This window comes from Mchenga conophoros, linkage group LG13 (genome assembly GCF_057382185.1).
Source record: "Mchenga conophoros isolate Kocher_MC1m ecotype Shallow Benthic linkage group LG13, M_conophoros_male_GT1.1, whole genome shotgun sequence".
In the NCBI taxonomy this organism is placed as follows: domain Eukaryota; kingdom Metazoa; phylum Chordata; class Actinopteri; order Cichliformes; family Cichlidae; genus Mchenga; species Mchenga conophoros.
The window spans coordinates 3,155,268-3,264,374 of NC_140538.1; the positions used below are offsets into that span (position 1 = coordinate 3,155,268).

At 41.9% G+C, this 109,107-nt stretch overlaps 4 protein-coding genes across 4 annotated transcripts; 3 read left to right on the top strand and 1 right to left on the bottom strand.

Moving 5' to 3' along the window:
- Nucleotides 1–7,973: 7,973 nt before the first annotated feature.
- Nucleotides 7,974–9,728, bottom strand: LOC146560673 (CD48 antigen-like). The gene has a single exon (XM_085243135.1). It carries the CDS (start codon nucleotides 9,576–9,578, stop codon nucleotides 8,826–8,828), a length of 753 nt encoding a protein of 250 aa, XP_085099261.1. The 5' UTR covers nucleotides 9,579–9,728; the 3' UTR covers nucleotides 7,974–8,825.
- A 4,161-nt stretch (nucleotides 9,729–13,889) lies between these two features.
- On the top strand, nucleotides 13,890–17,226 carry LOC146560674 (D(1)-like dopamine receptor). The gene has a single exon (XM_085296085.1). The coding sequence runs from the start codon at nucleotides 14,076–14,078 to the stop codon at nucleotides 15,555–15,557; it is 1,482 nt and encodes a 493-aa protein (XP_085152211.1). The 5' UTR covers nucleotides 13,890–14,075; the 3' UTR covers nucleotides 15,558–17,226.
- A 17,334-nt stretch (nucleotides 17,227–34,560) lies between these two features.
- Nucleotides 34,561–41,337, top strand: fgfbp3 (fibroblast growth factor binding protein 3). The gene is made up of 3 exons (XM_085296086.1): nucleotides 34,561–34,603; nucleotides 37,812–38,088; nucleotides 39,959–41,337. The coding sequence occupies exons 2-3, from the start codon at nucleotides 37,817–37,819 to the stop codon at nucleotides 40,398–40,400; spliced, it is 714 nt and encodes a 237-aa protein (XP_085152212.1). The 5' UTR covers nucleotides 34,561–34,603; nucleotides 37,812–37,816; the 3' UTR covers nucleotides 40,401–41,337.
- A 22,234-nt stretch (nucleotides 41,338–63,571) lies between these two features.
- Nucleotides 63,572–66,030, top strand: LOC146560676 (protein phosphatase 1 regulatory subunit 3C-B-like). The gene is made up of 2 exons (XM_085296087.1): nucleotides 63,572–63,763; nucleotides 64,060–66,030. Exons 1-2 carry the CDS (start codon nucleotides 63,750–63,752, stop codon nucleotides 65,081–65,083), a joined length of 1,038 nt encoding a protein of 345 aa, XP_085152213.1. The 5' UTR covers nucleotides 63,572–63,749; the 3' UTR covers nucleotides 65,084–66,030.
- Nucleotides 66,031–109,107: the final 43,077 nt, after the last annotated feature.

The following is a 109,107-nucleotide window of genomic DNA, read 5'->3' on the forward strand; positions in this document are numbered from 1 at the left end:
CAGAAAATTGGCAGAACATAAACACAAAGCCTCACAGTCACCGGCAAAGTGGAGAGCAAAGTCCAGAGTCCAGAGTCCCACAGCTCTGGAAAACCTCCTGTGTTGTACCAGTGCCAAAGACTTCACGCCCCAAGGACCTCAACAGCTACAGGCCGGTGGCTCTGACATCCCACCTGATGAAGACCCTGGAGCGGTTGGTCCTGGCTCAGCTTCGGCGCCTAACAAGCTCATCACTGGACCCACTTCAGTTTGCCTACCAGCCTGGCATTGGAGCGGATGATGCCGTCATTCACCTCCTACATCGTTCCCTCGCTCACCTGGAGACCGCTGGAAGCACTGTGAGAATCATGTTCTTTGATTTCTCCAGTGCCTTCAACACTATTCTTCCCTCGGTTCTGAAGGACAAGCTGGAGAACTCTGGAGTGGACCATCACCTCACTACCTGGATCCTGGACTACCTCACCGATCGACCACAGTATGTGAGGACTCAGGGCTGTGTGTCGGACAGGGTCGTCTGCAGTACGGGGGCCCCACAGGGAACGGTTCTGGCTCCGTTCCTCTTCACCATCTACACTGCAGACTTCTCCCACAATTCCACCCAGTGCTTCCTGCAGAAGTTCTCTGATGACTCTGCAATAGTCGGCCTCATCACTGATGGGGACGACAAGGAGTACAGAGGACTGACTCAAGACTTTGTGGACTGGTGCCAGCTGAACTACCTCCAGATCAACGCCAGTAAAACCAAGGAGCTGGTGGTAGACTTCCGCAGGCACAAGCATTCTCCACTGCAACCACTGAACATCCAGGGTATGGACATTGAGGCTGTGGACAGCTACAGGTACCTTGGTGTTCATCTGAACAACAGACTGGACTGGACTCATAACTCAGACGCCCTCTACAGGAAAGCGCAGAGCAGGCTGTACCTGCTGCGGAGACTCAGGTCGTTTGGGGTGGAGGGCCCACTCCTGAAGACCTTCTATGACTCTGTGGTGGCTTCTGCTATCTTTTATGGTGTGGTCTGCTGGGGCGGCAGCATCTCTGCTGGGGACAGGAAGAGACCGAACAGGGTGATCCGAAGGGCCAGCTCTGTTCTAGGATGCCCTCTGGACCCAGTGGAGGTGGTGAGTGACAGGAGAATGGTGGCTAAGCTGTCATCCCTGTTGGACAACATCTCCCACCCCATGCAGCAGACTGTGACAGCACTGAGCAGCTCCTTCAGTGGGAGACTGCAGCACCCACGGTGTGGGACGGAGAGATTTCACAGGTCTTTCCTCCCCACTGCTGTCAGACTCCACAACAAAGACTTTAACTGAACAAACACACACATCCACACATGTGCAATAACACTAAGTGCAATAATCTTTTCTGGCATCGTTGTATTTTTACTCAGTTGTATATAGCATTCGTATTCTATTTTTATCTTATTGTATATTTTTATTCTATTTTATTCTACTGTATATAGTATATTATTTTATTCTATTCTGTACAGCTGTGTACTGTATTTATTCTTATTGTATTCTAATTTTTGCGTCATAACTTTTGCACTGTCCACTTCCTGCTGTGACAAAACAAATTTCCCACGTGTGGGACTAATAAAGGTTATCTTATCTTATCTTATCTTATCTACAATGTGCTTTTTTAGCTCAATTTTTGCGACGTTGTAACAATATCTGCTGTCCCATCATTAAGAATAAAAGGACGACGTCTCCTTCACATCTTTCATCACATCATGACACTCGATGTGGAGGACAGGCGATCAGGACAGCAGCTCACTTTTTGAAGGAACGACTTGATTTTGACTTGATTTTCTTTTTATAAACTTATTGGTTTATTGTGAGTTGACTGATGGTTGAATGTCAAGAAGAAACGTTGTTGCTCTGTTAACACCTAATGGGAACAAAGAAGCTGATGCTAACAACCCAAGTTTGACAGAATGGCAGGATCCAGAGTTATTAGCTGCTACAGCTGCTTTACTGGGATTTACTGCGACCGGATCAGCATTTTTCTATAGGAAAGGGCAACATGAGCTCTCTTTCTGTCGAGCTAGCCGGGTCACTAGCGTAAACTGATGAGCATTGTTATGTTTCGGTTTCCAGTTAAAGGAATCTAAACAAAGATGCTGACATGATGAAAACCTGCCTAGTTTTAAAGAGAAATGAAACAAGCTAAAAATTAAAGTGAAGAACCACTCTACATAATCAAATGTGTGAGGAGCTGCCTTAAAACGGTACTTTCAAACCACTTTTAAACACATACTTGATTCACTGACTCACATGTACATTTTTTTTATGAATCATATATGCGTCTTTGCTAACATTAAGCATGCAAACACACTGAGATGGCATGATCAGGATGAGATGATCGAAGGCAACCCTAAGGTGAGTATCTTGTACGAGGGTACTTTGACTTGAGTTGGGGATCGAACCACAAACCGTCTCATTCGTAGCTTCTGCCAAACAAATATATGATGATGATAAAACTCACTGATTAAATCCACCTTTATTCCCAAAGCTTATTTCACTTGTAAGGTTGTTTTCATTTAGGATTTACTGTGAAAAATGTTGAAAAAGAGAAGAGAGTGAGACTGAAAGGAGCGGGAAAAGGAAAAGTTGCTGACCCGCTGCTGAACCTCAGAGCAATAATGAGTAATGACCCTGCAGAACGAGTGTGTGTGTGAGAGTGTTGAACGGCTTATCAGTGCAGTCATGCTTGTTTTAGATCTTATCGCTGTTTTCAGGGTTCATGTGTTTAGCAGTTAATCGTCTTTATGGGTCGTGGTGCAGCTGAGCTCTAAAAACAATCGCTGACTGCTGGGATATTTTTAGATCATTTGGCAGTTTCGATTTCCGTCTTCAAGCTAGAAAATTGATTCTAGTTGTTCAGGAGACAAGTTTGCTCAACCTTTTATAATTGACACACATTAGCGAACGCAGTCATCTCATAGATTAAGTAGCCTTTGGCTCAGTAGCACGCCCACAGGAGAAGCCAGAAGTTCAAGGCACACCTGCACAAAATGCCAGTCCTTCTTTGGACTGAACTGTTGGACTAAGGCACTTTTGACGGGCCATTTGCCACATCTGGACCTAACATGATATCTGCAAGTGTGCCACTGCTCCACTGCCATTTACCTTGCCTCAGTCACCTTATCAAGCACTTTGGGACAGTCTAGCACATGGTTTTGCTGCCTCTGGTTCAAATCCAGCACTCGTTAGAGGAAAGCCACGTTCTCAGACAGCATGTTTGGTTCCCATGTGCCTCTTTACCTCACTTGGCACGGAGCTGAGAGCATGTCTACTCTTCAAACCTCAGACTCAGGGGGAACGGTGCAGTTTTGGTTCGTGCGCTCCACGAGCCGGCCGAGGGTGCATGGATGTTTATCCATAAGTCTGCTTGTGTTTTGTGGACCTGGAGGTGGTATTCGACTCCTCTGAGTGGTTTGCTCCACAATGATGAGTAGTTCTCCTTATTAAACTTCTGTCTATAAATCAGGTCCTTTTCTGTCATCCCTCACTCAAACCCTACCATCATACTAAATCTCCCTCTGACGGGTGTTTTAAAGAATATTGGGTGAGTTAATGAGTGCATTTTTGTTGCATACTTTTGCAGAATATTGTAATAATAATGTTTGTTTTTTATAACATCTGATGACACACTTATACGCAGTTTGGAAAACACTGCTTTAGGTGTGTGTGTGTGTGTGTGTGTGTGTGTGTGTGTGTGAGTGAGTGAGTCATAAATCCTGCTGTTTGACAGCAAACACACTGCAGGGTCACCAGGAAAACACACAAACACACAGGTGGTCTGTAGCTGCTGAGAAGCTTGTGGAGGACACGCGTGTACTTGTATTCCTAACATCGTGGGGACACACGTCTCGCTAAACACTCACATTGTGGGGACACGGTTTATGGATGCAGTCTGCTAACCACATATATATTTTATACTACAAAGCAGGTTTAACATAACCAGGCTATGCTTGTGTCTGGCTCACCTAAACCTACAACCCCACTCAGAGATAAGGAACAGTGTTTATCAACTGTATTTCTTATCGAAAGCTTTCTGCTGCAGGCTCTGTGCACGGTCATATTAAAATGGGTTTTTGACACATTATTCCACAATTTAGCACCACGATTTCAATCAAAGGAATTAAAAAACAGGTGATACAGACCATTAAAAATATAAAAACATGAAACATTGGTGCAGTGAATAAGACAAAAAAGTAATTCTTAATACAAGATCTTGTGAATTTTGATCATCACATTCGCTGTCTGCGCTGCTGTTTATTGCAAACCAGGCAGCTGATCTATAAAAAGCTTCTCAGTGAGGTCGCACAGACCTTCAGCTTGATTAAGACATGCAAATCATTAGCTTGTAGGGGCTATCCCATCTTTAAGGGAGGACGTATGAACCCTGCTTCCGTGTCCAAAATGCTCTGTGTTTATTAGGCTGTTGTGTTTTAAACATGTTTTTAACCTGCTAACTTCTAACTCCGTTAAACTTCATAAATCCTGTTTTCATGGATGCCTGGATGTTAAACTTAATTGTTACACCTGGTAAAGCAGCAACACTGATCATTTTATTACAGATGAAAGAAGTTTGTAACTCAGTGATGCTGCAGTGTTCGTTTGACTTTGGGACCTGAAACGGAGTTTGGACCCGCAAACAGCGAATGACGTCAGACTTAAAGACCGGATTGTTGCTTTAAATACTCTTTCCTAACTTTAATTTAGCTAGAAGTAATTTAGAAGTTGCCAAAATACCTAGAGTGGTGGATTAGTGTCCACAGCAACACATTTCAGCAGCTGTTTTTGTCTTTTTTCAAAGAGAGGAAGTCAATCTGGGTGAAAGGTCAAATCATCAGAAGCACCGGGGAGGCTAAATAAATGAAAACAGTATTGGAGGTGCTAAACAGATGATTATTTTCACAGTGTTCCAGGAGGCTGTGTGTAGTTTACACAGACTTTGAATCCAGTTTCTCTTCTGCTTCTTTTTAATTAGCCATACACGCTCACATGCGAGCCGCGCCCTGCTAGCTGCAGCGCTTTGTTTATGTTAGCGAGGAGCTCATCTTCAGACGAGTTCGCCACACGGTCTGCGGGTTCAAGCAAGTTCAACTACAATCCAGCATCTACGCTTCAGACATGCACTCACACATACAGGCCTGTGATTAAAGAGCACGCACAAGCTGACCTGTGAGACGAAACGGAGCCTTTTCTTTAACGTCGACCGAACCAGCAGAAAATTGCTTTTTGTGCATCGATATCTCACAGATTATAACTCCACACGCACGCACAGGCAACATGCCTCTCCGCCCCTCAACAGTGGAACCAAAACGAAGCGATTAGAGTTTCAACTCTTCACCTCACCGTCGAACCGCCGCTAGATCTGCCACCGGGCGTAATTACAGGTGGGGAGGAGACGGGCGGCGGGCCAGCCCGATCAGCCTGCTTGCGTCAGAGACGACTCTGCCTTCACCTCACGGCAATGTGCGTGCCAACACACACACATGCGCACGTTCAACAAGAAGAGGTGTATAGTGGCAACCACAAAGAATTAAATATGTACAAACAACACAGGAGGAGGAGGAGCAGAAAGTTCAGGTATGTGCAGGTACACGGTCTGACACACTTAAACGCGACCTCAGAAAAAGGCTCTTTGAAGCTCACTCAAAAATGTGAGCGGCATTTTGAGGAACTGATGAACGGGACAAAACGTCTTCGCCCGCAGGCAAAAGAAATTCTCACACACATTCACTGATTTATGTGGATCTGACAGCTCCAGAGAAGCAGGTCAGCAGAAGGTGGGACTGGCTGATTCTCCAACAGATCATGCACCTTTGTTTCATAAATTCCTGTTTTTAAATTCTTCCAAAATAACAAAATCATGCTATCAACAGAACGCGACGGCACTGCTCTGACTTTAAGTCCTAAACATCTGTGTATTGTGTTTGAGAGATATGAGTGTTTACAATTTTGGCTCCTATTAGGTAAATTTGGACTTTGAGCACCCCTTATATAACAGTTCCATAGAGGAGACTGTGGTAGGTTATATATGGGATGAGATGAGCCTCCTAGGTCACTTGTTTCAAAAGGTAGGTTCCACCCAGTGACCTTTGACCTGATTTACTTGCTATGTGATTTACAGCATTCAGCAGGAACAGAAATACAAAAATTATCCTCCGAGAGTGGATTTCACCTGAACAGGTGAAATTTCGGTTCCTATTCAGAATATCAGGTAAAGTACTCATGAAGTTTTATCAGAAAAGTCGTTGGACCTCCATGGGGCCAAATCAGCTTCATATCATTCAAATCCTCAGATAAATTATTTCCTTGGGAACAAAACATATCGTGATTCTAATTGATCGGGTTAATTGATCCCGATTATGGGCGTCTCATTGAAGGCCTGGTTTCCAGATTTGGGTTGTTTCTGGTCGAACTGAAGGATTTCTTGTATCTCCAGTGAAAGTCACAGTGTTGGGCAGACGTATCTGTACATATGTGAAAAAAGTGGCTGAGCTTTCTGCCGTCTGTCTTTGTGGTGCATTCAGGGTCATGCATTCAGGGTTGTTCCCTGAATGCACCACAGGTATGTGCAGGTACACATACTAACTGTGAATGTCCCAAACATGAATGATTGTGAACTCTCAAAATAAACTTCTTTGTGTTTTTATTTGAGTCACAAAAGCGGGCAGGTGGTGCCCTCTTGTGGTCACATTTGTGCTTTACACAAGTAAAATTGAATTGAATCGTCTGCAGTGGAAACAGCAGATGGCATTAATTATATCTTTTCTGAGTTAATTTCACTGAGAATAATCAGACCCCAGAATATGACTTTAGCACCACAGTCATGGAGCCTGAGTTGAAAGTTAAGTAATTCTAGACCCTAAAAATCTAATTGAAGCTATTTGTTTGAAGTTTATTGTGTTTAACCAAAAGTTTCTACGTGCTTTAAAGAAATGAATCCCCAACATCTTATATTAATTTGTCTTTAGGAAGGTGACACGCACTGTTGGTGTAAGTCGTCTTTCATTTTTTTTGGCTGAAGCAGGAACACCTTCACTGTGGGGAAAAAGAAAGAATATTTTATTGTTATTGTACTTATAAGTTATTTTATTTGACTTTGTTTTGTGTTTTTCATTGACTTTACCCAGCATTTCATTATTTGAGACACTGCTTGTGTACTTACAGGCTTAAATGTTCCTGTCAAAGAGGCCACGCCCCCAATGATGCAAACTTAAAGACTCAATACATTTGAGACAAATTAGTTCCAAAAACATTGAGGATTTTAGGACTTGTGTATAGAGTATACGCCATTTTAACTTCCCAGGACTGCAGATGGAGAAAAGATGCCTGCTCGCTCACAAGATCTATGTGTCTGTGCACGGTCCCCGAGAAATAAAAAGAATACATAAAGAAATTTTGATCTGCTGACAGCTGTAGTTCTCTATTTTTTCCAATTCAATTTAATTTACAAGCTCTAAATCACAACAGTTGGCTCAAGGTGCTTTAAAAGCTTCTTCTAAATCCATCACAGGTGAGACAGACGGGCAGCTGTGCGCGTTCCTGAGCGGAAGGATCTGCGCAAGCTAATAATCCCCCGCCCATTTCCGGCTTCGCTTGAGCCGGGCGTCCATTTTTTCGCGCTCGGATTTTAGGAGGTAAAATAAGACACCACGAGTCTGTGTAGCACTGCCAGGTTTATTTTGAAAGGCACCACAGTTTCTAATAAATAATCAAACTGTGAAGAAGTTAATATGAAAGATGGAAGATGTTATATTTCCACTGTAGTGTCAGTACACTATTAGAGCTTATGCCGAGTCAGACTGCACACACAATAGTTTGTTTACAAGTTGACTTCTTCTTTTATTGGGATCACACAGAAGTAACACACACACATAACTGGGCGTGGTGCCCCCTACTGGCGATAGCTTGCATAGCACACAATTCTTGGTTCATACATAACAGAAGAGTCAGAAGAAAAAAGAAAAGTCACCTGTGCAGTGCTTAAAAAATACTTTTAAAAAGTGTAAAAAGGACAGCACAGAGTGTAGAGTCGTGTCTCATTAAGTCAGCACTGAAGCATTACACGAGTACATGATGCATGTTTAAACTATGCACATCAACATATTTGTGGACCTATTCTGCCTTTTTTGAGATTATATACACACATAGACAGTGTGTATTTTGGACAGGAGTCAAGTCTGTTTGTTTCAGACAGAGGATGAAGTGAAGGGCTGCTATGAAATACAGGATTATTATCAGGGGTGCACATAAGTGGTCCGCAGGTGCGCATTCGCTGTCAAAATAAAAGACGCGCACCAGATAAGAAGTTGCAACGTGTGTTTGCGTACATAAGATTTTCTGATTATTATTAACCTGTGAATCATGCAAAGCCACCCTAAAAGATTCAGAAAATAAGAATGAGCAGGACAGATTTCCACCTTAAGAACTTTTACAGATACATCACTTGTAACTGTACTTCAAAGCTATGGCACTGATGGCTTTTTTACTTCAGTGTAAAGATATCATTACTTCTTCGTATTCTGCCAATCTGTGAATTAAAACAGGGAGGATTTCAGGGTTGTTTTCCTGCTCGATGAGTTGAGGACACGCCCATGATCTTAGCCCATAAGAAGCACCTTAACACATCGAGGAACGTTTCTGTTAAAGTTCGAACATTGACTCTCCCATAGCTTTCCTGACAGTACAAAGGGTGTGGGCTCTTATGTTAATAAAGGCAGACCCTCAAATAAAAAACATTTTCTTTTGTTTTAGGAAGAATGACTACTGCAGCAGTAGCAATCTATAATACCCATAGACAGGCTGTTTTCATTGTTCAGGGGCTGTTGGGAACATTGCTGCAAAAATAACATCAATCCCAGTCTTGACTGATTCTTTGAATCTGTAGAAAAAAGCCGCTGCTGATTCTGGTTCTGGTTCTGGCGTTTTCTCCTGGTAGAATCGATTTTTGAAGGGTAAGCTCTCTTTCTGGCTCACTGAGTTTTCCATCCTGCAGGTGAAGGTTTTCACGCTGTCCATTTCCAGACTGCTGAGATCCCTTTTGTCTTGTCCCCTTTCCCACTCTCCATCGTCCTTCTTCCAGGAGTAGGTGACAGGCCCGGCATTTGTAATGTCTCCATAACATTTCAGTCCACATAGCGATGGTCGATCACACGCCAGCGGCTGCAGAGTCACCTCAGGTCGGGGCACATCCTCGATCGCCACGGTCTTATGAACCCGACCCTGGAACTGGTTGTTGATCTCCACTGAATACCATCCACTGTCCGCCGCAGTCATGTCCCTGATCTCCAACACTCCTGTGCCAGTGTTCAGAGTGGTTCGGCCTTTAAACTTGCTGTAATATGTCAGAGGAATCTGGTCTTTCACCCACTCAGCCAGCAGGTTCTTGCCGTATGTCCACACGATGCTGGTGATCTGTTCATAGACCGGCTCAGGGCTGAGCTGAAGTGTGCCACCAACCCTGATGTACTTCTCCACAGTCTCCACAGTCTGGGCCTGACAGAAGCTAACATTAGCCACCAGCAGCACCAGCAGCGCTCCGAGAACCACAGACCGACCCATGTCCACTGATCAATACAGGAGTGACAGAGTATCGATGATCACATCAATAAAAACTCACTCGTCGAAATCTTTTCAGGCAGGTCAGTAAAAACCGACGAACGTGAGGCGGTTTGAGTCACTGATAAAGAAACAGACCTCCGCCTTTTTCTTTTGCTGTGGAGCAAAATGTCTCAGAAAAAAACCTTCAGCGTGGCTTCTCTGCTGTTCGCTTTCAAAATGAAAGAACAAAAAATATTTCAACCAATTTCTACAGTCATTGATTAAAAGCCATATATTCTAATCAATTCAGTGTTAAATGAAACATTTGTTAATTTTGTAATATTTGTGAACCAGATGATTTATTTCTTAATAAATTAATAACAATTGTTTCTTTTCTTTCTCTCCCCCCCCCCCTTTTTTTTTTTTTTTTAGCAATATCAAAGTTAATTTGGAGATCTTTGAGGTGAAAGTCAGTAACAAAAACTCGCCTCGGTTGTATAAAGTTGGATCCAACTGTTGTCCATGGGATTTATGGTTTCCCTTTCTAATCCTTAAAGGCTCGCAGGTGAAAGTGATCAACACAGGTGAATACAACACTCAAACTAACGCCTCAGCACCACGAGGAGAAGAAAGCAACCTGAATGCGAAGAAGAAAGAAGAAGAAAGAGGCAAACAGCTTATTTTTACAGCTATACAACACTGCTGTTAGTGTGGTTTTTCTGGTTTTCTATTCAGACATGAAAGAACAAAGCCTCCTTGCCTGCGTCCTGTCGTGTGTTCCTGTAAATGTGTGTGAATGTATGGATGACTGAATGTGTAAAGCGCTTTGGGGTCCTTAGGGACTAGTAAAGCGCTATACAAATACAGGCCACAGGCCATTTACAAAATGTGTGAAGTTGTCCCTGATGCAGTGGGATTATAAATTATTACAATTAATTTAAACACATTCAGAATGGATAAGTGGCATAATGACTTCATGCACTTCATGTTACTTGTTACCAATGAAACAGGCAGCTGATAGACAGATGATGCTGTCAGACCTTCGAAAATCCTCGTGAATGCTGAACTGTTGAACCAACACATATGATACAGTATACTGTATCATTTATGCTGTTTGCCTGTTATGATCGCTGGTTTAGGTTCCAGGGTTTTTGATTTGTCTTAGAGGTTTTGAATTTATTTTATTTGGACTCCTTTTCCTTTGAAAGGGTAAATGGCCTGATTCCTATATAGCACTTTCCTCCTCTCCCAGAGAACTTAAAACACTTTACACAATGTGCCTCATTCACAGCCTCTTTCTATGCTCAAGCGCTTTTCATCTAACATTCACACACATTCAGACTGTGATGGGGTGCTGCTTGGGGTTAGTACCTCTTTGGCATACAGACTGGAGCAGCCAGGTATTGAACCACCAACCCTTTGTTTAGTAGATGACATGCTCTTCCTCCTCAGCTTCACCTGTAGTGCGGTGTAGCTGTGACTCATGCAAAATTGCTGTAGAAGAATCAGAGTGTAGAGGATGGGACTGAGGACGCAACCCTGTAGGACGCCAGTGTTTGTAATAATGCTGGCTGAAGTCCTGTTGCTTATCCTGACGGACCGACAAACTCCTCATACCCTCATGTATGAGTCTTTGTTTTCCAGATGGGAGAGGGAATAGTGAAGGGCAGCAGTGACCATGGGGCCAAATCAGCTTCATATCATTCAAATCCTCAGATAAATTATTTCCTTGGGAACAAAACATATCATGATTCTAATTGATCGGGTTAATTGATCCCGATTATGGGCGTCTCATTGAAGGCCTGGTTTCCAGATTTGGGTTGTTTCTGGTCGAACTGAAGGATTTCTTGTATCTCCAGTGAAAGTCACAGTGTTGGGCAGACGTATCTGTACATATGTGAAAAAAGTGGCTGAGCTTTCTGCCGTCTGTCTTTGTGGTGCATTCAGGGTCATGCATTCAGGGTTGTTCCCTGAATGCACCACAGGTATGTGCAGGTACACATACTAACTGTGAATGTCCCAAACATGAATGATTGTGAACTCTCAAAATAAACTTCTTTGTGTTTTTATTTGAGTCACAAAAGCGGGCAGGTGGTGCCCTCTTGTGGTCACATTTGTGCTTTACACAAGTAAAATTGAATTGAATTGAATCGTCTGCAGTGGAAACAGCAGATGGCATTAATTATATCTTTTCTGAGTTAATTTCACTGAGAATAATCAGACCCCAGAATATGACTTTAGCACCACAGTCATGGAGCCTGAGTTGAAAGTTAAGTAATTCTAGACCCTAAAAATCTAATTGAAGCTATTTGTTTGAAGTTTATTGTGTTTAACCAAAGGTTTCTACGTGCTTTAAAGAAATGAATCCCCAACATCTTATATTAATTTGTCTTTAGGAAGGTGACACGCACTGTTGGTGTAAGTCGTCTTTCATTTTCTTGGCTGAAGCAGGAACACCTTCACTGTGGGGAAAAAGAAAGAATATTTTATTGTTATTGTACTTATAAGTTATTTTATTTGACTTTGTTTTGTGTTTTTCATTGACTTTACCCAGCATTTCATTATTTGAGACACTGCTTGTGTACTTACAGGCTTTTGTTAATATTTGTTTAGTTTTATTATTATTATTTAGTCTTTTCATTCTAAGCAGCTCAGCATGTTTAAATGATTTTCTTGCTTATTTTACATTTTATTCACAGCTGAAGCATTTTGAGCTGCACTAAAGTAAGTTTCTGTTGTAGTGAAATTAAAAAGTCACAAACAAATTTTATGTGAAATACTTTGGCTGGTATTAAACAGTGTGACGCATTAAACTGCTTCATCAGTGTCGGCTCGCTGAATGAGAAGAACTGCTGCTGGGAGACATTCAAAACTGTTGATTCGCTGAGAAAAGGAGCTGCCGGTGATCTCAGACTGTTTTGCTGGGTTTGATTAACCTTCCGGTGAAAACGTGTCCTTCGTTATATGTTGACTGTCACTGTGGTGCCAAACCTTCACCCTCAATCATCAAACCTGGAATACGCTGTATGAATATTTCACACCAGATATGATCTTTATATTTTAAGTTTCTGCATTTTTAGGAGGAGTTCAGAAGTGTGTGCAGGTTTGCTCAGCCTTTTCATTTATATAGAAATGATACATTTATGTCTCTTAAATGTTGAGTTCACGGCTCACTTCACACACACAAGTTCAGGGGTAAAGAGGAAGAGGAGGAAGCGAGGAGGAGGAGCCTGAATAAAAACGATTCCCTCTTAATCATTTTTATTGTCTGGACATTTTGAAATGCTGTTTTATTTCATGATGATGCCATTTTTATTAACAGCATTACTGGAATTTTCCTGTATGGTCCCTTTGCTGTATTTTCCATTTTTAGGGAATTGCTGTAATATCTTTTAAGGTATTTCTACTGCAGTCTCATTTACTGTAGTTTTACTGCAATGTCTGTAACCAGAGTGTAACAACACTTTTAGTGTATTTTCCTTTATTTTTGCTTAAATTAGTTTTGTTGTTTACAGTACTGTTTATTAATTTAAACCCGTAGAAGCATTCTGATTGCAGTGCAGCACTTTAAGCTAAAACTTAACATGAAAATGAGATACACATTTGTCAGATTTGTCCTTAAAATTTACTTTTATGTGTAGAAAATTGATTTGAAATGAATGAAAGTACAACATTTGTTTTTAAATGCAGACTGATTTTCTAAAACACTGAATGTTGCTACTTGTGGACCTCATTAAAATGCATTGAATCATTTTGATATATTACACCAAACCCGCCATTACTTTGACAACCGATTGCATTCTTGGTCTTATATGAAGAACCTGGACTGCTGCTTTTTTCCTATTAGGCAACATAATGAGGCATAAAGCATAAGGAGGATACTTACAAGCTATAATACGTTTAATTGAATCCCTTATATTAAAAAAGTTAAATGTATTTCAGGTGTGACAGATGTGATTTTGCTCCGTTACTGTAATATTGATCTTTGATTTTTAATTAGCTGTTTAATTCTCCCTGATAAGCTCGGGAGTTCTCGGAGCTCCTCTCCGCGATTCGTTCCAGCAGGAATGGAGGAGAGTAATCTATTACACACGCTGAGGAGGTAACGAGCCCCGCATCGCTTCCACCTGACTGAGTGTGAGCGCGTCACACAGAGAGGTGAGTCCACTGTGAGTCACATCGGGGCTGAAGACCGAGGAGGCAGAGAGTTCTTCCCCCCCCCCGAGGAGGAATCATCCGAGCCACCGCTGCTGCTGATCCCCCATCATTTATCTTTATTATTATTATTATTATTATTATTATTAGCATTAGCATTTAATTCTGAGGATTTATTCACGGAACCTTTTTTCTGTTTTCTTCTTGACGCGGATCTTACAAAAAATCAAAGGAAAGTGTTTTATTTATATATTTATTTATTTTATGTTTTATTTTTTCCTTCGAAGGATGTTCAGTGGATCAGCTGCACGGAGGACAAACGGCTTTCCTCGCGGATATTAATGCGCTCTGTCACTTTGCGTGATGGAGAACTTTACCGTGTGGAGTAATTTCACTCGAGTTCTGTCAGAGCTGGACGGGACGGAGGAGGACGAGGACGGGGAAGAGGACGGCGGAGGGATCGGCGGACTGCGCGTCCTCGTCGCCTGCGTGCTCTTCCTGCTCATCGTGTCCACGTTGCTCGGGAACACGCTCGTGTGCGCAGCCGTGATAAAGTTCCGCCACCTGCGCTCCAAAGTCACCAACTTCTTCGTCATCTCTCTGGCCGTGTCCGACCTGTTCGTGGCCGTGCTCGTGATGCCGTGGGAGGCCATCACTGAGGTGACCAACACGTGGCTGTTTGGACGCTTTTGTGACGTCTGGATCGCCTTTGACATCATGTGCTCCACAGCGTCCATCCTCAACCTGTGCATCATCAGCGTGGACCGCTACTGGGCCATCTCCAGCCCCTTCAAGTACGAGCGGAAAATGACTCATCGCGTGGCGTTTGTCATGATAGGGGTGGCGTGGACGCTGTCCATTCTGATCTCCTTCATCCCCGTGCAGCTCAACTGGCACCGGGCCGGGGAGGAGGAGCGGGAGGTGGCGATGGAGGAGATGGCGGCGATAATGGCCGCCAGCGGAAAGAACTTCACAAACTTGAGCAGCTTCAACTCGAGCGACGTCGCCGCCCAGAGTTGTGTGGCCAACCTGAACAAGACCTACGCCATCTCCTCCTCCTTTATCAGCTTTTACATCCCAGTGGTGATCATGATCGCCACCTACACCCGGATCTACCGAATCGCTCAGACCCAGATCCGTCGGATCATGTCTTTGGAGCGGGCGGCAGAGCAGGCGCAGCACCAAGGCCACGGCGTGAACAGGAACCAGCAGCAGGTGCAGCGGCCCGGCGACGAGGCCTCGCTGAAGTCCTCGTTCAAGAAGGAAACCAAAGTCCTGAAGACGCTTTCAATCATCATGGGCGTGTTCGTGTTTTGTTGGCTGCCCTTCTTTGTCCTCAACTGCACCGTCCCCTTCTGCGACCCGCCGTGCGTCAGCGACACCACCTTCACCGTCTTCGTCTGGTTCGGCTGGGCCAACTCGTCCCTCAACCCGGTCATCTACGCGTTCAACGCAGACTTCCGCCGAGCTTTCGCCAGCATCCTGGGCTGCGGCCGAGTCTGCTCGAACAACGCGGTGGAGGCGGTGAACTTAAGCAACGAACTGGTTTCCTACCACCATGACACCACCCTCCACAAGGAGGCGCTGGTCCCCGCTCAGCCGCAGCAGCATCCCCGCAACATTAACGTCAGCTCGGACCACCTGGAGGACATGAGCGCACATTTTGACGAGGAGTCGATCATCTCCAACGGTTCTCCGAGCCACAACAGACTGCTGCTGCTTCCCGCAACCATCCAGTATGAGGAAGACCCAGAGATTTCCTTGGAAACAATCACACCGTTCACCTCAGCTCCAGGGCTGGAGAGTGATGCTCTGATACCAGGACAAGTCCACCAGGACGGATAGGACAGACACAATGTTTGGACATTCCTCCATGATGTGTGCTCTTGATTCATTTAATGTTGTGGACTTTAGAACTTCATAATTTGGGTTATTGATCTGAAACTGGCTAAAATCACCACTGAGCACAAAGAATGTATAATCTCCACGTTCATCCTATTATAGCCCGTCACGAAGGGACAGATGGTGCTTGAAAAAACTTTGTCTTGACAAGTCTGATGGCTGATATCTGGAGCTCTGAGGTCTCTCCAGACGAATGTCCCATTAACAACTCAATAGTTGCGCCTGAACAAGTCATTAAAATTGCACTAAAACTTCCTTCTCATTTAAACTCTTTAAATGAGAGTCCAGTGACATCACCTGCTGGTTTGTAAAGTCCAGTTCTGAAGCCTCAAACTGAGCGTTTCTGACATGCTAACCAGGCGTGACGATCTGCTTTCTCACTATAACATTTTCAGCAGGGATCAACTGCTGAGACGAAAATGCCCTGTTTCACGTAGATAAATATAAAAAAAGAAAAACAGAGCTGTAATGCACTTTTTCTTAGTGCGAGGAACTGAGCACTCTGTGATTCCCAAATCACAGCAGTGTACGCACTAAGTAGATGCGCCCTAAATCATACCCCTGCTTTACTGTCCATTTAACTTTTTATGGGACCATAATTTATAAAAATAAACATTTTATGTCCAGTAAGATGTAAAACTAGGAATTGAGACCATAAACTCATCAGATAAGTTTTCACTGAAGTCATTTATCAAGTGAGAAGGGGAGCCATTTTCCCATCGTGTTAAATATGACCCAATTTCTTTTTCCCGCTGGCCTTTAGAAAGAACGCAGGTTCGAGGCCCTCCAGCGTTGGCTGGATCTATCGAGCCTGATATTAAATAACAGGCGGGAAACTCAAGCTACTCTTAAATGCCAGCATCCTAATTTATATATTTTTAACATCCTGTTTGCTGCTGTATTTTGTATTTTGTTTGTTTTTTCATGTTTTCTTTAGGTTGTTTAAATAGAAACAAATGTATGTGTGTGGAAATGTGACCTCCTGACAAAAAACCTGTGCAAACCCAGTGCAGACACAATCGTTTAAACCCATATTTATTCACAGTAGAACACAGAAAACATATCAGATGTTTAAGCGTAGACAGTTTGAAGTCGATGGCAGCAACATGCCTCAAAACATCCATGATGGGAGCAACAAGGCTGGAGAAGCAGGCGGTGCAAAAAATAAACAGCTGGAGAAACATGTTGTACAAATCAGGTTAATTGGTAGCAGGTCAGCAACATGATTGGGCATAAAAAGAGCATCTTGATTTATAAATTGTGAAACAATTTCAGAATAATATTCATCAAAATAAAATTGTAAAAAAACTCAGAAAATATTAAATCATAAACTAGTCTGGAGAAGCATCTGTGTGCATGAGACGAGGCTGGAAACCCGGACTGGATGCCTGTGATCCGATGGCTCTTTGGCTTCGGAGTAGAAGAGTCTGAGTGCTGAGCCAGCTGAGAACATCTGGAGCATCCTGAAACCAAAAATGGGACAAAGAGGAGTCCGGACTGCTGGGCATCAGTCCAGAACCGGACAACAGTCCTCTGGAAGTCCAGCAGCTGCTGTCCTCAGCTCACAGGCAGATGTTACAGAGGAAACATGGACCAGCCCAAACTTTTAGAGACGTGTTGATACCATCAAATTCAAAACAGTCTCATATGTTCATTAAGACTCAGTTCAATCATTTGACTCGTTTTTTGTGAATAAATGGGTTTGTGACATTTGCAAATCATTGTATTCTGTTTTTATGTACATTTTCCACAGCATCCCAACTTTTTGTATACTAGGAGAGAACTGTTAGTGATGTGGAAGTGCTTTAGAGACACGTAGAGGCAACCGGTGTTTGTGTGTTAAAACAGAATTAAGGGTTGAGGTTATGAAACCTGACCCTGACTCTGACGTTCATCCATAAAATGACATTTAAAGCATCATCATAAGTGCGATGATATTTGCCATTCATCCGTAATCCGCAAGACACACACGTTGTTTGAGAATATGGTATTAACAGGGACTTAATGTGAAAGCAACATTTAAATATCTAAACAGTACGATGGCTACTCTGTTGCTTCGTTGAGGTTTTAAATGCACTGTAAACCATCAGAGAGACGAATAAATGCAGAAGAGGTTTAACTGAGTGAAAGTCAAAGCTGCTGTACTGAATCTTCACAGCAGAAAGAAACTTGATGGCAGTCATTGAGGATCAGGGAGGATGGTGGGGGGGCCTGACAGGTAACCTGACTCCCTCACTAACATCCTGTCTCCCCCCCTACAGATACATTATGCTGTTTTCAGCTATTCTTAGAAACATGACATTTTTGACAAAAAGTAAAAAAGTAGAAATGAGATTTTTTTCCAAACAAGAAAAACAAAATACTTTTATTTTATTTTATTGATATAGCGCCCAACCACATTCGTCTCAAGTAAAGACGGTACAATGATACACAGAAAACCCAACAGTCAGAAGACAGCGAGGATGCGATGACGATACAAATACAAACGAACACGGAGCGACGGCAGAGTCTGAGTTTTCCTCCCGTTGGTCGACGCTCCTTCCTCTCTCTCTGCAGTCTACCTCTGCTCTCTCCTTTCATCTTCACTCAGTGGTGGAGTTGAAACAGAGTGGAGGCTCCAGGGGCCACTGAGGGGACGGCACTCTGAACCTCACAGGTGTGTCCTGCAGGGTCAGCTGTTCAGTGCATCATCGAGATGTTTCATGAGGGAGGAAACGAGAGCAGAGCGCTCGTTTCGGGTGTGGGCTGAGCTCAAGAGCTCTGCAGCACGTCAACACTTTTAACTGATCTCAGACCTCCCCGCAGAGTTTGAGTAATAAACTGATTGGTGTTTAGTTTAGCAGGATACAGAGGAGTCTCCAGCAGTGTAGACTCTGCTGTTTGTGGAGCAGGTGATAGAAGGAGATTGTGATTTAAGAATTTATTTCATAGGATCATCACAGCATCCCGGCATCTTTAATGAGTGCAGACTGACACCATGAAATGTTAATGAACTTTGAAATCCTGGCAGGCATAAAACAGAGAGACTGTGGCACTTGTGCTCTCTGTGTGGTGTTTTGGTGCACTTGCATGTATGCCACTTTTATTTGAAAGATACTTTAAAAACGGCCAAAGCTGCTCGATATCATTAAACCTGCTGCTGCAAAGGACTGAGATCTGGAAACTGTGGAGAAGAGGAAAAAGGTGGGGAACGAGGAACAGCTGAAACCAGTTAAGGTAGCGCCAAACAAAGTAAAATAGGAAATGCACAACGATGAAAACAATAAAAACACTAAGAAATTCAGAAAACGTTGGTCCTAAAAAAAAAAAAAAAGGTGATGAGGTGGTCCTGATGTTTTTAAACAAGAAAAAGAAGAAATGGGGATTCTCAGTTCATCCGACCCCCCCCAATAAGAAAATTAAGCTAGGTCTGAAAAAACAAAAAAACAAAACAAGAATGTAATTCATCCTGTGACAGTACGCAGTTGGTGTGAACGGCTCCATTAACAATACTTTTTTTATTCACGAAACATTGTCACAAATAACACTCAACGATATTTCAGATGGTTGTGTGAGTAAACTGGACCAGCACGTCTGACATCATCAAGCACCATCAGTTAAATCAGCTTCCCTCTCCATCCTGATGCTTAATTGCACTGTTGCTGGCAGGTGACTGGCTGATTTGGTAAATGGTGAGCACTTGAACAGGACAATAACAAAGTGGATATATGACTGCAGTATTAGAGCACAGTGTCTGTCCAACGGTCTCACAGCAGTTTGTGAAATATTCAACATGAAATGCTTTCATTCTTGTTTCTGGACACAAATCTCCGCTCCCCACCAATGTTCCCTCTAATCTTTCATGTGTCTGAGCGAGCACACAAACTCCCTGAGCGGACACTTGGACCACTGTGAGCAACAGCAGACGTGTGCACTGTGGTCACGCCAGTGTCGAATCCATCCAAGTTACATGGTTTACTAAAATAATCAAATTACAGCATTTATGTTAGACTACATTTAATTAACTGCTTTAGCCCAGTTACAATGAAAATTTAGAAAAAAAATCTTGTTCATGACCTGTAGCATGTTAACACTATTGGAAGGAAAAATAACCTGAACTCCAATAAAGCTCTGACTCGTATGATGAGTCTGAGTCTGGGAGAGAGTCTGTAACTCTGTCTGCAAAATACAGTAAATAATGACCAATGCTGGGAAATTAATTATATAGTTACTTCTTCAAAAAAGTATCAAAGTGTTTTGCAGCTGTTTACCTAAAAATGCAGCCAAAGCGTTTTTTTAAACAAACATTTCAAACTATTTACAGAACAATCAGCTGTTCTGCATCAACTCTGATGCCACACAAATTATTTGTGCCGCTGCAAAAAATAATTTCTGTCCACTATGAGATGAAGGAGAACAACAGCCTGATACCTGCAGGCCTGACAGCAGCAGATGTGTCACTGCTGTAACACCTGTAACACTCAGCAGTCGCCTCATTGTTCTGACACACACAACAAAACTATTGACAACACTACACACTAACTACACACTAACTACACACTAACTACACAAGATTTGTGTTAAACGTCGCAAATCTCTCACATCTCAAACACACCGTCACTCCTAAAACTTCCCCCTCCCTAAACATCTAAATGCCATGTTGCCATATCATGTTTTGATTGGTCCACATGGTACATTTTTCCACCAATAGGAAAGGCTGGAGGGGGGCTGTGTTTGTTCACAGGCGGAGTGATTTCGAGCGTTTTCCTTATAAAACGCCGTTTTTACCGTTTCTTCCCGCAGTAAATATAAACAACGACAGTATTCAGGAAGGAAACCAAACACTGCAGATATTTTTTTATCATAACTCTGGTTTTACGTGGCCAATCAACACAATTTAAAAACTGGTATAAAGTCCACACTGTTTCCGTCAGTTGTTCCGTCTGTCCTGCTCACATCTCCAATGGTTGTACACGTTGTCATTAACGTGGCTTCACTCCGCATCAACCGCTTTGCTAAAACACCGGTGTCGGCACATAAGGACGCTGTCATAGCCTTTCAACCACTTTGATTAGCTGCGTATATACGAATGTGAATCCCATCATTGGCTGGACTATGGGATAAGGTGGCATCGTTCTGATCCCATACGGGAGCAGCCAGTCACTCACTGACTAACACTGCAGAACAGAATTGTTAAAGTATTCATTTTAATTTCAATTCAGGTTAGATTTTTCTTTTGTGCGCAATGCAGCTTTTCTGTGCGCAGAGACCGTGCCTGCAGTGCGCAATTACGCACGCGCGCAGCTTAGAGGGAACATTGCTCCCCACAGGTTTGCATCACACTCATCTCTGCCCAGGAAGAGCAGGAAGGGTAGTGAGTGCTGTGAATCATTGCATCACTTACAGCAGAAACACGCAATTCAAGCAGCTCACAGAACTGAAAGCCGTCCTAATAAAAGTGCTTTTAGAAAAACATCCTGCTTTGGTTTAAAATACAAAGACTGCCGTTCTTTCAAAGTTTCAAAGACAACAAATAATTCTTGTTGAAACACGTCCGTTTCACACTCGTTCTGACTGTGATGACAAACAGGAACAATGTGCGTCTGTGAACAAGAACTAATTGCTTTTTGCGACAGTTTCACATTTTGCTGTGAGACTGGTCGAAGTGGTCGTACTCTTCTATGATGCAGCATGCACCAATGTTTAATGGAGCCGCTCATTTACAGCGCGTAACGCAAAAGTTGATGCAACGTAAAGCAACTAATGCACACTGACCACCTTCACTCCCTAAAGGAGCTCTTCCCATGTAGTCTGTTTCATATATTTAATGAATTACTGAAGAATTTTAATGTCTGATGTACTCTTCTCTCCTTTTTTACTTATAATCTTTTATACATTTGTCAGCTACTTGTTGCTGTGCTGCTCAGGTTTTTGGATAGAAGAAATCACTGAGAGACAGCAGGAACTGTGAGCCTCCGGTATTACTCTGATGTTACAATAAACCACAAAATTAATATAATTTGTTATTAAACAAAACTAACTGCAGATGAAGCCCATAAGTTTGCAGGAAAATGTTTATTGAAGTCACAGAGTGAGTGCTTTTAGAGCCATCTCCCTAATATCGTCTATGCAACAGGAAGTCAGAGTTGCCACCCCCTGTTGGTCATCACGAGGAATGCAGCGTGGCGCTGGAAGCTCCATCTTACACTCTGTGGCAGCGGTCTCCAACCTTTTTTGCGCCACGGACCGGTTTATGCCCAACAATATTTTCAAGGACCGGCCTTTAAGGTGTCGCGGATAAATACAACAAAATCAAACTAGTACAGGTACCGAAAAAAAGAAGATTTATTCATAACACACGTGAAAAGACCCAGGAAAACAGAGTTAACGATAAAACCGATAAAAACCCTGAAAACCATACATTTCACACCTGAGCCTCAACTCTCGCGGCCCGATACCGGTCCGAGGCCCGGGGGTTGGGGACCGCTGCTCTGTGGCACAGGTGACAAACTCCCGTCCTCGAGCGTCCTGAAACCTTTCAACATTCCCCTGCTGCAACACACCTGGATAAGATTAGTAGGTCAATTGCAAGGGGTCGGCCTGCTAATTTTATTCAGGTGTGTTGCAGCAGGGACACATGGAAAAGTTTCAGCACACTGGCCCTCCAGGACTGGAGTCTGACATCCCTGTATGGTGTAAGTAAAGGTTTTAAAAGAGCTCCAGCTTACAGGTCTAGGTTGTTGTCAGCACTGAGCATGAAGGGACTTTAGCTTCACCTCAGTGAGGAGACGTATTTGATCCCAAAGGTGTGACCACATCCTCTTGGATCAGGAGCACACGGACAATGAAACTGCTAATTATGGAATTTACTTACTGTCAATTACAAGTACTCTCTCTCTTTATCAGTGAAGTGTGTGTTAAAGAAACACAGAACAGTTTTCTTACCCAACTGAGTCTTTATCAAATGAGTCATTAGAAGAAGAAGTATCGTCACATGCATACACGAGTCACAGGACTCGACACTCCAGTGATTTATTCACTATCAGTTGCAGAAAAAATATAGATTTTTTTTTTTAAATCAGCGCCAAACACAGGTGTCAACCTTTATTTTGAAGGCTGGGTGTGGCTCACGGCGTGATTGCTCACTTTTCATTGTACACATTAGATAATAGAACAAGCTGTTCTGTGTTGCATGTGTGCTTTTAAACTGACAATAACACACAGACTTGACATCATTTAGACAGCATCAGCTGCTGCAGAAGCTCACATGTCATTATACATTTGCATCAGCGCAAATAAATAAATAGAGAAGGAAACCCTAAAAAAATTAGTTTTTTTCTGTTATACAACCTGCGAATACTTTGTGCACGGGCCGCCCTGCTGGTAATTTTGATAGTTTCTATGCCAAAGGGGAAAAATAGCTCAGCTTTCATTCTGAACAGCACCGGGGAAGGCCTCTGTGTCCATGAATGCCCCTTTGTCATAACGTGCGTCACAGTATGAGGCTGTGAAAGTACTAATTTGTTAGTGTGAACTGTCTCCTGATGAAAGGTTCGACAGATTCAAGTCATCACTGCTGCACAGTTTGTGTTTTTACAGTTGCCAAATTTTTTTTTGTTGTATCACTTTTATTCCAACCGTTATGGGTGAAATAATGATGCTGATGTGAGCGCACTCGCTAATGAGAGACTATGAACTTTATTCCTGCACCAACAGAAGACCCAAAATGAGAGTTTGGATCAAGGAAGCAAGAGCAAACTTTACTAAACTTTATTGCACTGAACCAGAACTCTGGGAGAGGCCAGAGGAAGAGATGGGAGCACACACCGACTGGGTGGAAAAATAAAACAGGAAGTAAGACAATAAAAGACACACAAGGAAACACGAAGTGACAACAAGGCCTGACACAGACACAGATAATGGGAAATATATCCCAAAGTCTTTGTCACCTTAGAGCCAAAGGGCTAAGGACACTTGGTGAAAGACTTTTATCTTAACCAGGATTTAGTTTTAATTTTATGGAGGAATTTCTTAGAAAATGCCATAATTTATTGGGCCGTGCACTGGGAAGCTTTATGAATACAGGCCCTGTGGTGTTAAAATGCAGCCTGCATTCAGACTGTCCAGATAATAAATGTTGAGGTTGGTGCTCTGCATGCAAATGTAGTGTCTGTGTCCTCCACACTTGGCTGTTATGTTAATGTCTTCATTAGAAAACTAAACTTTCTCTCAGGAATTGAAATAGTGACCGATTTATGTGGAGAAAATCTGTCCCCGTGCATTTAACCTTCACTGTGTGGGTGAATCGACTCTTCCTGCTGCATTCACAGTTTCAGTGTTTCTGTACTTGTCCAATAAACATGACTTGAATTCTGTCTTTTCAGCTGAGTTAATGTGCAGCCCTTGTTCTCCCCATCATTGCCTCTTTTATCTGAATGTCCAGGATATCCTGGTTGATGTTTCTACCATCTACGTGCCAGCTCTGTTCGACTGCGAGGGTTCACCTTCAACCTTCATTTGGCTACTTACAAAACCTTTCATCTCATTACTTCATTAAATTCTGCTGTTCACATCAGAATGACCTTTTTTAATTCAATCTGAACACCTTTTTAGCAGGAATTAGCTCACTGTTCCCATCTTCTAGGCCTCATAGAGCCACATTTACTAAAGGATTGCAAATTACATTAGACTGCAATCAGAAACCTGTGCTGATTGGAGTGGAAGGTTCTCCAGCTGATCTTCTAACAATGAGCTCATTTAAGATCACAAACACAGCCGGTTAATTTCAATCTACCAAGACGAATGCAAATTAAATTAAAAAACCAAACTTGATCTGGAAGTGAGCCACCTGCTAACCTGCAGGTTACATTCACAAGCTTTTATCCAGAAACAGGACAAGAATCCAGATCAACGAAAGGCAACTGAGGGGAAATATCTCCAGGGGGCGTTAGAAGAACCAAAAAAGCTAAAATCTACAGAAACCATCATTCACCAGATTCTGATTAATCCATGTTGTAATAAACTTTAACGTTATGTGTGTGCAACACACTTGCGTTGTGAGGCTGCAGGGATTTATTAATTAAGGAACCTGATTCACAGCCATCTGTGGGCAACAAATAGTTCCTGCAAAACCCTGAATGACATCCAGCGACACCTGAACAGAGATGAATGCAACACTCATGTTTTATTTTAGATTTGAAAAGAAGAATAAAGAACAACGAGCTCCATGAAACCTGCTTGTGATGGTGCAGAGCTCTGTGTGTACACTGATGGGTTAAATGGCACAGATATTTTTCTACTCTACAGCCGCCTCAGACGCCGTATGGTGTGGACCTGAGTGCAGACGAGGGGGAAAGGAAACAAAGTGTAACAAAAAGCCATCAGTTTATTTAGGCTGTTGGCAAAAAACAAACTAAACTAAAACCTAAACTGGGATAAGCTAACACTAGCATGAGAACTATGACAGGGGATCAAACAGGAATCGGAACAGGTGCATGAAAAAACTATGATGAGAACCATGACCCTGAAATGAAGCTTGAAAATAATCCTGTGACTTGAAGTACACGACACTGGAGAGAGGAAGACAGGACTTAAATGCACAGGAGGGTAATGAGGGAAGTGAGAACACCTGGAGAAACGAACCTGAACAGCAGGGGACATAAAACATAAAACTAAACACACTGAACATGGAACACCAGGGGCCTGTTCTTCGTACCTCGCTAAGTAAGTTAGCTGGATTAGATTGTTGACGATTTCGCGTGATCCTGGATCGTTCGGTTCCCCGAAGCTCATCCGGGACTTGCTGTCATAGCAACAGAGCCGTAAGCGTAAACCTGCTGGGGAGTGGGGAGCAGGTTTACTTTATGTAAACAAGATTAGATCGCGGCCACGCAGGTATGTCCGCTTCATTTATACGAAAGCAACAGCGATATTCCACCACTGTTTCACCATAAATAAATAACATCAATGTAACTAAAGATAATGCAGCACTTGATCCATTTATTGATTTCACACAGATACATACAGGTCATTTCCTAAAAAAGGGAAATGTACTATTAACATTCTATTACATGTATGTGATTATTACAGATGTAATTCATATTTCAGAGTAGTAATTGTAAATTACTTCGTGTAATCAAGATGAGAGACCACGGCTATAAAAGCGAAGGTGGATTTGGGAAGCCTGTCGCAGCCATGTCCTGTCCGTATACGCGACCAACCCATTGCGGAAGGTGCAAGATTGATAAGGAGAGTCCTCAGAATTCAGCGTATATTGCGGGATAGACAGGATCCTTTAGCTCAGCGCGACAGTGTGCTCATAGAGAGATATCGATTTTCCCGTGAGGGTATTATTTACTTAACCAACTTGTTGACGAGGGGGTGCAGGACCACCACCTGTCTTTTTTTGCTCTGCCCTTTTCTTGGTTGCTGTTATGAACAAACTAACAGAGTATTACAGGCCAGTATTACCTTGCCAAGAGACGAAAAGCAATCTAAGAGATAAATATTACCATTCTGTAGAATACTCCTGTATTCCACTTTTACTTGTTCCCATGTTCTTGTGGGTCCTGTTGTGGCTCTAATGTGAAAGGGGATATAATATAACATATTATAATATAATATAATGCCATATGATATTGGACAATATAGTGTCATATGATAGATCTACCCTACCGCCTACTGGTGTTGGCCAGAGGGGCCGATGGCGCGATATGGCAGCCTGGCTACAACCGTAGCTGCCTCCACCAGTGTGTGAATGTGGGAGTGAATGAATAGTGGTATCGTACAGCGCTTTGGGTGCCTTGGAAAGCGCTATATGAACCCAATCCATTATTATTATTATTATTAAATTACCTACGAGTTTGATTTGTCAGCAACTTTCTGCCAGCCCTCTCTCCTTGCTTTTGCAGCCTTTGCAGTGTTCCCTTGCGTTTTAATTAAACTCTGAAACTCCTGAAATCCCTCACTCATGAGTTCTTGCTCTGCTGCCGGAAAATACCGAGCGCGCTCCTTCGACATTTTCGCCGACCAATCAGCGGGTTGCCAATCAATGTTTCTACTATCGATGCGTAGCCCCTTTTACGACACCCAGTGATGTCACATTACTGCGTCCAGCTGTACTAATCGTCAACAGCAGGTGTGTTCGGGGAACCGGATTAGCGAGCTCACGGTTAGCGCGATGGTTTGGTCTTGGATGTGTCATTTGATCTTGGATGTAGTAAGCGACGTACGAAGAACAGGCCCCAGATCCTTCAAAGTAAAACAGGAAACATAACAGAATGTGGACAAGACAACACAAGCTCGACAACATGTCTGCACAGAGGACAGGAAACGACTCAGGAGATCAGGAGAAACATTAACTAGACTGAAACTCAACTAAGACAAACTAATAATAAGAAGAACTTAACATTATTTCAATGTGTAATAAGCAAAGAAAATATAAAATAACACAAAGATGCTGGGTCACAGACGGAGGTCCCTGATAGGTCCACCTGCTGCCATGAAGAGCAGTAAACATTGTAATTGCAGTGAATTGTTTTCCGGCTGAGTGAGCTCTCAGTGCTGCTGTTGCTTTCTACGGTGACGGCTCCACATTAGAGCTTTAAACCGCCCTGCATGTTGGCAGATCAAAGTGAAACTCATTGTAATGATTTCTTGGTGTGTGTTTGCTTTCGAGTAGCTGCAATTCCAACAGTGTGAAAGAGATTTAGCAGCAAACTAGAATCAGGTATAAAAATATTAATGCGTCCACACAATGCAGCAGTTCATTCAGTGGCTTTATAAAGGTTCCACTTAACAACTTGCACATTTCAAACATATTCCCCTGCAGTATTCACTAATACACATAAAACAGTGAAAGCATGGTGCTCCTAGCTGACTCTAGCCCACTGGCTGCATGAGACGTTGAAAAACAGCCCTTAGCTTTCTAATACTTTGAAGTACACAATCCTCTTTTAGACTCAGACACAGAACTGCAACAAGCACCACGCACGCTGGTCTTTGTTACTCATGGCTGATGCTCTGTGCAGGTCATTGCTGTGCACAAACGCCTCCTGTCCTCGGCTCCTCTGCACTCAACAAAGAGCCAGCAGCTTGACAGCTAGCAGTGCGTGCTTGAGAGCTTGTGAAGCTGTGGAAGTTAATGACTGAATTGCGAGCTCTGACTTGTACACTCTGAAGTTTTTATACTCAGCTGACAGCATTTTATAAATCGTCCCTGTAAAAAGTAAGCTGTAAATCAGGGGTGGGGAACTCCAGGCCTCGAGGGCCGGTGTCCTGCAGGTTTCAGACGTGTCCTTGATCCAACACAGCTGATTCAAATGACTAAACCACCTCCTCAACATGTCCTGAAGCTCTCCAGAGGCCTGGAGCTAATCATGTGATTCAGGTGTGTTGACCCGGGGTGATTAATAAAAAACCTGCAGGACACCGGCCCTCGAGGCCTCGAGTTCGACACCCCTGCTGTAGATATTGAACAGGCATGTATCAAGACACATGAACGCTACGTCCAGATGAACAGAATCAACTTTTGGAGATTTACTTACCAGGATGACTGAGCATGTATCAAGACACTCATTCAGAGACTTAAAAAAAGAAGAAAAGAAATGTCTGTAGTGCTGAAAATGAACCAAGAAGGAATGATTTCTATTTCACGCTCTCCCTCCGGATCGCTGCCGTCTCCTGCAGCTGAAAACCCGTGGGCTCTGATGTAGTCACACCCCGAGGTGACAGCAGCAGAATGAATTTGTCTCAGTATGTGCGCTGCAGTGTAACATTACTGCCTGGTGAATGAAAACCAGTCTGATTAGATTGCTCAGGTTAATGGAAAAAAAGATCAGTTTCCCTCAAGATCATCAGGGTTGCACAAACTCACGGACAGTGATGGGAATAACAGCGTTACTTTTTTCAGTAACGAGTAATCTAATTACTATTTCTAACGTTACAACGCCGTTACCGTTACTAACAAGAACTAGCGCGCTAAGGGAGCAAAACAATCGCACGAGTGCTGCTGTTTGACTGAGGAAGAATAAAGCAGTCGTGGTAAGCCAATCACACGACCACTTAAAGACAAAGCAACAAGCTGACATATACCAGTTTATAAACTGTGTTGATAGGCCGGTAAAACCAGAGTCATAATAAACAATATATACGCGGCGTTTTTTCCTCAATAGTTTCGTCACGTTTACTGTCTAAGGACAGCGCAGCGAGACCTCTCTGCTTATGCCCCCCCCCCCCCAAAAAAAACTGCCCTTTCATGTTGGTGGAAAAATGCACCATGTCGACCAATCAAAAATGATATGGCAACATGACATTTGGTTGTTTAGGAAGAGGCGGAAGATTTAGGAGTGACGGCGAGAGAGGGAGAGAGAGAGAGCAAGTGTTGAGATGTGAGAGATTTGTGACGTTTAGCGTGTTTGGAGTGTGTAGTTCATGTGTCGTCTTGTGTAGTTAGTGTGTAGTGTTGTGGTGTGGAGTGATACACCTGCTGCTGTCAGACCTGCAGGTATCAGGCTATGATGTTCTCCTTTATAGTGGACAGAAATTATTTTTTTGGAGTGGCACAAATAATTTGTGGCATCTTATTGAATGCAAACAGCTGATTGTTCTGTAAATAGTTTGAAATGATTATTAAACAAAAGGGATAAAAGGTAAATGGATGCAAATAAATTTGTTGTTTGCAAAACTTGTGCATATGATTTTAAAATTGACCATTTATATTTGCATTTAAAGTTATGAAATATGATCATTAAACATGTTTGTGGTTGTTACAGTAAAAATATAACTTTTTCTACGATGTTTTTTGTCTGATATTAGATCAATTGTGTTAATACAGTGTGTCAAAATGAAAACATAACTGTAAATTCAGACACGTGAGGTTGTGCTGAAAATGATGAGACCAAACAAGGCAAATAAATAGTTTTTAAAGGTGAAATGTGGAGGAAACATCAAAAGTAGTTAAAAATGGCCAATTATACCCTGGACCCCAGAGGGTTAAACATTTTTTTAAAGTAAGTAATTAATTACTTTTAGAATCTTGTAACTCAATTACTAACTCAGTTACTTTTTTGAAGAAGTAACTAGTAACTGTAATTAATTACTTTTTCAAAGCAACTTGCCCAACACTGCTCACAGAAACTTCAGATCATGTTGACATTTGGTGAATGAAGAACTTTAATTTTTTGAGCTGGGAAAACAAATTTTCCCTGGATAATAAACCACACGTCAAGTTGATTGGACTCTGCAGTCGCTGCTTTCTGCATGATTCATATACAAAATGTGTTAATGTGCAAATAAAAAGACAGGACAGGGAGTCTAAACGAATTCAGCCGAGCTCATCCTTCACATCATTAGCAGTTTAAACATGCCAGCAGCTCTCTCAAATGGGTTTTCAATGAGAGTCGGCTCTTCTTCACTCTCATCTCTTTCACGTTCCTCAGCCACACACACACACAGTCTGAAGGTCAGTGTTTGGTGTCATAATCACGGCAGTAATCACAGCAGAGGAGGTGACGATGATGGTGGAGCGCTGATTGCGGCTGTCTCTCAACAACTGCTCAAAACAAGAAAGTGGACGCCTCTGTTTGCAGTCAAGGACTCAAAGTCATCATCGGTACACACACACACACACACACACACACACACACACACACACACACACACACACACACACACACACACACACACACACACACACACACTTACTTAACTGGAGACTGAAAACTGGTCAGAGAGAAGAGGTTAAAATAGGCAACAGGTGTTTTAATCGAGGCTTGTGCAGCATAGTGAGTCAGAAATGTGCTTACTGCCAGCAGGAATAAAAGCATGTTTATAGGAAGCTTTAGGAATATTCCTACTGTTCCAGCAGAGGTTCCATGTAAGTACTTGAAAAACTTTTATTACAGCATAAAAATGTGTATCGGAGTGATTTCATGCAGAACATGAATGACTGCTGTGTTACTATGTTCTGACATGTTTTATAGTAACCAATGACCAGCTCTCAATTCTTTGTTAGTTTCCAGAAACGACCAGTAGGAGGCAGCAGAGTCCCAGCAGCACATGCATAATAAATGTGGATAACACAGAGGGGCTCTCAGCTCCTGGCACTTCATCATGTGCAGGACACAACAGAACAGACCGGTGCCCGTCGCTGTACTTTACCAAGGTCTGACTTTCTCTCTGACCTCCTGTGTCCCTCGCCCTCCCCTGTGATGCATATTTAAAGCAGCTCTAACAATCCTTTATTTTAAGTGTTTGAAGTTTCTGTTCTGGTTGTTGTCCTCTGGGCTGCACGAGGCCTGCTGAACACACACAGGAGACACAGTCAGACACTGGCTGGTGAAGACAGCTGAACTGTATATGCAGAAGACACAGATACTTCCTCCAGGAAGTAGAAGTGCTAGAAACATGTTAATGCTGAATGAATGAAGTCTTTATAAAGATCAAATCCTAATAAATAAATATGTTACTTCATTGCTAATACATGTTTAAATATCGGCTGTGGTGCAGGAGGTCAAACTGTGTCAAACTGAAGAAGGCTCAGTGCATAAAATACATAATGGCATTGTACCACATTTAGCTATGAGCTCATTTCCATCTGCACGAAACTGTTCGTGCTGGTGAAAATGAACGTATAACTTATACCACTGCCAACTCTCTAACCTCCCAACACCGAGACTGTGTGTCTGCTGAATCACATGTCAGACTTATGATGCTCCACAGTGACAGCGTGTCTGCACAGTCTGCAGTTTAGAATTATGCTTTTTTGCTTGTTATGCTTTAAAGATTATTTGAGGGCATTTTGCCTTTATTGGATAGCAGAGCAGTGAAGACAGACAGGAAAGTGGAAGACTTGCAGCAAAAGGCCATGTGACATGTGGCTGCTTGCTTCTGCACTGGAAACTGACAATCATTCACTCCCAACAGCCAACAAGAAGACCAGGAAGAGATTAAGCTCCTGGGTCTGCTGAAGTTATATTAATATATTTTCACAACTTACTGTGAAGTCTTAAAATATCACTAACCTTCCTCCAGGCCCTTCCTTTGTTCTCTCTTTCTCTATCCATGAGTAAAGTTGAGCAATGCATCTTCAGCTGCCTTCCAATGACATCAAGAAGCTCGTCTTCCATTTCTGATTGCTGGAGAAATCCCAGCTGATGAGTTTTCACAGTGCAAAGGGAAGTGAGTTTTTCTGCAAAGTTAGTTTAACTTGTTTAAATGTGGATTTGCCTCTTGTGTCATCTGCCGTCAGTTTTTATGCCTTGCTTAGACTTTCCTTTGCCTTTGTGATCACGCTGTCAGCTGAGGGTGTTTTTGCTTGGACTCATGTATTTGACCACAGACTGGGCAACTTTGTTAGTGAGGTTAGATACAGAACTTATTTTGAGATGAGTGGATAATGGGTGGCTAAGCTGAAGAATTATATATAAGACAAATCAAAGCTAAAAGGAGAGAGAGCACTGTGAATGTAAATGTTAGCAATTAACACACTGACCAGAACAACCTGACAAAGTCAAAATATGCCAGAATGTTTCTGTCTAAAGGTTTGCTAAGAAAATGAAACAAATCTCATTTCCTTTTAATCAAATATTTGAACACAGTAGTAGTTTTACAGAGTGCAGACTACGGTTTCTATTTGGCCTTATTTTATTGAAAATATATATTAAAAAGTCTCTGGCTGACAAACAAAGCCCTAAAAATAACGCAGGAAGATGGATCATCCCTCTATAAATTATTCATCCTCACTGCACACAAACGCTGACACACTGAGCTGCTTCTGTTAAAACTCGAGTAAACAATGCAGATCAGAGCGATGCCGCTCGGCTCGAGGAGCACTTATAACCGAAAACAAGGTGACAAATTTGTTCTTGATTGGCCCAGACCGGGCGGAACGGCGTAGTCATGGCACGGTCGACTTGTTTTTCAGAGTGTCCTTCTTTGGCCAAGAGGATTTTTGGCAGCGCTCGCAGGGGTGAAGAGAGAGGCGCACTCAGAGATCCACCAACCCCTGTGCTGAATGAGAAGGAGCTGGGCAGTGATGACAAGAGTGCCAGCAGGGGGTTAAGCTGTGACCCAGATTCCTGCACGAGCCTTTGTCCTGGAGAGGAGAGAAGATTCTCCTCATTCATCTCGCCGAGGGCTGAATTCGCGTTATGAATACAGTGACAGAGGGGAGGAGAGACAGACTCAGGCCGGCAGAAAACGAAATAAATGACTCTGAGTTTGCATGCATTATAGATCATTCTGCAGATGCATGCAGTTTAGCTTCAAACCAGTCACCGCTGCATTCTTTGTTTACTCTCCTCTTTTAAAATCACTGCTGGTCTGTGTTGCACGGATTTCTGGATGTGCATCGGTTAAAGTCACAACCAGCTTCAGAAGGAACAAAATATTTGTTTCCACATACGAAGTTTTATTCCAGGCAGATGTTTTAGCTTGGAATAAGGGTGTAGTGATGCTGTAATACTTTCTCTTTCAAGATTCAGTATGAATAAGAAATGAGTAAGTAAGGATGAACTGTTATGTATTATTTTGCTTATACAAGCTTTTATTGCAATAAGCAACATGTCATCATTCAGAGGGCTCGGCGGGAAAAATAAACACAGAATATCCTGAAAGTTTTAATCGTGGCATTGCGAGTAGAGCAGATGATGAGCAGCTTTATTATGTTTTCTTTCCTTGATTCTTTTTACACTCTAATAAGTAATGAACCGTTCAGTCGTCACCTGGTAAAGCAATGTTGATGACTGAAGCTAACAGCTCTAAAACAGCTTTTTATATTGGATTATTTTCTTGGTACCCTGTGTGCACTTTAAATCTTTTATTCATGCCATTATGTCTTTATTATGTGAAGCACTTTCCTTGTGACAAAAAACTTCTGTACTAATAAATTTGTCTTGCCCTGAAAATACGGTACTTAGCGAGGTACGAAGAACAGGCCCCAGACCACAAGACAGTTTGTTGCATATGGAGCTCTTCTCTCACCCCAACCAATCACAGCAGATGGCCCCGCCCCTCCCTGAGCCTGGTTCTGCCGGAGGTTTCTTCCTGTTAAAAGGGAGTTTTTCCTTCCCACTGTCGCCAAAGTGCTTGCTCATAGGGGGACACATGATTGTTGGGTTTTTCTCTGTATGTATTATTGTAGGGTCTATATTACAATATAAAGCGCTTTGAGGCGACTGTTGTGATTTGGTGCTCTGTAAATAAAACTGAATTGAACTGAAGTGACTGTGTCCCTGTGTGTGGGCAGCACACGGAGTCAGTTTGTTGGGGTTAAGGTTTAAAAACACCAAAGAGATGCTGGAAAACTGCGAAGAAGTGTAATTACATGAGCTGTATATAAAAGATGTACGTCTCTTATCAGTGATTATCACAGTCTCAGCTGTTACGCTCTATTCAAACAAACCCCAAACTTGATGTTTCTGTGACACAGTCAGCTGTGCCACACATTCATTTCCATCACACCCAAAACATCGACGACTCTCTGCAGGCTACAAAAGGCCAAAGTAAGTCAGGACAGAGCTCGTTTTTTAAGTAATCCCACAAACATTCACACAGTGTCAGTAAGAAATGTTAATACGTGATAATTAACAGATTCATTAAACAATAACAGCTAGTCCTAGAGTTAAATGTGAGAGGACTGTGCAGTGGATGAATTTGTAAAGCACCTTACAACAGAAAACTCTCCAGTTAGGAACAAAGCGGCGTTTTCTCCCCGAGCTGAATGACAGCGATGCATCCAAACCCTCAAAATGTCGTCAGCGTGGCACAGAGCGAGGGACCTTGGCAAGTGTGTCCATTGTGCTGCTTTCACACATGTATTTTGGGGGGAGAATGTGGGAGGTGTCCTTGTTTTTTAGACTTCTTGGTATAGCAGTCTCCCCCCCCCCCCAAAACCACCCCACCTCCCTCCCTCCCTCCTCCTCCTTTATCCTCCTCTTCTCCCCTCTTTTATCCGAGTGTTTGTGGCCCCCTCAGTCTCAGAGCGACTCGGAGCCGAAGAGCGTCACATGGTAAGAGCACCGGGCCTCCACTCATCAACAGCTAACCTTCTCTTCATCTCCACTGCTTCCTCAAACTGTCTGAGAAAATATTAGACACAACAAAGAAAGGTCTTTTTTTGTTTTTTGTCATGACTTATTGATGAGGGTGCAAAGGGAGGGGAGGGGTGGTTGGGGGGGGGATTATTTTACTTTGTTTTTATCTCCAGAAACGTGACGCTTACTGTGAAAACAGATGTTTGGTGTCATTTTTGTTCCTGAAGATGTTAAAAAAAGGGAAGTGAGGGAGACAAATATGGGAGCGCCATGTCAACATACAACTGCATGAAGTGTAGCCATACACAAAGTCTTGATTATGAAAAAATGCTTTTATTATTTTCCTCCAGGTTTTTCAAAGCCAAACAATACCATACAATCGTTGCTCCGTTCTAATGCTGTGCATCCTGAAACTCTTTGTTCAATTCAGAAATGTCACTTTAGACTCTTTGGTGTTGATCCACAGGAACGTGGACTGTGGGATTTTGGATCATCAAGAATGATTGTTTTTCTATTTCTGAGGCTTTAAGGGAGGATTTTTGGCAGCAGCTTGTCTTTGAATAATCAAACAGCAGAAAGTAAAAGTGATGCCCAACTTTAGAAGCTGGGAGACGGGTTAGGATCCTTTCTTGAACTACAGTGTTTACTAATTTTATTTGTTTGTGCACTGAAATGGAGTCAAACTCACGTCCATCTGGTAAAATCTGGCTCTGCGTCAGATTTTCTTGACGTGTTTCTTGAGTTATTTTTTGTACGTGGACCTCGCCGTCAGTAATCACACACTAATTTGTACCTTGCTGGTAGAATTTGGCGACCTTTGTGTTTTGACTGTATCTGGCGAGCGATGTGACTGAGCATGTGTGAGAGTGCACGCTCACACACATCACTTGTAATTCACGCATCGGCTCACTGGAAATCACAGCGGCCGTGAGGCCCGGGAGCCTGATGCTCTGCTGATTTAATTTTCCATTTCCAACACATGAATATTATTAATGGCTCTCATTCTGGTCATATAAAAGCATCATTACCACACAGTGCTACAGCCTGTTTTATTGCACTGACCTGATGTACGCGAGTAATTCCTCTAATAATCTAGATTGTGTTTACAGAAGAGTAATTGTGAAACATGATTAATCAAGCTTGTAGCAGCTAAACTGAAAACAGAGTCTATTTAAAAACTTTGAAGCTTAATTTTCACAATAAAATGCAAGAAAAGATGCGTCAAAAATAACAAACAGTCCATTCAGTTTGAATAAAGGATTTTTTCTGGAGGATAAGTAAATGTGGAAGTACTGGTGGGTCCTGAAAGCCTCCCCAGTGCTCACTGACAGCACCACGTCCGGGCTGGACTCCTCTTGGTGGAGTGTTTCTGACGCTTGGCTGATTTTCAATAAGCCAACGACAGACTCACCCCCCCGCTGAGTGCCCATTGTCCATTTGTTAACACTTAACACTCATGTGTCCGGATGCTCTTTGGCACTTCTTGGTGCTTTGGGTTCTGATGAGAAACTCTCTTAAACTGTTTTACATGTTCTGGAGTAGAATCCGTAGTTTTGTATATGCTGCGATGCTAACTTCCTGTGCTGATGAAGTGTGCACTGACCCAGTTCTGTTGCACCAGTCATTAAACTTTTATTGTGCTTTCTATTCAAAAATTCATTTTAAAGTTGTAAACAAATCTGTTTTTGTCCTTTGATAGATACATTTTATGGGTTGATGCAAGAAGTTACCAGAAAGTAAAGATAGAAGAAGCTTTTATTTCTTTAGTGGCTCTGCTTACAGCCCCCGAGTCTCATTCAATGTTTACACATGTAGACAAGCTTAAAGCAGCAAATAAAAGCACTTACTGTTGGTTTTAATTTTATTTCCTTACTTCAAAGATTAACAGTTAAAGGAAAGGCTAGCGTGAAACTTTCCGAAAAGCTAAATTATCATCAGATCATAAATGCTGGCAAATACACTCTCGACTCTGTCCAACACACTATTTACCTAAATGTAACAGGTTAGATTCAGGCCATAGACAGACTACAGACATCTTGTCCTTTGTGCACACGGTTATGAAATATGAAGAATAGTGCTGCTTACTATTACAGATTACAGCTGTGCTGAGATGTATTCACAGCACACATCAAACAAAGCTTCAGTCAGAGAGATTGTGAAGTCTTTACACAGACAAATGGAAACAAATTCAGACAAATACACGTCTGTATTTGCAAAATTAACTTCAGCTTCACTGAAAAATACTCGACTCCGTGTCATCGAGGTACATCATGGCGATTCTCCAACACACTGTGGACTCTCCTGATGATGGCTCATTGTTGAGCAATGAAAAATGAAGAAAACCAAACGACTTCCTGTTCAGGTCTAAAAATATGACTGAATATTCTCATCTCACAGGAAAATATGAAGGAAATCTATTTGTTTGTTTTAAAGGATACAAACTTTTTTTCACAACAGCACAGATTTTTATGGCTCTGTGGAAGTCTCATCAGTAAGTTATAGCAGCAGGAGTTTTATTTGGTGTCAGAAACAGGTGTTTTGGACACACAAAAATCAGTGGAACCAAGAAACCAGAGCTTTAAAAGAAGTGGCAACTGTTGCCTTTCAGCCCAAAAGCCTGATCTTTCTCCTGTCCAACTCACAAGCTTTTAATACCTAGATTGTTTAGCAAGAATGCCACCAGTCCCATGGTCGGCCATCCCTCCAATCCCCAAATATAATTTCTTTCCCATTTTAAATAAGGACACACTTTTATTTCATGTTCACGGGGACACGACTGAGTAAATGTCAGACTGGACAGATGAAAATTCCTGCTCAGGGATGTAAAGTTGGTGTCCAGAAAGACTGGAGGTTCTAACATTTACACAAACTGTGACTGTGCTGTGACTTCAGCCATCAGCTGTGCTCCTCTTCCTCCTCCAGTTGGCTGATAAGGGTTGTGATTATGTCACCTAGCACATAGCTTACACTCAAGAATATTACATAAAGCTGCAATGACATGATGGCTGTCCAGCTGGCACAAAGTCTAGTAATCATCTCTTTCCTGTAACCTTGAGTTCGATTGTCTTAAAATTAACTGGTGCTACCATTTTTGCCGTTTTCTCCAACATGAATTTAATTCCAGCTTAAAAGTGCTTCTAAATACTTAACAGCTTTCATAACCTTTCTTCCCTCCCCTGAACAGCCACAATGAGTGCCCTGCCATGTTGTGTCCTCGTCCTCCTCCTATTCGTCCCCATCCTCACTGAAGCCAAACGCCAACCAGGGCAGGAGAAGCCTGACAAACCCCGTCAGCCTCCTCCATCACCTCAACCGGCCAAGAGACCCAGAAATCGCTCCGTGCCAGGCTCCGGAGAGCTGACCACCAAGGAGGGGCATCGCTGTGTTTGGCAGACATCGGGTGAAGGTCTGGTGAGCCTGCTGGTGAACTGCAGCATTGAAGCACAAGGAGACCTGCAAAGGTGAATTATAAATCCTCTGACTAAACATTCATACTGGTGCTTTGCTCTTGTTTCAGACGACTCAGTGTTTATTTCCACTTAAAGAGACAAAGTCCTCGTTAGTTCATGTTAATAGATATAGACTTGATTTCTTAAGCTTCACTTTTGTTATGGAAATGAGGTGAGACCTTATTTTCCTGGTAAGGCTTTGTACAGAGTATCAATGTGAACACACGACTGTAGAAAAAGGAAAGAAGTTTTTGCACTCACTTTTAAAGTGGGAGTGGAAAGCTCTGCAGGTGATTCACTAACTTCCAGTTAATTTAAATCCCAAAATGCAGACAATTAATTTCAGTAATGACCAACAAAGTCTACTGATAGCAGCGGAAATTAGTGTGAAAAATGAGCTGACAGCGAGTAGTGCACGAACAGACGAGTGTGTTTCTGAAAGAGCAGGACAGATCAGATCAACGACGAATCCATATGTACTCACATGTGTTGTGTTGACAATCAGGGACGTGTGCGGTCTCTGAAGCTGTTGTTCTCTGTATGAATTAGGCTCAGGGTGCCTTATTACAACGAAGTGTCCCATATTGCCTGATGTGTAGAATGAAGAACACAAAACATGATTTTTACCAACAGATCCCGACTAAATGAAGTTAGTGTTATTGATATTTTTAAAATCCATTTGAAAACTCATATTTATTTTATTGTTGTTTTATTCTTTTAACACAGAACTTCAGTCACAACCATTATTTTTAAATGTGGTTACATTAAAAGAAATCAGTTGACATGTGCAAATGCCCTCAGTGCTCTTTTCGCTCGCTTGTGAGGCTGCAGGTATTAGTTACAGTCAGTAACTTGTGTTGTAAAATTCAGATATAATTGTAACACAGTCCAGGTTTGCCTGAGTCCAGTGTATCGTAAAGACAAATCACTACTCCATAACCGATTCTGATGTTTCAGAGCTCGCTGTGTGCGCACTGCTGAGAAAAGACGGATGCTTTTGTGCTTCCTGCAGATTTCTTTATGGGCTGTACTCAGATTCTTCTCCTCCTTTTTCAGCTTTAATGATAAATTTGATTAGATTAAACTTGACAGGTACAAAGACAATTAAAGTCCATTAGGATCTATTCAGAAGTGCATTCAGCATTACATACAAAAAGTGCAGTTATATAGAGGGTGGGCCATTTATATGTATACACCGTAATAACATGCCCAGTGTGCTGCCCAACACAATGGGCAGCACATTGAACACATTTTATAAGTGGTCAGAAACTTGTAAATAACTCATGAAAGAATAAAGTTACGTTGAAACCAAGCACACCATTGTTTTTCTTGTGACATTACCATTAAGTTTGATGTGTCACATGACTCTCTTCCTATTGAAAAAAAACAAAAGTTGTATCCAAGATGGCCGACTTCTAAATGGCCACCATGGTCACCACCCATCTTGAGGAGTTTGCCCCCTCACATATACTAATGTGCCACAAACAGGACTTTAATATCACCAACCATTCCCATGTTATTACGGTGTATCCATATAAATGCTCCACCCTGCAGATTAAAGCCTCTGCGAGACGCTGAGCCTCATCATGTGCACACACCACCATCATAATGTGGCACAGTTTGAAGCATGCTGCCTGCCATAAATCTTAGTAAATAATGTTTGAATTATTCATTCAAATATTACTTATAATGCTGACTTCAAGCAGTACAGAAATGTCATTTAAACCACTGAAGAGCTCGGAGAGAGAAGACGAGTGCTTTATGAGACTCATACCATTCAAACCATTCGGACACACTGGGTATAACGGTCTGTGCACATGGTGTCCAACCATGCCAAGCTTGTGGAGCTCTCTTGACTTTGGCCTTTGTGCTCCTCCTGCAGGTATTGGTGTCGTTACGCTGGTAAACCAGACCTCTGCCAGGCCTATGGGGTGAAGTCCAGCCAGTACTGGAAGCAGCTGGTGGGAAAGCTGAAGAAAAGGCAGAATGCCTGCGAAGGGGAAAAAGTCCTGAAGGCCAAAACCTGCAAGAAGGCGCCCGGAGAGGCCCACATGAAGCTCGCTCAGCGCAACGGGGAAGACGACAAGAAGGGAGGGAAGGAAGGAGGGAAGAAGAAACCAGCTGGTAAGAGTGTAGGAGGAGGAAGGATGGACAAAAGGAAGAAGAAGGAAGAGGAGGCAGAGGAGAAGAAGAAGAGGAGGGAGGAAAGGACTGAGGCCGAGGATGAGGAGGGAATGCAGAGTGACATGGAGCCGGTGCAGGCTTACTGCAGCGAGGGCTGGCAATCGGTCTGCTCCTTCTTTGTCAAGTTCTTTGAAGGCTGATGAGAAATTATTTTGGATTTATGATGGTGCGAATTCACAATCTGAAAACACTGGAAATCATGTTCTTAGTCTCATGGGAAGAATCAGGCAGCTCGTTTATAACAATATATATATTCTTTAATTTCATTTTCAACATGGAGCTGCTTTAATAAAGAAAAAAACAACTGGTGTTACATTTGGACATAAAAACTTTTATAACATCAGCTTTTTATAGAGTCTGACTTTTTTCCTCTAACCAATTAGCCCCATGGCATCTCCTTAGCTATGCTACATTGGAGAAATAATTACTACCAGGTAATATAAATTATGCAAAACCATTAAAATTAAAGGTGTTAATGTTCATTGAACATGATTAATTTATTAGAAAATCATTAGACTGTTAATTTAATCTGAAATGGGAAAGAGTCGACCTGTAAAGGTACTTTTTGTAATAACCTTCAGTGGGTGTGTCAGGCTTTCCAGGTGTTTTAATATTTGTTTTCAGTTCAGCTCACGTTTCGTTAATGCAGGACTCACTGCTACAGTTGGCTTTACACAAAACTTCTCATCAGCATGAGGCTAACAGTATAAACCCCATAATTCGCATCAAGTTTCTTTATTTGGAAAAAATAAACCAATTAGTTTGTATTAGATTTCACTTTTTGAGTACGTTTAGATTTTGGACGTGTGTCTTGCCATCATAGACGTGTTTTCTAGAACTCAGAAACTGAAAAGTTATTTTATGTCCAAATTTTCTGATAATACATAAATGTAATAATTCTGTGGGCAACAGTGAGAATAGTGATTTTTAAGTTTAATCATGTGTATTTTAGTACTTCTTGTTTTCTTGATGTGAAACTTTTTTTTATTTTTTACACACACTTTGTGTAACTTTTTCTAAATGACTGTTAACAATGTTGCAACTCGACAATAAAGTGCTTCAAATTTCCCTTTCTAATCATGTGATTAACATTCAGTAGTCCATGCATTCACCCCATATCTTTACACATAATCATAATATTGTGATGACATCTTGGCCATTAAAGGAGAACAGTTTGGGAGTTTTGTGGTATTTACACGAGTAAAAACCACACAGTGCAATATTTTGGTTATAAGAGTTAAAAAAGCTTGACTTTTGAGCTAAACATGACACAGGAGAAAAATAAGTGTGCTGCCTTTGTTCTTTGCTGAAGATCAATGCTCTCCACTGCTCTGTTGACCCAACCATGCTCAATGTAATTAATGGACAGGCTGGATTTAATGGAGAATTTCTGTTTCGCGATCTTCTCGTGTACATTTTATTTAGTTATGGAAAATAGTGCATACTGATGAGACTTCCATAGAGCCAAATGACATGAATTCTTTTAGCTATGGGCAGTATGGATGTTTAATGACGCCAGAAACACTTACTGGCAATTTTATTAGGTGCACACTGCCTCAGTTCTTTGTGGCATGGATTCGACAAGGTGCTGAAAACATTCATTGGGATTTGTCCCATTCCACCACATCCCAGCGGTGCTCTACTGGACTGATATCTAGTGACTGTGGTGGCAGTCCCAGTACAGTGAACTCAAAACATATCCCCCACACCATTACACCACTAGCAGTAGCCTGAATGGCAGAGAGGTCTTCTACTACTGTAGCACATGTGCTTCAAGGTTCAACACGTAATGCATTCAGAGATGTTTGCTGCCTGCCCAGTTACTGTTGCCTTTCTTTCAGGTCGAAGCAGTTTGACCTTTCTCAAGGCATCTTCCCCCAAACCACCGGATGTTTTCTTTGTAAACCCCAGAGATGTTTGTGTGAGAAAATCCAAGAATTTCTTAAATACTAGGCCAGCCTGTCTGACCAATAGCAAAGGGAAGGAAACTTTTTAAACTCTTTCGGTTTCATGATGAATAAAAAGGTCACTTTCAGCTCATTTCAGACAAAGCAGGCAAACTTAGCAAAAAGCAGAACCGTTTTCAAAATACTAAATAAACATGAACTACAAAGTTCAAGAGGTTCAACTAAATGGAACAAAGTGAGCAGGTGACAGACGAAATGCTGGCTTCCTCCCACAATCTAAAATATGCATGTTTGTTAAGTGGTGGTGAAGATAAAGTGGACCTCAGATTGGTTTCTTGTTTATGTCCTTTGGTCTATTTTAGGTCTAGTTATTTACTTTGTGTGTACTCACTTCCTTGTTTCAGTTATCTTGGCTTCCCTGCATCAAACAGTTTTTCCTGCTTGTCAGCCTGAGTCTATCTTCTCCACCTGGATCACTGGATTTTCTGTTTCTACTGCTTTGGGTTTGACTGAATAAAGGTGAGTTTTTGTTCATCAAGTTAGCCTGACTGTTCCCCTGCACTCGATACAATGACACACAAAAAAAAAACCCACTTTAGAAAATCGTTTGAATACATACATGAGGTAATTTAGGAGAGAGGACACAGCTGGGGAAAACACGACACAGGTGAACAGAATCTAACGAGACAAGGGAGCTCAAAACTACACACATGATACAAGAGACTAGCAAAATGAAACAGGAAGTAGCAAACAACAAACAGTGATGGAGACCTGGGCCCTGTGCTTCGTACGTCGCTTACTACATCCAAGATCAAATGAAACATCCAAGACCAAACCATCGCGCTAACCGTGAGCGCGCTAATCCGGTTCCCCGAACACACCTGCTGTTGACGATTAGTACAGCTGGACGCAGTAATGTGACATCACTGGGTGTCGTAAAAGGGGCTACGCATCGATAGTGGAAACATTGATCGGCAACCCTCTGATTGGTCGGCGAAAATGTCGACGGAGCGCGCTCGGCTCGGTATTTTTCGGCAGCAGAGCAAGAACTCTTGAGTGAGGGATTTCAGGAGTTTCAGAGTTTAATCAGAACGCAAGGGAACACTGCAAAGGCTGCAAAAGCAAGGAGAGAGGGCTGGCAGGAAGTTGCTGACAAATTAAACTCGTAAGTAATTTAATAATAACAATAATAATGGAGTGGGTTTATATAGCGCTTTTCAAGGCACCCAAAGCGCTTTACAATGCCACTATTCAGTCACTCTCACATTCACACACTGGTGGAGGCAGCTACGGTTGTAGCCACAGCTGCCCTGGGGCAGACTGACAGAAGCCAGGCTGCCATATCGCGCCATCGGCCCCTCTGGCCAACACCAGTAGGCGGTAGGGTAGATTTATCATATCACACTATATTATCCAATATTATATTACATTATATTATATTATAATATGTTATATTATATCCCCTTTCACATTAGAGCCACAACAGGACCCACTAGAACATGGGAACAGGTAAAAGTGAAATATAAGAATATTCTACAGAATGGTAATATTTATCACTTATATTGCTTTTCGTCTCTTGGAAAGAGACCCTGAAATAATCTGTTTGTTTATAACAGCAACCAAGAAAAGGGCAGAGCAAAAAAAAAGACAGGTGGTGGTCCTGCACCCCCTCGTCAACAAGTTGGTTAAGTAAATAATATCCTCACGGGAAAATCGATATCTCTCTATGAGCACACTGTCGCGCTGAGCTAAAGGATCCTGTCTGTCCCGCAATATACGCTGAATTCTGAAAACTCTCCTTATCAATCTTGCACCTTCCGCAATGGGTGGCTCGCGTATACGGACAGGACATGGCTGCGACAGACTTCCCAAATCCACCTTCGCTTTTATAGCCGTGGTCTCTCATCTTGATTACACAAAGTAATTTGCAATTGCTACTCTGAAATATGAATTACATCTGTAATAATCACATACATGTAATAGAATGTTAATAGTACATTTCCCTTTTTTAGGAAATGACCTGTATGTATCTGTGTGAAATCAATAAATGGATCAGGTGCTGCATTGTCTTTAGTTACATTGATGTTATTTATTTATGGTGAAACAGTGGTGGAATATCGCTGTTGCTTTCGTATGAATGACGCGGGCATACCTGCGTGGCCGCGATCTAATCCTGTTTACATAAAGTAAACCTGCTCCCCAGCAGGTTTACGCTTACGGCTCTGTTGCTATGACAGCAAGTCCCGGATGGGCTTCGGGGAACCGAACGATCCAGGATCACGCGAAATCGTCAACAATCTAATCCAGCTAACTTACCGTATTTTCACGACCATAAGGCGCACTTAAAAGTCTTAGATTTTCTTCAAAAAGTGCGGCGCGCCCTATAGCGCAGTGCGCCCTATGTGTTGTAAGGAGGACGTAGTAGAGAACACCATGAGAACGTTAAAGGGTGAAGTGTGGGCGTTGATCGTATATACCGGGACAATCGCACATACCTGTATAAAAGAACAGGTATGTGCATTATGCAGGACATCGTTGTTTTAACAACCCTGAAAATGGCAAAGAGACACGCTTACGAAGCACAGTTTAAACTGAAGGCCATCAGCTACGCGGAGGAACATGGAAATCGAGCAGCGGCGAGAGAATTTAAGATAAACGAATCGATGGTTCGCAAATGGAGGAAGCTGGAAAACAAGCTCCGGCAGGTCAAGAAAACGCAGCTGAGTTTCCGCGGACATAAGGCGAGGTGGCCCGAGTTGGAGGAAAGACTCGAGCGGTGGATCATCGAGCAAAGAGCGAGCGGGAGAAGCGTTTCGACGGTCACCATTCGGCTAAAAGCAGTTTCACTAGCTGAAGAGATGAACATTGAACATTTCCAAGGAGGTCCGTCTTGGTGCTTTCGTTTTATGAAACGGTGCCATTTTTCCATCCGGACCAGGACTACGATAGCGCAGCAACTTCCAGCGGATTATAAGGAAAAGCTGGCCATCTTCCGCTCCTACTGCAGCAAACACATCGGCGACAAAAACATCCAGCCCAGCCACATCACAAACATGGACGAGGTCCCGCTCACTTTTGACATCCCGGTGAGTCACACTGTGGAGAAGAAGGGGACCAGCACGGTAGCGATACGCACAACGGGGTATGAAAAGTCTTCTTTTACTGTTGTGCTTGGCTGCCATGCTAATGGACAGAAACTGCCGCCTATGGTGATTTTTAAGAGAAAGACTTTGCCTAAAGAGAAGTTTCCAGCAGAAATCATCATTAAGGCAAATGAAAAGGGCTGGATGGATGAGGAAATGATGAAAGAGTGGCTGAGGGAGGTGTATGTAAGGAGACCAGGTGGTTTTTTCCACGCATCACCATCGCTGTTGATCTGTGACTCTATGCGTGCCCATCTCACAGCCGATGTGAAAAAACTTGTGAAGCAAATGAACTGTGAGCTTGCTGTCTTTCCGGGAGGCCTGACAAAGGAACTCCAACCGCTGGACATCGGTGTGAACCGCCCGTTCAAAGTAAGGCTGCGAGCGGCCTGGGAGCGATGGATGACCGGTGGAGACCACAGTTTCACTAAGAGTGGAAGGCAGCGCCGGGCGAGTTACGCCACAATTTGCCAATGGATTGTAGATGCTTGGGCTAACATGTCTGCTGGCACTGTTGTTCGAGCTTTCGCAAAAGCCGGCATCGTTTCCGAGGAGCCGCACGGCACGGAAAGTGACTCTGACGGTGAAGACAGTGAACCTGGCATGTTTGATGGAGATTTAGCGCAGCTGTTCAATTCAGACACAGAGGATGAGGACTTCGATGGGTTTAATTGATGATAAAAAATGTGAGTACCAAACTTTGTTTTGCTCCTGCTTTATTTTTAAATACGCACACTTGTATGCTTGTGTGTTGTTGATGATGACGATTACCGGCAATAGAAATGTGAGTAAGGTACCGAATTCAGGTTTGCTCCCGCTTTATTTTTAAATACGCATACGGTACTTGTATGCGCCCTATGGTCCAGTGCGCCTTATGTGTGTGTTAAATACAGTAAGGGCACACATAACTGAGACTGCGCCTTTTAGCACAGTGCGCCTTATGGTCGTGAAAATACGGTACTTAGCGAGGTACGAAGAACAGGCCCCAGACCACAAGACAGTTTGTTGCATATGGAGCTCTTCTCTCACCCCAACCGGTCGCAGCAGATGGCCCCTCCTCTCCCTGAGCCTGCTTCTGCCGGAGGTTTCTTCCTGTTAAACGGGAGTTTTTCCTTCCCACTGTCGCCAAAGTGCTGCTCATAGGGGTCATATGATTGTTGGTTTCTTCTCTGTATGTATTATTGTAGGGTCTACCTTACAGTATAAAGCACCTGTAGGCGACTGTTGTTGTGATGTATAAATAAAATTGAATTAAATTAAATCAAAGCTGTGACGCTGGTCTGGAACCTAAACTGAATGGAAGTTTGGGTTCCAGACCACATTTTCTCCAACCATTTATTCACATCTTTTTCTTTCTTTAATTCACTGTGTGTGTCTTCACTTAAGTGTTGCACTGAATTTCATCAGAAGTCACAGGAGTTGCTTTATATTTGACACACTAACCTTCTTCCACATAGTCGAGGTCTTCTGCTGGACCTCACCTCCTCCAGTTCTCCAGCAGACACAGTTAAACAGAGAAACTCTAAAGGTCATAAAAAGCCAGACTGGAAAGAGTAATCAGGTTGATGGGCTGTTATTGCAGCCTTTTCATGTCTCGCTCCACATCATAATCACCTCACCCACTTCACATCTCCACAGTGGCCTGATTGTCCTTGAACTACACACACACACAGAGGAGGGAGCAGCATGGGTCACATCCTCCATAGATCGGGACACTAAGACCCCCCATGCTGGACGCTGGCTGCCTGCCTGTGAGGACTCGGGCACAGCGAGGGTCTGGCAGCTCCCTGCTCTGCTTTTCTTCCTCAGCTTTTTCTCTGCACTCTTCATTTTTCCTCTTCCCTTTGTGGGCACACACCTCCACGCACACTGCCAAACAAATCCAACACTCCTGTGAGCTGCAGATGAAGTCACAGAGACGTTCTGGGAAACAGATTTCTCCTTTGTCCTTCAAGAAACTTGGTAAATCCTTTTCTGGGGAATTCAGCAGTTAGAAGCTGTTTTATCTCTGAATGAACGGGAAAAAAGTGTAATTACATCAGGAGTTTAACCAGTGATAAGAAATCTTTATCAGCTAAACACCTATTTCCTGTTGCAGAGATGATGCAGCGTAGCTCCTGCCAAAGTCAGTCCTAAAGGCTGCAGTAAAGCACGAGACGTAACTAAAACAGACTGAAGTCTAAACATGACACTCACTTTGGTTTTTTGACATAGCTCGTAACCTTATATATTTTTCAGGAAGGCTTGCATAAGAATCAGATTTTATCTGAGCAGCGTAGAGTTGGTTTCAGAGCTGTTTGTGGGACAGTTTAGATGACTTTGATGAAGGACACTTCAGTGTATCCTCAGGTGAAGGAGGTAATCAAGGAAGCACTGAAGCACCTTTCCTCAGTATCCAGAGAACTCAAAGTGCTCTGAGCTGCAGATACTTCAGGGTTACTTCATTCAGCAGCGCTGAAACGCAGAGAAGGTTGTCTGTGAAACAGAAAACAGGTGGAAACATAGTAAGGCACCACTCAGAGGAAAACCAAAACTTGGCAAAGATATGCAACGTAACGTTTTTTTAAAAAAGAGAAAAATAGAACCTCTCAGATAAATGGCTGAAATCATTTTTCATTGTCTTATGATTTCATTACCTGGAAGCAGCGAGTGGATGGCAGTAACAGCGAAGCGGGTTTAGGGTTTATGCACAGGTTCAAACTGTTCTGGGGTTTTATTAGAGAATAAATGAGCTCCTTCAGTGGAAGGAAACTATAACTGTTTTCTTCACACCAGCAGGATTTTTCCATGTCTGCTCTCACATAACGATGCCTACATTTCTCACCAACTCAGTAATGAAGTGTTTCCAAGCATGTCGATGAATCTTCTGGGCAGAAGATAAATTACTTTTGTTTTTAGCTGTTTTTTAAAATCAGTGTGGCCTCTCATGTTTGTCCATCACTCTACTGCCATCTCCAGGAAATTCGCTATCATTGCAAATGATGATGCAAAATGTGCATTTTCTGAATAAAGACATCGAACTTGTAGGACTGTCATTAAGGTCCTAAACAACAGAAAACCTGAAGCTCTGACTGACTGTTGCTTCAGAAAATTAGAAAGAAAGTCAAAATCTCATGAAATTAGGAATAATTCACAGCTTTTGAACAGTACTGCTCAGTCTTGTCTGTATAATATTGCCTTTAATGTACACAGTATACACTGGCAGTGTTGTTCTAGTGCATATTTTATATATTGTGCAGATAACGTCCTTCTCTTCCACCACGTCTACGTCCATTCTTGTCCACAGTCTTGTTAGCTTCCACACTGACTGTTTGAATTCTCTCTTGCATGGTCTCCCCCAAAAATCCCTCCATAAGCTTCAACTGTTTAAAACTCTGCTGCCCGCATTATTACCAGACCCCCTCCCCCCTTCTTCAGGTTCACTGGTTCCCTGTGAAATTCCAGATAATATACAAACTTCTTCTGCTCACCTTCAATGCCCTTCATATCCTCACTCCACTTTACCTTTCTGATCTCTTAAACACTTCAATCTTCTTCTTCTATCCAGCTTTCCGTGCCTTCTTTGCGCCTCAGCACCATGGGAAGCAGAGCTAAAAGCTGGTGGTGAGGCCCCCAGATATTCTGAGACCCCCAGATATAAGAAGCACTGGTTCTCTCCCCCAGTTTAAATCCCAACTCAAAACCCATCTGTTCAAATCTGCATATTCACTGTGAACTTATTGTTTATTTTATCTTGTGCTTTTTGTTTTCCATTGTTCTTCGTTGTCATTGTTCTATTGTTAAGTGTCCTTGGGTGACTTGAAAGGGGCTTTTAAATAAAATGTATTTTTGTATTATTATATTATTGTCTGTGTGGATGCCCTGACAGACCCCCTACATTAGTTTATGTTAACTAACTAGCAACAGAACCCAGTGGAAAACTAAAAATCTATTCTGGGGAGTCACGTTTGTACCGTTCCAGGTTACAATGAGTTTGCTATTAAAACCAAGGTTGTACTCTCTGTCTCTTAAGCAGTAAGTGGTTCTTCACTGTTGGCTAACTAAACTGAAATGGGAAAATCCACCTGTCAGCCATAACATTAGGGTTTGTGGAGCACTTCATGAATAAACACAGTATAGAGGAGAGCCTGTTTTAGTCTCATGCTTCAGTCACTCAGGTGTACTGAGAGGTGGAATCAGCTGATGTCCACTAAGTGCAATCAGCACCATTTTATCGGATAGAACAGGTTTTTCTTTTTAAATTTCAAATACATCCGAGCAGTTTAGACTAAACTTAATTTCCTTGTTTTCCCCTGAGTCATTGGTTCTGTCACTAGTTAGCTAACATAAACTTAGTTGCTTCTCAGAGGCTTAAATTAACTATCCAACCCAGTGACGCCATGCTCTCTACTGGCACATGATGATGAAAACTATTCTAAAACACTTCTTCCTTAAAGCTTCACAGGCAGCGTTAAACCTATGATGCTTTGATATATGCAGTGTTTCATGTCCACTTTAAAACTGACACATGCAAAGTAATTTACTGTGTACTTTGTTTAATCTTACTGAAAATGGTAAGTTAAAAATGATATGAAGACAACATTCTGAGCAGCAGCTAATGCATGAAGCCAAAGTTCACCACCAGAGGTCACCGTGAGATCACGGCAGAAAAAAACCTCTCGTGATTTAGGGAGAGACAGAAAACCCGTAGTCTGTCCATGCATCCGTTTTTTTAACTGCAAAGAGGTCATGATGGGCTGTCATGGGGTGGGAGGGGGGGTACACTTTGGGCAGGTCTCTAGTAAAGAGTCAAATATAGACACATATAGGAACGGAAAAGGTGCTCAGCTCCTTCAGTTTTATACATTTAGGTTTATAGCAGTCATTTATATCAGCTCATCTACACTCTTACAACAGTGAGTATGGTTAATTATTTACTAGTTTTATCACCTGCCTTATTTCCTCCCTGACTGTCCTGTTTAACTGTGGCTGCTCTCCTGATAGCAGCGTGATGGTTAAAACGTGAAAAGTGGAGCGTTTCACACATCAGTGAGCTCTTACATCAGTCTTCTTTCTCCATCCAAAGGTTGAGACATGATCGAGGACTTATTCTGGTTTCGTTCTCACTGTGACAAATGGGCCCAGTGAGTCTGGCTACTCATTTACTTTAAAACACACAAACCTGAAACTGAACAGCCTGTGGGCAGGAGAGTTATATGATGTCCGAGTGACACCAATACCCCAAAGTGAAAGATATTTATACCCCTGGAGGCATACGTTTCTATTTTGTGCCTGTAGTGACACGTGAAAGGGCCGTAGAGCTTTCCTCTGCTTACAAACACACTTCAGTCTTGTGTAAATTCCTGTGTGATCAGCTGTAAAGTGTGAATTCATGTTTGACCACTTCCTAAAACACCGTATGTGCTGCAGCAGCATTTGAAATGCAGGAATTTCACACAACTACAGTTTAAGACCTCAGGAAGACAAGCTCACTTTGTTTCACCTGCTCACTGTGTTTCTGATCCAAGTATCTGCTATGTCAAGATGAAGCACTTGTTTTTTTAACATGCTGTCCTGCTCTGCCTCGCTCCCATTTTTTTGGGACAGGCACGAGGCTCATGATTTCCTGAACAACAAATCATTAAACCACAGAAAGAATAAAACATGGACTTAGCTTCCAGGTCCACTTGGAAGTGGAAGTGCTTTAGGCCTGCATTCTTTCAAATGCTCACTAGGGGGCGTCTCCCTTGATTGCAAAAAGACTTGTGGTCCTGTAAACACTTTACTGCTTATGGGCTAGTTTTACATTCATTTCTGGCTATAATCGATAAAACATTACGTTTATTTAATACATTTTGCTCAGCGTGAGTGTCAGAACAACTATACTCACTGCCTAACGACTTGTGATTGATAAGTCATTAGCCAATAAGCATGCAGATTCTGATTCACCTCTCAGTCAAAAGTTTGCAGCTGGCTGTAAACATGTTTATTAATCATCTTGGACTTTTGAAAACAGGAGTCTAGTAGAGGTGACTGGACAAACCCAATTATGTTCTAACAGAAAGGAACCACGTGAGAAAACGTGTGACTAGGCGAGCTGGCAAGGTGCACCTTTAGAAAGAGTCCTAACTATTTCTGCAACCTTAATAAATAAAGCTGTTTGGAAGTAATGAAATCTGTGCTAATGTGTTTATACCAGGCTAATGTGGCTCTAAAGCCACCACCAGGTAGCACATCATTACCACCTTCCAAACATCGCTGATATTAAATTTTTTGTCCAAACATATAATATATTTCACTGTTTTTCTTTGTCTGTGCTTTTTTTTAGCTGCTAAACCTCATAAACCTTCTTCTTCATGGATGCATGGACGTGGTTTCTCTTTCAGGTGCTGCAATAATCATTTTGTTGATGCTAAAAGAATACGGATCATTCATAACGCTCTTATTGTTTGAGTTTGGCAAATGAAGAAACCTTTGGACCTTCAACTGACTAAATGCCTCAGACACAGCATTCACAGCACTCTCAAAGTCATTATTAGTGCAACTTTGTTTTCAGCTATCAGCTTTAGATCTGTTTTAGCTTAAGCTAATTTTTAGAGTGGCTTCACCTTTTAAATATACGAACCAATGCATGCTCACGTTGGTTTTAATAAAGAATAAGATAAAACACTTTCTGTGTGTTTGTATTTAATTTTGGTTCAGGTGCATTAAAATACTTTCAGTTTGGTATCTGACAAAATTAAGCTAGAGTGTTTTAGCTGTAGTTAGCTATAACAACCATGGAGCAGACAGACTTGTTGACCTTGCCTTATCCTCCTGCGTTGGCCTGTAATAACCGCTACTGTGAGTCCCTCACGCCGCTGTCATGATATTTACACAAGCTGCAACATCGGTCAAACATCAGTCAGATTACTCTCTGGCCTCAGACAGCTGGCTATTTATTTCAGGATCACCTGAGCATGAGGTGACAAAATCCAAGAGTGTGTAGGTGTGTGTGTAGGTGTGTGTAGGTGTGTGTTCTACATATTTTTTGTGTTTGAAAATTTTCCAACATAGAGTGAGCTATATATAAATGGACAATGCATAATGTTTGTGCATGTATGTGGGGCCAGGACTGACCTCATTTCTTCAAATAGTTCAACAGGGCCTGTGTGAAAGGTTAAAGAGGAATACAAACCTTAGTATCTGAATCTAAAAGATTATATTTTAAAAGTAATTGGCTCCCTTTGTTACGCATTAATTACCTGCGATTAATCACAGTTTTGGAAAGCTGATATCAATTGCACTGCCACACTGAGGCCAAAGAAACATCGTCCCAAGAAACAACTTAGAAATAAAGTCATTGACATCTGTAAGACTTAGAAAGGCTTACAAAGCCTTTCTAAGTCACAGTGAGACCTTTTATCCACACATAGGCAAAACCTGGAACAGCGAACCTTCACAAAACTACTCCAAGGCTGTAGAAGAACCCTCAACAACCTCAAAAGAACTGCAGGCCACATGTGTCTCAGCTAAGTTAGAGTTTATGATTTGACACTATGAAAGAGTCTGGGCAAAGACGGCAGCCTGGGAGAGTCCCAAAGGGAAAACCAGTGCTGACCAAGAAGAACACATAGGCCCATCTCACAAGAAAGAAACATCAGGATGACTCCCGAGACTTCTGGCAAAATATTCTGTGGACTGAATTTTTTAAGGTTTGAGTCCCGTTAGATTTGGGGTAAAACTAACTTCATAAAAAGAACATCGTGGCAACAATCAGACATGGTGACATGGTGGTGGTGGTGTGATGGCCTGGGGCTGATTTGTTGCTGATATAATTGATGGTAATGTAATGTAATTCATTGAACTCTCCACCAGAAAATCCTGAAGGACAAGGCCATCAGCTTGTGCCTTGAAGCTTGAGCTGATGGGGTATTAATGAAATAACCCTCTTGATTGCGCTCATCGGTGTGTTTGGCCAGATGGGATTTGTTAAAGGCTGTTTTTCTGGCGAGGGCAGCATGACCTTGAATTGGATAAGTGTAAGAGAATGATTAGCCCACCTGCTAATGTGAACTAATTACTTGATACCCAGCATAGCAGCTAGAGAGCTAACCCCAGCTTGCTTTGTCACTTTTTGGACGTGGAGTTTGTGTCGGAGTCTGGTGGGTTGGGCAGAGAGTTGTTTGGTGGCATTAGTGATTAGTGGACTCCATTTCTAAGCTAATGTTAGATCCAGTCTGTTTGGGCACTGGCAGTAAAGAAAAGGCTCCAAAACTGAAACAAATGTTACCTAACTCACATTTAACTCTTGTTTTAGCAACTGAGCTACATACAAAAGTCAGTGGTTCTTTTCCAGGTTTTAATTGTCTCATGTTGCTTTTATTTAGAAATGGAATCATCATTCAGAGTTAATCCAGAGGTTATAATGAAAACAGCAGCTGGGTGTGACAAGTGGAGCAACAGGTGGGAATTTCTATCATGCATGACAGGCAATTCTGCTGAAGCGGTTGGTGATTCTGGATACCTGTGCAGGTGTTGTCAGTTATTCTGGTTGATTAAGCCTTTTCAAACCAAGATGGCATCTTTCTGGTGGTTTGCTATTTGGAGTGACAGATTGCATCCTGAAGATTCTTTGGACAAGATTAGGTTTGATGGCTTAGGAAATTCTCACAGCAAGACACTCGACCACATACACCAACAGATGTCTTAAGCCTCAGGTGCCACAGATTCAAGGAAGTTTGAATTTGTGCTAAGATAAACGGGTAAGAAAGGAAAGATCTTTAAAATTGTTCGACAGTATCTCTTCAGTCGGTTTATGTACAAGTGATTATTTAGGGCCAATAACCAAAAGTGTCACAGTCCTCACTGACTTCACCAAGGTTTGTTTGTATTTTGCTGTCAATGTCTGGGGGCGGGACCCATTCGGGGTCTCCGCCCCTGAAGCTTCACATCTGGGATAATCAACGCACGTGCAATGAGCCCATCCGTGGCCACTACTTGAACTATGCCATTAGTAAAGCCCCGGCTCCTTAGTAAAAGTATAACCTAAATATAACATTTAAATTTACAATAATTGATTACACAGCAGTGGAGAGTAGACTTTATCACAGTAGATGTCTTTCTGAAAGCGCAGTAACTAAGTTTAAGAATATAATCCACCCACTGTTATCATCTTCAATGCCCTGTACCAACACAGAGCAGAGCAGCTATCTGAACGCTACCCCAACAGAGGTCGATTATCTTGTTAATAATTTTACCTCCTTACTACGTACGACTCTGGATACTGTAGCTCCAGTGAAAACTAAGGCCTCAAATCAGAAGTACCTGACTCCGTGGTAAAATTCTCAAACACGTACCCTAAAGCAGATGACTCGTAAGCTGGAGAGGGAATGGCGTGTCACAAATTTAGAGGATCATCATTTAGCCTGGAGAAATCATTAGAGAAAAAATTACTCATAATCATCTCACAGATGTAATATTATCTACAGCTACTTTTAGTACCATTGATGTTAAGTTAGATTCTTTTTCTCGAGTTAACTTCAATAATTACTTCCTCCAAACCATCAACGTGTCTTTTAGACCCCATTCCTACAAAACTGCTCAAAGAAGTCCTGCCATTAATTAATGATTGTCTTAGGAATTAATTAAAGATTTTCCCTGCGTAAGCAATCTGGTCTGACTGGAAATGACATCTGCAATCAGACTCAGGATTTAGTCAGGGTGAGACGAGCGTTGTAAAGGCTAAGTTGGCTCATTGCTCTATCAGTGTCATGAGGCGCAGACGTGCTCGCTGTGTTTAGAGTGTCTCGGATTACAACAGCTTTGAAACAGCGATCCCCTAATCTGTATTAAAAGAGGTCAGATTAACGTTTATTAACATATAACAAAAACAAGATCTCACATGCACATTGTCATGTTTGCTGCAGACACACCTACGACTTTGTGCCAAGACAAACACAAAGACAATGACCTGCATTTACCTGCAGAGCTGCTAAATAGCTGCCAGAGTTTACTCATAAAAATCTCTATTTTGATAGTGGATCTATCTACCAGCCCTGGGCTTTGCTATTGTTTTGCGTCACTCAAATTAAACGGACTGCTGGATGTTGTTTCAGTATCTTCATTAGGTTTGATGCTTCGGGTCAAAACTGCAGCTGCAGGAAACTACGAATGCATTTGCTTTTATATTTACATCTACATAAGAAACCAATCTTTCTTTATAATATATAACATATTTCCATAGGTTCAACCAGTCGCAAATTCACAGACTGTTGGAAGAAAAGATTGCTAAAAAGATTCCTTTTGGAATTGTACTTCAGAAGTACAGAAAACTTTGACAGAATACACAAAAAGTGAAATTATAGAACCTCAGCAGCAACAACCGTCTCCAGACAATCAATCCCTGCTTATGCTTGTGTTTTAAGCAGCTAAACTTTTTCAGCAGTGTCTCAGGTTAACCATTATTTTTTATTATTGGGGTTTTCAGTCATTCTCTTGTTGGTTCATCTTGTTACATCACCCAGCCACTCCTACACTTCAGGTCATGGATGTCTGCCTTTTGTTCTTGTAAAATAAGTCATGATCTAGAAGAACTAAAGGGAACCTGTAGGTTATTAATGTCGGTCAGGGTCTTCTAACCAATTACACTTGGCTGGACTTGCTGGCTTTGACTCTCTGACACTTGCCAAGCATTTTCAAATATCTCTCACTCATGCTGTGGCAACAGTGCAGGTCTCACAGGAAATGTGAGTATGTTGCTGCCTGGACCTGTGTTTGCCTGCAGTGAAGCAAGGTGAGAACAGACCGGCAGTTGCCTCTGTAAGATGAGCTGTACGGTCAAAAATACGACTAGTCAGACCTTAAAGTCATACAAGGTGATCTGAGTCTCACGCACACTCACATTATTTTGGTATTTAGTTTAGTTTTCCAGTTGAATACAATTTAATGATTTAAAGTACAAGTTTTGTCTCATGCTACCAAAGAATATTGTTGTACTTTACATTATCATGCTTTGCATGAACAAGGATATTATCCTTTTCCACCTCATGGTGTGATTTCTGCAGGACACCCACTCTCGGGGGAACAAATGAAAGAAATGATGAATTCAAGTAGCTCGTAGTGAACTCTTTTGGTACACATCAGTGTTATTGCTGTTTATTATTGCGAGTTAAAGGTCAACCCACATTTAAGAAGTGATAACAGAGCTTTCAAAAGGCTCTACAAACTCAGGCAGCTGTTAAACCTTTTTTTAGCAGCAATCCTGTAAATCCGATTTATACTGAATACTTAATTCGTCCAGCCTTTGAGTGCTTGCTTCGCTGCTCCTATTAAATATTTATTTACATATAATGTGTCTGTTGGCATCCAACAATAAAAGTAATGGTTTTAAATTTTCTTTGAGCATTAATTATTTACCTGTGAGTGATGTATTCAAGAGTTTCTCTTAAACCAACACATGGCCCTTTAGTCCCATTTCTCTCCAAATATTTAAAAATTAAAAGCTTTTGTTGGAGTTTTTAAACTCTGCCACTTAAGTGCTTGAAAATGCTTGATGTTCCTGCAGAGTAATGAGCCTTCTGCCCCTGCAGCCGATGCAGTTGTTTGGCGTTTGCTAGTTTGAGTTCAGTGCACACTCGTACAGGTGCTCACGCATGCATGTGGCTAATCCCCAAGCAACAGTGCTGATGCTGATGAATTTGCTCAGGTGTTGAGTAATAACGGGATTCTTGTTGCTTATAAAGTGGAATTAAAATGTCAGATCCTGTGTCCTTCTGTAATATCTCTGTCATCTAAAGCCGTCAAAGGTCATCATGTGGTTTGATGTGCCTGCACTGTCTCAGCAGGTCTTAGTACTAATGCGTGCTTCTATTTCTGGCATTGTCCAGTGATGTCACACTGCATTGTTCAAGAGCGTCAAGGTTTCACCAGCAGCCAACTGGCAACGCTATGAGCAGAATTCACTGTTGCATTTCAGGTCTAGTTTATCTATTTAATGTGTCACCACTGCTTAGAAACCAGGTCTATTTTGACTGTAGGCTAAACCAAAACCAGCTAACTAAACCAAAATGCAATGGATGGAAAACTACGTATTCCCTGAACTGTTTCCACAGGAATGAAGTCATTTGCGAAACACTTTGAAAATTTCAGTAATCATGCCGGGAAAGTCAAACTAATTGTTTTTAATCGCCATATTATCTGGGGATGGAGCTCCTTGGTGCAGCCTGGGCTGATTATATCACTCACACATGCCACTCAAGCAAATACCAGACTGCAGCCAACAAGGCATCCAGTGACAACCAAAATCCAGATCAGAGGACCAGCGACCTGACCCAGCAACTGCGCCCTGAATACATGTGTAAAAATAAAACAAAAACAGTGATTTGCATTTCTATATCTATATTGTATAAAAACACATCGGCTTTTAGCTGCAAGGACTGATCAAAAGACTTCATGGTATGTGTTGTTTCAGAGCGTGAGCAGGTCTGATTAGAATCTTTATTAACGATTAAATGTACAGAAATGAGAAGCAACTGTTTAAAAGGAAAGTTCTTGCTGTGTAAGGACTACTGCTCCATTACTGATAACAATACATATACTGAAGCTTCACGGAGGGTTAGGGTGAGGGTAGCTGGGTTATAGAAGCTTATAAAAACCATCCAGGACACAGTGTTTAACATGGTCACTGCTAACATGCTGACATGGTCACTTAAAACTATATTCCATCCATCCGTCATGGATTAAATCTAACCAATCACAAGTTACTTTTCTTTCCCAGTTTCTGAGATCTGTTCCACTGAGTAATGAGGGTTTTCTTTAGACATGTGACCACAAATCACATGACATTAACTTGCCACTTTGGACGTGTAACGATGATGGTGAGGATGCAGGGTCAAGTGAATAAGGCCGCAGTCACACAGGCCGAGAACTCGGGTTAATGATGACTGTCTGGCACCACCGGCTGTGAGGGAAAATGATGTCGATGGCAGTCGCTGGGAAAATGAAGAATGTTAAAGCCCCAGTTACACAGGCCTACCAACATGGAAACCTATCCTCTCTCTGATTCTAACGTTGGACTCTTCAAGGCCTAACCTGCTTTTGGAGCAGCATTTCAAGAAACTTAAAGAAGTCCAGATGCAGACCAAAGTTTCTTTTAGTTTCTGTTCCAACTCTCAGTATCACTGTGAGTCCACTCAGTTCTAACAGCTTAGTCCAGCCTGATTCAGCTCACCCAATCCTTTCACCCACTGTACTGTAAAGTGGCTGGTTATGAATACTACATGACACTTCAGCAAGTTATCAACAAAACTCCAACAGAATGAATGGAATTAAAGTGCTGAACATGAAATCAACTGTCCACAGACTCACAAAGAAAAGCGTGCCAGTGAGGAGCACTTGTTTAATTCAGTCAAAGTTCCACCCAGTTACCGCTGTGGGCCATACGTACCTTTGTGCACGAAGAGCCCAGGCACCGTGACACTGACTGACTCAAAGCTGGAGGAGGGTTGCAGAGCGGCTTGCAAAACATGTCAAAGTATTCTTTGACAAGAACCGTGAACCCCGAGTTGCATTTTTTGTGTTTGTGTGTGAATGTGTGCGTGAATGGGTGGATGACTGAATGTGTAAAGTGCTTTGGGGTCCTTAGGGACTAGTAAAGCGCTATACAAATACAGGCCATTTACCATTTAAAAGTGAGCATAGGAAAAGATGTGCTCGTAGTAGAAGTGTTGCATAAATACCATTTAACTTCTCACAATTAATAGCCTTCATTTTTTTTCTTTAGACTATAACTGCAAACAACTCAAGGAGCCAAATTTGTCACCAAACTAATCAACACAACAATTATGTGACAGCTTTGTCAGCGTTTTGGGGAAGTTATTTTTTCTCATGATCATTTAGCCTTCTAACACGATTGTCTTTACACTGGATAACACAAACCATTTGCTACAAATTCAGCTTCGCACACTTAGGTTGAATTCATATTAAACAACATATCTTTAATGATAAATGACCTGGGTAATCAAAATTAATTAACAGATGAAGATCAAAATGAGACAAGAGTTTGGAGCAGTAGTGTGGTATCATCTGAGTCACGTGTCAGGAACGCAGGCCGAGTCCAGCGTTGGTGAAATCATCAGCTGTGTGTTTGTAATGCCGCTCACTCCTCCTGCCAGAATCGTTTCCATCTCTTGCTCACGCTGGAAGCCACAACCAGCTGCTTCTGAACCGTGATTTGAATGTGCTCTGCTACCTGTGATGACTTAGCACTTTGTGTTTGCCTCACAAAGAGGTTCAAGCCAGTAACTTCACTGCTGGCTTTCTTGTGTTTAAGCAGCTGTGACCACAAAATATTCACCTGAAGGAAAGTGGTAATACACTCGACCCCTCCACCTCTTTCATAATGTGATTGAACCCAAATATGAGCTTGTACAGCTGCAGGCTCGCTGTGATATTATTAATTTAATCTTTATTTTCTATTATATCCCAGAGGCCTGAGCTTCAAATGAGGATTTCATCTCAACTTCAGGGTTAACTTTGGCTTTTCAGTGGTTTACTTCTAGACTGTGAACCCAATTTGCTCTGGAGGAGGTCATAGAGAGTAAAAATCACCAATGAGTTCTAATTAAAGCAGCATTGCTGTACTAGGAAGATCCCTCAGACTGATGAATACAGATAACATGAGGGTTTAATAGTGTCTCTGTGTTTCCCTGATCAGTCATAAATATTGATTCGTAGATGCAACTTTACTCCTTGATTCGATTTCTCCCTGTTGGCAGTAAACTATTTTATTGTTCCATAAGCTAAAACAGAGCAGCTATGTGTACTTGCTGACCTTAGATAAAATTTATTAAAATGTTGTTTATTAATTTACACAAACTAAGCCAGTGTTTGAATTCTGTTTTTATACAGTCCTGATCAACCATGCAAAAAATCATATTTTGCATGGTTGGATCTTAACAAGGTTCCAAGTAGAGCTTCAACATGCAACAAGAAGAAATGTGAGTGAGACAGAACATTTTTTGAGCATGAAATTTATTGAAAACAATGCTTAAACTGAAACAGGCTGTTTTACAGCTGATCCAAAGTTTAGGACCACACCTCCAAAAAACCCGTAAACTGCCTCGAAAACAGAAACAGTTCCAAACAAACTCAGTAATGAGAAGCTTCACTGCTATTATCGATCACTTCAACAATTCTTTGCAGCATGTTTGATGCAACATTTCTCCAAGTGGTGCAAACGGTCGCACGAAGTCTGGAACTGTTGTCCATGTTTGTAATCTTCCCTCGCCATCCATCCCCAAAGGTTCTCAACTGGATTTAGATCAGGGGGAGACGCAGGATGGTCGATGATGGTCCCTGTTTATGCAGTTCAACAACCCGACCACGTTCAACAAGGGAACGTTAGTTTGGCTTTGCCGTCAGAACATCAGGACAGTGTGACTACCTGACACAAAGTTACAATGAATCCACATGTTTGCACAGATTTGGCCTTTTAAAGGCACGTGGTCCTAGACTTTTGATCTGCCACTTGACTAAAGGTAACTGATACTAAAAGTAACTGAGCAGCAGCTGAGTTACCTTCAGTCTATTTTCTATATTTGACTTCTACAGTCTTTTCTAATATCATGTTATGGCAATAACAGATAACGGACAGAAAACGTGGGTATATTGAACTGTCTTCACAGTGCATGACCCAGAGCTGCAGCTCAGGCATGATCACTGCATGATCACTAGAGTCAAAACATAATGTGCTGCATCGAGACCACAAACGGAGCACGCCCAAAGAATCAAGCATTTGTTTCTCTCTTATCTTTTGAGTGAAAATATGAATAAAATCTTCTTTGGTTTATGTGAATAAAAAAAAAGTCACATGTGCTCTTCACACTTTCAGGAATCTTTATAAATAAACCATAATAATAACTTTATTTAACCTCTTATGCAAAGCTGCTATTTGAACTGTTTTCATTGCCTTCTTTACAGCACTTTATTTGGGTTTTTCCATCTGTCACATTTACTTGGATGTTTCTATATAAAGAAATCTATTTTCTGATTATGCAACCCCGAGGCCGTGTCAATATGGACCTTCAGACAGACAAGGCTGTGATAAGTAGTGTCTGTTGTCCGTAGGCCCATGTGAAAGTGGCGTGGATGTCACTTTGAGTCTAAAGTCTCTCTGCAGGAGACTCAGACGTACACAGGCGGTGTAAAGGGGGGAGACCCCTCAGCCTCAGGAGGAATCCTGCCCTCTGACCTGAAGAACACAGGAAAACATGCATCGCTCTAATTTGAAACTCTGTGGCTTTTCTCTTGTGCTGTAACAATGTAGCTACAGGTGGATGAAGGCAAGAAGGCAGTCAGATCTTTAATTTTAGGCTTGTTCGGAAGAATCTGGAGAACTGAGGTGGATGGAGCATGTTCAAATAGGGTTTTTTCCCCCTAATTTTGGTTCGCTGTGGCCTCAGGAGAGAGCAGAGTTTACAAATTTTCACCTTCCTCCCAAATGATAACAAAAAACAAAACAAAACGTGAATACAGCCATTAGCCCGGGGTTTGGCTATTTCTGTGTTTGATAAAAATCTTTTTTGATGGGTCTAATCAAACTTTCAGATGGTAATGTTTAACCCACGGCTGAAAAATCGATAAAACTCTGTCTAAATGTCTGAAAGTGAAAACAGCAACAACTGCGAGTACGAGGAACCAGAGATGCTTTTTGTGAGCCTTTCTCAACACTTCTCTGTCAGTGCGATTACACTGAAAGCTACAGTATAAACATGATTCTGCTCTGTCCACATTTCATGGCTACACTTTGTAAAACTTTGTCATTTGATTCAGACATGAGAAACCAATGGTTAGGTTTAGCTACGGTGCTGCATGGCATTAACTAACAAACACTGGCATCTTTCAGATTCACTGTCATAAGAAAAACAATGTTATTATCTTTAGTTATTCCCAAGCTGCAACCAGCCATTTGTAGAGACCATTACAAAAAACTAAGCTAGTCTCTCGGCAGGGGAGGTCAGTGACCCAAAACAATTGTCTAAAACAGCAACATGTCAAAGCTCTCAGAGATGTCACAAATGCTGTTTTGGCCAATATTCCTGTTACTGATGACACAATAAATAAAGTTTACGCTCAAACAAGGATTACCAGACTTTTGTCGACACAATCAGCTTATGGACATCACAATAACCGCACGCGTCACAGTGCTGTGATTTAAATCTTATATTGTTTGCTGTCACTCTTTTCTTTTCTCTCTTTGGCTTTGCCTCAGGCAAAAAGCCCCGAGCCAAAAATCACCCACTTGCAGGCCTCACCTCGGATAATTCAAGTTACTATAATCGACCTTGCAACTGTTGGTGCCTCAGGTTTGATGTGTGACGTTCTTACCTTGCACTAATTATTGTGCCTGTGTCACAGCAATGTACCCACACAGTCTGAATGCAGCTTTTCTGTTAGCTGACATTAAAAAACAACGACAGCACCAAAGAACTTCAGAACCACTTGGAAACATCACTACAGATTTGTCCATCTGCATTGTTGTATTTTGTCATGTTTCTCAGGTCTTTGTCTGAATTTCTACGAACATTATTGCTAAGGATTGTCTTATTGCATTGGAGTCACACTGGGTTAAATATGTACACTTGGGTTTTAAGGGGTATTTATTATTTTCTTCTTTTTTTGGGGTTGTATGGAAGCCCCAAACGCAATTTCATTGTTCTTGACAATGACAATAAATAAATAAATACTAAATACTAAAATACATCTGTTATACCCAGCCTGTTTCAGGCTTTGACATTGTGCTCTCTGATTGAAATTCTGGGTCAAAAGTACCAAACACTGTGAGACGGTGCCTTGCAACAACACCTTTCCAATTTGCTTGTATTCTGTATTATATAAAAATATATTACAAAGGATCCCTGTGTTGGATTAAACAAGCCAAATATCTGTTTCAAGATTCCTCTCGGTGCGTTTGCTCTTACACGAATAACCCTGCTGTGGCGTGTAAAGGGAATCCCAGTCATGATAAGGAGGAGCCACAGGGGATATGCTGCACTCTGCAGTGAGTAGTCATCTCTAACACCAGCAGGGGTCCATCATGTTTCTCAAATAGCAGCTGAGGCAACAGGCAGAGGCATCTCAACCATGAGGCCCATGCAGGGCCACACGCCCCTATCAGCTGGCTGACAGCCAGGTCAAACTCAAGCTGATTGGCTGACTTAGATTTCCACTTACTTCCCATTGGTTGTTTCAGGAACCATATGACTGAATATGCTAATTATCTCTATGTGGCAGTTGAAATCCCTGAGAGCTGAGCAGCACAGGCACTGAAAGGGAGGAAGAGAGCGAGACAGTAGGAAGAAGAGGGGGAGTGACTGCAGCATGCACTCATAGGAAAAGCTGCTCTGCAAACTGCAAAAGTCAAACTGAGAACTTTTAAAAACCGACTTTTCTTTTTCTTGGAGCCTTCTATTTTTATTCCATGAGTGCTACAAGGTAAGCCTAGCTGACAAACAACAAGGAAAACATAAATAGATGCGTCGCTTTTTTCACTGTGCATACAGTTAAGCTATTTAGAAACTGGATGGATTTTACAACCATTTTTGGCGACATGCTAACAAGTTTTATCAAACTAGAGCTGAAAGCTGATAAATTAAGCGATATTTGTTTGGATTAGGCATCATTCTAATGTCGCGTGTCTTCCTCTTTTCATCTCCCTGAAACTTTCTCTAACTCTCTGAACTTTTATCCTCTCCCTCATCACCTCTCCTTCCCCCTTTTCCCTCCGTCAGTGTGCTCAGATCTTTCAGTCCATCAGCGATGCCCGGCCCAGTAATGCCGATGGATGTGGCTATGCGGTTCTACATCAGCCATTCTCCGCCTCCTCTTCGAGGCTTCCTCAGCCACTACGAGGACCTGCAGAGGGCCAAGAACCGGGTGAACCGGTCCAGCACCCCTAACCGCAAACAGCAGCTCTACAAACCTCTGCGACCCTGCCTCAGCAACCAGCAGAAAGATGACGGTAACTGCGTGGGCTGGAACAACAGCAAGGCCGGCAAGAAGCAAGTGGTGTTTGCAGACACAAAGGGCATGTCGCTCACCGTCATCCACGTCTTCTCCAAATTTGATGATGAGCCGTATCAAAGCAAGCACCTGGACGCAATCGCAGATGAGCTGCAGTTCGACATGACAGACCTTGAAACGGCTACAATGGATCTAAAGATCAGCTCGGTTCGCAGCCTGGCGTTAGACTTCAAGCAGCCCTCGGCCGACTACCTGGGCTTCCGGAACCGCCTGATCCAGAACTCGGTCTGCTTGGAGAACTGCTCCCTGCAGGAGCGCTCGCTCACGGGCACCATCAAGGTCAGGAACATCGGGTTTGAGAAGACAGTTGTGGTGCGCGTCACTTACGACTCGTGGGTCAGCTTCACCGACATCGACTGCACCTTCATGAACAACGTGTACAGCTCCCAGGACAACGACACCTTCGCATTCGTCCTGGAGCTGCCCTGCTTCATCCCGCCGCATAATCGGGTGGAGTTCTGCATCTGCTTCAAAACCCAGGGTCAGACCTTCTGGGACAATAATGACGGCAAGAATTATGCGCTCAAGCACATCGGCTGGAACGGAGAGGACCTGAACACTCGGCCCTCCCTCGGTTCTGCTGAGCAGAAAAAGTCCCCAGAGCAGAAAAATGAGGGGGTCAAGTTAGTGGAGCTCGAGTTCGATCAGTTTGGCAGCCCACGCATGTCCAGCGGACTGTTTCCTGGCTGGCAGAGCTGGGGTCAGATCGATAACACAGTGCCTTATTGGTGAAACCTGCGGCATGTTTGCTGAACTGGCATTAAGCAGAAGAACACAAACAGACATTGACAGGGCATTCAGTACGAATCCAGCTGTGGGTTGACTCGCAGCCAGAGACTAAACTGAAGCAGTAATGTTCTCAACTGACCTGGTTTTTGCTGTAACGATTGAGGACAATGATGAATGATTGATGAAATATGGGTGGAGAATGACGAATATTTCGGGTTTCCTGTTGTAAAATATTCATGTGCCTTCTCATTGTGCCTGCCCACTAAAATACAAATTATTTGTACAAGCCAAGATAAATGGGGAGCCCCCTTTGGAGGGCCTGACGGATTGGGTAACATAAGCACTGATTGAGATGTCCCTAATAATGTGATATCTGTAAATGGAGCTGATCAAGTCCTTCATATTGAAGGGGGAAATATGGGGAGCGCATGGCGCAATTATGCTTCTCTACTACAGAAAACACAGTTGATTCATTGCTAATGAAAAATGCACACTAAACGTTTGGACATTAAAAATGGCTAAACTTTAATATTTAAGACATGCCGCCCTTTCTTTCCCTTCATGTAAATTGCACATATTTGTCTGCTAAAATGTTTGAGTGGTAATATGATGGAAGTGAGCTGCTATTGTGTCTCAAGAAAAGTCGCTGCATGTGAGTGGTTGCTTCAAACTGGGGAGAAGTTTGGAAACGTCTGTGGTTCTGGTATGTTAAGAAAGAAATGATGTAAGAGCGAATGTTTGCTTTTAGAAGTGCAATTCTTGAAGATGAGTGTACAGTATGTGTGGCTGGAATCAAGAATTTTCTGTTTTGAAACAGCTTATGTATTTTCTTCACTGAAGAAAACTCTGTGCCCGGCCTTCTGTGTATCACTTGAAGGCGTGTGTTGCCGACGCGCACCACGTCGTTATGTATTTCCTTTTTGAAATAAATTTCTATATTTGTGCTAAAATGTTACGAGTCCAGACCTGTCTTTGAAACAAACGCTGGTAGCTTTTACATGTGTTGGGGAAAAACATAATCCCAGTAGCTTCTCTCTGGTTTTGTTTACAGTCAGTCTTTCATGCAATTACACTGAAGACTCCTAAAAACAAGGTTTACATGCTAACAAGTATAAAATATAGTCTGCTTGTGAGCAGCATGCACCGCAGGAATTCAAACCCTCAACTCATCAAAATGATTAATGGGCTGGTTTTAAATATCTCATAAATATTATTAATAGTTGAATACTTTATTCTTCCAATTACATAACTGATGTTTGTAAACACAGCAGCAAAACAAGCTTGTATTTACAAACATTTGAGATGAATCATTTATTTGTGCCTATACCGGGAGTGGGCGGGGCTTTTATTCAATCAAAACATGAAGGGAAAGTACGGCAAGACTTTATTATATGCAACATAGTAAATAGTCATGCTGAGTTACAGATTTTCTTCTATAGTTTTACTTTAAAAATCCATCTCTGTCACATCAGATGGATTTAACACAGGTCTGAATGGCCGGAAGGCTTTTAGTCGGTATCATGTCACCTGTATACACTAAAAATCTTCCCATAGAGACAGTTTAGTTAAAGCCGGCTTAATCATAGTGACCGGTCAGTCCTCACTGATCTACACAATGCATTCGTCCATGCATTATGTCCCACGTGCAAGTTTCAGTTTCAGATAACAGCTTCCTTAATTTGATCAGCTGCGTTCAGGACGTGTGACTTGCTCCACAGATTTCAGATGCGTTTCTTGTACATTCGGAGTGACTACAAACAGAACACGCCTCAGCTGCCTGCAGGAATTTGGGCTTTATTTCGCTTCCCTCGTTTCACTTGTCCGTGCGGCTGCTCGTGCTGGATTCATATTCAGCAGGAAGAATGGTGACCGGCTGGCATGCACAAAGGAAAGTCCTCGGGCTGGATCAGGGTGAAGCCGGAATATTTTCTCTCTTTATCACGCTTTAACTCTTGGAGTGCATCTTTAGCTTTCATGTGTATAACTTTTACATAAGAAAACTCTCTACTCAAAGCACGATACAGTACCGTGACATACCATGGATGAAGACAGTGATGTTTTTACCCCATGACTCATCAAATTATCGTTATCCAGTTGTACTTATTAGCTTATCCTCCTCCAAGTGTTCCTCAGACTGTTACTGGAGGCCTAAGTGATCCTATCCGGAGTGAGTTTCTGGTTATACACCGTGTTTCTGAAGTGTTCAAGGCCAAATGCTTTATATTTTGTTCTAAATTTAGGAGAAAATGCAACTTTGTGAAGTGTGAAAAACTCTTTACAAGACGTAGTTTGTCAGATTTCTTGAAATCCTTTATGTGCGTAATGAAACAAACTGAGTGGATGTGTGAACTCAAGCCCACTCTGCATGGACATGTACTGTGTGGAGCTTTCTTTTTCTTTGTGCTGAGTGATCTGTGCAGATTTCACTTTGACCTTCACTGTTGAATCTGACCTGGAGGTCTCCTTAAGAATCACCACCCTGCTGCTGCATTTCTCACTGTGGGCTCAACTGCATAAAAATTGAAAAGCTGATCCAGTATCAGCTTGAGACAACGCTTTGATCGTGAAGTCAACCTGCCTTTGGGCTTCAGCTCTCCTCCACCTGCTGGCACGTGGATCCACATTCCTTTTAAACCTGTAATTTCCTGAAGGATCATCACAAAAACTCTTTCTGCCCGTCAGCTTTTCATTCCGTTTGTGTACGAATGTAGGTTCCTACACTCGCCGTCACTGTCTTCCCTTTTATTGCACGGCCTGCTCTCATTTCCTTTTCTTCATTTGGTTTTCCTGTTTACATTCATCTGCACTCTGTCTCGGCAGATGTGGTAAATTCAAGCGAGTAAATGAAAATGAAAGAATTTTTTATCATCAGCGCGTCTGCACTTTATTATGAGTCTTTCTCCATCATTTCTAACTTCTATGATAAATTTAGATACACAATTACAGCAGAGCCCAAACAGTAAGTCCAGATTATAAACTGAATGGCTGCATAACCACTCTATAACACGTTTATTACCCTCTCGACACTAACTGATTGCTAAGCACAGCTTTGCACCATAGGTTTCTTTGTGAGGGATGTTCTGACTGGACAAAAATCAACCATGCATTCAGGTGCAGGAAAGAGTTGTGATCAGAAAGTGAATTAACTTGCTGAAAAATGCAAAGTATACATCAGGACATGTCAGACAGAATTTGAAGTAAAGGGGAAAATGAAGCACCAATAGATTTTTTATGCATTTTTTGCCAAACAATAATATATTTAAAGTATCCTTCCACTCGCAAGGTGTCTCCTTCCTCTTTCTCCCTCTGCTCTCCGGAGGTCCTCAGTGTCTGTCCTCCTGTCTTCTTTCAAAACATGGTCCTACTGTATCCCACCAAATATTATCATCAGTCTGTTATGATCCACAAACAAACATGTTTATTTTGATGAGGAAAAACATCAATACCTGAAGTTTAAAATAAAAGTCCTCATATTTGTATAACCTCCAGTGATGTGGACCCCTGGGCTTGTGCCCAAAATACATCTTGTACACCAATCAGACATAACATTAGACCACTGATGGGTCAATAACACACCTGTCAGTGGGTGGGATATATCAGGGAGCAAGTGAACATTTTGGCCACAAGGTTGATGTGTTTGGTGCAGGAAATTGGACGTGCACAAGGATTTGAGTTTGTTTGATGATGGTCAAACTGTGTCGGTCAGCTGATTGGGTGAGAATCTCCAGAACTGCAGCTCTAGTGGGGTGTTCCCAGCCTGTAGTGGTCAAGGAAGGAACAGTGGTGACCCAGCGACAGGGCCAACTGATGCATGTGTGGAGAGAAGGCTGACCTGTGTGGACCGATCCAACAGACGAGCTACAGGAGCTCAAATTGCCAAAAAAGGTCCTGCTGGTACTTATTGAAATGTATCAGAGTTCACGGAGCATCACAGTTTGTTGTGTATGGAGCAGCGTAGCACCAGATCAGTCAGGGTGCCCATCCGAGTGTGTATTCTGTTGTTATTTTGCCATTTGTTAGGTTTCTGTTCTTTGCCTGCCTGCTCCCACTTCTCTGTGTTCCCTCTGTCTGTCCATGGTGTTTTTGTGTCTGCTCATGAGTCTGCCTGTCAAGTTCAGTGTCCTGTCTGGTTCTCTGTCTGTTAATTTCCTGTTTTATTCTGAAGGTTCATGTCTGATGTGAGTGTGTTCAGTTTACATTTCCCCTGTCCCGTCAGCTCTGATTTCTCCCAGCTGTGTTGCCCTCCTGTCTCTTATCCCCTGATTACTGGTGTGTGTATTTAAGCCCTGTGTGTTCTCCTGCCTGTTGCCGGTTCGTCTGTATTACTCCATGTAAGGCCGCGCTTTTCTGCATTCATCTGTGTCTCTCTGCGTTTTTGTATCCTCCGTCAGTCTGCGTCTCTCTGCCTTTCTCCCCGTGTCCTGTGGATTTCTAGTTGCTCTTTAGTTTTCCCAGTTTAGGTTTCCGTTAGTTTGTCTCATTATTCGTTTTCTGTTCCTGCCACTGACACCTTGTAAATAAACTCCACTAATCTTTTCATACACTGCTTGCTCTTGGGTCCTTTTTCCAACTCCACACGGCTCGCCTCGGCAGCCGTGACATAAACAAAATCAGTGGCTTTACCACACTCAGTTTTTCGACATCTGTGAACTACTAGACAGTCATTCAATTAAAAAATAATATTAAATAAATAAAACTAATAAATAAAAAATACACACATCTTACTGATCTCTGCAGTCAGTAACATTACACATAAAGTGCAAACATAATAGCAATTGTATAAACACAGACACAAACACGCCTTTAAAATTTAAAGGCGTGAAATTGGACGGTCTAGCCTTCTGATTAGCGTCACCGCTGTCTCGGTGGAGTTTAATAAACTCGGCCGTCTGCTTCTTGCTATCTAAAATATAACCAGACACTGGTGTAAATTCTCGACTGTCTCATACTTCTGTTTAATAAGTTTTCTGTTTGACGTTTAGTCAGCTGTGTGAAAACCAAGGAGGAACCCACCCGGGGGATTAATAAAGTTTTATTTTATCTAATCTAATAACTTTAATCTCAGCCAAACCGATTTACTCACGAACAAACAAAACACTGAAAAAAGCCCAACAATAACATTTTAGGTTGTCTAAGTGACTTATATATTACGTTTAACCCGAGCAGCGAAACTCCGCGGTGATCTGAAAATGATGTGCCGGGAGTTGTGCCGTTCTCGGCCGCATCAGTAACCCTCGAGCTCCCGGCTAGCTGTCGAGCTGGTGGGTAGCAGACGCCTCTGAAAACGTCGAAGCACTTTTGCAAATATGGGATATCTTGATAAACCGAGCAGATATTTGATGTTTACACAACTACTTTCTCGCCTGAAAATATGTTAAAAGTTTATTTTGTGACCCAGAAAGATTAGTATGAGTAATTTTAAGACTTGGTAGCGGCCGCCATTGTTGGAAACTGGAGTTTGGCTGGGCCGCGCTATGAATTCTGGGATATGGTAGTAATTTGGACAGCCTTCGGCGCGTCGCTGTGACGTAATCGGTCTACAAATGCGGCCTCAGGAGGATGCAGCCCATGAATTTGGACATGTCCAGAGTATAATCGCAGCCTTTGCGGTTAGAAAATTGCACTTGATCATGTCGCGATATTATCGCAAATGCGATATATCGTTCAGCCCTACAACAAATGCTAAACAAGGACAGAAGTGGCTCAGTCTGAAGTGTAGAGACTCCAGCTGTTTGTGTTTCACGGGAGGGGGGGGGGGCTTCAGAACAGGCAAATAAGGGTGTATGTAAAAACAGTCAGTCCTCATCTCGGTTCATTTTTATGCAGATGACACCCAACGACCCCCCTCCCGGTCACCTCCTGCTTACAGGCTATCATCACCACATCACAACATGACAAACCCAAAGCCAGTAAAAGTAAAGTTTACCTTGTTAGCTCAAAGGAATCACTTCCCAAAATTCACCCTAGTATTGTCTCTGCAGATGGTCATCAGGTCCACACTTACAGACACCCACAGCAGGCACGTGCAGGGGGGGGGGCTAGAGGGGCTTGAGCACCCGCCCCTTTCCTGATGGGTGCCCAAAGTGCCCTTTTGTTGAGGCAACTTTTTAAAAAAAATTATTATTATTATTTTTAAAGTGTGTGGGCACGCGAAGTCCTGTCTGTGCTCCTTAACAATAATATTTAACTATTAATCACAGTTGACGGCAGAACGCGCTGGCTACACAGAGTGCGTTTACTTTGATCATCAGGCTACCTGAAACCAGCCCAGTGTGCTACAAAAGAAATGCTAAATCAGACTGCACAATGGCTTTAGAATTACAACAGCCCTCCTACAAACAGACGAATGAACAAGCTGATACAGAATAAGAAGCAAAGAAATATATAGTTATATATAATTACTGTTGTGCGAGGAGAGGAGACAAGCCTCAGCAGAGATGAAACGTGCAGGCTGAGATGAAAACACTGCAGAACAAAAACAAGAGGCGCACGCTGCTCCTCCTCCACCAGAAACAAAACAAACAGAACAAACTGGGTGACCAGGTGGGTGCTGATGTGGGTGTGTAGTTGTGCTCAATTAGAAGGTAACATTGGTACTGCACAGTGAGATATACAAGTTTGTGTGTGCATATAAGCATTCCTGTGTGTATTTGAATGTATTTTCTGACTGTCTGTAAATAGTTAGCATATGCTAAGTTTAAAGGTCACGAGATAGAACATCCCCTCAGTTCATGACCTGAATGATAAGCAGCCAGTGGGAACGCACAGTATTAGGTTTGTTTGGATCGGCGTGTGTTTGATTAGTTTTTACTGATCGTGTTCATCGATGGGGGATAGAAGGAGGGTAGCACAAGGAAATGTATACAGAGGGCAGAGCCAGGTGTGAGGTGTTACGTGCGCTTCACTGTAACAGCGTCATTATCTCCTCCTCCTGTTTGGCCTGCACGTGCACGACTTCCACATGTATCAGTGTACATATACACGTGGAGACATCACGTACATAGCTTTGTTCATAAGTGCACAATAAAAGGATGGAGGCATTCATATTTCTACTACTTTTATTTTACTGTGACGCTGCTGGTGTGAACATTAATCACTCCTCTTCCAAACACTGATTTTAAAAGCTGTAAAACTTTAGCAGCAGAGCTAATAAAAGAAACCATCCAGTTTTACAGGAACATTTAGTTCTTCATTGAATAACAGGCTGGTACAAAGGTACCAGTTCATCAGGATCAACTCAGGAACAAAATGAAAAGTTAGGTTTAAACTTATCACGACCTAATGATTCACTGCTGTATCTTCCAACTGGATCCATGTAAAGTCCTGGATCAGGAATTGTAAGGAAACCGATGTTTGACTCAGTAACTACCAGAGGATTCCTCATTCATTATTCCTCCATCTGCTTATCTGGCCCAGGTCACAGGAGGAGCCATCTAAGCACAGATTCTCACATCTCCTGTCTCCTCCGAGATCAAGTTCTTCTGGAGGTGCCACGAGGTGTTCCCAAGCTAGCCGGTGGAAATAATCTCTCCACTGTGCTATGGGGTCTCCTCCCATTTTTATGCCCCTTAAAGACCCAGAAGGTATCCTGGTCAGATTCTCGAACCACCTCAGCTGATTTCTTTCGTTGTGTAAGATGAATGACCCTCCACCTCCTCACACATAGACACCCTTCAGACACCACCTTCCACCTGTTCCCTGCTCTCAGCACAGATCTCAATGTTAGCAACATCATAGTCCACAGACACTCCTGCCGGACCTCAGACTGTCCATCCCCACCTTCATCATGAAGAAACTGTTTCTCATATCAGCATGGTGTGGCTCACCCACTTTGTCCCTTTGGAGTCACTCAGACTACGTCCACACCAGCCCAGATAGATCTGTCAAAATTGAAAGCAAAACAACTGCTGTATAATGTCCTCCGTAATTGGTCACATGACTGCATCACATGACTAAAATGCGTCATCATTATAGAAAGTCTGCGTTTTCGAGTGGCCACACTGTGACGGGACAGCTCAGTTTTGAAATGTATGCGTTTTCGAGAGCGTTTTCAAAACGCTGCGTTTTTCCTTGAGGAAAACGCCATCTCAGTGTGGACGGGAGGCCAAAATGGAGAGAAAACGATTAGTGTGGACGTAGCCTAAAGCTCTGACATCGCCATATGTCACAGCTGCACTCACTTCCTCCTTACTAATTCTCTGCACTTCCCAATTCGCTAACTGTCTTCCATCCTCTCTCTCCCTCTCTCATTTTCTTCATTTAGGAGCTCCTCCCATCTTCTCTACAAGCTCCTTTCACTCGTTAGCACATTTCCATCTCTATCTTTAATCATCCTAACCTGCTGCACATCCTTTCCAGCTCAATCTCGCTCTCTTCTCCTATCTGCTAAACCAGACAGCCGTTCTCCACTCTTGCTTAAAACTGCTTAAAACTGAATCTCCCTCTTGTACTGCCTCACATACAGCTCATTTTAAGCCTTTTCCTTTGCTTTTGAAATATTTTTCCATGATGCCATTGGTCACACAGCTCATGGCCACAGATGAGACAGAAATTTAGACTGACCTGTAAACCAGCAGGTTTGTCTTAACCTCAGTTCTTTCTTCACCGGCAGGCTGATATAGCATTCAGCTCACTGCACCAATTCCTTTGACAGCCTCCTGCTCTACCCTCCCCCACACAGCAACAACTCCAGCATACTTGAACTCCTGCACTTGACACAGAAACCCCTTCCTCATTTCTCAGTTTGCCCTTGACTGCAAACTGCCCCACTGCCCGATGACTTTCTCTCTTACTGTGAAGCATTAGCCTTTTAGTTTGAACCAAAAGAAGCAAACAAGTCAGTTTGTTACTGTAAAGACACCAAAACCAACAAATGATACTTCAGAAGGGATGCTGCTGAAGTTCATGTTCACACCGAAAGTAAAGATTGTGTGCTTTTAAAGAACAATAATATTTAAAAAGTGTCAGCTTTGCTTTGCTAGTTTCCTGTTAGTCTTTCAATGCAAAATTCCCACAGAAAAACTGCTCATTTAAGACGTTTTACTTTCTAAATGCTTATATTGAAACACAAAAGCATGGATTTATCCACAGGTAGTGATGTATGTAGGAGGTTTATAGGTGATTTTAAGGCCTAAGGTTTTCTCTGTGAGCACTGTTAGTGGGAGCGCGTCACAGTGCTTAACCACAGAGAGCTGTTCGATGTAGCTGAAGCTCTGCCTCTGAATCATGAAGGCAGTTGTCTCAACATGAAGAGTCATGTTCACACACAAAACAACATATAAGTCACAAATACACACACAGGAAATGCTAAGATTAGCACAGTGAGTCATGACACGTTACACTCGAGAGACATGACGATAAAAAATGAGGAAGTCAGAAATACACACAGTGGAAGAAAAATACAACACACTACGTGTTATAGGTGTCAGTGATGACTGCAACTGAAGTGTGTTTACACAGGAATCCAAAGCTTTGTGTAAAACTGCAGAGGGAACAAAATCATTTGAAACAATAGCGTCACTGTTGAAAATGTGCAGCAAAGCCCAACAAACAAGAAGAACACAAATGCACTAATGTGTGAAGATACACACATGCATGTGTGTCTTTGCAACCTAATTTCACCTCAGATATACATGTTCTGTATATTCACATGCAGGATGTGGATATTTTAATAGCAGTAGCCTAAAAAACATGTGAGAGTGGCCACAGACGCTCATCACATAATCTGTGTATGACGAGCAGGAAAGAGTCCCAGTCTGCTGAAATCTTTATTAGGGACGCTCGTTTTAAGCAACACCGCTAACGCCTTACTATAATCATAACATAATGTTTTTCAGTATTACAGTAATGTATCATTGTACAATATTCAGTAAGCACAGTGCTGTTACAGTAATGTTCTTCAGTTGTTTGCATGGCAGGCAGGTAGAAAGAAAAACAGTCTAACAAATGTCCTGTTTTATTCCTGCGTGTTGGTGCTGCAATCAGGAAAACTGGAGGAAAACCAGTGACTCTGTCTGAGCCACATTTCCTGAGGAAAACCTCGTCACAACAGCTAAATTCCACAAGGAGTGGGCCACGATCATGCTAACAACATGCTGAACCAACAGTCAGTTTTCCTTGGTTTACGCCACAGGTGTTGAACTCCAGGCCTCGAGGGCCGGTGTCCTGCAGGTTTCAGATGTGTCCTTGATCCAACACAGCTGATTCAAATGGTGAAGGACCTCCTCAACATGCATTGAAGTTCTCTAGAGGGCTATTAATGAACTAATCATTTGATTCAGGTGTACTGAAACTGGGTGATATCTAAAACCTGCAGGACACCGGCCCTCGAGGCCTGGAGTTCGACATCCCTGATTTTACGCCATGGTACCTTTTTTCATTTTCACATTCTCTGAGCACAGCCTCCGCTGTAGTCTTCACCATCAGAGCACAGCAAACACTTAAACAATGATTAGAACATCTTTAAAATGCTTCAGCTGTGACACAAAGCAAAGTCACCGCTGTACCACACCCAGGAGCTCACAAACACAGTGGGCTCTCTGTTCAGGTTCGGCTGTGCTGTCCAAAAACAGAAAAATGGCAACAAAGACCTACTTGTTTCCTCCTGACTTCGTCACAGAACCTGCCGGAGCAGTCATGGTGTGGTGGATATGAGGGTCACAGGCTTTCCTTTAAGTCTACCTTAATGGCAACCGCGAGCTGCTTTCCAATTTAGGGAAACCCCTCCGGTTTGAAATTTGTTGCTTTGAAGTCATGCAAATTGAATCTTATCGCAGATCAGCTTGGCTACACGAGGGTTGCTGTCTTGAACAGTCACCAAATTGTGCTACAAAGTGTTGTTTTCGCTACCAGAGCAGCTCTGCAGTGCTGAGCGCGGCTCCATGCTGCAGATTTAAACTGTGCTGGGAGTTTCAGAACTTTGCTGGCTCACACTCGAGCATCACACGTGATAAAAGACCTCTGTGTTCGGTTTGTAGGCAGATATTATTGCTCCTGGCTTTTACAAGCCCCAGAAGAAGCAAGACTTCTTTGCTTAAAAGTAATAACTTTACTTTGCTTTTGCGATTGTGTGTACACACTTATGAATTAATGGCAAACAGATGTTAATGAAATCTGTGTCAAACTCCCGTATGAACCTGATACAGACCTTTGAGTTTACCAGATGAAAGCAGGGTGGAAGATTGTTGCTGTGGCTCAATGAGCTTCTTTATAAAAGTTCAGTTACATAATGCACTTTTTGAGAAAGTGTGTAATTGCTTTTGAAACTCGCTGCTCCACAGTCCTGACATCAGCATCGCTGTAATAAATGGGATAAACAGAGATGCTGCCTGGGGGATATTCAGGCACAGGAACACGTCCCACAGCGCGACGCTCCTCCACAAAGCATCCAGTTTTTTTCCATTGCATATTCCTATTCAAGTCCAGCAGAGACATAAATTCATTTGCACGAGTGCACAGTGGTCATTTTTACTGGATTCTATTGATGATTTCATTCGTGTGGTCTCGTATCCCTGTTTGCAAAGTCAGACTGGTACTCTGGCTGCTATCGTGTTTTTTTCCCTTCTTCCTTTTGGAGCCAGACAGTGTTGGTCAAGATACTTGAAAAAAGTAATTAGTAACTAATTACTGATTACTTCTCCTAGAAAAAGTAATCCTGTTACTTTACTGATTACTTATTTTCAAAAATAATTAGTTATTTTATTCCTTGGTTACTTTTTAAAAACATGATACACAAACAAAATATGTAATAAAGCCGAATAGCTTCCAGCCCAGTCCTACATTTTCTGCACAATCCATCATTTAAAACTGAATCAAGTGGAAAAGTGTATTTTTAAAATGTGTTTTAATCTTTTAACTTTATGCACATTGCATCAAGCAAAAATTGAATTATATGCAACAGTCTTTGACTTTAAGAAATGTGTTTAGCATTTAAACCTATTGTGGCGAGCTCAGACAAGGAGGACATGAAGACTTCTGTTTTAACCCGCTAGTCCTGCCTTTGCCATAATGCTAAGCTACAGGGAACACAGCCTTTCATCAGGAACACCCCATCACCCACAACAGCAGCGAGAGGTGGTGCACGGGCACAGCAGTCTGAATCACGGTGCTCCGCCAACCACATTACATTGCAAATAGATGCAAACACAGCAAAAAATAAATACCATCAAAGATTCAGCAGCACTAACGCCTGTCGCTCTTAAATCTGTTGTCACCTGTTTAGCAGGAGTGGGGCGGGTGGAGGTTTGCCCACAGCGGTCATGTCAGTGGGGGGATCCGGGGGGATCCGGGGGTTGTCACATTACCGTGGCAGCGCGCTCGGTGCTCGCTCAGATTTGAAGTTTAATTTTTCGCTGTAGAAAGGCTCAACACCAGCAGACATGATTACACTCACCACAGGGATTATTGTGTGTAAGTGGATTGTGTTATATCTGACAAAGTGAACTCTTAGTTCTTATTTGGACATAAACTGGATTTATTTTGTCATCAGCAACAACAACATTCACTCGTCACCCTTACACTGTGTTTGAGCACCAAACTTCACTGTTTTGGTTTCTTGCCCAGTCAGCGTTGACCTCCTGCAGCTTCACGAACACCTGCGTTGCTGTCTCATTCCTATACGGGTCTTATTTTTCCATTTTTGTTCTCCCTGGAAAAACAAGAAAGATTATTTTTTAACCCTTCAGCTGCAGTTTTCCAGATGAGTAAGTTTCAGATGTTTTTTCAGATGGTAATATCAAAGAATGGCCTGCGTTCAAAGGGTTAAAGGTGATGTTATGCCAGTATTGTGTTTGCAGCTCTTTCCGATGCTCCTGTGAAGTTGAGTGTTCGGCACAAATGTAGGTCAACCTTTAAGCCAGTCTTCATAAGAAAACTATAAGTTCTGCGACGAGTTGAATGCTGACAAAAAGCTATTTGTCCGTTTTCATTGATCTTCATGTCTCACTTATTTTCTACAGTCACTCTTTAGTGTTGACACCCTACAGCACTGTAAAATACGCACAGAGGAGAGTAACAGTGAGTCCCTGCAGAAATGAGGAAGTTTCCGAGCTGTTACTCATTTATTGAGAAGCTTCTGCTCAGAATAGATAAGAGTAACATTACTGTTGAGTCAGAAACAATGTTTCTGTGAAAACACAGCCTGTATATGAAAGATGGGCATAGCCATCATAATGTTAGCACACTAACAGCCGTGACGTATTGATTTTTGGTGTCACTTGGTGCCATTTAGTTTATGTGTCTATCTGTGACACGCCTCGTCGGGGTGTTAGTCAGAAACATGTGTAACTCTCATCTCATCATTTGTCAAACAGCATGATGGTCACTGTGAATGAGTGTGTTTTAACACAACCTAAACCTAAACTCTGGCACGGTGGCCCGGCGTGTCTGTTACACGCTTTGCTGTGATATCAGGTTCCAACAAACTTCTTAAGCTTTCATCCCTGCACCTGGTTATGCATCAACCCGACGTGAGTTACATGGCAGGTTACGTAAAAGTTGCTGCGTCGGGTTAAAAAGGGGTTCTGGTAGATCTGATTTGTAAGTAGGAAGCAAATCAGTTTTTTTGGCCTTCTGCCTAATCTGAAGTTTGCAGGTCTGTAAAAGATGTCTGTTATTTTCAATTAATTCAATTTTATTTATATAGCACCAAATCACAACAACAGTCGCCTCAAGGCGCTTTATATTGTAAGGTAGATTGTACAATAATACATACAGAGAAAAACCCAACAATCATGTGACCCCCTATGAGCAAGCACTTTGGCGACAGTGGGAAGGAAAAACTCCCTTTTAACAGGAAGAAACCTCCAGCAGAACCAGGCTCAGGGAGGGGCGTGGCTGCTATTTCCTACAAATAATTTATTACTTTGGGTTATTCCATCAACATGTTCAACCATCTCTGATTTGCTTCTTTGATTATGGTCAAAGGTTGTTTTTTTGGTTTTTTTAATGACATTTTTTTACAGTATAGTCCATCGACCCGTTTTCAGGCTATAACATATAGATATAAAACTATAACAGATAAAAAGCCTGAAATATCCACTAACTGTCCAGCTGAAATATGAACAAACATATTTGAAACACAAACAAAAGAGACAATTTCTGAATATTTATGAGTTTCACGCTTTTATAGTTATATTTCACAGTAATTCAAAAACAACCCAAATGAAAAAGAAATAGAAAAAACTTATAAAAGACTTGCATCAGATGTGGCCTACTTCATATAGTGAATCATAGAAGGCTTATATGATTTACTCATGAAAGTGGCCACTTTCTCATTACTTTCATAGATTGTTTTAGTAAGTATCCAGAAGAAACAAGTTTCATTTATATAATTTTTCAAGGGATCTTTTATCTGTTTTCACTCTTGTATGCTTTTCATACAAGTTTCACACAAGACAGATACAAACTTTATAAGATTTATACTTTAATTTAAACTGATAAAAATGTTTCGCAGCAGTGTAAGTGTATATGGCATGAACATTGGAAACTTGGTCTGGCAAGACTACAAAAATATTATAATATAAACAAAAATATCTTCAATTTTTCAGATTTTCACATGCATTCATGTAAAAAACAAAATGTGTACATCTTGCAAAGTCTGATCCTGTGTATGAGGCTAAAACTTCCCAACACTCTTCAAACTTTGCACCATAAATGTTTTATGCAAATTGGAGACGGCTGAGAACGAACAGTTGTAAAAATGTGCTAATCTGAGATGGAATCAGTTTTCAATTATCTGCTTGACGAGCAGTTAGGGAAGAAAAGTAAACAAACACAGTAGGAGTTTATCTTTAGAAAATAAAAGTTAAGACGTGGAGATATAAACATTGTTATTATTATTTCTAACAGTGCAAAATGCCACAAACATCCACTGATGCTAACACAGTAATACAAAACTAAACCCAGCCATCAAAACTCTTATTAGTGTGAATGCTTGAAAAGCATTCACAGTATTGTTCTTCTAATCTTTATTATTATATTTTTTTATTATTATTATTATTTGTGATTTTGCTGATTTTTGGCTCTTCAGCAACTTTTTTGATTGCCTGAAATTTATCACATGACCAAACTAAATTGCAGGTACAGTTATGGGCTTGCTTCCCTTTGCCTCAGCACACACGTGTTGCCGTGCAACAAGCAGCCGGCGATGAACTCTGTGACACGTGCCGTGTTGTGTCTCTGCGGGCTGACAGCGCGGGTCAGAGGTCCACGTTGGGATGAAATTTGCGCCCTGTTAGTGTTTGACGAGCTTCCTCTCAGGTGACGGCGCCGTGCAAACAGTCACTATCTGTTAAAATCAATATGGCACTTCTCACCTCTGCATTGATCTCATGGACAGGAGTCCTCTGCAGCTCAGTGCTGCAGCTCTGTTTGACCATAAACACTCCAGTCCCAAACACAAGTGTGTTTGACTGCACACAGAAGTGTTGCTGCGTGTTTGTGTCGTCGCAGTTTTTACATCATCATGTGCATTCGACCGAGTGATGATTCTGGCTCAGTTTCAAACAATCACAGTTTCATAAACTCCAGACGAAGATCAGCATTCTCTGATAAATATGTGTGAGTGTGGCATATGTAAACAAATCTGTGTAGCACTCACCATGCAAAGTAGCCACACATCATATTTCAACATCCATAAAGCAGTTTGTTTACTGCTACGACCCTGACCTCTTTTTGTCACAGGCACGACCTGATTTCTTCTCAGGCTTCAACATGCAGGCCTGAAGATTAAAGATTCAAATGTCCAAAGTCTGAAAGTCTGAGTTTATTTAATAGGAATAAGGAATTAATAAACATATTAATTAGTATGTAACTATGTTACATGTGTATAATTAGCAGATATTTCTGTGTGGAGTCCAGCGTGTGATGCTGCATCTGTCTGTCATTTATTTTCCTTTAAGTGATCATTTACACATGAAAAGCATGAAAAATGATGACGTGGTAACTACGACACAGCAAAGAAGAGATATTGATACAGAATGTGAGACAGACTGGGGCAAGATCCCGACACACAAACAAAAAGGAGAAACTTTGATGAATAATAACTAAATCATACATGGAAAACATTAACTCTGCTGCCCGGGAGAGCGCGCGCGCGCACACACACACACACACACACACACACACACACATATCAAACATGACTGTTATTAGTAACAATAATGCATCCTGGGCTTTGGAAAGTGTGTGTAAGCATTGTCCTCATTCTTTCTTTATTAATGCCAGTGTGTGTGTGTGTGTGTGTGTGTGTGTGTGTGTGTGTGTGTGTGTGTGTGTGTGTGTGCGCGCGTGTGTGTGAGGCATTTCTCTGCTACATTATCTTACCATGTCAATCACACGGACAGACTCGAGACTGTTCAGATGGTTTTGCCTCTGCTAACAGGAACTAGATTCTAGAGCCATTAAACAAACAAACAAACAAACAAACAAACAAACAAACAAACATACATAGGACCTTTTTTTTGTAAATGAGGAAACACGTCACACAGTCCAGAGGTGTTTTTCAAGGGTGTGTTTGTAATTGTTTTTGGACAGCTGTCCGGGTCGTGGCTCAGAGAAATGTTAGAGCGATGTGTTCGCGTGATGTGCCAACAGCACCACGCTAGCATGGATAGAGATAATTACAGTAAACCAAAACTAAAGTAATTTATTTGTTGAAGTAAAAAAACCTAAAAGCAAGACAATAAATCCAGTAAGTGTTTGCGTTTAATCTTTCTCAGCCTGCTTGAGAATCCACTTTATTCCAGCCATGTGTCTGCGCTCTAATCCTGCTCTGAAACTCTTCAAGGTCAAAGAAAAATGTTTTTGTTTTTGTTTTTATTTTTAAAAACTATGCTTCAAATTCTGAAACATTTGATCTCTGACCTCGTTTTTTACATTTCACATGTGCATTTTTTTTCTTCACCTCAAACTCATTAAAGTACGTTTAAAAAGAAGAAAGAAAAGAAAATGACTCATTAAAAGTTGATTAGTATTCCCTTGAAACTAAACTGCTGCCGCTGAGTTCTTCTCGTTGTCAGTTTTTCCTGGCTCTGCCTCGGAGCTGTCAGCTTTTTCTTTTCTCTCTTGTTTTGTGGAATCAGAGTCACGCGGCGCCGTAACATCGCAGAACAAAAGAGATCGTCGATTTTTAAATAAAGCACCAGAAGATAACCAAACATTGATAGAAAGTGGGTGGAGACGTGGAGGCAACACATTTAACACATGGAAACATCATCTGTGAATTATTAATGAGTGGAGTTCATTTATTTCAGAGGTTGAGGCACCCCTGTCAAAGGACAATCAGCTCCTGTAGCTGAGAGAAAACGTGAACCATCACCTGAAACAGATCCGAGCAGAAAGCTCACATCTACAAATCTGAGAAGCAGCCTTTCACTAATCTGCACAGAAATCTGGTCACACATTCACTTCTCATAATTCTAATTTGATGATAAGCACTTTATCAGACGTGAAAGATACAAACTCTCCTTACAGTAAATCTCTGATTATATTTCCAATAAGCTCTCTTTCCGAGTCGCTCCTCATCAGATTTGACTGACAAAGAGCCCGGCTGATGGAATCATTGGTCACAGTCAGGGTGTCGACAGCTGAGCAGCATCAGCAGCTGCACTCACATCTACACTGGTGATAAACCGAAGTGAAAAACACACAGACAGTTTCCAGCTCTGAGACGTCAGCAGGGATTTATTTCAGCCATGTTTGCTGCATATAAACTATAAGTCATTGTTTTCACTGATGAAGCAATAAAATGCATAATTTATACTTGCAGCTCAATCAGAGAAAAACTACATGAATAATTTATTTTGGCATTTTAAACACATTTAAAATAGAAAGGTGGCTGCAGGAAGTTCCTAACTTTACAGCCACACAGCCTAAACAGCGTATATTTAATAATAAACTACTAATAATAAACAGTTTTTTTGTTTTTTGTTGTTGTTTTTTGTTTTTTACACATCTGCTTACAGAAATTTCAGAGGTATATCCCTCAAAACTGTAAATGCAAAAAAGTTGCACAAAATAGTTCCAACCACAGGAAATTTATTTGGAGTGTCTTCATAAGTTTTGAGATACAGAAATTTTTGTAAACTGCAGGAAAAATTAAAATAAATATAATCGTGCACAATTTGCAAAAAACAGCATCAAAATAAATCCTTATTATTTAAGTTCTAAGCCTCCCAGAAACGATACAGAAAGGCATAAAGTAAAATATGAAGAATACCAGGAAACCTTTGAAAAAAATAAGTTTACCACAAAAATTGTCATTTCTGGTTTGACAGACGGGGCAGACATGCGATGGTCCGAGCACCAAATATGGTCACTTCTGGCTCTAAAACCAACATGGCTGTGGCTCAAACAATAAAATGCTGATGTTGATGCTTTAAGATGCAGAAACCAATGGGTGACATCAACATGGCTACCTCCATTTTTTATATACAGTCTATGTGTAAGAGCAGTAGTTGTAAATTAACTCAGGTTTGCTCAGCTGTGGATGTTCGATGTTTCTCTGCACTGTGAAACTAGCTTGATGCATCTTCACTGACTTTGTCCTGTCACTGTATTGCATCCACACCATACTGCTATTTAAATATAGACACGGTCAGTTGGCAAACACTCTCTGGATCTAATAAAATGTAAATGACACCAGCGGTTTTTGCTGCATCTGAACATCTTGCACATGTTCACATGTCACCACGGTGGAACCATTTTTATCATAATGGACTGTCTCCTAAGCCGAGTCTCAAATAGGAATGAAGAGCAGCTATTCCTGGAGAGTGACGGCTGTAAAGGAAAAAAGGCTTCTGCTGCAGAAGTGTGCAGCTGTAAAGTGATGCCACGCCAGATCCACGCTATGAGAGCGTGAACGGCTCGAGAGGAGAGGGGGGTAATGAGAGAGTGGAGAGTGATAGGAGAAGCAGAGAGAGTCCAGGGCTTGGAAAGGAAATGTAAGCTGACAGTGAGAGTTTGTGACGCAGCAATAAAGAACCTTTGAGAGCTGCGACCTCAGCTCAACCTTGTTTAAATACAGACTCAGAGCAGCATGTGTAGCAGGGGTTCATGGGTTTTTTGTGTTGCTAGCCCTAAAATAGTTTTGCACAAGCAAAAACTATTGTGTTACCTTCAAACACTAAGGATTTATAAAATGAGCATAAAATGACCACATTAATGCATTTATTGCATTTAGCAGACTCAAAGGGATCATATTTTGCAGCTTGCTCTGATGAACTGACGCTGCAAACTGTAGATCACAGACAATGGATAAAAACAGGCATCCATTAGTAATTGTGCGTGGGCAGCAAGTGCATGTGCAGCACTGTTGTTTGTGCATGAGAGGAGATTTTAATGGGGTCTTGTTGTGTTTGCTGTCCGAGATTCAGAGTCTGAAAAAAGTCCAAGTGAGTTTTAACGACCCAGAGAGGAGGCCATGAGAGCGGCGTTCTCCAAAGGCCTCATCAAACCACTCAACGCCAGAATAACTTTGCATATCCACAATGTGAGCACTCAGTTTCTCCACAATACGTCATCAGTACAGACACATGCTCACGTTACTGTCAGAGTTAAAGGTGAGCTGAGCTAATACTTCTATTTAACCAGAAGAATTTTTAACGGGATCTTTTCGGGACGTCTCCTCCCTTCAGACGTGGAAACACAGACAAAAAACTGTATATAAAATATGGCTATAGTCACTGTGTCATCATCCAGTGGTTTTGAAATTTGCATTTTGAACACTTCATCTCTGTTTCCCTCCACATCTTCCTCCTGTGACGTTTACTTTAACGCCAGTGTTCCCCCTGTTTTTGTTATTTTTTCCTCTTTCACTTGGTTGGTCCATTTCTGTACTTTCCCCGATATTTTGTTTTTACCTGCTTTTGGACTCAAAGGTTTTTTTTCTCTTACATTCAGTGTCATGAATCTGGATTTGGGTTCTGAAATCACTTTAAGAGAGAGTTGATAAGCCACTCCCACCTGCTGTTCTAATCACGACGAGCAGCCAGTCAGATGAAAGTTGGCTTAAAAAGAGGCTGGCCTTGAAGTGGGAGAGCTAAAAAACTTCTTTCAGACAAGACATGAACTGAGGGACAGCATCAAACGCTTAGCATGAAAGAAATGAAGATGACAAAAAACAGAAATGAGCACGGCATCTTAATGAGAGACAGTTAATGGCACATGTGCAACCAAATCAGTCGCCGCTCTTTATTCAGCCAACAAGCAAACCTATGTGTGCACACACACCGAGTGTCTGAACCTCCTTCATGTCCACAGATAATATAAGCATGAAAAGCAAAGAGTCAAAGGTGAAGTGCCAAAGGAGAGGGAGATTCAGAGGTCCACTTGATTTTGTAGTCAAATGATGTGCACTAATGAGGGTGCTGAGGCTCGTACATACGCCGTGTAGCGCTGCGAGCAGTTAACGCTCTAACGATGCTGCCGGCCTCCGTCCATGTTCATTAGCATCACAGCGCCTTCACCTCTTCACTCTGCAGAAGATTAGAGCTGTGATTTCTTTGGCTTTGTTCACGAGCGCTGAAGCAAGACTGAGGTCAAATATATTTAAGCACTTTGTTATGAGCGTTTAAACTTTCCGAACATACTGTAACCAGCTGACCATGAATAATGCTTAATATAACTGTAAGTACATTTCGAACAGTGAGCTTATTAGAGAGGACATTCAGCTCATTGTGATGGCTCGAGCTGTCTATCCTTCAGGCACAGCAGCTGCAGACTGAAGCTGAGTTGATTAAACGGTGCTGAAAGTCACACAACACTGTGCTGACACATGAGTCCAGGACACAGTGTAAGAGGACACAGAGCATGAAGGAAACTCAATGACAGGGGAACTGAAACCAAATCCTTTTCAATCAGTTTGATGATTAAATATAATGTTATTGACATGAAGATCTGAAGTATTCTTTTTGGCTTTTGCTGTAACTTTTCCACAGTTTCAGGAAGATTTCCTTTAATGCCACACACCATAAATATTTTTTTTTAATGTCCAAACATTTGATCCGTACATAAAATCTATAAAGCGGCACGTGCTTTCACGTACGTTCAGCATTTAGTGTAAAAAGAGACAGCAACACGCAGATATAAAAGATTCATGTGCACACAGTGCAGACTGTTGTTGCTGTCAACAGGTGATAAATCTGACACACTTTCAGAGAACTCAAACAGGTGGACGTGAGATGGAAACTCTATCCCACATAGTCACGTGCTCAAAGGTCAAAAACTGTCGTGGCAGTGCAGAGCAGGTGAAGATAGAGGAGGTGAGAGGGGACGAGTTGGTGATGAAGAGCGTTAGACGGGTGAAAGATAGACTGGAAAAGATGGAAAAAATGATGAAAATTTTTTAAGGGGAGGGACAGATAAAGTGTTGTGCTGTGATCGTACATCCTGCTGTTGATGCCGAGAACTCGCTGTGCCTGTGTTTGAGATGCCACGGAGTCTGTACAAAAACAGGCAGTACAATGAGAACAGCTCACATCAGGTGACAGTGAGCTCTGCATCCTTTTAAAACTAATTCCTAATTATATTCTGTGATTAAAAAAGTGCATTTTATTCATAAAAACATTGTTTTATTTTTTTTATTTCAGCCATAGATGTCTCGTCTGACCTCCTGCGTACAAACTGTTGATTTGAATCAAAAGCCTTTTGCTTCCTTAAGAATTCATTTTCATTTCAATTTCATTTTATTTACACAGCACCAAATCACAACAGCAGTCGCCTCAAGGTGCTTTATACTGTAAGGCAGACCCTACAATAATACATACAGACAAAACCCAACAATCATATGACCCCCTATGAGCAGCACTTTGGCAACAGTGGGAAGGAAAAACTCCCTTTTAACAGGAAGAAACCTCCAGCAGAAGCAGGCTCAGGGAGGGGCGGGGCCATCTGCTGTGATTGGTTGGGGAGAGAGAAGGAAGACAGGATAAAGACATGCTGTGGAAGAGAGACAGAGGTTAATAACAGATATGATTCAATGCAGAGAGGTCTGTTAACACAGTGAGTGAGAAAGGTGACTGGAAATGAAAAACTCAATGCATCATGGGAATCCCCTGGCAGCCTACGTCTATTGCAGCATAACTAAGGGAGGATTCAGGGTCACCTGGTCCAGCCCTAACTATATGCTTTAGCAAAAAGGAAAGTTTGAAGCCTAATCTTAAAAGTAGAGATAGTGTCTGTCTCCTGAATCCAAACTGGAAGCTGGTTCCACAGAAGAGGAGCCTGAAAACTGAAGGCTCTGCCTCCCATTCTACTTTTAAATACTCTAGGAACAACAAGTAGGCCTGCAGAGCGAGAGCGAAGCGCTCTAATAGGGTGATATGGTACTACAAGGTCATTAAGATCAGATGGGGCCTGATTATTTAAGACCTTGTATGTGAGGAGCAGGATTGGCTTCTTGACAACCAACAGAGACCATTTCTGATGAAGATATGTGAACATGGATCGACTGAAGGGCCAGATGCATCTCTCAGTCTTTGCTTGTCTCTTAAGAACATGATTTTCAGATAGTGTTCATCTATGTAGACAGGTTTTTAGGCCTATCTGACTTCTTTTGTGCAGAACACACTGCGCTGAGAGATGCAAAGCTTTTGGCTAATAACTTTTGGGAATCACCTTGTTGGTGGAAAAATCATATTTCAAGTTAAACTGTCTTATTATGGCTCCTGATCATGGATTCAGCTAAAGAAATGGGAACAAATGTTTTCCTGAGACTGGCTGCTGGTAACAAAAGTACAGTTTAAAGTTTGTTCCTTGCCAAGTTGTGTCTTGTGTGCAGCTGTGACACTGGTTCATCTCAGCTTTTGTTCACGCTAAAAATTTTGGATCCTTGGAAGCAAAATATGAAGAGATGAGGGGGTGACTCAAGATGTTTGCACAGTACTATATAAATTGTGTTTTAAACTTATAAATGTTTGTGGATGATGTTCCTGTGGGCTGTAAAAATGAGTTTTCCTTCCACGTCCATGGATCTTCTCGCTTGTTTTCCTCCACCTCCCTCAGGACCTGCCTTGCAGTTTCCTCTCACACAGTCTGCCAGCATGAGAGGAAGCTGCAGTGATAAAAATAAAGATGTGAATGCCCTGTGAGCTTTGAGCGGCTGCCACGAGCCACAAAAGCCACGAGAGCCACAAGGCTTCCTGATTTTGCAACCTGCTTCCTATATTCCATGTCTCCTCCTCAACCCTGCTTCCTTCGTGATTTCTCTGACCACAACATCACTGAATCATTATATCTGATATTGGTTTTTTTTGTTAGATAAAATGTATTGAATGAATATTTTCTCTATAAAACATAGAACCTAAAACCCTTCTCCCTGCTCTCTGTATTATTAATAAATGAATAGATATCCTTTCTGACATTAAAATCTATTTATAGATTCTACATAGATCTGTTGTGCAGAATGAGAACAGTATGCGAGGGTTAAAATGGTCCTTTAATGTTGCACAATTAGGAACTTGTGGAGACAGCTGAGTTTGTACCGACTTCACGTGATAGCAGATGGTGTTTTGGAAAAATGAATTATGCAAATTTTGTGCATGCACTTCACTTAACGATGTTCCAACCTGCTCACATCAAAACAGGCAAAACCACAAAAGCTGGAACTCATGAAGGTAACTGCAGGGAGATAAATGGCAAGCCAAGATCCACAATCAGGCCATGTAAGTCAAACGTGATGAAACAAGCTGCAAATGTGAAAGGGTATTTATTTAGTTTTACCAGTGCAGATGTTCAGCATGAACAAGCTGCACACTGTTAAAAGCACAGCTTCAAACCAGTTGTTGAGGTCCAGTGTTCACCCACGACTGTCAGGCCCGCATCATCACGACTGCTGAAGCATGTCGATTGGCAGCGATGATAAAAATGCCATTGTTGTCTGCAGGCAGTTTTCTCACACAGTGAGCGCCCGGGTGTAGAGTGCCAAACAGGACCAAACCCTGTCAGTAATGATCCTGTTACCACACCGACCAACGATTAATGAGTTCTAATCAAAGACAGCATCACACACTCAACTGACAGGACCAGTTTAGCCTGTGCTGCTGGCAGCAGAGCTCTGACGGGGCTGCGATACTACGGCATTACCAACCTGCAGCAGCAGCCAGTCCAGGTCTGATGTTGCTGGGCCTGGAGGTGTCACATTTATCCAGTCTGATGTGGAGCTCCATAACAAAATCTAATATGATTCTTACTTTTTTCCACGGGTAAGTAAATCCTACATCCCTGTAGGACGGTCAGTGTGAGTGAAAACAATTTACAGGAGAGGAAAAAGACGAGGAAACACAAAAATACTTCAGCTTTCATTCTGTCATCAGCAGTGTTGGGTAAGTTACTTTAAATTAGTAAATTAGTTACATTACTAGTTACTTCTATCAAAAGTAACTCAGTTACTTCAAGTTACTCGTTACTTTCAGAGTAACTAGTTACTAGGGAAAGTAACTTTGGTTTTATTCAGAATTCTCTTGTTAATGTGTTGCTTCCGTAACTGGATACCCAGCATGTTTGCCAGTCTTCTAGCTTGCTTACTTGCCACAAGTGCACTGTGCCACCTACCAATAGAAAGGAAAAAATAATGTGCACATTTCCACGAGAGAAATCCCACGCCTGATTCTATCCTCGCTTTTTACATCCAACACAAAAACTGCAGTCGTGGTTCTTTCGATTGTACTCAGAACTCGGAAATTCTGCCTTCTGAATAGGAAGATGTAGGCAACACCAGACTGCAGATGAGCCGCATACAGGGCTGGACTGGGACAGAAAATCGTCCCGGGCATTTTGACTAGAGACCGGCCCACCATTATAGGAAAAATCATAACGCCTTTGAATGAAAACAAACACTGTTGTGACAGTGATGTTCACTGTTCTGATGGTATATATGCATCAATCTATCAATCGTTTGTTGTAAGACTCAGATAATTATTTTTTTAAAAGGGAGACATTTTAAATGAGAATAAGAAAGTATTTCCTTGTGCCCCCCTTTCCCTGTTAATTCCGTACATGGACCCCTGGCAACACTTTGCTAGACCCGCCCCTGCACAGTTACCAGCTGTCAGCTACCTAAAAAAGGATCCTGGTGTTGTCTCTCAGAAACAGTTCATAACTTCCCTTCAACTCATCCATGTGACCTAAAAGGTAAACCTGTTTCTCCATCACAGCTCTGATGATCCAGTAAGGACATCTCCTGGTTTCATCTTCATGTTTCCAAACCAACATCATGACCAGCAGCTTTACAGCTGTGGCTCCAGCAAACATCAGCTGATACTAGAAATTAATATTAAATAAATTCTAACAACAGCTGATCAAGCTTAAACGTGCTGCTGTTGTTTACCGCGGCATCCGCTGGTTTCCTCTTTCTGGCGCAAAGTGGGCGATAAACAAACAAGAGAGAAAAGCCGATCAGCTGATCATTGATCAGTTTCATGATTGAAGTACAAACAGGAGAGGGAGGGTGAGAGGATGAGAGGAGAAGAGGCAGCTGTGCAGCAAAGACACAGAGTAACTCCAGCTTTGTGTCTTTTTCATTGTAGCTGAAGTCCGGGACAAACTGTGTTTCTTTTCACCTCAATACGAAACGCGTAATATTTTCTCTGAATACGAGACGATTCCATTTTTTTACAGGACGGTTGGCAACTCTAATAATTAACCTTATGAACAAAATAAAGTTCAACATCAGTAACATCATAGCTCCCACCCAGCTGTATAGAAACTCCGTCATGCTAGCTAGCACGCAGTACGAAAAAGTCAGCACAACTAAAATAAACTCCACCTAAACTTGGTTCATATCTGACCCAGATGGACTGCAGGTCATAACTTCTTACCTGAAGTTCAGTTCAACTGACACTCTCGGACCAGCGGCCTCTTCGGGTCTCTCCTCTTGCCTCCCTTTTCCTTCATCCACCTGCTGGCTTCCACCACTTGCTAATGTTACTGAGTCTGTGGAAGCTCCGCGATAGCCACAACAGGAAGTAACGAATAACGAGCCTATCTAAATCCCAGTAACGAGTAACGCGTTCTCGGTTTTGGCATGATAACTAGTTACCGTGCTCGTTACCACAATAATAACGTAGTTACTGTAACGCGTTACTTAATAACGCGTTAGTCCCAACACTGGTCATCAGCTACAGCTACATGTACAGGACATACAGGAGAATTTCTCTCACCTTTAAAGAATTATGGACACTTTATGATAATATATAAAAGTTATTGTACACTAGTGCAATATGTAAATATATATGAATGAACAAACAGAGCAGCTTGTAAGTTGTACATGGACAGCAGTGCTTCGTTTAGCAGTAAAGAAGAACAGCAGTGTTGATTTTAGCTCTGATTCAGTCTGTGTGGAGGCTGCGTCCACGCGTCCGCGGGTATTCTTATAAACAGATTTTCAGTTTTTATTTTTTTTTTAAATCCCATCCACATGTGTAGTTTTAAAAAAATATCTCGTCCACATGTAAACACAAAAAACAAAGTGAAACGAAACACGCCGAAGCAACAGGTGGTGAAATAATCCCCACCATGTAGAAATGTTGGCCAATCAGAATTGTAGAAGCCTGGGAGGGAAAGAGTAAACAAAGATGGTGCATAGAAGCAGTCTTTCTACATACAGGGACAGTAACTGTGTGTGAAAACTGCAGATAGACTAACAGCAGAAGTTTTTTGTCTCTATCATTGTAGAAATTCATCTCATGTAAGCATTAAGCTGGCGCACAGCTTTGATGTTGTGCGACTAAATCTCTGTTTTCCTCGTCCACACGTAAAAGCAAAAACTGAGTTTTCGAAAATCTCCAGCCTGGCAGGTTTTTAAAAAAATTTCTGTTTCAAAATGCCGTTTACATGTGGACGAAAGGCCCGAACGAAGAAGCTGCGTGTAGGTCTGGATGCAGCCTTAGCTGCTCAGAACACAATTTAATTGACATGATGGATTTTTGGCTTGAAAGACTTTCTCAATAAATTGAATAATTGTGGATCAAATGAATCAACTAGACAACTAGCAAAAGACGTTCAGTCTGTCTATGGTTACACAACAACACAGCCAGGCTCGCACGTTCCCCAGGTGCTGAACGCTGGTCATGTGAATAACTCCTGTTTACTCACCTGCTGATGAAATCGTGGGTATCCCCGAGGTTGGGCAGAAGCAGAATCATCCATTTTCTCTCTACAAAGAGGAAAGTCTCGACTTTAATCAGCTAACGATTTAGCTCTATACAGCAAACCCAGCAACAGTGATATGTGATGTGAAGCAGTGAAGCTCAGAATAATGACAAGAACATCAATAGCCTTAAAAGGCTACACACACACACACACACACACACACACACACACACACACACACACACACACACACACACACACACCTTTGCTTCGAGCACTGAGTCACAAATGATGAGTAAATCTCTTCCCATCACAACAAACTCATTCCATTCATTCCAGCGATATGAACGTTATTTCGCCCTCCTACACATGAACGCTATGATCATCAGCTGAAGAGTAATGTTACCAACATGTTACTGCATGGACACGCAGGTAAACACACAGTCTGCTGGCTCCACAGCAGAAATCTGTGTTTTTGGCCTCTAAATGCATCAGATGGCATAATTTGAAGTGAAGAAGTGATTAATAATATTATGAGTGATCTAAAGTTTGAAAAGGGAAAAGCAGCGCCAAAGAGGAAGGATCAGCATGAATATCTTATCAGGAGGCTATTTTTCATGAGCTTTGGTTTCCAGTACAAACTTTAGAAACCAGACGTGACCATCTTCCTGTCGTTCATGTCGTGGATGTTCGTTTTGAGCAGTTTCAAATAACCCTGTGAGGTTCTGTACAAGTAACACTGCTGTGCAGGCGTCACACTGCTCCAAACGCTACATTTCAGACAGTTATTCTTCTCTTGGTACATGTCAGGCTAAAAAAGCTCACATCTGCTGTGCAAATTGAGTCAGCTGAAGGGAGGAGGGGCCTAAAGGGGGAGGAGCTGTGAATGTATTGTCATGACTATGAATGTAAATGACCATGTACAGTATAAAAAAAGATGGAGCAGCTTTCTGGTCTGGAAAGTGAAGGCGGTGCAGAAGTGTTTTAAACTTTCATTCTTTATAAAAGCAAAAAGATTTGCACGGGCAGCAGTCTAAGTGCACGAGACCAGAAGGGGATTTGTTCCAGTTTGTTCTAGGTCAGCAACGTAAGAAATAACTTTACTTTTATAGCACTTTTCAAAATGACTGGAGCTCTCAGGCTCGGTGAGCAGGGCTGGTACTGACTGCCCCCCTCTCCTCAGAGTCTGCAGACCGAGTTATGCTCACTGCCAGGAGTAAGGTCGACAAAATGTTTAATACATTGAATTAGTAATCGCAGCGCATTCACTGAGGCAGGAGAGGCTGCAGAATATATTAAGTACAGCTGTGTATCATCTGCATAGCATTGGTGAGTCTGTCCAATAGCAACGGAGATTCCATAAAACCATAAACTACATGACCAAGGGCCACATATATGAACACAAAGCAGACCTGGACTGGATTGAGCCCTGGGGGGTCTCCACATGAGGACTGCATATGGGAGCATACATGGGTTGGTAATATGAGTTTTAAATGATCTGTCAGATGATGAAAACCAGTTGAGAGCAGTGCCAATGATGCCTGCACATTTCTTACTAAGGATGGCATGACTGGTATCAAAGACAACAGGCAAGTGAAGTATTCTCACCGTTGTCCAAGTGCATTACAATATCATTAGTAAATCCCAAGGATTTTGGAAATAAATGGCACTTTGAAAATTGACCTGTAATTATCTAAAACAGTGGTATCTGCCGTGGGAAGGTGTCAGGTAGAACCACTTTAATGGATTTAGGTTGGCTATTATTATCAGGTGGGCAAGAAAAAGGGTCTATATGTGAGGGAATATCCAGAAGGTTTATTGTAGAAATCAGTTTAAACTCAAACCTGCTGGGTCAGAAACTTGGGAGGCAGGATGAAAGTGTAGAACCTTCAGCTGTGACCTGATACTGTCAGCAAAGAAACTTTGGGCTGCAGCACGATCCAGCATTAAGGATTACTTTGAACTGAATCATGCAAAGCTACCCTAACAGTGTCCAAGAATAAAAATAGATCTATTCTGGAGAACAAGGCTTAAATGGAACAGTTGATCTTCCAAATATACCAAGTTTCAAGCACAACTGAACCAAAGGCAGAGAACCACAAGCTGTTTAGTTTTTTGCATTTTGCGAGACTGTGCATTAGTTCGTTGAACAGTGGACACAGTATCTGGTACAACAGTGATGCTACAAATCTGCAGCTCACAGATTTCAAAGTGCGATGAATACCTTTAATGTAAAACAGTTTGTTTTCAGTATGAAACCAGCTTTAGATGGCAGAGTTTTGTGAAGACTGCTGCTCTGGTGTTGGATAGCACTGTTGTGTCGGTGCCAGGGTTTGTAGTTCATGATAATTAACCAAACTTTCACAAGTCTGAATGTTGTAATGGCAGAGCAGGTGTTGCATAGTATCAAAAGTGCATATAAACCAGTGTGTGTGTGTCTGTGTATTTTATGATTGCACAGTCTTTGCATTGGTACAATGCCAGATGCAAACAAAGCGCGGAAATATACCGAGGGACGTCTTGCAAAATGAAACAGACCTTGAGATCGTGACCTTAAACGCACAACAATTTTGCGTGTTGCATAAATACTTTTATTTTTCTCTCTGGTCCGTTAACCTGAGATGAACCTTGCACCACAGCCAACAGTGAAATCAGCTGAAAGGTTAGTTACCTACATTGAACTACTTACCAATCGAGTCTTTGGGCAGTTTTGTTGGAGTGATAATGGAGAGAAAAAAATAAAGCATAAAAACACTGAAGGGTTAATTCCATCTTGCATTTGGTGATTTGTGTTTGATTTATAAAAGTTTACAAGCTGATTATGTTAACACAGTTACCGTAAACCTCGTTTCAAACATCAAGATTTATTGTGTCATCAGAAACGGCAACACTCCCTAAAGCAGCGTTTGTGGGTTTTTTGGCTACAAGCCTGCAAAACTGACTCTGCGGGTTTCAAAAGTGAAAAGCCAGTTATTACATGGCAGATGGAGATACTGGGTTTTTTTGCCCATGAGTAAGGATAACAATCATGGAAACAGAGGAATGAATAACTTTATACTGGTTTCTAACAAAGAGACACCAGCAGCAAAAACCAAACAAACCTGAACATTTCAGCATGCAGCAGAAAACCAAGAACATTACTGTGTCATTCTTGACCCTGGATTTGTTTTAGTTCTGCAGGCTGCAAAAAAAAGTGTTTATTCGAAACGACCTGACGAACACGTCACGTGTGCGAGAAAACCAGCTGACCTACATGTCGTCTCTGATTTTGATCTGTTTCGTATGCTTCGATATAAAATGTAATTCTGTTATGAAGATTTTGAATGACAATGACAAATCTTAATATTTTGCTATGCATTTCTTTGCCATTTTCCTGTCACGTGTGGAGGAGGACGGGAGATCCTGTCACACCTGAAAATAAACCACATGACCCAACATGCTGCTGATGAGCTTAATTAGAAAAGAGCATGGTTATTATAGGCATGTATCGTTGTGTGGCAGGTTATTTTGTCTTGATGAAGGTTGAGGTCAGCAGGTCAAGACGCCCGTAAATTCTCCCTGACGTCCATCATTCTCAGGAATGCCCGCCGTCCGTTTGTCCTGCATTCATTTGACACACTGACCTTAAAGCTGCAGCCTGATTCACAGACGGGAGCAAAAGAAGGATTTCATTTATTTTACTTTTTTAAAAATTAGACATCAGCATTTCTTTTTAAATGGCACTGCCTTGAAGAAACACTCGGCAACAGTTACAAAAGAGGAGGAGGAGGAAATGTGCAATATTTTATTTCTCTGAAGTGACAATAGAAGGTGGGGTGAAGGTAAACAATGCAACTTTAAAAAGCTGTTGCATGCATCTCCTCCTCCTCCTCTGATGAGTGCAGCAGGTCAGATGAAGCTGAAGAAAGAAGAAACTCCTCCCTGACTGCTCAGATTGCTTAAAAAAATCTGTTCCTTCTCGATGCCCCAGAGCTTCAAATGAAAAGGAGAAAAACTGAAACAAAAAGATTTTAACTTCTTCATTTCTGTCATTTCCTCTGTGTTTCAAGCAGTGCCACAAATTTCTAAACACGCCTGAAATCGGAATATTGAAAATACCCCACCTGACTGTATTTCCCGAGCCTCTGAGAGAACTTTAACCTTAGAAAGGTTAAAGAGGTCATGCAGTTTCATCTCTGCAGCTTTATTTCTTCACAAACATGCAAACAGAAAAGCGCAGTCCCAACCTCTGCTCAAGTTTAATCAACACCTTCTCTTATTGGAGATCATCCACCCTGAAGCATAAAAATAAACAGTAGCAGCATATCATGGAGGAACACGACGTCTTTGTGGAGGAACAGCGTGTTTGTTTGATCTGAGCAGACTGACCGACCGTCGGTGCCATGAGCTCTGGCCTGATCAGAACACAGTAACTGAAGCCTGCACTTTAAGTGGTCATGCTTTACTTCAGCTTCCATCTCCTCCCAGCCATGAGCATTTGTAGCATGAATATAAGATATAGATGGTTACCATCAGATTTTTGGGGTTTGGGTGTAGAACTTCTCCTCATGATGGATGTAAACATGATGCCAAGAGAGATAATTACTTTTATTAATTTCACTTTTCTGTGCTTGTTTTATTGAAGTACGATGCAAAGTTACATGTTTTTAATGTTTGATGTTTTTACATTATATTTAAGTCAGTGTGCCAAGCTCAATAGTGCCACTACAGCGAGTCAGATGAGTTAGTCCACTTATTTATGGCCAATGGTTGGACTTGATTAAGCTGTGCACACATTAATAAACAAATACAGTCGTTTTGAATGTTCACACATTAGTGATGGTGAGGTTAAATAGAATAAAACACTCTAAAATATTAAAACGTTATCCTAAAAAATGATCAAATGGTGCAAACTTGTCTGTAATATAAAAGAACCCCGCGGACTGCTAAAGCAGAGGTTAGCTGACACACTGCCATGACCTCTGCCTTTTAAAAGCATCAGCTGGTGTCTACCTTCGTTCATTCCACCCCTGCCCTCAGAGTCTGCAGTCCGAGTTATGCTCACTGCCGCATATCTGGCATAGATATTGTTTACATGAGGGGTAAGATAGCTCTCCTCTTGCATCAGATACTAAGATACTGACATTGTCTCGTGGGCGGGGCATTTGCAATATTGCCATGAAATGATGACACCAGAAACACATTCAAAGAGAATATTCCTTACCTCTTTGAGGGGCTGCATTTGTTACAGTGACGAGGGAGAAACAAGAGAGTTAGCAGGTCTTAAATCGGAGCATTGACCACTATTGCCGATTATAGCATGAATTCTGAGCTAGCTATAGCTTTGATGCTACCTGACAGGCTGTCTCAGGTTGTAATGCAGCTTTTTAAAGACGCTGCATGCGTCATATCAGTAAATCGTTACTTGAGTGTTGGGAGTGAAAGGAATATGGTGACTGACACTAAGAGCGATGCTAAAATTACCAGTAACTCCAAGAACCCGATCACATTGTAACCTCATTTTAACTCAACCCAGCCAAGCAATGTTGGTGCTAACCACAGAGAAACCACACAAGAAGTGCCACAAAAAAGTAAATATCAGGGAGTTAAAACCAAAAACAGGACGTGGCTGATAAACCTGTGGTTTACTCTGTGCCATGCCTTCATTTTCTCTCCCCTCTATAGTTTTGTCTGTTTTCCTGCACTTAATTATATAAACTCGTCTTATTACCGAGACACCAGCGGCACTGAACTGAGCGGCAGTGTCCGACTTCATGGGATAAGAATGTGTAAATACTCATTTCATAGAAGACTGTTGGCACACTGAACCCCACAGCAAGACATGTTATTTATTAGGTAACTGAAAATGCTCCAACATCTTTTGACAGACATGGTGAAGAGATTTGTTTCAGTTACTCTGATATGTAATCTGACATGAACTGGCACTGGAGCGCAGTAAGAAGGTTGTGGGTTCCAATCTTGTGGTGATTCGGAGCCACTCTGTGCAGAGTTTGCATGTTTGCTCTGTGGGTTTAAGTGGCTTTGGTAGTTTGTTCTGTGCCTGCCTGCATGAATGCATGTCTGGAGACGTGACCTGGTTAGTTTACAGCAGTTTTAAAAATAAACAAAAACTGTAGCTCCACATGAACACATGAAGGACTTTAACTGTGCCACACAAGCCCTAACAAGCACTCAGTGCTGATCTCTGGATGTGACAGTACCCAAACCTGATACAGGTGTTATTATACAATGTTTGAATCTCTGGGACTTTTTTGTTGTCTATTGGAAACCACTTAATTAACTGACGAGACTCACTTTCCAACCTAAACAGTCTGGAGATGAAAACTGTTTCTGCAGGACTCTCCCGTCAGTGTGATGAGGAAGAAGTGACGAAGCTAGAGAGCTGCTTATGTAACAGCGCTCTGTGCCAGGACTTGTTTATCCTGCACTGAACCACATTGTTGAAGTCTGTGAATCTGTCGAGTCAGACCCCGAAAGCCCTCCAAACCACGGCTGGGCAGAGCCCTCGCTGCACAACGCAGGCTGTTTATTCACATCTGGAGCAGAAACAACAGGAGCTTGTGGAGCTCTGGGCGTAGTTTCAGAGACAAACTTTATTGTGAGGAGGAGAAAAGTGGGTTTAAAAACGAAAATGTTCCTGCTTTTTCCTGGACACAGAAAGCTCATGATGCAGTAATCTGAACAAGACATGAATAAACAGGTACACTTTTATAGATTTAATACAGTTTATTGTAAGGTTTCCCGTCTAGGTTGTAGAGTTTCTACATAAAGTTCAAAATAACACCAACTGCTTCAGTGTTTTACTGTTTTTGATTGAAGCTTCTTCAATAGGTGCAAAAAACTTTAAAACATTAGAAATGTTTTGTTCTAGCAAAGCAAAATTATGTTTTTTCCATTTGCAAATCTTTTCCCATATAAGGAGATAAATGAATACCATTGTTTGGATTTCCTTCACACAAACAGTGCAGTTCATAATGTGCAGTTTTATTCCCTGCAGGCCCAAACAAGTCAGTCTGTTCTACTTGACACACGTGTGCACACACATTCGAGGCTGAAGGTTTCCAGGGTTGGCTGAGGACAGCCGCCTGCAGGAAGGAAATCTACAGCAACTTTGCAGCGAAAGGATCAGCAGAGCGTGTGATGGTGGTAAAGTGTGTCCTGGTAAGGAGAAGGCTTCCTACCACACACTCACACGGCTTTCTGCATTTTACCGACTTTCTGTGCAGTTGTGTTCTTTCAGTTTTAGACAAGAATGGGAAACTTTAAAAACAGTGTGGTCTCATGTTCAGCAACTCCTTGAGTGAGCAGTAAAGAGCTTGTGTTGGTGCTACTGCAGGAGTTTCATACTTTAAGTAACCTGAAGCAGAGATCACAGCATGAACAGGGCACTCTGTGTCACAGTGAATCCAAATACCTTTGGCAGGGTTCATATGTGCAGGACAACATCACTCACTCCACCCGTTCCCATCATGCTGGGAATGTGATCACAATGGCACCAACTGTGTCTCAGCCACACCTCCACTAACCTGCGTTCACCTTGAGTCGTTCACACGTTCACTCCGTGCTTGCACAGATGTGTTCACATAGTCAGAGGATGAACAGCAGTTGCAAAATGCACGTCGCCATGTGTGAGTAGTGAAGAAAAATGAGGGCAACAAACAACTTTTCAGCCTGAAGGCGACCACACCCTCTGCTGCTGCGACACTGCTGCAAGTTAGCTAGCTAGCTCAGAGCTACTACACTACAGTGTAAACAGTAAAATTCAAATGGACGATTTAACTATTCTCAGTAATTATGGAGGGGCTCAGAGTAGAGCCATTGATCCTCCTCATTGAAAGAACCAGGTAGTTTTGGCTGACTAGGTTCTGGAGCTGACTGGGTTGCCCCTCAGCTGGGGTGTTTTGGGAATGTTCCACCCAGGATACACTGGAAAGGTGTCTTCCCGAAAGTGCTGGAAGAGGATAAGTGGCAGAAAATCGATTGATGGATTAAAAAAAAGCCCACTGTAACCAGTTGCTGTTGTTTTTTTTTGATTAGCTACAATCAGCTGACCGTGTCTGCCACCTTCTTTGTCTCCTTTCTTGTTGCCAGGCTGTGTTAGAATGGAGATCTATGTGTATCTGTGCGGGCCACCCTCTCCCCATGACATGTTACAGCTCGCACACAGTGATCATAAAATATGTTGCCACTGCCCTCACATGTTACCAGTCAGTGCAGACTGACAGCAGATTGCACACCAACCCTCCTTTCTTTACCCACGAGCCCCTGAGGTACTCGAACGTCCTGCACTCAGGCGACTCGACTGTTACCCCGTTTAAACTAATACCTACTATAAACCCAAACAGGTGATTGGAAATCAGTATTTATTGGACTCGTGATGCCCAGGTTTTATTTCGGTATTGCATACTCTTCATCATGATTCCATCTTAGTCTATTTTTACCTTGTTTAGCTGTTATACTTGCTTTTATACGTTCATGCTTGTTTTGTGTATATTTCCATTTACCTCGTGTTTTTTTTTATTATTTATTTTTTGTACTGTTATAAGGTGACCTCGAGGGTCTTTAAAGGCACCTATTAAAAAAACAAAAAACAAACCTTTGCACATTTGGAGTTTTACCTTTAACTCAGACTTAGTTTAGTTTCCATTCCACTTTTACTCGTCTTTGATTTCAGCCCATTTTCACATTTTCATGTGGAAACATCTCTCACTGATAAATAATTCTGAGTTATTCAACGTTGGAAAATTTTCCATGTATGATCGCTGCATGACTAAAATACAAAACATGTCTCCCCACTCTCATCAAACACTTACGATTGCAGGACGTTTGCCTGACAGTATAAAGTATCTTGGCACTGATGCTGTTACTAAACTGGAGCTTTTAATAAACTACTGAACTGTCGCATGTGTATGATGTAGCATCACTCACCTTGTTCACTATTTATTTATTAGTTCAGAGAAAAGGAAATACAAGAAAATAAGACGACCATGGTATAGCTTAGCTTCCTTTGAAAGTTATTTACATAATTAGAATGATTTTATGCATACTACAAACTAAACATGTAACTAAATACATAATGAAAAAAACTAATGCACATCAGCCTTCAAAGTATTTCTCAACTTTGACCCACATTTAAGTTGCTGGGACCTGTAACTGTGCTCTGATTGTTTCACAATAAATGAATCACGACTATGGACGGTGTTAGATTATAATATTATTTTATGCCATGTTATACCCCTAATTAAAGATTGTGAATTATTATGTAGTTTTAGTTTGCATTATTCTCCTGAATTAGAAGAAGCTGATAACTATTACATTAGTTAAACTGATTTGCATTACATTAAACTGCTGACTTGTTGTGAATGAATGATATTGTTTTATGATGCATTATACTGCTGAGTTATAAGAAATCTAATTTGTCTGAGTAGAAGAGAACAGAGTGTGCTGGAGTTTTCTGCCCCATTTCAGCAGGAGCAGATAAACAGGGAGCCAAGGTCGTAGCTTAGGCGCTGTGTGAGAGAAAGCATGTGAATGTTTAGGCTTTTTATGATAAGGTGGAGGCACCAGAGGCTATAAAAGTTTGAGCAATGCTCCACCATTTTGAGATTTTGAGGCTGTCTGCATCAGTGTCCATCTCCCACGCGTGTGTTCATTAAAATCATCGTTTGACTCAACCCGGCCGGACCAGTGTTGTTATTGTGGTTTTTTCTCTTGTCTCCATCCCCAATATTTTGAACCTTAACAACGGGAAACTCTGATATTGTCAGTCTACCTGGCTCGTCTGGGCTTCACACCTGAGTCAGACTCGACTGGAAATTAATTTATGGTTTGTTTCACTTGGCAAGGACTCAGGTATGTTGTATGTTTCACAGAACAATAACCGGAGGGTCTGAGGACTCAGCACACGAAACATTTTGAAAGTTTAGATTTGAGTTTTCCCGTCCTATTTCAGGGTCAGTCAGCAAACATTTACAAACAGTGTTATTGCATCATGTCTGGAGACCTTATTCTGCTAGGCGCAAATATTGCATAGTTTTGTGTTTGCAGTATGCCAGTGTGTTGAAACTCTAATCAGGGATAGCAAATCAATGCTAATATTGATCCTGGCTAGCTGACAGTCATTATATAATGCTAACATTGCCTAAAAGCTTTTTGTTTAAAGCTATGAAATACAGTCTTTATTCTATTTGATGTTTCTTATAGAAAAATAAAAATGATGAATTGAAAAAAGCAATGCAGTGCTGCACTCCAGGTGGAAAAATAAACCACGATGGAAAAATGGTTATATAATTATGTCATCTCTGCCAATGTTAACGACCCCTGAACTTTCTGGACTATTTTGCAAATGAATGTTGGGAAAACGTGAGAAGAGTCATGTCGCCTCAAACAGAGACAATTTTATGTCCAAGTGATGGAAAACTTCCAAAACATCCAAAATGTTAGAATGATGACGCCCGTAAAAACGGGGCCCAGTCGGTGCTGTCACGTGTTTGTAATGAATTGTGTTAGTCGATGTTTTTCCTCATTGTTAAACTGCTTTTGTGTCAGAGTGGTTGTGCTAAACTTGTAGAGTTTGACAGGTTGTAGGTCATCTGATCTCTGTGCTGCAGTCGATTGATTTCTTTAGCATTGCTGTCCTCTTTTCGGGGACTTTGCGCTGCTGCCGGTCTTTGTACCCTTCTAAAGGGATCAAGTTTACTCTGTGGGTATAAACATAGAATTTATTTTTTAGATGTCTTAATAGAATTTTAAAAAAGCACCTTAGGTTTCATTTGTAGAGAGTTCAAGTTTGGAATCTCTCTGTGGTTTTAATTGACTCTTGCACATAAACCTGAGTGACTTTGAGCAGATTTCAGTGTGTTGACTGGGAGTGATGGCTGCTTTTGTTCAGGCCTGCACCTGATTTACAATTTTATTTCCAGTCCTGCAAAGAGAAAGCCCCAACAACATGAAGTGATACTCCGCTCCACAAATGTTTTCTTTAAATCAGACTTTTGTACCTTTCTACCATTAATGACTGGCACTTGGGCTCTACCCACCTACACAAAGCAAAATTAAGAACTTTTACCCAACCAAAAAAACCTGGATCTTTTCTCCAACAGGAGAAATTGCATGACTAGGCTCCACACCCATGCACAATCTCAGCGATGTCCTACGCCAATTCTTTGATATTATATAGCCCACATGATAAAACTAAATAAGAAAACCAACCTGCAGATATTTCAGGCGGACATTTAAAGCCAGTTGCTGGAAGCTGCTGCCAATTAGCTTCCAGAAAAGACTCATTCAGAAGCACAGCTGATGAAGCAGCTCACCTGCAGCTCGTTAAGAAACCCTGCAGAGAGAAATCAAAGCAAATCAATGCCTAAATATAATTAAATAATAGCAATTAGAAGGATTTTCCCAGCCAAGAATGGTGAAATACTAAATTCATAACTGGCCCCATTCATTAGATGCTTTAACATTAAACCCTGATCATAAAAATAAGATAAGAGATACAGATAAAAATCCAAAGCTACAGGCTGTTGCTTTAAATCTTTTCCATATATTCTGCCTTTCTGCACAATAAAAGCTTTTAATTTGGTAACACTTGACTGAGCTGAGCAATCGCTAACCAGATTAATTTCAGTGATAGTCTCTCAATCACAGCAGCCGGCTGCCATGAATCAACTAATCTGGATGTAATTGAACTGTCAACAATCCCAGTGTGCAAAATGTGATGCAAGACTTCACAGTTGGCGTCATGTGCATCCACTGAAGGTCTCCAAAGTCTCCTTCTACACGTCGATCCTAATAAGGCAAACTCACTTCTGTTATCTTCAGTCTAAAGAAGGAGCTGGAATGCGACCTATGCAAGGTTTTTCTTCTAATAATAGAAAACACAGCGGCTGCAAGTCTGCAGACGCTCCATCATTGCATTTTTTTAAAAAGACTTCACTGTAAATGACCTCACAGAAACAAGAAAATTCTTCTACACTGTTTAACTGTCAAAGCATCAGAATAGAGACGGAAACCAAAGAAAGCTGGACAAGAATGGATCCGATGATCGGAGCCAAAGTTCCTCTGGTGATAAGAGGGCAGAGTATACAGAAAACCAAAACTGATATAAAATACAAATGTTAGTGAATAAATAAATATGTTCTTAAATCAAAAACAAACAGGTGTTTTGTCAATTCATTAATTGTTAATACTAACTCACCTGTGCTTACATTTTATTGTTTAATTTATTAATCACCAGTTATTTACCAACCCCCTCCTCCTTAAATGTGTTTCCAATAAATCCTAAATGTTTCTCCTTTCCTAAATTTGTCGTGTGGATCTGCTTTATGTGAATAATATGTTTTCAAAATTAATTATCGCCCATATTTCTTTTATTTCTGTGAATATTTTTGGCAGTTTTGGTCCTCCACAGCAGAGTGTCTGCATAAAAGACAGTTTCAGAATTTCTTTCCTGCCATGTTTAACGTTCATCTACAAAATGCACTTTGGCGAGGAGCTGACACTGAATGAAAAAGGTCAATGGCCGAGCAGAGACGATAAACAGGTCAGTGTCTTTTAAGCCCGGCGAGGTTTTACCCTTCCCCTGTTTGGATGATGGAAAGGTTGTTTTCCTTTTTTATTCTCACTCTGTGCTGAACAAAGTGTCAGTGTTTAGTGGGTGAAGAGCTGTCCACCTGCCAGAGCTCAACACTAAGTTGTTTGTAGCCAAGTTAAACTGAAATAAGCTGACGTCAAGCTGATCTGCCGGCAGCTACGCTTTGTATCAAAGACTGTGTTCCTCCAGGCTCAGTCAGACTCGATGGTTTTTCTGCCCAAAAAAACGCCAAAGATACGAGAGGAGTTACTCCTAAACTGGACATTCAAATGTGCTCATCTCAGCTTAGGAGATAAAACTTGTTTTAAGGACTCATATATGTAAATGTCTATTCATATTGTCTAAAGTTGTAACAGGACTTTAGACATGGATAACCATTTAAAGAGAGAGTGAAACAGGCTGTTTTACAGCTGATCCAAAGTTTGTTTTTGCCTGTTTCAGTGTAAGCATAGTTTTCAATAAATTGCATGCTCAAAAACATGTTTTGTCTCACTCCCGTTTCTTCTTTTTGCTTGTTGAAGCTCGACTTGGAACATTGTTAAGATCCGACCATGCAAAATATATATTTCTTTGCCATTCATCAGCTTTTGATCGCAACTGTGTATGAGTGAAACGTGGGTGTTTATCAAGCCTGGGTTAAATTGCCTTTATGAACGACTTTGTATAAATTCCCATATTACCCATAGTAAGACCACACCTGGATCCCCTTCAGTTCGCTTATCAGCCTCGTCTCGGAACTGAGGACGCCATCATCTACCTGCTTAATCATGTCTACACCCATCTGGACCAGCCGGCGAGCACTGTGAGGGTCATGTTTTTTGACTTTTCCAGTGCTTTCAACACCATCAGGCCAACCCTCCTGGGTGATAAGTTAGCAGCGATGCAGGTGGATGCTTCTCTGGTGTCCTGGATTGTTGATTACCTGACAGGAAGACCACAATATGTACGTCTCCCACAGTGTGTGTCTGACAAGGTGATTAGCAACACAGGGGCACCACAGGGGACTGTCCTCTCCCCCTTCCTCTTCACCCTCTACACCACAGACTTCAGCCACTGCACAGAGACCTCCATCTTCAGAAGTTTTCTGATGACTCTGCGGTGGTTGGATGCATCAGCAGGGATGATGAGACAGAGTACCGGGCTGTGGTCGACTCCTTTGTCACGTGGTGTGAGCAGAATCATCTGCAGCTCAACGTGGCAAAGACCAAGGAACTGATCGTGGACTTCAGGAAGACCAGGAAACACTTGACCCCTGTTTCAATCCAGGGGGTCAGTGTTGACATTGTGGAGGACTATAAATACCTTGGAGTACACATTGACAATAAACTGGACTGGGCTAAAAACACCACAGCACTTTACAGGAAGGGCCAGAGTCGTCTCTATTTTTTGAGGCGACTGAGGTCCTTCAACATCTGCCAGAAAATGCTGAGGATTTTCTATGAGTCTGTTGTGGCCAGTGCGATCCTCTATGCTGTTGCATGCTGGGGGAGCAGGCTGAGGGTCGCAGATGCCAACAGACTCAATAAACTAATCCGTAAGGCCAGCAATGTTGTGGGGATGGAGCTGGACTCCCTCAAGGTGGTGTCGGAGAGGCGGATGCTGTCCAAGATAAAGACAATGTTGGATAACACCTCCCACCCACTCCATGACATGCTGGTCAGTCACAGGAGCTCGTTCAGTGAGAGACTGAGATTACCGAAAAGCACCACTGAACGACACAGGAAATCATTCCTGCCTGTGGCCATCTCCCTGTACAACGCATCCACTTAACACACTGTTTGCTGCTACAGCTACACATGTTTCTTTTCCAACTATTTATTTATGAGTGACTTATGTATGTATGTATGTATGTATGTATGTATGTATGTATGTATATATATATGTATATATTGTACTATTCTTAGTTAGCGTATTGTCTGTCTTGTCTTAATGTTGGTTTAAAATGGAGCACTGTAACAAAAAATAATTTCCCCCAGGGATCAATAAAGTATTCTGATTCTGATTCTGATATCTACTTTATGATTTAATTGATATTAAACAAAAAATGACAAATTATGCATGAAATTCAACTTTTACAAAGATATTTTTTCCCATTTTATGCCGTGTGTCTCCTTTTGTGCTCTTCATGTCAAATGTGGCTAAAGTCTCCAAGAATGAAGTCAGTGTAAAGTAAAGCCACTCTGTTTCCTTTTTCTGCTCTTCACTCCGTATGACCTCAGTGGGAGTGGATCTTTCTTTATGTGGAGCAGCCATTTGGATGAAGTTTTCCTAAATGAGGATGAACTAAAACAGCTTGTTTCAGACAGACGATGAACTGAGGGAACCAAGCATGAAATAATAAGGATTATTTTTACCTGATTCATGTAAAGCTTCTCCAGCAGAGCCTGAGAATTAAATATTGAGTTCAAATTAGGAGGCTCGCCTTTAACTTGCAGAAAGTAATAATTGCATTGTGGCTCCTTTTCAGTGACCGCTTCACTCACAACAAAATAAAAAAAGTCTATAGTCATGGTGCTGCAAAGCAATAATCCCCTTTCTTTCTTTTTGCCTTTTGCAACACATTTGGCAGCTTGACGTCACGCCTCACTCAAGTTTTTAATTTAATGTCCTGTGTCAGTGTGAAGAGGCACTAATCTGTCATTTCAGATCTAAGCTAAATCACATCATCACAAACAAATCTGTCACATTACTGTTTATGAATGTCCGTTTTTACAGGCAGTCCCATGCTGGGAGAGAGCCACACGACATCAGCATGAAAGTAACCCGACCCAAAGAAGTGTGTGCCCTGATGATTAGCCAGGACACAGCAGGAATTTATAATGTGACCCAGTTACCATTTTATCTGACACAGGTATCATTTAAAGTCTGGACACCTAATATTCTGCAAATTGCTCCACTTTGAACTTTGGCTTGAAGCTTGTTTGGTAAATGTTTAATGAAGCAATGTTATTCCACGTTGCTCTGCTAATGGCACAGGGAACAAACTAAGGAAAGTAGGCATAGTGCTAGCGAGAAGCTTTGAGCGCTACATTGTGAGTGAGCTACCGATTAACCTTGCAGTGTCAGCGGTTTCCCATCAGCACCTTGACTGCTGGCAGAGACTAAACTGGGACAAACCAGCCGGGATAATCTGCACAGAAACAAAAACAGAGAAGCGAAGACTTTGAAAAAAAAGGGTTTGTGTCAATAACAATCCACCAATGACTGCACCGCCACAGCCACTCCTCTACTGCTGTCGTGGAGTCGTGTGGAGTTATGATGATAACAGATCAATGAAAAGATGAACTAGATTTAAAAGAAGGAATCCTCAAGGTTGCTCTGCTGATCCACACAGGAAGCAGCGCTAACATAAAAAAACAAAGGACTAACTTAAGGTCATTGTCCAGACACTTGGCAAATTTGTGTGCTTATTTTTGAACATGAATAGAGAGAAAATTGCAGACTCAGCCAGACGGATCCCTATTAAAAAATATAATGGTGGACTGTTGTTTGGTTATTTAGTAACAAAGCCGTGCTGGCCATGGCCTACATATTTCTGTTTGTTTAGCAAACGATAAGATCTCTTGTTCCCGGCATCAATGTGGGCCGCCTCACCACGGCGGAGAGGCACAACAAAAGGGGAGGAAAAAATATGCATGAGAAAAAAGCAATGTCAGTGCGAACTGGTGTCTAAACTTAAGGAGAGAAAAGGAGAGAGGAGGCGTGTTTGTGTATTTGGGGTGTGGAGGTGAAGCAGTGCATAAACAGCTACTTGTTCACCATCACACTTCATCTTAGTCACAGTTATATATGGTTCATATGTTTTTGGACAATTACATCAGTTATTCATCATTTTAATTCTGTAAACCAAGTAGTTTTGCCACGATATTCATCTTTGATTGATACTGACGCCTATGAACTTGGTTGTTTCTGTGTTTTAGTTTTTACTCTTTGATTGGTGTGTATGTACTTGTCATAATCATACTGCTCTCCATCTTGGCCAGGTCACTCCTGAAAAAGAGATTTTAAATCTATTAATTTTCAGAGGCTCAAAAGTAGCTGCTTGAACTCTCGGTAAGAGCTCCAAAGAGACGCTGACGATGGTGAGGGACACCATGATTAAGATGAAGAAACAAAGTTAACATATCAGACATAAAGCAGAAACGTCAGGAGCGGCCAAATCAACAATCTGTACATGAAAAGGCCTGAAAGACCTGAAGCTGTCGAACACAACAGGAGGTAACGCTATTTTATAAGCGTGTGTCTGCCAGTGGATCTGGTCTGAAGAGAGGACGAGCATCATTTGATAATGTCCATGGGCTCCAAACTTTGATGCATTTTTTTGTTAAAATGTTTGAATTAAACT

What these genes read in the sequence shown, in the direction of transcription:
- LOC146560673 (XM_085243135.1), bottom strand. Translation starts at nt 9,578, where the DNA reads ATGGGTCGGTCTGTGGTTCTCGGAGCGCTGCTGGTGCTGCTGGTGGCT.
- LOC146560674 (XM_085296085.1), top strand. Translation starts at nt 14,076, where the DNA reads ATGGAGAACTTTACCGTGTGGAGTAATTTCACTCGAGTTCTGTCAGAG.
- fgfbp3 (XM_085296086.1), top strand. Translation starts at nt 37,817, where the DNA reads ATGAGTGCCCTGCCATGTTGTGTCCTCGTCCTCCTCCTATTCGTCCCC. An exon ending in GCACAAGGAGACCTGCAAAG is followed by an intron (nt 38,089 to 39,958) that starts GTGAATTATAAA and finishes CTCCTCCTGCAG; the next exon opens with GTATTGGTGTCGTTACGCTG.